General features: G+C 42.4%; 3 protein-coding genes across 4 annotated transcripts in view; 2 read left to right on the top strand and 1 right to left on the bottom strand.

Annotated features, from left to right (window-relative positions):
- The window catches only part of eeig1b (estrogen-induced osteoclastogenesis regulator 1b), a 115,523-nt gene extending 102,137 nt beyond the window's left edge, over positions 1-13,386 (bottom strand). The window contains exons 1-3 of the mRNA XM_060912155.1: positions 13,319-13,386; positions 12,920-13,011; positions 12,506-12,810 (exon numbers count right to left, since the gene is read on the bottom strand). Of these exons, the coding sequence (XP_060768138.1) occupies positions 12,506-12,651 (146 nt within the window). The 5' untranslated portion in view covers positions 12,652-12,810; positions 12,920-13,011; positions 13,319-13,386. The remainder of the gene's footprint in view (positions 1-12,505; positions 12,811-12,919; positions 13,012-13,318) is intronic.
- An 11,970-nt stretch (positions 13,387-25,356) lies between these two features.
- On the top strand, positions 25,357-92,882 carry slc25a25b (solute carrier family 25 member 25b). Of its 2 annotated transcripts, none has more exons than XM_060913100.1 (10): positions 25,357-26,225; positions 78,063-78,189; positions 78,422-78,509; positions 79,232-79,343; positions 80,434-80,592; positions 85,248-85,400; positions 85,555-85,662; positions 86,059-86,226; positions 86,386-86,536; positions 89,891-92,882. In XM_060913100.1, exons 1-10 carry the CDS (start codon positions 25,923-25,925, stop codon positions 90,076-90,078), a joined length of 1,557 nt encoding a protein of 518 aa, XP_060769083.1. In that variant the 5' UTR covers positions 25,357-25,922; the 3' UTR covers positions 90,079-92,882. The 2 variants fall into 2 exon arrangements, with proteins under 2 accessions (XP_060769083.1, XP_060769084.1); XM_060913101.1 differs by lacking the exon at positions 25,357-26,225 and adding an exon at positions 74,312-74,546.
- A 42,347-nt stretch (positions 92,883-135,229) lies between these two features.
- Positions 135,230-144,179, top strand: part of uap1l1 (UDP-N-acetylglucosamine pyrophosphorylase 1, like 1) — a 15,515-nt gene continuing 6,565 nt past the window's right edge. Inside the window, exons 1-7 of the mRNA XM_060912469.1 lie at positions 135,230-135,649; positions 138,025-138,229; positions 139,588-139,763; positions 140,122-140,294; positions 142,521-142,714; positions 143,742-143,882; positions 143,979-144,164. Coding sequence (XP_060768452.1) covers positions 135,361-135,649; positions 138,025-138,229; positions 139,588-139,763; positions 140,122-140,294; positions 142,521-142,714; positions 143,742-143,882; positions 143,979-144,164 — 1,364 coding nt within the window. The 5' untranslated portion in view covers positions 135,230-135,360. The remainder of the gene's footprint in view (positions 135,650-138,024; positions 138,230-139,587; positions 139,764-140,121; positions 140,295-142,520; positions 142,715-143,741; positions 143,883-143,978; positions 144,165-144,179) is intronic.

Here is a 144,179-nt window from a genome sequence, read left to right as displayed (position 1 = left end):
TACAATTCCTAAACTATTAATGAATGACGCATCATTTTTAGCCATTTATAGCTACATTTATTGCTGTGAAAGGGCTGCAAAACAAGTCAGTTCCTGTTATCACTTACATTATAGCAGCTATAAATGGTCTTATTTTCCTCTCTTTTGAAGTGACCAAGGTGCAAAAACGATAACAAAAAGCATTACTCACTCTTCCAAACCACCGTCAGATGAAACAGATATATGAAATACTGTACATCTTGGTTATAAATGGATGGACTGGAAGATTTTGAATCAAGTTTATAAAAATTACGCTCTACAAAAAGACATTTTACATAAACATCCGACAGTTCAACAACTGGTCTGAGTGAGCTTGGAGTAAAAACAAGCTTTCTGCTCTTCTCACAGTACCGAGACAAGATTAGAAACATGTAATTGCAAGTAGGTTTCAAATGCTGGCGTATCCCTTTAATTGAACGATCCACACCCAAATACTCTTCCCTTCAATCGGGTGTGCTGATCAAGCTTTCCTGTGTGCGGATATAATGAGAGATGATGAAAATTGGACATTATAGACACACCTAAATTGCAATCCAGGAAGAAAGCAGCCTCGCTCCTACTCAAACCCTGCCTTGCATCATATCTACCAAGAGGGATGATGTGTGCTTCGTGTAGGTACATTATAATTCCTTCCCGTGTTGTAGTGTTTCTCATTCAAAACATTGCCTTTTTGAGAAAAACGACAAAAGGCTTGTCGCATTGGCAGTCGATTAGAGCAGGAAGTTACACACAAGCCAGAGCAAATGTACAAGTCCATGGGTGGATGCCTGCAAAGAAACGTCTGATAAATTAACCAATGTTTTCCTTCTCCATTCTTTTTAATCAGCAGACAACAGCAGTCACTGTGTGGTACGGTCGGTGTAATGTGTGCTTGTGGTGTTTGTAGGACAGAGATAAGGGAAGCCCAGAGGCTTTTCATAACACTGCAGGGGCCAAATCAGCAAAACGCTCAGGGCAGATAAAGCACGAGTGGATTCATAAACCTTTAAATCTCGGTGCCAAATAAATGCTCAGCCCTGTTCTAGTTTTATGGAGCTGGGTTGCACTTGAACAACCTTCGATTCTCACACCGCCGTTTGCAAAATGTCATCTCGAACAGAAGCTCGCTCATCCAGAAAAATGGAAAAAAAAAAAAAAAAAAAGGAGCACATATCGACTGATCAGAGATAAGGAAAGAGACGTATACAGGAGAACAGCAAGAGAGGGACAGACTTGGCAGTTTTGTCATTGCTGATTAAATGAGTGGCTCCCCTGATTCAATTCTGCGCTAATCTAAAACCTAATCTCTAACGGATGCTTCTGAGCCACTAGATGTACTGGGATTTATCACCGTCATGACACAGTATTGTTACTGATCCAGACATTCCCTGGTCTGGTACTTTTTACCCATTACAGGACCTGTAAAAGCTACATGCGCCAACACACCTGGCTGAAATAAATAAATACATGGAAACATGATCAACTTTAACACTAGGCGCTCTTGCCCTTTTGGAACGGTTATCTTGAGTGATGCATGTTTACTTTGGGAGTGTATAGGTGTGTGTGCGCGTGCACTGAACCGATACTGGACTGGGTGCTTCGCCTTTGACAATGACTGACTGAATAACTGAGCACAAAAATATTCCAGACACATGAACGCATTAGGCTTTTTATATAAGCATTCTGTGTGAGAGACAGACCGAGAGTGAGCGACCGAGCAACAGGAAATGGCCTGGAGCAGCATCTCTAGAATGATTACAATTACAGTCTTGCATCATAACATCCAGACATTGCTGGAGTTTGACAACATACACACGCGTACACTTTTTCAAGGCTTTCCAAGACAACCCCAGCCACTCCGCATATCCCCAGTCTGCACATAAAGCTACAGCTTGGATTTTCAGAAGAAATTTAAAACAGCAAATCACTCCACCTAAAGCCAAACCCATCCTGCCAGACCAGTTGGACTGAAACCCATTTATTTAAAAAAAAAAAAAAAAAAAAAACACCTTTCAATTAATTCAATGCATGCCATGATTACACGATGCTCAATTTGCACCACTACTTTTTATATTTATTTCTTTTCATCCAAAGCCTCTTATTCTATAAAAATCTGTTCAGATGACTAAAACACCCACCACCACAGCTCTGGACATTTTGTTGCCACGTATGAAAGTGAAGAACATCCAGTACAGTTTAAACAAACCCTCCGTCCACCGTACTGCCTAAAGAATGCCTTTGGATTCTGAACAGTGGGGGGAAAAAAAAAAAAAAAAAACACCATGTCAGACATAACTAATAGCCTTTAAATAACAAAAAAAAAAAAAAAAGGACCAAAAGATTTGTTAATATACACCAAGTGTGTATTATCTGTTTTATGCCTTTTTATACCACAGCTCTGTTGAATCAAAGTCTTCAAGACAGAGGACTTTGTGCTTTCTGGTTTCTCAGTTACATGAAAAGCTGCGTGTATTTTTTTTTTAACCTGTAACTTCAAGAGGAGAGAAAAAAAAAAAAAAAAGATTGAGGTAAAAACTGAGCTGTAACAGGAAGTAACAGTCTCACACAGACATAACACCAAATGTAAACGTACCTAAAACGCTTAGAAGGTGCATCATGTAGTTCAGACCTGGGCATTTTACGGCCCGCGGGCCGCATCCGGCCCTTTGGTTCATTCTGACCGGCCCGCGTAAGGTTAATTAGAAATTACAAAATAAACGTATTTTCTAATTTTACCTCACGCATGGACTGAATGTGCATTGGTTTTATTTTGAAGTTGTGTTCAACAAAAACATGAACATGACATGAAATCCCACAAAACCTAATCCTGCGATAACTACTTCCGTACTTTGTCCAGACCAACCACAAACTTGTACGTCATCCTTCAAACGGTCCAGCCGATCACATCGTGTGACGTCACCAGCAGGCGCCGGAGCCCGAGCCGATCTGTAGATCTGATTCCTACACCGAATCAACTTTGTTGCGAGCAGGTCAGGTCACATGAGGTGATTAGACTACAAATGTGGGCATCATTATTATAATATGATGTATCTTGCTTGATATTTGGAGTAGAAAGACAATATTGTGATGCCTTTATTGTGTTTTGGGGTGAATGTGACTGAGGAAAAAAAAAAAAAAAAAAAAAAAGGTACAAACGTTCACATTTTGTAAACCATTGTTTTGGGAAATTTGATTGAATAAATGACATTTTTTGTAAGGCAACCTCGTTTTTTTCCATACTCTTACCAGTCTTAGCAGCTTGTAAAAACAATGTTATTTACTGCTTTATATAAAGAAATATAATTAATATTGTGCAGAATTTAGTTCAGCCTTTTGGTCCGGCCCTCCACAAAATTCTGTTTCTCATGTGGCCCCATGGAAAAAATAATTGCCCACCCCTGATGTAGTTCATTAATAAATTTAAAAAAAAAAAAAAGTGGAACGTGTGTTTCAAGAACATGCCATTACAGGAAGCTAATCAATCAATCTTGCTTCGTGTTGCACAATATCACCCCACCTCGTCATTGATTATTACAGCAAGACCCGACACGTTTTGCCAAAACGGCAAGGAATTGACCGAGAAGTGATTTTTGTTGAGCCTGTGAGCCACAGTTTAATGTATTTTAAGACGTGTTGTACGGACAACATTAATGACGTACCGACAGGTTCTCAAACATGCTCATGATGCTCTTTTGGCAAACACAAAACAAGCAAACAGAGGACCCAGCAATCAAACAATGTGCGGTGACGCAAGCACTGCGTAATAAATCAGACGAGACCGTCAACGACGGCGTAGCTCACTCCGGCCCTGTCTAGTCCAAAAGGAACGATCTAAAGTGGGCCACCTTGCGCAATAAATGTTGCAAGCTAGATATAGAACCTATATACACCCTAGGAATACCGACCTATTTGCTAGAAAGAATCCAAAACGGTGAGGAATTGACCGAGAAGAAGCGATTTTTGTTGAACTGCTCATTAAGGCTCAATTAGTCCATAACTTCATTAATAATTGTAATAAGCAAATCTGGGTAGAAGTTATATGCACCCTAGGTACCTCTACCTTCATGCCAGAAGGCATCAAAAATCGGGGAAGAAGCGATGTGTGTGGAAACTGCTCGTTAGGGCTGAATTACTCCAATTCTTCATTATTAATTACAATTATGCAAATTTGGGTAGAAGCCATATGCACCCCAGGGCAGACCTACCTTCCTGCCAAAAAAATAAGTCAGTGAAGAATTGAGAGAGAAGAAGCGATTTTTGTGAAATGTAGACGACGACGGACAACACATAATGGCATAAACTCATCACCTGTCGGCCGGATGAGCTAATAAAGCAAAAGACAGGAAGAAAGGGACCCCCCCCCCAAAAAAAAAAAAAATTAATAATAATAAATGTTGCTCTAGAGGGGTGCAACAAGTTTATTCACCCACATCACCTAGCTCTCTGGGTAGGAGGGATGGCATACTCTTAGGGCCTCTGCATGCTCTTGCGACAAGGTTTTCGCAGATAGCTTTTCGCAGACAGTTGTAATTTATCGTTGAGCGGGGAGTAATAGGCGTGCGCGATGTTATTCACCGCCACAACGCAAGGGGGTGCGAAGTCGCGAAATCGCTAGGAGTAGTTGGTGGGTGTGGTTAGTGGAGTGTTTATCCTCCGGTTACTTATAATGACTAGAACTGGAGTCGTATAGATGTACGTACTTCCTCACTTCCTCGATCAACCGCTCTTCGTGCTGCTCCATCTTCGCTCGTGTTTTTAAAAATGCCGGTCGTGAAAACAAACCAAGCCGGGAAAGTAGGGAAGCGGAAGTGCGTGTACAGCGGATGTACAGTGGACCAATCAGAGCCCTCTTGTCTGCGACGCTGTCTGCAAGGCTTCTGCGGTGGTCATAATTTTTGGGAGGTGCGCGCAGAGCGTCTACGAAGGTGGGGGGGGGCTACACAGACGCCATCTGCGAGGACTGCGTTGTCAGCATAAATTGGCCTTTACTCCTCTGTCAATCACTAGGAGCACATGTATGAGGAAGAGGGCAGAAAGCACTTTCCATGGTCATACTGCCCTGTGACACAGCATGAGCAGGAGCTCAAAAAGATGCAGAGGTTTGCCTCATATCTCTGAGGAAGCATGTTCGCCTTCACCATCCTCGGTTGCTAGCTGTTGTGTGATAGGGAAGAGTTAATGGCTGAGATTTGGCAACGCCAAATCGGCAAGAAAATGGAGGAGGGAGAAAAAAAAGGGGGGGGGGGAGAAGATGCGGAGTTTAGGAGTTATGTTTCAAACCCAACTCGAAGCATCACTTTTTTTTTTTTTTTTTTTGCACAAAAGGCTTCTTTATGCTTCCAAGTTGTTGTTTTTTATGCTTTCATTAACATACCACTTTCTGCTCATCCACATTAACAACTAAGCCAGGATGTTTGGACCTAGATCACAGCCCGTCTTTACAACTCTTCTGCCATGGCGCTGATTTGATTTAGAGGATATGCAACAGTGTTCGTACATGACTTTCTCAAACGATACACTGCAACCCAATCAGCCACCCTGCCATCCTTCAAGCAGTTTCCCCTCCCTCCCCAGCCTCGGCCATTGTGCAAGAAACCCGAAGCAGATACTTCGTCTTCAGCTGTAGTGCCGAGCTCTTCTTTCACCGCGTCAACTCATGCGCGTCTTCTCTCTCAAAAAAAAAAAAAAGCTCGCTTTTGTTAAATCGGCTGCTTCATGAACACCAGCCACCCGGATAAAGAGGGAAGGAATGAGAAATACGAGAGAGAGAAGAAAAAAAAAAAAACCTCGGGAGGAGGGAGAGAAAAGAGATGGAACAGTGTGGTTTAAGGGACAAAAGGCCCTCTGTCTATAGCATCACTCAAGTCTCTATGTCTTTCTCTTTCAGACTGCTCCTGTGCTTTCTCCTGACAGCCTTTATCTTTGCTTCTTTTTGGTTTCTGGTTCTAAAGCAACATGCATTTTGTCTGTTCTGCATACACCACCCTCCCTCCCTCCCTCCCTCTCCTGCCATCTCTCTATCGCTTTTGAAGGAATGGTAATGTGTTTGGGACATAACCCCCGACATGCCTGGGCTCTGCAGACAGACGATGCATTGTGCAGGATGAATGCAGTGGGGCATTTCAGTGCAACAAGTACACAAACGTGCCTGGTACTGCCAGGGAATCAGCACTACCACGCCATGCCATGTGCCCAAAAATACCATCTGAACACCCACACACTAAGACAAAACCCCATTTCATATCATACAAGCTGCACAGAATGGACAGACACCCAAAATGAATATGCATGTTCACCGAAAGTGACCCACGATGGTAAAAATACCATCTCTGGAATACAAATTTCCAGGGATACATATTCATATACCCTAAATACCCCCGCACCTGGGCATCTGCTCAAGATAAGCCTTAAACTGCTCTTCTCAAATCTGTGCAACTCCAAAATCTATATTAAAAGGGGAACTGAAGGCAAATTTTTTTTTTTATTAACAAATTCTATTTCTCATTTTATTAAATATAGGAATGCATTTCTGACAACTATTTTGTCACTGCTATAGCAAGTTATGAGCTTTTGAAACATGCTATGTAATACATCAGTCCATATGTCAAAGCAATGGCCGTAAACAAGATTCACTGAGACCTGCGCGAGACAGACAGACATCGCAGGACGGAAGTAAAATGTCCAGCGGAAATCAAAGTGACCAACATCTGCCAACGTTGTCAAAAGACGCGCGCCCTCTTTCAAATGCTGACGTAATAAAGCCGGAAGTTTTCCGTGTCCAAAATCGCTCCCTGGGCACTATATAGTGAGGACGTCATTTTGTAGTGCTGTCCGAAACCTTAGTGAGGATTATGTGGGAAACGCGCTCAGTATAATATGTATTTATCACAAAAACACATTCATGTATGTATTTATTTTGAAAACCCACCAGCCGCCTGATCTGGCACGTTTTAATTGTGCGGCAGTCATGACATAAATACCAGCGCGACGGACTAGTCCTTATCCTGTCTTCTTTCCAACTCTTCTCTACTCCACGTTGGTACGAAGTCGTATGGAATAATCTCCATCACTGATGAAGCTGGCCAAACCCGAAATTAATCTAAATTGGAATGATATGGGGGCGGCACGGTGGTGTAGTGGTTAGCGCTGTCGCCTCACAGCAAGAAGGTCCGGGTTCGAGCCCCGGGGCCGGCGAGGGCCTTTCTGTGTGGAGTTTGCATGTTCTCCCCGTGTCCGCGTGGGTTTCCTCCGGGTGCTCCGGTTTCCCCCACAGTCCAAAGACATGCAGGTTAGGTTAACTGGTGACTCTAAATTGACCGTAGGTGTGAATGTGAGTGTGAATGGTTGTCTGTGTCTATGGGTCAGCCCTGTGATGACCTGGCAACTTGTCCAGGGTGTACCCCGCCTTTCGCCCGTAGTCAGCTGGGATAGGCTCCAGCTTGCCTGCGACCCTGTAGAAGGATAAAGCGGCTAGAGATAATGAGATGGAATGATATGGCGATCTGGCCGCTGTGTGAACAGTTTTCAAAATGGCGGCGCTGACACTTCATGTTTGAAGTCTCGCACAAGTCTCGTGAAGATCGTGCGGATAAGCGATGCCTGCCGTGGACCATATGAACTACATTCAACATGGCTAAAAACCGAAAAGGCCGATAAGTACAATATAATATGCCAATACGAGTCACGATAGGTTAAGAAAACCGAAAACGTAAATGAATAACGCGTTAAGGAATAAAGCAAGTTTAAAAATTACTTTAGTTCCCCTTTAAGTGACTATACTAAAGCAAATTAAGGAAAAAAGACATAAGAAAAGCCAAAACAGGACTCCTCTTAATACTTTGGAAGGAAAGTGATGAAACTGAGAAGGAAATTATGTTTTTCATTGTGGTTTGTTAAACAGCTTGTCAAACATAATTATAGACCAGATCATCACAGTCTGGCAATTCACCTGCTCTAACACACCTGATTCAGCCAAGGATCAAAACAACAAAACATATTATAAACAAAACCTGTGAGGCAACACCTTGGTTTAGAGAGCAAACGATTCAGACAGCCCTAGTTGAAGCCAGAAGATCCAGACATCGGTCGCTGATAGAGAAAATAAAAATTTGGATCTCTCTCATGCAAAGACTGAAAGATCCAGACTTCAGTAACAGACAAGATAAAAAAAATAATAATTCAGTATGCCTTAAGCCAGGATCAGACTACATTATATTTGTGTCATGGTCACCATGTCTGATTAGGCAAATCATAGTGCAATAAATTCCTGACTTGGGCTGCGTTCATGTGCTATGGGAAGATGATATTTTCCAGTTGGGAAGTGGTATTTACCAGTGTGTTGTGTTCACATGCTTTTGTTGTTGTTGACAAATTAAAGATGGTGGACCAGATTCAAGTTAGCAATAGTTAGTTAGCTATCGTTAGCAATAGCTTCTGCTCTGGATAGGTAAAAACAAACCATAACAACACATTTTTAAAGGAAACGGATTTCTAACGTATTATATTACACTTGTTAATGACGCAACATTGCATAGACACAAAAAACTACCCACTAGTACTCGTAAAAAAAAAAAAAACTTTAGTAGCGTACAATGCTTAACATTCAAGTGTCTTGTACCGCTCGCCGCCATGTTGAAAAGGTTAAAGTTCATCTCATCTCGGCAACTCGTGTATCAAAATTTTCTACGAGTTGCCCAGTGGAAAATACCACAAGAGGAGGCGTTCATGTGTGCTTTCCATGTCGGCGTTTGGTATTTACCATAATTCCCATAGCACATGAATGAAGCATTGGTCAGGAGATTGGCAACACTAAGTTCAACCCCAACCAATGACTGTTTTCATCCTTCTGTATCGTCCCAGAGGAGGCTCAAGAAACTGTCAATCATGCCCATCAAGGATCAAACGAGGTGAGAAAACACAAAGTTCCAACATGCTAGACTTTTCGTTGAGGTGTCTTGGGATGTCCCAGATTCCACATCGCTGTTCTTTGATTGTCACACACTACAAGACCTGTTCATCGTTAACGACATTCATATTCAGGCCCGGCACTGGAAATTTGTCAATCACAACAAAAGTGGCAAAATCAGGCTGAATTCATATAAGCTATTCCAGGAATAATTGGAATCCAAAGGTCCCATTAGATTTCTCTATTATATGTACAAAGATTTTGACAACCCTTGGTGAAGTCAGAAGATCCAGATAGCTCTAAAAGATGATATCAGATCAAGATCTCTCTCTCTCAAATATCTAGACATTTCATATCAGATGATCTACATGAGGTCTCTCCCCAATAACGAGATAAGAACCCAAGTCCGGGTGATCTCTAACTAAGGGTTATGATCAGGTCCAGTTCTCTTTAGCAGCTTCAGTAAAGAAGAATCCAATTCACAGATATTCCTGACATACAGTTGTGCTTGAAAGTTTGAAACCTTTAGAATTTTCTATATTTCTACATAAATGTGACTTAAAACATCACCAGATTTTCACACAAGTCCTAAAAGTAGATAAAGATACAGTAAAACAAATGAGACAAAAAAAAAACTTGGTCATTTATTTATTGAGGAAAATGATCCAATATTACATATCTGTGAGTGGCAAAAGTATGTGAACCACTAGGATTAGCAGTTAATTTGAAGGTGAAATTAGAGTCAGGTGTTTTCAATCAATGGGATGACAATCCGGTGTGAGTGGGCACCCTGTTTTATTTAAAGAACAGGGATCTATCAAAGTCTGATCTTCACAACACATGTTTGTGGAAGTGTATCATGGCACAAACAAAGGAGATTTCTGAGGACCTCAGAAAAAGCATTGTTGATGCTCATCAGGCCGGAAAAGGTTACAAAACCATCTCTAAAGAGTTTGGACTCCACCAATCCACAGTCAGACAGATTGTGTACAAATGGAGGAAATTCAAGACCATTGTTACCCTCTCCAGGAGTGGTCGACCAACAAAGATCACTCCAAGAGCAAGGTGTGTAATAGTCGGCGAGGTCACAAAGGACCCCAGGGTAACTTCTAAGCAACTGAAGGCCCCTCTCACATTGGCTAATGTTCGTGAGTCCACCATCAGGAGAACACTGAACAACAATGGTGTGCATGGCAGGGTTGCAAGGAGAAAGCCACTGCTCTCCAAAAAGAACATTGCTGCTCGTCTGCAGTTTGCTAAAGATCACATGGACAAGCCAGAAGGCTATTGGAAAAATGTTTTGTGGACAGATGAGGAAAAAAATTTAACTTTTTGGTTTAAATGAGAAGCGTTAAGTTGTCTGCAGAAAGGAAAACACTGCATTCCAGCATAAGAACCTTATCCCATCTGTGAAACATGGTTTAGGCCTGTTTTGCTGCATCTGGGCCAAGATGGCTTGCCATCATTGATGGAACAATGAATTCTGAATTATACCAGTGAATTCTAAAGGAAAATGTCAGGACATCTGTCCATGAAGTGAATCTCAAGAGAAGGTGGGTCATGCAGCAAGACAACGACCCTAAGCACACAAGTCGTTCTACCAAAGAATGGTTAAAGAAGAATAAAGTTAATGTTTTGGAATGGCCAAGTCACAGTCCTGACCTTAATCCAATCGAAATGTTGTGGAAGGACCTGAAGTGAACAGTTCATGTGAGGAAACCCATCAACATCCCAGAGTTGAAGCTGTTCCGTACAGAGGAATGGGCTAAAATTCCTCCAAGCCGGTGTGCAGGACTGATCAACAGTTACCGCAAACGTTTAGTTGCAGTTATTGCTGCACAAGGGGGTCACGCCAGATACTGAAAGCAAAGGTTCACATACTTTTGCCACCCACAGATATGTAAAAGTGGATCATTTTCCTCAATATATAAAATGACCAAGTATAATATTTTTGTCTCATTTGTTTAACTGGGTTCTCTTTATCTACTTTTAGGACTTGTGAAAATCTGATGTTTTAGGTCATATTTATGCAGAAATATAGAAAATTCTACAAGAGTTCACAAACTTTCAAGCACCACTGTAGAGGTCAAGTTCTATATAACCTTCTCCAGTTCTCTTTATCAGCTTTAGCAAAGAACAACCCAATTCACAGATATTCCTAACAGAGATGTCAAGTTCTAGAGAACCTTCTCCAGCTCTCTTTAAAGTGCTGATGACATGTTTTTGACATCTTTGGCGATGTTTTATAACATAAAAAGTAATTCCCGATGATCCATATATTAATTCACGAAGGCGCCTATTTTACAAGTTATGATAAACGCGGCTATTTGGGCAAATTTGACGGGGCTGCAGCACCCAGGAGATGGAGGAGGAGGAGCTATGACGTCAGCGAAAGAACCTTCCTCCTAACTTACCAGTTTGTTGTTGATGCGACAGGTGTTCAGTTTATCATTATTAGTATTTTTATTATACATTATTATACTAATATATAAAAAATTATATACGTTATTATGCCTTTGCGTTGCCGGCTTTTGCTCCAAAACCCACAAGGATGGGGTAAGTTTATTCAAGTTTCCCCAGAGATCCCGAGCTGCATGCGAAGTGGGTGAAGATTCCGGAGGGGGTCTACTAGTAGCTATGCCGGATCCAAAGACAGTCCTCCTGTCAGAACATGTGTTGTGAAATGACATAAGATAAAGGTACGTAGAGCTATAGATTCTACATGATAATCATAAATGTAATCATAAAGTCAGCGTGATATCAGTCATGTATTTGCTTGTGAAAGCTTGCGGCTTTCATGTAACTGCCGCCTAGCAACGAGAGGCAAAGGGTAAAGAGGGTAGACTATCAGAGATTCTATTCGGAAGAGATCAACACAATTCTAGACTCCCAGAAGAGGAAGAGCTAGCACTAGAGAGTTCACCGGCGTTTTCACGCGCCATTTCCATTGAGTAGAACCAGAGTAGAACAGCCAGTGAACCGCAGCGTGTTCTTCCGCTGACGTCACAGCATGGCCGCGAGCCACGGACCCAGTTTTCTTGCGCTGTGCAATTAAAAGTTGGATATTTGCGTAACAACAGCTTCTTTTCACGTAATTATAACAGAAATCTAACATGTTTGCCATGTTGTATAGTTTATTTAAGAAATTGCATAGAGTCATGTTCGCGTCATCAGCACTTTAAATCAACTTTAGCAAAGAAGAATCCAATTCACAGAGATGTCAAGTTCTATAGAACCTTCTTACATTACTGGCACTTAGCAGACGCTCTTATCCAGAACATCATATAACATACCCAGTGCAGCCTGGGGAGCAGTTGGGAGTTAGGTGCCTTGCTCAAGGGCACTTCAGCCATTCCTACTGTTCCAGAGAATCAAACCAGCAACCTTTTGGTCCCAAAGCTACTTCTCTAACCATTAAGCCATGGCTTCCCCCATTCATCTCATTACTGAAGGACCCCAATGTCCAGGTCTAATCAAGGAGATCTATAAAGGCAGATATCTAGTTCTAACAGAGACAGAATGATCCAAGGTACACGAAGGCCATGGAAAGGGGAAAAAAAAAATCTCAAGTGCTTCTCCTACCTAGATGAACATGTGACAAAGTCTCCCCCTTCCAGAAGACGGATTTTGCAGAAGAGCATCCCATTGATAAACGGAACAGCCGTCAGCTCTTCTAGAGTGAAATGGACGTGGAACTTGAACTTCTTCTTCTTCATTAAAAACGCCATGGTGGTTGTAAACTGGAGTTTGAAGCCACTGGGTGAATTTAAATAAAGAGGTAGATGGATAATGGTTGGCTTGCTGAATTAATCTCAATCTGGCGCCTGGAAGCCCTCCTTTTTGACTCCCAGGACTCGGTTCAGCATCTCCAAGAGTAACTCAGAAAGCTATGAACAGGAAACAAACAAACATCAATAAACAGCCACGACTTGAATGTGAACAAGCAAGCAAGCAACGAAGTATTGACGCTCCTCTGGTTTGAGCACACAAACTTACCTGAACGTTAGTGAAAGGACAATCTGGGGTGCTGCTGCTGCTGCTTTCTTTTCTTCTTCTCCTTTAGCACAGTCCAAGGTCTACAAAACTCCCTGCGACAAAACAAAACAGCTTATTATTACTATAATAAACAAAGCCAGAAAGTCGTACACTTAAATCTTCTGAATTTTTTTTTATTTTTATTTAAAAGGAAAGCCGCCCAACAGACTAGTAAACATTTAAAAGAAGAAAAGGACCGTCGTCCCTGACAACACAAAACACCAAAACACAGGCAGCTAGAAGGGAGAAAGAAACGAAACTTTAACTCGTTTTCCTATTAGAAAATATAACCAGTCCATTAATCTTGCTTTTAATGAATATATTCCACCAAACAAACATGTTAAAGGAGAGAGAGATTACCTAACTCCTTCTTGGGCAGCACACTCAGAGTGTAAAGCAACACGACTCAAGTTCAAGCTCCAGCTCTTCTGTACTGCCTACTTCCGTACTATAGAGTACGTTCAGTTATTTATGGCAGCTTCCTATTCACACCTCCTCACTAAAGAGCTAGTATGTACATTTGAAGATAGATACATTCGAATGTCCAAGCCACGCCCCTACCGTGACGCGTCGACTTGCTTAAAATAAAATATTTGCATACTAGAGTTCTAAGCTGCAGTTATATTCAAACACTTCTGCTGTGTTCAATTATACTGAAATCTCGACCTCCCTCTACCACTTTAAAAAAAAAACAACTTTAAGTTGTGTGCAATTCATAAATATGCTATAATATAAATAAATATTTAGCAGCAGATTGTGTTTCTTGAGAGCTTTTTTGAAATAAGATTATAATAAAACGTTTCATTATGGTTCTGAATTTAATGCTGAGGCACTTAAGGATCATTTACATTTGCATACTTTTTTTTTTTGCTTATAATAGAACGTGTAAGAACTTACAATTGAGCATTTACCGCCATCTGCTGGTAATAGGCAGGAATCATCATCATCGTCATAGGCATCATCATCCTCATCATAGGCATCATCATCATCATCATCAGAATCATCATCAGAATCGTTTATTGCCAAGTATGTTCTCACATACAAGGAATTTGCTTTGGTGATTGGTGCTTGAACAGCTAAGATAGAATTAAAAAAAAAGACAAAAGTAGTTATATCAATAGAATAAAAAATAAGAAGAATCTAAAATATACAAATTTGAAAAGGGGCGGCACGGTGGTTGACCTCACGGCAAGAAGGTCCGGGTTCGAGTCCCGTGGCCGGCGAGGGCCCTTCTGTGTGGAGTTTGCATGTTCTCCCCGTGTCCGCGTGGGTTTCCTCCGGGTGCTCCGGTTTCCCCCACAGTCCAAAGACATGCAGGTTAGGTTAACTGGTGACTCTAAATTGACCGTAGGTGTGAATGTGAGTGTGAATGGTTGTCTGTGTCTATGTGTCAGTCCTGTGATGACCTGGCGACTTGTCCAGGGTGTACCCCGCCTTTCGCCCGTAGTCAGCTGGGATAGGCTCCAGCTTGCCTGCGACCCTGTAGAAGGATAAAGCGGCTAGAGGTAATGAGATGAGATGAGACAAATTTGAAAAGTGGACATGTTTAAGAGCCAGCATGGTGGTGTAGTAGTTAGCACTGTCACCTAACAGCAAGAAGATCCTGGGTTCGGGTGGCCAGTGAGGGCCTCTCTGTGTGGAGTTTGTACCGTATGTTCTGCCCATGTCTGCATGGGTTAGGTTAATTGGTGGCTCTAAATTGACCGTAGGTGTGAATGTAAGTGTGAAGGGTTGTTTGTTTCTATGTGTCAGCCCTGTGATGACCTGGTGACTTGTCCAAGGTGTACCCCGCCTCTCGCCCATAGTCAGCTGGGATAGGCTCCAGCTTGCCTGCGACCCTGTAGAATAGGATAAGCGGCTACAGATAATGGATGGATGGATAGACATATTTAAGGGGCAGCACGGTGGTGTAGTGGTTAGCAGTGTCGCCTCCCAGCAAAAAGGTCCTGGGTTCGAGCCCAGGGACCGCTGAGGGCCTTTCTGTGTGGAGTTTGCATGTTCTGCCCATGTCTGTGTGGGTTTCCTCTGGGTGCTCCGGTTTTCCCCAAAGACATGCAGGTTAGGTTAATTGGTGGCTCTAAATTGACCGTAGGTGTGAATGTGAGTGTGAATGGTTGTTTGTCTCTGTGTCAGCCCTGCGATAACCTGGTGACTTGTCCAGGGTGTACCCCGCCTCTCGCCCATAGTCAGCTGGGATAGGCTCCAGCTTGCCTGCGACCCTGTAGAACAGGATAAGCGGCTACAGATAATGGATGGACATGTCTGTGAAGATTCTCAATCATCCAGGTCATAGTAAACTGTGGGTGGTAGAAATGGGCAACTGGACTTGCTTGAAGATTCTTGAAAACGTTTCACCTCTCGTCCAAAAGGCTTCCTCCATTCTGTCTGACTATCTGACACTCCCTATTAGTCAGACAGAACTGAGGAAGCCTTTTGGACAAGAGGTGAAACGTTTTCAAGAATCTTCAAGCAAGTCCAGTTGCCCATTTCTACCACCCACAGTTTATAATGGATGGACATATTTAAGGGCTATGTCCACAGGTTATTTTGAAGTCCAAGCTATACAGTGTGGTAATGGTTAGAGAAGCAGCTTCAGGGCTAAAAGGTCACCGGTTTGATTCCCTGGCCCAGCAGGAATGGCTGAAGTGCCCTTGAGCAAGGCACCTAACTCCCAACTGCTCCCCAGGCTGCTCTGGGTATGTTATACGTCGCTCTAGATAATGTAATGTCATACAGTATGTCTTGGAATGTGCAAAAACAGGTCACATGATGAAGATGAAGAAGAGTCATAATATGAATGTGTAAGAAGAAGAGAATGTGTCTTATCTCATTATCTCTAGCTGCTTTATCCTGTTCTACAGGGTCGCAGGCAAGCTGGAACCTATCCCAGTTGACTACAGGCGAAAGGCGTGGTACACCCTGGACTAGTCGCCAGGTCATCACAGGGCCGACACAGACAACCATTCACACTCACATTCACACCTACGGTCAATTTAGAGTCATCAGTTAACTTAACCTGCATGTCTTTGGACTGTGGGGGAAACCAGAGCACCTGGAGGAAACCCACCCGGACAACATGCAAACTCCGCACAGAAAGGCCCTCGCCGGCCATGGGGCTCGAACCCGGACCTTCTTGCTGTGAGGCAATAGCGCTAACGACTACACCACCATGCTGCCGAAGAGAATATGTGCAATGGGTTAAATAAATAGCCAAGCTGTACAGTGTGAGTCGGAATGTGCAATAAAAGTTCACAGGATGATGATATATGCCATGACCATGAAATGTGCAAAATCGCAGTTCAGAGACAAAGTGGATTAATGTTACAGATTGAAAGTGTGAGGTTCAAGTCAGTGGGGGTCTCTGACCTTATTGATGAGGCCAGCTGTAGTGGGGAAAAAGCTAGCCTTACGGCATGAGGTTTTGGTTCTAATAGACCGCAACCTCCTACCAGACAGGAGCGAATCAAAAAGTTTCCAGGGTGAGAGGGTCGGCCACAATCCTTTCTGCTGTCCTCAGGGTTCTGGACTCGTACAGGTCCTGAAGAAATGGAAGGTTGCAGCCAATCATCCTCTCAGCAGAGCGAATGATGCACTGCAGTCTGCCCTTGTCATCGGCAGTGGCAGCAGTGTACCAGACAGTGATGGAGGAGGGGAGGATGGACTTGATGATGGCAGTGTAAAAGTGCACCATCATTATCTTTGGCAGATCAAACTTCCTCAACTGCTGCAGGAAGTACATCCTCTGCTGTGCTTTCTTGGTGAGAGAGCAGGTATTCATCTTCCACTTAAGGTCCTGAGTGATTATAGTGCCCAGGCGGTGAAAATATTACACAAAGGTTACCGGGGAGTCGAACAGGGTGATGAAGGAGGGTGTGGCAGAGCTCCTCCTGAAGTCTCCACTGTCTTTAAGCTCCAAGTTGTTCTGCCTGCACCGGGACACCGGATAGTCAATCTCCCACCTGTAGGCAGACTCATCCTCATCAGAGATGAGTCCAATGAGGGTGGTGTTGTCTATGAACTTTAGGAGCTTGACAGACTGATGACTGGAGGTGCAGCTGTTAGTGTACAGGGAGAAGAGTGGAGGAGAAAGGACATAGCCTTGGGGGGATCCAGTGCTGATGGTTCGGGAGTCAGAGACGTGTTTCCCCAGCTTCACATGCTGCTTCTTGTCAGACAGCAAGTCAGTGATTCACCTGCAGGTGGAGTCAGACATGCTCAACTGGGTGAGCTTGTCCTGCAGAAAAGCTGGGACGATAGTGTTGAAGGCGGAACTGAAATCCACAAACAAGATCCTAGCATAGGTTCCTGTGGAGTCCAGGTGCTGCAGAATGAAATGAAAAGCCATGTTGTCAGCATCATCTGCAGATCTGTATGCGGGTCTGTATGCGAACTGCATGGGATCCAGGAGTGGGTCAGTGATGGCTTTAAGGTGGTAAAGCACAAGGCGCTCAAAGGATTTCATCACCACAGAAATCAGGGCAATGAGTTTATAGTCATTTAATCCTGTGATCCTTGGCTTTTTGGGGATGGGAATTATGGTGGAGGCCTTGAAGCAGGCTGGCACATGGCATGTCTCTAGTGAGGTGCTGAAGATGTCTGAACACTGGAGACAGCTGATCAGCACAGTGCTTCAGGGTAAACGATGAGACAGAGTCAGGACCTGCTGCTTTGCCGGGGTGTTCAGCTTCTTAAACAGCTTGTTGATGTCCCTTTCCAGAATGGAGAGAGTTGAGGCTGTGGTGGTGGATGGATGGGTTTCAAGGGTGAGAGGTTGTAGAGAGACCCCGGCAGCAGTAGAGGTGGGGGTGGTGGGCAGGAGCTGGAGTGTGGAGTCACGTGCCCCTTTTCCACCAAAGCAGTTCCAGGGCTGGTTCGGGGCCAGTGCTTAGTTTGGAACCGGGTTTTCTGTTTCCACTGACAAAGAACTGGCTCTGGGGCCAGAAAAATCGGTTCCAGGCTAGCACCAACTCTCTGCTGGGCCAGAGGAAAGAATTGCTTACGTCAGCGAGGGGCGGAGTTGTTAAGACCGACAACAATAACAAGACCGCGAAAGATCGCCATTTTTAAGCGACGAGAAGCAGCAGCTGTACAAACGCGAAGTCATCCATTATTATTATTGTTGTTGTTGTTGCTTCTTCCGCGTTGTTTTTGCTTCGATATTCGCGCCAATGTTTATGCAAACGTAGCGACGTAACTGACGTATACAGCGACGTAATGACGTATACAACGACGTAATGATGTGTCTTCTCTTAGCACCGCGAGCGATGGAAAAGCAAACTGGTTCTCAGTTGGCTCGCAAGTTGAACGAGTTGTGAACCAGCACCAGCACTGGCCCCGAACCAGCCCTGGAACTGATTTGGTGGAAAAGGGGTAACGGAGGATGATATCAGGACAGTCCCATTGTCTTTCAAAGAGACGGTAGAACTCAGTAGAATTCAGTTGGTTGGCCAGGCGCAAGATTGGGGGGCTGAAGGTTTGTACTTAGTCAGTACGTTTACATGCACATCCAAATCGAGCTGCTGTCGGTAATCGAGCTGAGGGTCCCAGCAGGGGTGCCAGAGAAATCCAATCCTACATGCACACAAGGAAATCGAGCTATTGTGTGAGGTACATTGTGCACCCGAGCCACAGGTGGCGCTACACGCCCCATCGTGTTGGTACACTTCCGGTTGTCGTCATGAAGAAGAGCTATTCAAGAGCAGTGTTGCCAGATACTGCTGACGTTTTCCAGCCCAAAATATGTTCAAAACCCGCCAAAATGCACTTAAAACCGCCCAATCTGGCAACACTGTGAGTATAAACAAAGTTATCAGTTCCGTGTTCACAAGAAGAGTGTTTGTAGTTTGTATGTACGAACAGAAGTGTTCCTAATAAAATGGCCACTAAGTTGAAGTTGATCTGTAATGGTGAACATATTAACTGTTAGCCTGCTAACATGCTAATAACTTACCAACTAATTGGAAATGGGTGCGTACATGCCCAGACACAAGTGTTCCTAATAAAGTGGCGGCTAAGGTGACATGTCATGCCGACCGAGGCTGTTGTGTTTCCCGCTTGTGGTCTCGTCACTCGTCACTTCCGGAAGGGGCAGTGCTGAAGTAAGCAGCTCGATTACGTATCTCGATAGGGTATACATGCACTAAGTAGCTCGGCAAAAATCGCATAATCTACAGTGGTGCTTGAAAGTTTGTGAACCCTTTAGAATTTTCTATATTTCTGCATAAATATGACCTAAAACATTATCAGATTTTCACACAAGTCCTAAAAGTAGATAAAGAGAACCCAGTTAAACAAATGAGACAAAAATATTATACTTGGTCATTTATTTATTGAGGAAAATGATCCAATATTACATATCTGTGAGTGGCAAAAGTATGTGAACCTTTGCTTTCAGTATCTGGTGTGACCCCCTTGTGCAGCAATAACTGCAACTAAACATTTCCGGTAACTGTTGATCAGTCCTGCACACCGGCTTGGAGGAATTTTAGCCCGTTCCTCCGTACAGAACAGCTTCAACTCTGGGATGTTGGTGGGTTTCCTCACATGAACTGCTCGCTTCAGGTCCTTCCACAACATTTCGACTGGATTAAGGTCAGGACTTTGACTCGGCCATTCCAAAACATTAATTTATTCTTCTTTAACCATTCTTTGGTAGAACGACTTGTGTGCTTAGGGTTGTTGTCTTGCTGCATGATCCACCTTCTCTTGAGATTCAGTTCATGCACAGATGTCCTGACATTTTCCTTTAGAATTTGCTGGTATAATTCAGAATTCATTGTTCCATCAATGATGGCAAACCATCCTGGCCCAGATGCAGCAAAACAGGCCCAAACCATGATACTACCACCATCATGTTTCACAGATGGGATAAGGTTCTTATGCTGGAACACAGTATTTTCCTTTCTCCAAACATAACGCTGCTCATTTAAACCAAAAAGTTCTAGTTTGGTCTCACCCATCCACAAAACATTTTTCCAATAGCCTTCTGGCTTGTCCACGTAATCTTTAGCAAACTGCAGATGAGCAGCAATGTTCTTTTTGGAGAGCAGTAGCTTTCTCCTTGCAACCCTGCCATGCACACCATTGTTGTTCAGTGTTCTCCTGATGGTGGACTCATGAACATTAACATTAGCCAGTGTGAGAGAGGGCTTCAGTTGCTTAGAAGTTACCCTGGGATCCTTTGTGACCTCGCCGACTATTACACGCCTTGCTCTTGGAGTGATCTTTGTTGGTCGACCACTCCTGGGGAGGGTAACAATGGTCTTGAATTTCTTCCATTTGTACACAATCTGTCTGACTGTGGATTGGTGGAGTCCAAACTCTTTACAGATGGTTTTGTAACCTTTTCCAGCCTGATGAGCATCAACAACGCTTTTTCTGAGCTCCTCAGAAATCTAATTTGTTCGTGCCTTGATACACTTCCACAAACGTGTTGTGAAGATCAGACTTTGATAGAGCCCTGTTCTTTAAATAAAACAGGGTGCCCACTCACACCTGATTGTCATCCCACTGATTGAAAACACCTGACTCTAATTTCGCCTTCAAATTAACTGCTAATCCTAGAGGTTCACATACTTTTGCCACTTCCAGATATGTAATACTGGATCATTTTCCTCAATAAATAAATAATCAAGTATAATATTTTTGTCTCATTTGTTTAACTGGGTTCTCTTTATCTACTTTTAGGACTTGTGTGAAAATCTGATGATGTTTTAGGTCATATTTATGCAGAAATATAGAAAATTCTAAAGGGTTCACAAACTTTCAAGCACCACTGTAGGTCGTGTAGCTCGATTGCGAGGAATCAAGTTCGGTTCAATTTCAGCCTAGCTAAGGTGTTTCCATGCCATTTAGAACTTCGATTTCAGTCGAGCAACGGCAGAAATTCGCTTTTCTCTATGTGCATGTAAACGCACTGAGTGATCTGTCTGAGACGTAGAGTCGTTGGCTGAGAACTGGTGTTGGACTTTCTCAGAGTACAGTTATTTAGCTTCTCTCACTACCTTGCTAAACCTGTTCCTGGCCCCACTTCTGAACACTTCTTCCTTTTGCAACTTTAGTTGTCTTAACTTATCTGTGAACCAGGGTTTGTCATTATTGTAACTCACCCTGGTTTGTGATGGAACGCAGCAGTCCTCACAGAAGCTGATGTAGGATGTCACAGCCTCTGTGTACTCATCCAGACTATTGGTAGCAGTCCTGAACATGTCCCAGTTTGTACAGTCCAAGCATGCCTGAAGGTTCTCCGCAGCCTCATTGCTCCACATCTTTGAAGTCCTCACTACAGGTTTCCTCAGTTTTAATTTCTGCCTGTATGCAGGAATCAGGTGGACCATGATGTAGTCAGAATGACCCAGTATAGCACAGGGGATGGCCTGATAGGCATTGTTGACTGAAGTGTAGTAGCGATCCAAAATATTCTCCTCTCTGGTTTGGGCATTTAATAGATTGTTTGTATTTGGGTAGTTCGAGGCTGAAGTTACCTTTGTTAAAGTCACCAATGACAATAACTAGGGAGTCCGGGTTACTCTGTTCCACACCTAGTATCTGATCGGCCAGCATGTGCTGTGCGTCCTGCATGTTGGCCTGCGGTGGAATGGAAACACCGACCAGAATGAATGAAATGAACTCACAGGGGAGTAGAAGGGTAATTAATGAAAAATTATTCCAGGTCAGGAGAAGAGTGTTGCAGGATCACTGACACATCGCTGCACCAGCCGCTGTTTACATAAAAACAGATTCCACCACCCTTCGTCTTACCGGAGAGATCTGTGTTACGGTCCGCTCTGAAAAGGTGGAAGCCGGCCAGCTGCAGCACAGAGTCCAGTATGAGTCTGCATAGCCACATCTTCGTGAAGCATGAAACAGAAGATGTAGGAAAGTCCCTGTTTCTCCCCATCAGCAGCTGGAGCTCGTTCAGTTTGTTGCACAATGAGCGCACATTGGAGAGAAATATCACAAGTAACGGCGTGCGAAGGCCAGGTGGCACGGTGGTGTAGGGGTTAGCACTGTTACCTCACAGCAAGAAGGTTCCAGGTTTGAACCCCATGGCTAACAGAAGGGGCATCCGGTTGTAAAACCGATGCCAAAATCAAATATGTGGAACAGATCTGCTGTGATGACCCCTAACGGGAGCAGCTGAAGGAAGAAGCAGAACGTGAAGTCTGTACCAGTGTGTTTCCCTCTCATCTGGCATCTTGCTGAATGAACAAAGGTGAGAACACCTTTGACCAGAATGTCCAATAATTCCATGGATGACACCACTAAAGTTGGTAGTAAGTCCACTGGAGTTGTTCCCCTGATGTTCAAGAGCTCTTCTTTGGTGAAAGAGATTTGAGTACTGCAGCAGTGAACAGAGTTTACAAACAAAATAAGGCAAAACAAACCTCGCCCGGTAGCACTTACGATGAACATGAAGAAAGATATCATGAAAAAAAAACTATTTTGACCTTTTTGGTGACCTTGACCTTGATTTTGACCTTGTGTGTGAACATACTTGGTCAATAAACATGGTTCTGATTCTGATTCTCTGCTGCTCTAAGCCAGTCAGAACACACCATACTGCTCTCAGACAATCTGAACACACCGTACTGCATGATTGTTACACTTATAGCATGATGACATAGTGGCTACTGCCTCTATATGAAGCAGTAGGCACAAAAACCTTGACCGGATGACCCTCAAAATGTTGGAGGTTCTATTTGAGACCAATACCCATCTATCCTGAAAATTTAATGAAGATTGATCCAGCCGTTTTCCCATCGTATCGTTCACAAAAAAAAACAAAAGAAAGAAAGAAAGAAACAAAGAAACCTGACCGAAAACAATACCTCGCCCCCGGTGGACTCCGTCCTGGGCAAGGTAACAATGTGCACCAACACACAGAGGCAGCCATCTGTGGTGCCATCTTCCATGAGAAGATGAAGAACATCACCGTCATGAATACATTTCTATTAAAGAGAAGAAAGTTTCTGTTCATCCATGTTTTTCTTTTTCCAATTTTGTCGAGCTGTCCTTCTGAGTTTGGCCAAACTGATAAGTATACAGTGGGGCAAAAAAGTATTTAGTCAGCCACCAATTGTGCAAGTTCTCCCACTTAAAAAGATGAGAGAGGCCTGTAATTTTCATCATAGGTACACTTCAACTATGAGAGACAGAATGGGGGGAAAGAATCCAGGAAATCACATTGTAGGATTTGTAATGAATTAATTTGTAAATTCCTCGGTAAAATAAGTATTTGGTCACCTGCAAACAAGCAAGATTTCTGGCTCTCACAGACCTGTAACAACTTCTTTAAGAGGCTCCTCTGTCCTCCACTCGTTACCTGTATTAATGGCACCTGTTTGAACTCGTTAGCAGTATAAAAGACACCTGTCCACAACTTCAAACAGTCACACTCCAAACTCCACTATGGCCAAGACCAAAGAGCTGTCAAAGGACACCAGAAACAAAATTGTAGACCTGCACCAGGCTGGGAAGACTGAATCTGCAATAGGTAAGCAGCTTGGTGTGAAGAAATCAACTGTGGGAGCAATTATTAGAAAATGGAAGACATACAAGACCACTGATAATTTCCCTCGATCTGGGGCTCCACGCAAGATCTCACACCGTGGGGTCAAAATGATCACAAGAACGGTGAGCAAAAATCCCAGAACCACACAGGGGGACCTAGTGAATGACCCGCAGAGAGCTGGGACCAAAGTAACAAAGGCTACCATCAGTAACACACTACGCCGCCAGGGACTCAAATCCTGCAGTGCCAGACATGTCCCCCTGCTTAAGTCAGTACATGTCCAGGCCCGTCTGAAGTTTGCAATAGAGCATTTGGATGATCCAGAAGAGGATTGGGAGAATGTCAGATGAAACCAAAATAGAACTTTTTGGTAAAAACTCAACTTGTCGTGTTTGGAGGAGAAAGAATGCTGAGTTGCATCCAAAGAACACCATACCTACTGTGAAGAATGGGGGTGGAAACATCATGCTTTGGGGCTGTTTTTCTGCAAAGGGACCAGGACGACTGATCCGTGTAAAGGAAAGAATGAATGGGGCCATGTATCGTGAGATTTTGAGTGAAAACCTCCTTCCATCAGCAAGGGCATTGAAGATGAAACATGGCTGGGTCTTTCAGCATGACAATGATCCCAAACACACCGCCCAGGCAACGAAGGAGTGGCTTCATAAGAAGCATTTCAAGGTCCTGGAGTGGCCTAGCCAGTCTCAAGATCTCAACCCCATAGAAAATCTTTGGAGGGAGTTGAAAGTCCGTGTTGCCCAGCGACAGCCCCAAAACATCACTGCTCTAGAGGAGATCTGCATGGAGGAATGGGCCAAAATACCAGCAACAGTGTGTGAAAACCTTGTGAAGACTTACAGAAAACGTTTGACCTCTGTCATTGCCAACAAAGGGTATATAACAAAGTATTGAGATGAACTTTTGTTATTGACCAAATACTTATTTTCCACCATAATTTGCAAATAAATCCTTTAAAAATCAGACAATGTGATTTTCTGGATTTTTTTTTCTCATTTTGTCTCTCATAGTTGAAGTGTACCTATGATGAAAATTACAGGCCTCTCTCATCTTTTTAAGTGGGAGAACTTGCACAATTGGTGACTGACTAAATACTTTTTTGCACCACTGTATTTGTGTAACAACATTGTTTTAGCAAATTGCATTATTATTATCATTATCTGTAGCCGCTTATCCTATACAGGGTCGCAGGCAAGCTGGTGCCTATCCCAGCTGACTACGGGCGAAAGGCGGGGTACACCCTGGACAAGTCGCCAGGTCATCACAGGGCTCACACAGACAACCATTCACACTCACATTCACACCTACGGTCAATTTAGAGTCACCAGTTAACCTAACCTGCATGTCTTTGGACTGTGGGGGAAACCGGAGCACCCGGAGGAAACCCATGCGGACACGGGGAGAACATGCAAACTCCACACAGAAGGGCCCTCGCCGGCCACGGGGCTCAAACCCGGACCTTCTTGCTGTGAGGCGACAGCACTAACCACTACACCACCCCTATTATTATTATTAGTATTTATTGATTTAGAATCTGTGATATCCCCCTGGCTATCTTCTCCATCAGGCCAGGTTTAATGATAGTGACTAGTTGCAACCTGAGTGATGTAATGCTCCTCTCTCACGTGCACATTCTTGTGAAACGGAAGCTGCCAGCATGACTAATGGTGGGCGGGGATAAAGGAGGAGGAGAAGGAGGAGGGGATGATGATGCTGATGATGGTGGGGGGTGGTGGTTTCGTTTCTTGAATGTGATTGGCTTGCATGCCCATCCATCACGCTTGTTATAAACGACCCGCCCCCTTTCCTAACAAGTCATTCATTTCCTCGAACTCCAAGCCCCGCCTACTCCATTTGTGTATCAGCTGTCAGCGGACCGGTAATTCAAACCGGATTATCCGGTGTCGGTTATCCAAAAACGGGTATTTATTTCCGAGTTTATGACTGGATAGATATAGCAAATAGGTGCGATGTTGTTGGGATCGATATTTTGTGTTTATCGTTGTGAAAACGGCGTTTGAACGGCTAGCCTCGGCTAGCGTCCACCTCATCAGTCAGACGAGCGGTTCGTCTGTTTCTCACGGAGCACTAAATATCGCTTTTCAAACCAACTCTTTCGGTTTCTTCTGAAAACTCGGATGTGAGTAATGCGGTTTAGGTACAACCAAGAACACGGTTTGACTTTATCACACAAATTTGTGAATGTTTAATGTTTTTCATCCGAGTAGTGCAGAGTTGAACAGTAAAGCTAGCCGGTTAGCTAGCACGAGCTTCAGGACTGTGGTAAAAGTTTAATTAACTTTTTTTTTTTTTTCTGGGGGTTCTGTGAGACTTTATTCTACAAACTAAACTGTAAAACTCGTACAAAAATATAAACTCGTAAAAAAAAAAAGTTAACTTCTTGTGCTCCGGTCCTCCCGCGCTTTATTTCGCATGATGCACCAGCAGGGCTCGTTCGCCTCGCCCATCCTGGGGGATGTGTTGTGTCAGTGCCGCTCGGACGAGTATCGGCTCTCGGACCCAGGCGGCGGGGTTGATGTCGGGGTTAGTGCTGTGATCCCAGCGGCGAAAGACGAACTGCATGTCTGCGTGGTGTGTGGCGGCCCCGAGCAGGAGCATCGCCTCAAGGTCCTGTTCCAGATCCTGGACGTGAACAGGGACGGAGGGATCTGTGTGAACGACCTGACCATCGGCTTGAAGAAACTCGGGCTCCATCGCACCGAGCATGAGCTTAAGGTCAGTCTGATGAACAGGTTTTCTCCTTCTCCTTTTCCTCCTGTTTTCTAGATAGGACCTTTTTAAATGGGAACTGAAGTCATTTTTAAACTTGCTTTATTTTTTTAATTAACGTGTTTTTCGGTTTTAGTAACATTTATTTATATCGTGACTCGGATTGGAATATTGTATTACACTGATCAGCCTTTTCGGTTTTTAGCCATGCTGAATGTATTTCATTTGGTCCACGGTAGGCGGCGCGTATCCGCGAGATCTTTGCGAGACTTGGGCGAGACTTCAAACGTGAAGTGTCAGCGCCGCCATTTTGAAAACTGTTTACACAGCGGCAACATCATTCCAATTTAGATTAATTTCATTAATTCCGTTTCCGGTTGAGAGTACGTCGTGCGCATTCTGGCTGCTGCTTCTCACTGGGTTTTTTTTTTTTAAGTTTGACGTTTGTCTGAGGTGTTTTAGGGCGTATTCACACCTACGTTGTTTGGTCCGGACCTTTTGGGTTGGTCTGAATACAAACCACCGAACTCTGGTCCGGACCAAACAAGCAGACTGAGACCGAGCTGCAAGGTCGGACTCGGTCCGGACTAAAGGAACTCTGGTGCGGATCTTTTGGAGGTGTGAAAGCAGACCGGACCTAATCCGACAGTTTTGCTGTTTTTGTACCTCGGGAGCTTCCGTCGTTTGTCGAGCATTATGGGAAACAGAGTCTTGACACTCCACCGCAAAGCGCAAACACTGTTTCGGTTGTCAAGGGAACCTTACAACAGTCGTTCAGTCATTCAGACCAGTGGTAGGCTAGACTACAGAGTACAAAAAATGAGTAGGGGGCAAACGTGGGCCGAGGAAGAAACGCGTACCCTTGTGGATATATGGGCAGATGTCCACATATCTGAGCTTTTGGAGAGAACACACAAAAATGCCGACGTGTTTGCTGTATTCAGTGAGAAAATGAAGGAGAAGGGGTTCACGCGCTCCTCAGAACAATGTCGGCTAAAAGTGAAGAAACTCCGTCAGACCTACATTAAAATCGGGGACATTCTTTCAAAAAGTGGCGGTACTAGCGACGCAAAAAAGAAATTCATCTATTACGATGGATAAGGCGAATATCCCGACACATACCTTCTCCATCTTGCGTGAAGAGCCAGAACTGTCACAACATGATGTGCGCTCATCAGCGCTATCCTCCGTAGCCACCTTGCCCTTTGAAGTCGTCGTTGATAAATTACTTGTACAACAGCATAGTAATCGCACAATTGTGAAAACAGTAAAAACTGGAAAAAACATATAGCTTTGATGACATGTTAAAAAGAATAACAGCACGGAAAGCCTCCATGACTACTTTTGAACTTAACGCTTTGTGCGCGTGTCGTCTCTGACCAATAGCCGAACGACCTCAGGGCGCATGGCTTTGTTGACAGATTTTGGTCCGCTTACTAAAATGTACAGTGTGAACGCGAACCGCACCAAAATGAAAAAATAAAAAAAACATTTGGTTCGGACCAAAGCAAGTGAACTATCGAATTATCCTGGTCTGAATACACCCTTAGTCTGCCGGTTGTGGTGTAGCTCCGGACCCAGTTTTGAGCGTCGGTTCCCTCCAGGCCTTGGTTTGCTGTGGGTGATGCCACCGAGCGATGTTGCTCGGTGGCATCACGGCGACTGTGCAGGCAGTTTGTGACATACCAGCACTCTGCGTGGCGGTGCTTCTGTGCTCGCTTTGTGGATCCATGGTGTGGTGTTCGAGCGATGTTGCTGGCAGCGTCACAGCAGCTGTGCTGGAGATGTGGGACTTGTTTTCGTGCGCCTTTTGGTGGGCCTGTGGCTGCTACACCACTGGAATGACATCCTGACCTCTATTGCCCCTTTCCCACCAAAGCAGTTCCAGGGCTGGTTCGGGGCCAGTGCTTAGTTTGGAACCAGGTTTTCTGTTTCCACTGACAAAGAACTGGCTGTGGGGCCAGAAAAACCGGTTCCAGGCTAGCACCAACTCTCTGCTGGGCCAGAGGAAAGAACCGCTTACATCAGTGGGGGGCGGAGTTGTTAAGACCAACAACAATAGCAAGGTCGCCATTTTTAAGCGGCGAGAAGCAGCAGCTGTACAAATGCGAAGTCATTTATTATTTTTGTTGCTGCTGCTTCTTCTCCATGTTGTTGTTATGATGTTCACGCCAAGGTTTATACAAATGCAGCGACGTAATGACGTGGCTCCCCTTAGCACCCTGAGCTATGGAAAAGCAAACTGGTTCTCAGCTGGCTCGCAAGTTGAACGAGTTGTGAACCAGCACCAGCACTGGCCCCGAACCAGCCCTGGAACTGATTTGGTGGAAAAGGGGTATATTTGGTGGATTTTTTTTTTTTTTTTTGTCTATTATTGTAAAGCGACCTTGGGTTTTGAGAGAGGCGCTATATAAATTGAACTTATTATAATAATGTTGTTTGGCTCCTTCGATCTCAAAAGATCATGGTGATCTGCGCCAGGGGTCATCCATCAGTTGTCGAGTTGCAGTGCCTAGTATGACTATAGGCCGATGCGTGAGCTGCACGGTCTGCTGCAGGGGAAGTTGCTTGGTCGGGTGTCTGTTGACGCTGTCTGCACTCTCCGCTGTCGTCGGAGCCTCCTCTCCCCCCACCGGCTCTCTCTCCTTTCCTCGGCTTCACCAACGACAGCCTTGGTGGTGGATCGCCGTCTCTGAGAGGCCGCCGTCTGCGGGGATGAAGCCGCCTGCCCTGAACCATACAATTGCTTGTTTAATGTATAGGGCCAAATTCATACTTCGGAAGACATTCAAGTTCGCAATATTTGTCATTTCACGTTTTCTGAAGCAATCAGGGTGCAAGACTATCTTGCACGTTTGAATCAGTTTCTAAAGCGTCTTTCATCATGACACAGCGATACGACACGAGGATTTGGAAGTGGTTTACAAAATTTTATTGGAACTTTACAAAAGCTGATTGCTAAATGCAAGAAAACTCTGTGATTGATCTAAAAGGAGAATTTGCTAATTTTTGTAACCGTAACCAAGCAACGAACTAGCCAATAGCATTTCAGAAATATGACCCCGTGTTTAGGAAAAAAAAGCCCTCCTTGATTGACCAATCAGAATTGAGTAATTTGGCTCTATGTATTAAGCCTATTTAAGGACTGTGCTGATGCATTTGTATCGCGAAGTATTACAATACGCATGTACGCACAGGGTTTAGTTATATATAAAAAGTTACATGCTTGAAATATTCAGATTTTTCTGTTCCATTCAGAAAATATCTTTTGCAGTTTGTTGTAAATATCTACCACGTATTACAATATCAGGAGACCATTTTATATTTTGGTTCGCGGAATGACATGCGACTGTTGACCTGGATTTTCATGCGGTTATAATGTCAATTGTCTGACGTTTATTGGTAAACTACAAAACTAGAAATTAATACAAACAGCAACGAATGATTAACAAAATGCGATCTACGAAAAGATTTAGGAAGTGGGTAGAGAATGGAACAATTCCAAAGTGGAAGTTTGAATAATTATTCATGCACAATTTATATATTGAAAGTCTTTTCTACTTTTGCAGTGACTGAAAGATGGTTAAGGTGTCGATAATTGTAACTGCCGCTTTACTACACTCATAGAAAGCAAAAGTACGTTATACCTTTAGGGTACAATGGCTTGTCACTGGGGCAGTACCCTTGAAGGTACTTATTTGTACCCTTTTTATATAGTGTTTTGTGAGCAAATATGTATCTTTTCAGCCCTAAAAAGGTACAAGTAGTGTTGAACCTTGAGGTTCAATAATGAGCCCATGGGAGTACATTAGTATAGATTATACCATGGGGGACAGAAATGGACTCCTACTGTACCCCTGTTTCTGGCAGTGTATAATACTAAACATGGGGAAGCCATGGCCTAATGGTTAGAGAGGCAGCTTTGGGATCCAAAGGTCACCAGTTTGATTCCCTGGACCAGCAGGAATGAGCAAGACGCCTAACCCCCAACTGCTCCCCAGGCTGTTCTAGGTATGTTTTATGTCGCTCTAGAGAAGAGCGTCTACTAAATGCCTGTAATGTCGCCTAAAGCTGTACGTATCCGGATTTGCATCAAAATCTAATAAATTGTTGCTTGATCCATGCCCCACCTCTTCTCAAAATTTAATCAAAAATCATCCACTACTTTTTCAGTTACATTGGGAACAAACCGAGACGAAAACAACCTCCTCCAACAAAGTTGGTGAGGTAAAAATACTGTAAAGAGCAGTAAACGCCAATAAATGAGTCAGTATTTAATGCGTTTTTTTTTTTTTTTTTTTTTAAATAGTCGCCGCTGCAATGTGTGCGTTTTTCTAAGGAAATAAGCTGTAATTTTTGCTGAGCATCTTGCAGAACTGATCATGATTCTTCCCGAGACCTTGACTGTCACACTTCCTTTATGTAGAAATAATAAAATAAAAATCACTAACAGTTTATACTAAAAAAAAAAAACCCAAACAAACCACAGGGTGCATGACTTTTGTACAGTACTGTGTATATAAATAAACCATAAAGCCTTTTTCAGCACTAACATACTCGCAAGAATGTTTTAAAGGTTATGTAGTAGATCTTGGGAGAGTTAATAGTTCCCAAAATGGTTCTACGTTGGAGTACAGTTTCATGTTATGACAACCCAGTCTAAAAATATCACAGCTTCATGGCAGCACAGTTCATAAGAAGGATACTTTTTGAAAACTACTGGTCCATAAACTCTCTTACACTGGCAGTATTTATCAGAAATTCAGTGTTTTCCCCAGAAAAAATTAAAGCCCTAAATTCTGGCGTGATAATACAGACAATTGAGCACCAATGGTGTGAAAACGAGCACCAAAGGCACAAAGCGAAACTGGGGGGGGGGGTCCGGGGGCATGCGCCCATGGAAAGTTTTTTTTTTTTTTTTTTTTTTTTTTAAATAGATGCTCTCAGGTGCATTTTCAGGGTCTCTGAGAGGTTTGATACATCATGATTATAGGATAGATTTTACCAGTCAGTGCGTTTCCATGCACATAGAGAAAATCGAATTTCTGCCGTTGCTCGACTGAAATAGAAGTTCTAAATGCCATGGATACACCTTAGCTAGGCTGAAATCGAACCGAACTTGGTTTCTCGTAATCGAGCTACACGACCTAGATTATGCGATTGTAGCTGAGCTACTTGGTGCATGTAAACCCTATCGAGCTACGTAGTCGAGCTACTTACTTCAGCACTGCCCCTTCCGGAAGTGACGAGTAACGAGACCACAAGCGGGAAACACAACAGCCTCGGTCGGCATGACAACGAATCATGACAACGGCATGAATCCTTTTCTTTTTGTGGCATTGTTTGCAGTGTTAAAATTTAGCTCACTTACTGTATCACCAAATACATCTGTACAGCTGTTGCATAGCTGTGAATTGTGTACATAAACAAGTCATTGTATTTGTGTGTCCAACATCTGAAGAATGTCAATAAAAACAAAACAATTGAACTTTGTGTGTTTATTAAGACATAAGTTAAATTGTAAGCAAAAAATGGACTTTAGAAAAATATACAATTGTGCAAAATAAGTTGTCTTACAAAACAGTGGTCTGCGCAGGACAGTTTGTAGCCATACAGTCTGTTAGAGCAAGCCTAACAGCTTGAGCACGGAACCTGTGAACACGGAACTGCCAGTGTTGCCAGATTGGGCGGTTTTAAGTGCATTTTGGCGGATTTGAACATGTTTTGGGCTGGAAAACGTCAGCAGTATCTGGCAACACTGCTGATAACTTTGTTTATACTCTTGAATAGTTCTTCATGACGACAACCGGAAGTGTACCAACACGATGGGGTGTGTAGCGCCACCTGTGGCTTGGGTGCACAATGTACCTCACACAATAGCTCGATTTCCTTGTGTGCATGTAGGATTGGATTTCTCTGGCACCCCTGCTGGGACCCTTAGCTCGATTACCGACAGTAGCTCGATTTGGATGTGCATGTAAACGCACTGAGTGTTTCAGTGATTTCTGACCTAAATAGTATTAATGTATACACATTTGAAATTTCATCTTAAAGTTCAACATGCAAGTTAACCTGTTTTTTGTTATAGATTACTTGGGTGTATGATAGACTGAAAATCTACAGGGATCCCTTAATTATCTATGATCAAGTAGTGTTGTAACAAAAATGTGCATGAAAATATGAATAGTGGTTTGCTCCATCTTGTGCAATCCAATGAAGAGAATCAATCATGATCTCCTGTTGATCACAAAAGGATCTGAACCTAAGACCTGCCAGCTTAAAATAAGTTGTTGTATTACTATAACTGTAATGATTTAGAATGTTTCTGATGCAATTACTGTAATATATGTATACATGCATGAAAATCTCTCACCTTTCGGCGAAATTCGCCGTTTTGAAACAAAAATGGGTGACCTACGTGAATTGTGTAGATCCGATGAGAAAAAAAAATTGGTGGGGGGGGGTTTGATATTGACCCAAAGGGCAAGGAGGTCGCTTCGCAGTTCATGCCGGTTTGCGCCTCCTCCTCCTGCTTTGATATTGACGCCATAGCGACGGGTACATCTCGCTGCGAAGGGCAAGCAGCATCATTTTGCGCCTCTTCTCCTGCTGGCCAGAGCGTGCACACATCAGTCAGAGTGCAGACCAGACCGCTGGAAGCTGGATTGAGTCATCGGACTGAATTTCCTACTTTTTTCAAACTTTCCTGATTTGCCATCAAAACAAACAAAACCTCCGGCTTGATTACGTCAGCATTCGAAAGAGGGCGCGCTCGTCTTTTGACAATCCCTGTGTCCGAAATTGCTCGCTACTCACTATATAGGGCACTGTATAGTGGAGACGCCATTTTGTAGTGCTGTCCGTGCTGAAAGAAATCAAATTAAAAGTCTCAAATTTGATTTAATAAAAGACAGCAGCAACGAAGAAAGTATTCAGCCTTGATTTAAAAAGAACTGAAAGCTGCAGGTACTTCCATATCTCGGCAGGCTGAGTGGTATGCTGGGGCACCTCTTGCCAGCAGACCAGGATATCCAGAGGGAACTTGTGCGGTTCAGTGTTGACCTGACCATCCCCAGCTTCAAGGAGGGAGAGAGCATCGTGGAGTGGTGGGGTCATGTCTTCAACAAACCAGACAAGTACCCCTCCCTGGGTGCACTGGTTAAGTGTTGCCTCTCCATCTTTCATGGACCTCGAGTCGAGTCCTCATTTAGTCTGATGAATGATGTAATTGATCAAAGGAGTGGCAACATGAATGTGGAAACCTTTAATGCAATACAGACGGTCAAGTACACGGTGACGTCCAGGGGGAAGACAGCTATGCAGCTCTTTAGAATGGAGGATGTGAAGTTTGGGGAAGTGGACAGAACATTGTGCAAGAACATTAACTCTGCAGCAGCCACATACAAACACCAGCAGAGGGTGAACAAGGAGGAAAAGCAGCAGCAGAGCAAGTATGGCTCTCAAGCAACTTGCAGTGCTCAGCAGGCCAAGAAACAGACTGCTGAAGGAGAGAAGCGGGCAAGGCTGAAACATGGGGCAACTCGGCGAAAGCGGGCCATGGAGACACTGGTGGTCCAGGCAAATAAAAGGAAAAAATGATCACACTTCCTTGTGTGTTCTCCACTTTCTTCGTTCTATTATTCACATTTTTTTTTCCAGGGCATAATTTCACTATAACTACATGTATTTGTACTGTATGTCCTTGTGCAAATGTCAATACAGTATACTTAGTAAGGATGCTATAATTATTCTGGGGGAGGACCCCCCAAACAAAATAAAACGACACCAGAGGCCACATCACCACTCGCGCACCCTTCTCACCTTTTTCACCCCTGACCCGTTTTCATGCCTGTGTATAACTAGGATACACTGAAAATAAAAGTAAGGCAACTGCATATTATAAAGTTTAAGTTTTGGCACTTTTATTAAATGGACTAGATTAAGATTAAAATGTATATATTTAAAGGAAAAAACTTAATTCATACATTTAAGTTTGCAGAAAGATTATGAACTTGACACATTCATGAAGAGAATTTAAGTGTCAAATGTAGCATAATTTCAAATAATAATGATGAGCGTATTTGGCAGTGTGAGGTCACTGTGAGCCTTTAACAAAAGAATCCCGAGCCACCTTTTGTTAAATGGATCCCAGTGACATCACACTGCCAAAAATGCTTATTATTTGAAATTATGCTGCATTTGACACATTTGGACAACTTCACTTCGTGAGAGTGTTTTTATAAGTACGTCATCTTTCTGCAAACCCAAACTAATGAATTAAGTTTTCTACTCCTTTAAAGCAGATTAATTTTCCTTGGCTTTTGCTTGGCCCAATGTTGGGCAACCCTCTCATAGTCCATCTTGCTGTCATCCATGCTGATATGGATCAAATTGTCCTGTGAGTGCTTTTTGAGCCAGTCGCTGTGATAAAAATTTGATGTTTTCGTTGTCGTGACAGTTGTCTGGTTTTGTGCGCAGTCACTTGTGTGGGTTTGTTGACATTTAGTCAACCAATCTTTGATGGAAGCCATAATTATAATAGACCAGGTCAAACTTTTGTGATTTAAAATCAGTCGGCTTTGCCCGTCTGGTGGGGGACAACATCGGCAGCCAGTGAGATCGCTTGTAATTAATCGGAAAATTCCAGGATGTCTGACGTTTTCTTTCGATATTTTTATTGGACGGTTTGAACACATGATCTTGACAGCCAACAGATTAGTTTGTTTACATCATACCACGTGGACATATTACTTTGACAATCAACACAAACATTGGAAAAAAAAAAGACCGCTTGTTTAACACATCAATCAATATGTAAATGGATCTGTTATTTGCTTTCCTATGCATCCAGTTACTTGTGGGTACGAAATTTTAAAGTATCGGTATAAATCTAAGCGTATCGGGTTTTATCTAAAGCGACTAAGCGTATCATCAGTCAGAGCAAGCGTATCGTATCGGGCCCGATACGCTAAAACGCTTTGGGGAAAGCCATGGAAATTATATCAAGTTGCTGTTATGAGCAGACAGAGAATGACTCCGAGGAAAGGTGGTGCACTTGGGAGGGGGGGGGATCTAACTAGTGTGGTGATATTTTTGCAGCGCTGCAAAAATGTGGCTTTATTTAATTATTGATCTTTTGTAAAGTTACAAACATGCTAGAAGTGTAAAAAAAAAAAAAAAAAAGTGTTATTTACCGGCTGGGTGGTCCGTATCGCGAAATGCCGTGACCGAGGTCTTGAAAGTACTGAGCGAGGCCCTCTGGGCCAAGGTCAGTATTCAAGGCCGAAGTCACAGTATTTTACCATACGGACCGACCTTAAGCTGGTTAGTAAAAAAAAAAAATGTATAATTTTTTTTTTTCCCTTTACCAAATTCTAACAGAAAACAAGAGTGCCTGAAAGGGAAAACTGAGCTGAGGCGAGCCGCCATTTTGAATCCTCATTCATGACTGTCATGCAAATGGCTTCCTCCTTGGTATACAGGTGCACTTCCATGGCAAGGAAAAAAACTACATTTTGCCGCCTATGTAGTCCCCTATTTATACAAAATTGAGTCATTCAGGATTCAGCCATGTTTTTGCTTGGTGTTGGCAGCAGTTAGAGGTTTTTAGCTTTCTCCTGAAATGTTTTTTCTTTTATTTCTTCTTCCTCAGGGTAGTAAAACTCGCTTTCGCTGTGAACACTGTTATTGCTATCCATGCTGTAAAGTTAATGCTATTCTCCTGAGAAATGCGAAAATAAATGTTGACAAAAATTGCTACGATGTTTGTTGTGAACGAGCGAGTCGCCAGAGGTCCGTAACTGGGGTCCGTATCGTAGGATATGCACCTGCTCGCCAGCCAATCGGAGTGCAGGATTTGATGGAAACCAGACCACTAGAAAAATAAAAGGTGTTTACAACAATAAGACTACACAGCCAAGGCAGAACAGGATGCTGTTGTGGTATGATTTTAGGAGTCCAGAGAGGGTTGCGAAATTTTGCTGCCATTGTGATACACAAACGCTGATGCGGTTTTTCTTGGGGTTCTAGCTTCCGAATGGGTTGTTCTTGGAACCGTTTCTGAAGGAGAAATACTTGAGTGTACTAAATGTACCATAATTCACAGAGAATACTATATCGACCCACACTTTGGTCAGGTATTTGTTTTAGACACAAACTACTAGGCTATGATAGTTGGAAGTCCGAAGTGTTGGTGAATCAATCAAATTTTATTTATGTAGCCCTTTACGATAACCGAAAGGTACCCAAAGTGCTTTACATCAAAGCTATAAAACAACACAAAACGTTTTGTATAGAACAATACATAACACAGGTTTTGACTGCAGAAGGTGTAGAGGAACAGTGGAGCCGATGACTGACTGATAGAATTTCATTTTTTTTCAATATCCATTTTTTAATCACTTCTATGGGTTGGGGGAGTTGAGAGCATTGCGTAAATTAAATAAGACATTCGTCCATTTATTTTAGCAAATGGTGAAAAAAAATATATAAAATGCCATTACACATGCATGTACTATGTATGATTACATAAAACACACCTGTAGAAAGGAGATGTTGTTACTGTAGTAAATGTATTTCTGTCACAGCACTGCTTAATTCTTCAATCTTTACTGTTAGTTATGTGAATTAACTGTTAAATATATTCTGAGGGGCATGTGGAGGACGCTGACATAATTTAAGACTAATGGTAGCAGATAAAAAGTTACTTAACAACCAAGTCCCAAGGGTTTTTTTTAAACATATGAGCAAATTTTATCCCAAGTAAATGTATTTATCCCTGATGAGCAAGCCTGAGATGATGGTGGCAAGGAAAATCTCCCTCAGACGACACGAGGAAGAAATTTTGAGAGGAACCAGACTGGAAAGGGAACCCATTCTCATCTGGGTGATAACAGATGTGATTTATAAATAACAAGCAATTAAAATATTTAATCGCGATTAATGTCGCGACTGTCATAGTTAACTCGCGATTAATCACAATTTAATCGCACACTTTTGTCACATGAAAAACCATTGTAATTCTCTTATCAGCATAAAGTGAATGGGCTTGCTCACCCTTCGAACTACAGGGGTACTCGGGGGATCCGAGATCCCCTGAAACAGACATGAGATCCCTTGAAAACTTGATTTGGGAAATGTTGGGGGGTCTCTAAAATATTGGCAAAATGATGTTTATTGACATAGCAATCATGTGTAACAGGAAGCATTTGCATATCCGAAGTGAGCGCGCGATGGAGATCCGTGCTCTGAGACAAGCGCAAGCACCCCCCCCGAAAATATCAGCATAGTTCGAACACTGGTTGTACCAATTTTTTTTTTTTTTTAATTATTGCAGAGCATAACGCGTCTTGTCACAGCCACTGCAAAGTGGGGCTGGAGCCGCCGATGGGAAAACGAAACCTAAGCCGAGCACTGTGGCTCTTCGGGGGAGGGCAGAGGACTCTGGCTGTGTGGGGTGTGGCATTACAGTCTAGCTGCTATCGTTTTTCTAAGCAAAGTCTCTGTTCCAAGTTCCTGGCAGTTTCAAAAGCTTATGAAAAACCTACATGTCACAGAGCGTTAATCTCGCGATAAAAAAATTATTGCCGTTAAAATTGAGTCAAGTTAACGCGTTAATAATGCAACATTTTTGACAGCACTATAAATAACTTGTTCGGATAACGGTGTTCTATATAGTCACACAGTGCAATGGTGTAACCAGGAAATTCATCATAGTTTTAGCATGAAGTCTATTTTGTTGAAGTTATCAACTGTTCATGAATGGAGACTTGAGTGCAAAACTGTTCATGATAACGGCAGTCCTAAAGTTATCACAGCAGTTGTAGTCCTCAGTCGTCATAGCGAAACTAAGTGTCCAGATCCTTATTCCAAGTGCGACTTTTGACTGTCCGTATGGGGCCGTCCTCCACAGGAGCGATGTGATGAGACTAGCCAGACATAGGGCATCAGGATGGATCAGGCAGGTCCAGAGATCAAAAGAGGTCAGCACCGTAGATGTCTCAGGATCAACATGTAACTCAATGGGGACGGGGAAGACACTGAGAGAAACCACAAGTTGTTGGGTATGCCCAGCATCACCTAATGGTTAAGAACAGTATACATTTTGCACTGAGTGCAAGCAGGGACTCCAGCATAACTAAAAGGGGAGAGCCAGAAGATAACATAGACACGAGGGAGCCCTGGGACATAAAGCAGCCAGCCACTTCACTGTCGTAAAGCTCGAGTGAACGAATGTGGGGGGGCACAGCATCCATACATCCCAGTTTACCAAAACACACTATGCTTGAGGACTCTCCAGATCTACTCCTTTACCTTATAAAAAGCCATTAACAAAAGGCTTGACTAAACAGATATGTTTTCAGCCTAGACTTAAACATTGAGACTGTGTCTGATTCCCGAACACTACTTGGAAGGCTGTTCGGTAACTGTGGGGCTTTGTAAGAAAAGGCTCTGCCCCCTGATGTAGCCTTCACTATATGAGGCACCAACAGCTAGCCTGCACCTTTTGATCTAAGTAGGCGTGGCGGGTCATAAAGGACCAGAAGTTCGCTCAGGTACTGTGGTGCAAGATCATTCAATGCTTTAAAGGTCAATAGTAGTATCTTATCAATGCGAAATTTGATTGGGAGCCAGTGCAGTGTGGATAAGACAGGGGTGATGTGGTCATTAGTTCTAGTTAGGACTCTTGCTGCTGCATTTTGAACTAACTGGAGCTTGTTTATTCACTTACTGGAACATCCAGACAGTAAGGCATTACAGTAGTCCAACCTGGAGGTAACAAAAGCATGAACTAGTTTTTCTGCATCATGTTGTGACATATTTCTTATCTTGGCAATATTTCTGAGATGAAAGAAAGCTATACTTGTAATGTTATTGATATAAGTTTCAAATGAAAGACTGGGGTCAATAATCCCACCGAGGTCTTTTACTGTCCTATGTGAAGAAGCAGAAAGCCCATTCAGAGTTACTATGAAATCAGAAAACTTGCTTCTAGCTGCATGTAGTCCTAGTAAAAGGACTTCTGTCTTGTCAGAGTTAAGTAGAAGGAAGTTAATAAGCATCCAGTGTCTAATGTCCTCCACACACTCCTCAGTTCGATTAAGCTGGTGTCTCTTTGAAGAAACCTGCAACTGTGTCATCAGCATAACAGTGGAAGCTAATACCATGCTTATGGATATTACCCAGAGGTAACATTTGTATATCAAAGAAAAAGTAGTGGGCCTAAGACAGAACCTTGTGGAACACCAAACTTTACCGCAGCATGCATAGAAAAATCACAGTTTAAATCAACAAACTGATAGCGATCAGTTAAATAAGACCCGAGCTAGGAGAGGGCCGTTCCCTTGACTCGCACGACATTTTCTAGTCTATCCAGGAGAATGGAATGATCAGTGGTGTCAAAGTCAAGCAATACAAGCAGGGAGACACGGCTCTGATCAGATGCCAACAGTAGGTCGTTTACTACTTTTAACCAGTGCTGTCTCTGTGCCATGATGAGGTCTAAATACTAGCTGATACATTTCATGGATGTTATTCCTATATAGATATGAGCATAACTGCTGTGAAGGAAAAATGGAAAGACTATAGATGTTCTGGTGAGGTTTTTTGTAGATGTTGAAAATGCAAGAACACTTTTATTTAAAAAAAAAAAAAAAGGGCTTCTGTTTGTCATCCTTTTTATTATTAGCTTGAACAGGGAGAAAAGTGAGGCTGTTGATGGATTGACTTTCTATAGCTCTTATAACAAAAGTAATAACAGGAACTAGTCTAAAGAATGTTCCATAATAAATCTAACTCTAATTTAGTAAAGGCATGAGCATAGTCTTTTTTTTTTTTTAATATAAGGATGTCTGCAGAATGTTTTGGGGTAAAATTGGTTTCTATTAGACTGCCTTTGCCACATAGATTAAGCAGTCCTATATTGTGCTCGAGAATAGGCGTGTCCAGCAATGAGAGTAATGGAGAACATTTTGAGGAATGGAAGTTCTGATTTTAGTCTCTGTCCCTACTGTGCCAACTCTCTAGTTCAGTTTAAAGTGCATATTCTGGACCAATTTCTTTTTTTTTTTTTTTTTTCTTTTATATGAAAGTATGTCGCTTTACACACTCATCCAGAAGGGTAATTTTGCACAAGGCCATCTGTCTACAGCAGAAAAAAATAAAATAACAAAACGCGTCTGGAAAAATCCCAAGGGAGTCTGGAGCCAGATTCGTGACGTCACCTGCGGAAGCGCCAGCAGGCTGCAAGAGCTCGCACGGTTTCAGTGCACAGCCTGCGTAGACCAAGCGCTCCCATTTTTCTCTCGTTGTCCGGTCTTTTAGGAAACGATGAGTACTAATCCCATCAAGATTGGTGTTGCTACACCCTCCTACGATACATCTGTTAACCATTTTAATAATTACGTGATAACGTTGAAATTTGCAGGAAACCACCAGGTCGTTTTCTCATAAACAAACCAGCGCTGACGTAGGATTCAGAGGGAGGCGTCCCGCACGCGACGTCACGAAAATCAGTGTTTCCCGGGAAATCCAAATGCCAAGTTTTTTCAGAGGCGGACCAATTCGCCTCAAATGGCTCGATTTCAACTGAATTTTTCTGGTATTGCGCAAGGTAAAAAAAAAAAATTGCGCAAAATGTGACAGATATTTGACCAAAGTTTAATATAAAATAGGAGAATTACCTTGATCTTGCTCCTGAATTTACCCGTGATGTGCACTTTAAAAAGCTGCACCATCATTTTCTCCACTGCATGAGTTCCACCTACAGTGAGAGGATCAGTGTTGTATTCACCGTTGATTGTGTTTTTAGCTGCTGATGTTGACAAATGACTTTGTAGTGTTTCGAACAAAACCTGTGATGCTTCCATGTTAAAAGAAAATGTCAGGCTGGAACTGGAGCCTCTGCTATTATTTGAGGTTAGTAATCGGGGGGGGGGGGAACTGAGCAATGCATTCTCATTTAGTTTTCATTTACATAATTTTTTGCATATTTTTATTATTGTTTCTGGTGTTCATTTGAGGTTTTTTTTGAATTTGCGACTATGGCCATACTAACTAGCAAAGAAACGTGCCCAAGTTGCACAAATCATTTTTGATGCCCAAATATGGTGGGACATTTTCTTAGGAATGTAACTAATTATTGAAGTGTGTCTCATCGAGTTATCACATCCATCAACAGAAACATGTGCCTTTAACCCTTTCACCAGTGCAAACCACTATTCCAATCTCATAGAAGTTGAGAAACTCCTTCAGGAACAAGTTACGCAGTGGTGAAAGGGTTAAAGTCCAAATGGAATCACAACGCCGTGATCGGATAAAAGGTTAATGATTTTTGCATCAGGATTCAGATCTAAGTGAAATATAATGAGGACACTCAGTAGGGCAGAACAGATGCCGACTGGGAATGCATCCAGACACAATGTTCCATGTACACTTGTTCAGCTCTCTCTAGACTAATCTGCTGAAAGCGAGAATGATTAGGGGTGCAGTATTCTCTTTATTCCAAGTATTCCAAGGCAGTGGAATTGATCAACTCTGCTCTGAGATGATATTCAAGTCTCAGGATTAGTTTTTGGTCCTGCTGCTTGTATGACCAGAGCATGTCAGTCACAGGGATCGTGTACAACTGGGAATATAATGTAATCCAATCTATGTAATGAAAGTGCTTGAATCGGTCAGCTATTCTAAAGTTATCCCCACTTTACTACTTGGTTTAATTTGGTATCTTGCTCTGGCAGGAAAAGGTCATCGGCATTTATACTGTACATCTCAAGGGAAGAAAAACAGCTTGTACTACTCTAATCTAGTCTCCTAAACCAGCACTTGTAGAGAGGTTGGCATGTTCTATCAATAAACTAAATAAAGAATTGCTTACTTTGACAAAAACAAGACTTTTTGACTGACCGGGCAGATGACCAACCACAAACATTTTCTCGAAGGTCATCAGCAAACCCACAGGTTGTCACACATTACTCGTTAGTAATTTTTAAACAGGGTATTGTGTAAATTTTGTGACTATTACGTGCTCTTAACATCAACAACGTGCATGTGGAGAGGGTCCACACCTTCCGGTTTCTCGGTGTCCTCATCTCCGCCGACATCTCCTGGTCAGCAAACATTACAGCAGTCATTAAGAAGGCTCAGCAGCAGCTACACTTCCTGAGAGTCTTCAGGAAGTACAACCTAAACTCCAACCTGCTGCTGACCTTCTACCGCTCATCCATCGAGAGCCTGCTGACGTACTGTATTACAGTATGGTACGGCAGCTGCACTGCTGTAGACAGGGAGAGGCTCCAGAGGGTAGTTAAGGCAGCACAGAAGATCATTGGCTGCCCTCTCCCCTCCCTGATGGACATTTACACCTCCTGCTGCCTTAGCAGAGCTAAGAATATTATCAAGGACAGCTCCAACCCTGGCTTTGATCTGTTCGACCTGTTGCCCTCAGGGAGGCGCTACAGGTGCATCAGGACAAAGACAAATTGATTAAAAAACAGCTTCTTTCCAAAAGCCATAACCGCCCTGAACTCGGATATGCTCTGACTTTATAGTCTATTTATTTTACTATTTACTAATTTATAATGTGCAGTACTTTATAAGATGACTCTCTATGCCAGAGGTGGGCAAACTACGGCCCGCGGGCCACATCCGGCCCGTTGGCGTTTGTCTTCCGCGGGCCGGATTAAAATCATATAAACGCGATTGAGCAGATCTATAAACTATAAGCGTCAGTGTTATCACGTAGACAGGTGTTCTAGAGATCCGTCTTTCCAGTCAGTCGTATTCACGCGAGATTACATTTGCAGAGTGGTGCAGCGCGTGCCATGGAAGTCATTCTGGCGCCCATGCCACTGATTATCTCGAGAACACAGGATAAAATTTTAGTGAGTGGTCCTAAAAAAAGAAAAGTGGACAGCAAGTGCAGGGTGTTCAATAAAGAATGGACAACTAAAAAATATTTTTTTGCTGAAGTCCGATCAAAGGCTGTATGCCTTATTTGCAAAGAAACCATTGCAGTTTTTTAAAGGAATATAACATCAAACAGCACTTTTCCTCCAAGCATGCTAATTATGCTAACAACCAGTCAGCGCAAGCACGGACGAATACAGCTCGGCGCTTGCTGAGTGAATGTGAGGAGTAACTCATTTATGTCCCTGTCTGCTATTATAGGTGTATTATGAGCAGCTGACCTTGCTTCTGCTTATATCTGTTCCTGGACTTTTGCCTGTGGAGGTTATTCTGATCTATGAGTGGCCGTTTGGAACCTGTGTTTTGATTTTTTGAGGACTGGAAATATTTCAGTGAGGTGACTTTGAACCTGAAAACCAGTTTGGAGTTTTTTGCTTTCTTGAGCCGTTTTGTTTGATTTTGTGGGCTGGATGGATCCAGTGCCAAACCACTGAACTGCAAACATGTTGGCATGGTGTGCTACCCAAACTGTTGAACTGCAAACATTTTGGAATGGTGTGGTACCTCTCCTGCTAATGGTGGTTGGTTGTACTGGCAGGCTGGAAGTGGATGGTTAAAAAAAAAAAAAACACTCAGGTGTAAATCTACGAGTTCAGTGAAATGTACAAAAATGATATGTACTGATGTGTAATTTAGTTCAATTTAATGATATGCAATTTAGTTGTATGTATAAAATGATACAAATATACAAATACACTGGCATCCTACTCATCCTGGCAGCTCAAAGATGTAATTTAAGAATTAAGTGTGCTACTTTTCTTACTGTCGTGTGTGTGTGTGTGTGTATATTACTTTTCTGGATGGATCCAGTGCCAATCTATTGAACTGCAAGCATTTTTCTGCTCTGTCTTTGTTGACTGAGAACTAAAATAAATGTCAATCTGATCTGCATTTGGGTCTCTGTCAGTGAAGGCCTTACAATAACACTAAAGCTTTTCCGGTTTATGTTCGATATGTATGAATTTGGTGTTGGCCCGGCCCGCCTGGCAAATTTCAAAAGTCAATGTGGCCCCTGAGCCAAAAAGTTTGCCCACCCCTGCTCTATGCAATACTTTTATAATGTGCAATACCTCACTCCATAATGTGAAACGCAACACATTCACCTCAGAATTGTGCACCTTACACACAGCACATACACCAAGTCTGTGCACCTTACCTTACCTTGCAATACTTCATAATGTGTAATATTTTATCTTATAATGTGACTCTCTCGTGCAATAATTTATGTGACTGTCTCTGTGCAATACTTTATATGTGCAATACCTCACTCCATAATGTGCAACACAACACACACACCTCAGACTGTGCACCTTACACACCCTTTTTTTCTCCCCCTTCCCCTCTCTCTTTCTCTCTCTCTCTCTCTCTCTCTCTCTCTCTCTCCACGCTGTTTGCACTGTTATTGGAGATGCTTTAATCTCATTGTACATGTGTATAGTGACAGGCATTCTATTCTATTATTGTGTCACACAAACGTTTGTTTGGCACTTTGGTTTTCAGAGGGAAATCAGATTGCAGCCTTCAGCATTCTGAAGCTTATGGTCAGAAAAGTGTACAAAATGCATCAGTTACTCTGCATGTCGTGCCTGTGATCTAACTCGTGTATATAATTCAAAATGAGCGCATATTTAAATGTTTCAATATTTTATATATCTCAAATATTGAAACTGAGGTGCGTGTGTGTGGGGGGGGTTTGAGAAAAATGACTTTGAATCTGATGCCAGCAACACACTTCAAAAAAGTTGGGACAGGGGCATGTTTACCACTGTGTTACATTGCTTCTACTTTTAACAACACACTAAATGTTTGGGAACTGAGGAGACAGATTGCTGTAGTTTTGAAAGAGAAATGTTGTCCCATTCTTGCCCAATATACAATTTCAGCTGCTAGACAGTTCAGTCTCCCTTGTCCTATTTTGTGCTTCATAAAGCACCCGATGTTTTCAATGGGAGACAGGTCTGGACTGCAGCAGGCCAGTTTAGCACCTGGACTCTCTTACTATGGAGCCATGTAGCTTAACACATGCAGAAAGCGGTTTGGAATTGTCTTGCTGAAAGAAGGAAGGCTTTCCCTGGGAAAAAAGATTTTTGTCTGGATGGCAGCATATTGCTCTGAACACACGTGTGTGTGTGTGTGTGTGTGTGTCATTCAGCATTAATGATGCCTTCCCAGGTGTATAAGCTACCCATGCACCCTCATACCATCACAGATGCTGGCTTTTGAACTGTGCACTGATAACAAGCCAGATGGTCCCTCTTCTCTTTAGCTTGGAAGACGTAGTGTCCATGATTTCTAAAAAGAATTTATACTTTTGATTCGTCAGACCTCGGGAGCATTTTCCACTTCACTTCAGTCCATCGTAAAAGAGCTCAGGCCCAGAGATGGCGGTGTTTCTGGATATTGTCTATATCTGGTTTTAACTTGCATTTGTGGATGCAGTAATGAACTGTTTTCACAGATGATGGTTTTCTGAAGTGTTCCTGAGCCCATACAGTGATTTCCACTACAGACACGTGTCTGCTTTTAATGCAGTGTCTCCTGAAGGCCTGAAGATCACAGGCACCCAATGTCAGTTTTCAGCCTTGTATCTTGCATACAGAGATTTCTCCAGATTCTCTGAATCTTTTAATGATATGTACCATAGATGTGATCCCCGAATTATTTGCAATTTTATGTTCAGGAACGTTATTCTTAAATTGTACTGTTTGCCCATGTAGTCTTTCACAGAGTGGTGAACCCCACCCCATCTTTACTTCTGAGAGACTCGGCCTCTCTGGGATGTTCACTTTTTTTTTTTTTTTTTTTTTTTTTTAATACCCAATCATGTTACTGACCTGTTGCCAATTAACCTAATTTAATGTGGGTTTATTTATGTTTTTAATTTTTTCAAACCATGACACAACTTATCCAGTCTTTTGTTGTCTTGTCCCAACTTTTTTTGGAGCCGTGTTCCTGGCACTAAACTCAAAATGAGTATATATTTTTGAAAAACAATACAATTTCTCAGTTTCAATATTCTCTTTGTCCTGTTTTCAACAAAATAGGCTTTCCATGATTTGCAAATCATACCTTTTTACATTTTTGCACAGCTTCCCAACGTTTTTGGAAACGGTTTTGTAATTTTAATTCTGATTTGTTGCATTTTTCTGTTGACTTCTGTTTGCAGTCTTTGGTGAGCTTGGACTGTGAACTTGCTCCAGAAATCTTCACCTTATCAGCGATTCACAAGACCACTAAACAATATAGGAAGTTCTAGCACGCTAAGCATAAACAGATTACCCAACAGATGTGCCTCAAGTGATTAGTGACGCAGCGTGTTCTCCACATGCAAATGCTGTTTGAGAATAAGGAGCGAGTGCTGTCACATGCTTCCCCAAATGTTTTGCAAGTGAAAAATTTTTTTTGAATTGCCTTCTCTGAACGGAGTTTGCAAATTTCATTGCAGCCACAGCTGCCTGTTGAAGCTGCTCTGGTTCACTTTGGAAAGGCTTGAGGGATGTGATGGTGTGATTGTTCACATTCAGTGCGTTTACATGCACATCCAAATCGAGCTAAGGGTCCCAGTAGGGGTGCCAGAGAAATCCAATCCTACATGCACACAAGGAAATCGAGCTATTGTGTGAGGTACATTGTGCACCCGAGCCACAGATGGCGCTACACGCCCCATCGTGTTGGTACACTTCCGGTTGTCGTCATGAAGAAGAGCTATTCAAGAGTATACACAAAGTTATCAGTTCCGTGTTTATGCATTTTAATATATTCAACTCCTTAAAGGAACAGTCCACCGTACTTCCATAATGAAATATGCTCTTATCTGAATTGAGACGAGCTGCTCCGTACCTCTCCGAGCTTTGCGCGACCTCCCAGGCAGTCAGACGCGCTGTCACTCCTGTTAGCAATGTAGCTAGGCTCAGTATGGCCAATGGTATTTTTTGGGGCTGTAGTTAGATGCGACCAAACTCTTCCGCGTTTTTCCTGTTTACATAGGTTTATATGACCAGTGATATGAAACAAGTTCAGTTACACAAATTGAAACGTGGCGATTTTCTATGCTATGGAAAGTCCGCACTATAATGACAGGCGTACTAACACCTTCTGCGCTCTTCGGCAGCGCATTGATACGGAGCTCAGATATCAATGCGCTGTCGAAGCGCGCAGAAGGTGTTAGTACGCCTGTCATTATAATGCGGACTTTCCATAGCATAGAAAATCGCCACGTTTCAATTTGTGTAACTGAACTTGTTTCATATCACTGCTCATATAAACCTATGTAAACAGGAAAAACACGGAAGAGTTTGGTCGCATCTAACTACAGCTCCAAAAAATACCATTGGCCATACTGAGCCTAGCTACATTGCTAACAGGAGTGACAGCGCGTCTGACTGTGTCTGACTGACTGGGAGGTCGCGCAAAGCTCGGAGAGGTACGGAGCAGCTCGTCTCAATTCAGATAAGAGCATATTTCATTATGGAAGTACGGTGGACTGTTCCTTTAAGCTGAATGAGCATGAACTCTGTCTCATCATTGCTCCAGAAGTGCACGTTTCTGCTCGCCATTTTCTCCTCTTTGTTCGTTCGTTCTCCTTGTTCCTCCTGACCTCTTCTGCTGCTCGCTACTACTACTGTTGTCATGCTGACCGAGGCTGTTGTGTTTCCTGCTTGTGGTCTCATCACTTCCAGAAGGGGCAGTGCTGAAGTAAGTAGCTCGGCTATGTAGCTCGATAGGGTTTACATGCACTAAGTAGCTCGGCTACAATCGCATAATCTAGGTCGCGTAGCTCGATTACGAGAAATCCAGTTCGGTTCGATTTCAGCCGAGCCTAAGGTGTTTTCCATGGGATTTAGAACTTCGATTTCAGTCGAGCTACGGCAGAAATTCGATTTTCTCTGTGCGTGTAAACGCACTGACTGTCAGTGGAAGATTTCATGCTTGATTGTGCAATCCTCCAAGGTCAGAAGTATAATTATTGATGTTCTCTTGGAGGAAAGGAGACACAAATAAGCAAACGTTGACGTAATTAGGAAGTTTTGTTAATAAGTCAGCAGATTATGTGAAAAAATAAAATCAAGGGTTTTTTTTTTCCAGGTGAACATTTTTCAGAAAGGGTACGTAGGTTAACCAGTGTTAACACTGAGCCTTGCTGAAAGAGAGACAAGCTATTGGAAAAAAAAACACACCTTTGTCCTTCCTCCTCTTCAATAGTATGCGGTCATATCTTTGTCCCAGGATCTTTGCACTTAGATATTTGTACCTGTCATTAAACTGATTTATTTCCTTCTTGTTATTGTATTGCAAGATTTAAGGCAGTGAGCTTCACTGTTACATTTCCTGTACAAGAATTTATAGTTCTTATATTTGACCGCTATACATGGAGTTACGTAAGGTGCTCCTTAATGATAAAATGACCACGGAGCACTCTTTTACTCTATCCATGCTCTTTTCATTATTCTCTTTTGAGAACATGTGAGGCGTTTCAGAAAAGTGATTCTGCTAACCAAACTTCACTGGGATTGGCCAGTGGTATACAAAAGTTTGGGCACCCCTGGTCAAAATTGCTGTTACTGTGACCAGTTAAGCAAGTTGAAGATGAAACGATCGCCAAAAGGCATAAATTTTAAAGATGACTCATTTCCCTTTATATTTAAAGCAAAAACAATTTTATACATTTTCAAAATGACAAAGGAAAAGGGCCTGAAGCAAAAATTTGGGCACCCTGCATGGTTCATACCTAGTAACACCCCCTTTGGCAAGTATCACAGCTTGTAAACACTTTTTGTAGCCAGCTAATAATCTTTCAGTTCTTGCCTGGGGGATTTTCACACATTCGTCCTTGCAAAAGGCTTCCAGTTCTACAAGTTTCCTGGGCTGTCTTGCATGCACTGCTCTTTTGAGATCTATCCACAGATTTTCAATGATGTTTCGGTCAGGCGACTGTGAAGGCCAGGGCAAAACCTTCAGCTTGTGCCTCTTGAGGTATTCCATTGTAGATTTTGAGGTGCGTTTTGGATCATCGTCTTTATTGTAGGACCCATCCTCTTTTTAACTTCAACTTTTTTACAGATGTGAGGTTTGCTTCCAGAGTTTGCTGGTATTTATTCGAATCCATGCTTCCCTCGACCAATGAAACGTGCCCTGTGCCACTGGCTGCAACACAACCCCAAAGCATGATCGATCCACACCCATGCTTCAGAGTTGGAGAGGTGTTCTTTTCCTGGAATCTGGCACCCTTTTTTCTCCAAACATACCTTTGCACATTGTGGCCAAAAAGTTCTATTTTGATTTCATCAGTCCACAGGACTTGTTTCCAAAATGCATCAGGCTTATTTAGATGTTCATTTGCAAACTTGAGACGCTGAATTTTGTGGCTAGGACGCAGGAACGGTTTTCTTCTGATGACTTTCACGAAGGTCATATTTGTTCAGGTGTCGCTGCATAGTAGAACAGTGCACCACCACTCCAGGGTCTGCTAAATCTTTCTGAAGGTCTTTTGCAGTCAAACGGGTTTTTATTTGCCTTTCTAATAATCCAGCGAGCAGTTCTTTCAGAAAGTTTTCTTCATCTTCCAGACCTCACCTTGATCTCCACTGTTTCTGTTAACTGCCATTTCTTAACATTACGATCTGAGGAAACGGCTACCTGAAAACACTTTGCTGTGTTCTTGTAGCCTTTTCCTGCTTTGTGAGCATCAATTATTTTATTATTCAGAATGCGAGGGAGTTGCTTAGAGGAGCCCATGGCTGTTGATTTTAGGGACAAGTTTGAGAAGTCGGAGAATTTATGCAGCTTTGCATCATCTGACCTTTCCTAACGAAGAATTTGAACAAGCCACAGCTCAATAAGCTAATTAAGGTCTGGAACCTTGGTAAAAGTTATCTGAGAACTCAAATGTGTTGGGATGCCCAAACTTTCACGTGGTGTTCCTTTTTCTTTTTTTTTCACTCTCCAGTTGTACAAAGCAAAAAATAATACACAAATCTTGCAGAAAATGCTGAAAAGAAATGTCGTCTTCACCTTTTATGCCTTTTGGTGATCAGTTCATCTTCTGCTCACTTAACTATTCACAGTAACAGACATTTTCAGTAAGGGTGCCCAAACTTTTGCATGCCACTGTAGATGTGATTCATCCTACATTGTTTTTGTATTTTAGTCCACTTAAAACATTTCTGTGGAGTTTTATCTAAGAAGAAAGTGTCATAATTAGTTTGGATCACTTTCCAACCTCTCCCTCAGAATTAAACAGGCTGTTTGTTACTGTGTCTTTTTAAGACCTTCCGTCCAATCATACCAACCATCCTCAATCATGCTGCCCCGATCATACCTTCACAAAAATTACCACCCTCAATCACACCACCCCACGCCAAACACTATATGGCCAGTGTTTTATGGTCCAATGTGCCATCACCAATCAGAACGCCATCATACCACCCTAATCATAGCCATGTGCTTATAGGGCCCCCTGCTGGCTCTTGTTCTTACAGCTGATATGATTTATAGCTAGATATGGCCCTGCAAAAGGTTTTTTTTTTTTTTTTTGTATTTTATAATTTATCTACAGAATAAAATAAACATGGTGATAAAGATGATGTGCAGTGATACAGCAATCTAAATCATCAGACAGAGGGTTTATTCCTGTAATGTTCTCTGCTATGTGGAAAGAAAATATTATAACCTCGAGGCAAAGGGTGGGAATAGGAGTTATATAGTACTTGTCCATTCTTGTTACTTTGAGTAATGAAGGAATATTTTGGATATCTGTGAAACCAAAAACAAAAAGTCTTGTCTTGTTTCAACAATGATGTGTTTGTCGTCTTTTGCGATGCAAATGCAGACTGGTGAACACTTATCTCTAAATTGTAATTGATCATGGTACAACCCCGATTCCAAAAAAGTTGGGACAAAGTACAGATTGTAAATAAAAACGGAATGCAATAATTTACAAACTTCAAAAACTGATATTGTATTCACAATAGAACATAGACAACATATCAAATGTCGAAAGTGAGACATTTTGAAATTTCATGCCAAATATTGGCTCATTTGAAATTTCATGACAGCAACACATCTCAAAGTTGGGACAGGGGCAATAAGAGGCTGGAAAAGTTAAAGGTACAAAAAAGGAACAGCTGGAGGATCAAATTGCAACTCATTAGGTCAATTGGCAATAAGTCATTAACATGACTGGGTATAAAAAGAGCATCTTGGAGTGGCAGCGGCTCTCAGAAGTAAAGATGGGAAGAGGATCACCAATCCCCCTAATTCTGCGCCGACAAATAGTGGAGCAATATCAGAAAGGAGTTCGACAGTGTAAAATTGCAAAGAGTTTGAACAGATCATCATCTACAGTGCGTAATATCAAAAGATTCAGAGAATCTGGAAGAATCTCTGTGCGTAAGGGTCAAGGCCGGAAAACCATACCGGGTGCCTGTGATCTTCGGGCCCTTAGACGGCACTGCATCACATACAGGCATGCTTCTGTATTGGAAATCACAAAATGGGCTCAGGAATATTTCCAGAGAACATTATCTGTGAACACAATTCACCGTGCCATCCGCCGTTGCCAGCTAAAACTCTATAGTTCAAAGAAGCCGCCGTATCTAAACATGATCCAGAAGCGCAGACGTCTTCTCTGGGCCAAGGCTCATTTAAAATGGACTGTGGCAAAGTGGAAAACTGTTCTGTGGTCAGACGAATCAAAATTTGAACAACTTTATGGAAATCAGGGACGCTGTGTCATTCGGACTAAAGAGGAGAAGGACGACCCAAGTTGTTATCAGCGCTCAGTTTAGAAGCCTGCATCTCTGATGGTATGGGGTTGCATTAGTGCGTGTGGCATGGGCAGCTTACACATCTGGAAAGACACCATCAATGCTGAAAGGTATATCCAGGTTCTAGAGCAACATATGCTCCCATCCAGACGACGTCTCTTTCAGGGAAGACCTTGCATTTTCCAACATGACAATGCCAAACCACATACTGCATCAATTACAGCATCATGGCTGCGTAGAAGAAGGGTCCGGGTACTGAACTGGCCAGCCTGCAGTCCAGATCTTTCACCCATAGAAAACATTTGGCGCATCATAAAACGGAAGATACGACAAACACCTAAGACAGTTGAGCAACTAGAATCCTACATTAGACAAGAATGGGTTAACATTCCTATCCCTAAACTTGAGCAACTTGTCTCCTCAGTCCCCAGACGTTTACAGACTGTTGTAAAGAGAAAAGGGGATGTCTCACAGTGGTAAACATGGCCTTGTCCCAACTTGTTTGAGATGTGGTGTTGTCATGAAATTTAAAATCACCTAATTTTTCTCTTTAAATGATACATTTTCTCAGTTTAAACATTTGATATGTCATCTATGTTCTATTCTGAATAAAAGATGGAATTTTGAAACTTCCACATCATTGCATTCCGTTTTTATTTACAATTTGTACTTTGTCCCAACTTTTTTGGAATCGGGGTTGTATTTTAAAACATACACATGTTTTTATAAAATCCTTTTGTGAGGAATGTGTCAATTCAGATGTAGGGGGATAGTCTAGAAGCAAAAAACATGTCTGGGGAAATTATCAAACTAATAGAGGAGTAATTACTGTAGTTGATGTTCGTTTAAACTTTTTAAATACAAGTACTAATCTGATGATAAATGGCACCGTTTACAAAATACAGACGAGTCACGGAATACAGAGTCACCGGAAAATTAAACTATAATGCAAAGCACAGATCTTTTAATCACGGATATATTGTGTTAATTATCAATAGTAAATTAATAAAGTAAACATATAAATGCAGGTAAGATATTTTTAAGTGTGAACTTTGGCAGTCCAGACATTTATTTGTTTTAGACTTTAAGAGCAGTGGGCAGCCATGCTAACAGCGCCCGGGGAGCAGTTGGGAGTTAGGTGCCTAGCCCAAGGCCGTCCCATATTAACCTGCATGTCTTTGGGCTGTGGGGGAAACCGGAGCACCCGGAGGAAACCCACGCAGACACGGGGAGAACATGCAAACTCAGCACAGAAAGGCCCTCGCTGGCTGCTGGGCTCGAACCTGGACCTTCTTGCTGTGAGGCGACAGCGCTAACCACTACACCACCGTGCTGCCCACACATCCTTTTTTTTTTTTTTTTTTTTTTTTTTATTTCCGTAGTCTGTGATCTAGCCGTTTTTTGTCAACCACCTAGAAATTATATTTTTATCAATTTCTGCTTTGCACACACACACACAAAAAAATTAACAAGCACATTACTACCCTCTTACATTTTTATTTTTTGAGACTGGTGTGTGTGTGTGTGTGTGTGTGTGTGTGTTTTTTTTTTTTTATATATTCTTTTTAAATTAAACACACACACACACACACACACACACACACACACACACACACACATGCGCGTGCACACAGCTGTAAATGTGTTTTGTTGAATCTCCATCTGCATACTTATTGCCTGTGGTTTCCATGGAGATCCTGACAATGATGGGGTGACTAAGGAGAAAGAAGAGAGGAGTGTTGTGGGGGGAATGGAGTCAGCAGATTTCCACGCTGCTGAATGGTTTGAGCCATAGATTGATCTATTTGTCATCAGTCTGCAGGCTTCTTACTGGCTGTATAAACACACTCGAGGCAGCACTTGGCAGTGTGCTGGATTCTGATAGGTTGCAGTAAGGCTGCAGTGAGCTTGCGGCTTTTTTTGCAGCTTTTTTATTTATTTATTTATTTATTTATTTATTTTTATTCCAACCTGCATCACTTTTTGCCGGCTGTGGAGGTGGATAGTGTGGGACTGACCAAGAACAGCAGCTATACACACGAGAGAGAGAGAGAGAGAAGGAAGCGTGTCTTGTATATTATTATTCGTCTCTCGTTTACAGATAGTGTGAGGATTCCCTTTTGCTGTTTCATTGACCATATAATTACTTGTTCATCTGATGCCAGATTCCACTTTTTTTGCACCAGTGGACTTTCTTTTTAAATTCAGTAAGATATGGTAGATGCTTTTATGACCATGGCTTGATTTGTAAGTCATTTTTTTTTTTTTAAGCTTGTTCTGGAGAAGTATGTGTGAGCACTGAGGAAGCTGCAGTCTCCTGGTGTCCTCAGCTGCCCTCATCCTCCTGACCCGTTCTCACTCAGCCCAGGAATCTGCGAATTTGCAAACGCGTAGAAGATAAGGATCGACTGATAAATTTGGATTAACAGGTCTGCAATTAACTTAAACAAAAGTTACACACTTCACGTGTCTCTCACACTGACGCGTCCACAGGAGGAAATCCGGTTATCTTTAGCATCTTATTAAAGATGCTGCCAGAAATGTGGTTGTCCATGCGTCGGTGGTTTTTAGGATCATCGACAGCGGAGACAAATGAACAAAATGTTTCAAATCCCAGGCAAAAGGAGGACAGCATGCTGGCAGATTCAGGTGGGAAAATGCAGGAGAGTGGCCCGACGCCAGCAAAGAAAACCACCGTGCTCATACTAGTGGCGCCTCCTAAGGACCTTCAGCAGGTATTGCTATCTCAGTTATAAGGAAAAGGGGGGGGGGGGGGGGGGTTGGAAGGGAGGTGCAATCACATCACACAGTATATAATCTGGATTTAGGACGTGATTACAGAAAGGCCGATATGCACGAGAGTTCTTGGTAGGATCAAAATATTGGGCCTGAATTTACAAGTTGTGTATATATAGATGGATTTATTCATAAATAGTTTGTAGGAGCAAAAATGTACTCAGGATTCATGAAAAACTTGTAAAAAATTTTTTTTTGGGGGGGGGGGGGGGGTTCGCATCCTACTCGGGCTCCTGCATATGTACACTTGCGCATAGGAAGACTATAAACCTTAATTGTTTATCTTCCAGCTTGCAGAAGTACTTTTGCAGTCTATCAAATTCGTATCCTCATGCTAATTCACTCAGTCTAGGATTAAGAATACGATTGAGCTAAAACCCTACATTTCAATTACATGTACAAATTTAATGAGAATTTTTTGGGGAAACTCAGTAATTTCCTACTAATGGCATTACTTGTACAAATATTATGTATGAAAATAAATTTAAAGCAAGCCAATACAAATCCATAAATTAGCCCAGCCACTGGGGTTGCACAAGCCAGTGCATACTTGGCGCCAGTCCCAAGCCTGGATAGATCAAGAGGGATATCCAGTCTAAAAACTTATGCCAAATCAAATGTCCCAGGATCATAAATCAGGACAGATAAGCCGCTGTGGTGACCCCTAACAGGACCGTGACCATAAACCAGAACAGAACGGATTAGCTGATGGAAGATTTTGGCACACAAAAAATGCTTGCTCAAAAATCAATGGCTTTCAGGACTTATTATTATTATCTGATGTACAGTGTTGCCACAATCTGATCCACAGGCTGCTTTTTATTTCAGTGAATGTGGCACACTCCTTTACAAAATGCAGAATGTCATGATTCAACTCTCGGCTTGTCACAGTTTCCAGAGCCAACCAGACTTAACACAACATGAGGGGGAATAAATAGTGCTGCCAGTTTAAAGGTGATTCCATGACGAGAGTGGTGTTTATTTTGTGTGATGACGGGTTTTTTTTTTTAAATGCTGCATTTTGCTGTTGAATGAATAACAGGGTTGAGGACCTTTTTAGAATTTTTAAATCACAAGTGTGTGTTTAAGCCATTGTGTGTGTGTGTGTGTGTGTGTAACCCCAATTCCAAAAACGTTGGGACGCTGTGTAAACTGTAAATAAAAACAGAATGTGAAGATTTGCAATATCATGGAAACCCTATATTTCGTTGAAAATAGTACAAAGACAAATATCAAATGTTGAAACTGAGAAACTTTATTGTTTTTTGAAAAATATATGCTCATTTTGAGTTTGATATCAACACGTTTCAAAAAAGTTGGGACAGGGGCATGTTTACCACTGTGTTGCATCACCTCTACTTTTAACAACACTCTGTAAACTTTTGGGAACTAAGGAGACCAATTGCTGTAGTTTTGAAATTGAAATGTTGTCCCATTCTTGCCTGATATACAATTTCAGTTGCTCAACAGTTCAGGGTCTGTCATATTTTGCGCTTCATAAAGTGCCAAATGTTTTAAATGGGAAGCAAGTCTGGACTGCAGACAGGCCAGTTTAGCACCTGGACTCTTTTAGTACAGAGCCATGCAGTTTTAATGTGTAGAAAGCGGTTTGGCATTGTCTTGCTGAAAGAAGGAAGGCCTTCCCTGAAAACTATTTTGTCTGGATGGCAGCATATTGCTCTGAAACGTGTATATATCATTCAGCATTAATGATGCCTTCCCAGATGTACAAGCTACCCATGTCATGTGCACTAATGCACCCTCATACCATCACAGATACTGGCTTTTAAACTGTGCACTGATGACAAGCCGGATGATCCCTCTCCTCTTTAGCCTGGAGGACATGGTGTCCATGATTTTCTAAAAAGAACTTCTACTTTTGATTCGTCAGACCTTGGGACAATTTTCCACTTCGCCTCAGTCCATCGTAAAAGAGCTCGGGCCCAGAAAAGGTGGCGGTGTTTCTGAATATTGTTTATATATGGTTTTAACTTGCATTTGTGGATGCAGTAATGAACTGTTTTCACAGATGGTTTTCTGAAGTGTTCCTGAGCCCATACAGTGATTTCCACTACAGACACGTATCTGCTTTTAATGCAGTGTTGCCTGGGGGCCTGAAGATCAGACATCCAATGTCAGTTTTCAGCCTTGTCTCTTGCATAGAGATTTCTCCAGATGCTCTGAATATTTTAATGATATTGTGTACCATAGATGATGTGATCCCCAGATTATTTGCAATTTTACATTGAGGAACGTTATTCTTAAATTATTGCACTGTTTGCCCACGCAGTCTTTTACAGATCGGTGAACCCCTCCCCATCTTTACTTCTGAGAGACTCCATTTCTCTGGAATGCTCTTTTTATACCCAATCATATTAATGACCTGTTGCCAATTTAACCAATATACATTTTTTCTTTTTAAAAAGGATTACACAACTTTTTCAGTCTTTTGTTGCCCCTGCCCCAACTTTTTGGAAATGTGTTGCTGACATCAAATTGAAATTGAGCATATATTTTTCAAAAAAACAATAAAATGTATCAGTGTCAACATTTGATATGTTGTCTTTGTACTATTGTCAATGAAATGTAGGGTTTCCATGATTTGCAAATCTTCACATTCTGTTTTTATTTATGTTGCACACAGTGTCCCAACTTTTTGGAAGTGTGTGTGTGTATACGCGCGCGCACTACCGTTCAAAAGTTTGGGGTCACTTTGAAATGTCCTTATTTTTGAAAGAAAAGCACTGTTCTTTTCAATGAAGATCACTTTAAACTAATCAGAAATAGACTCTATACATTGCTAGTGTGGTAAATGACTATTCTAGCTGCAAATGTCTGGTTTTTGGTGCAATATCTACATAGGTGTATAGAGATCTTGCAGTCACGTGACCAGAAAGTACACAGCCGCTATCTTGTCGGTAAAAAACACAGCTGAATACTGCTGCACTTGTGTACAGAATGGATCAATTTCAACCGACGGACTACACGGCTCATTTTTCTAATGAACAGATAACTAGATATATGTCTAAAATAAACGATCTACAGATTAGTGACCCTTATGGCTTACCGGACATAGTTTTCACGACCGTGTCAGTGGATATTGAACTGCCAGCGGAATACCCAGACGTGTATAATTACCTCATTAACTTTCCCTCGCTGTTCAGTGGTGAAGCACTGCGTGCTTATAAATCTCTGGACAGTTATCTTTACAGAAATTCAGGATTTGTCAGCGACTCAGATGTGGCATCTTGTAAACAAGAAAATAATCCTCATTGGACGGGGTAAGTCACTTAAGTATTGAGTATAGCACTGACCAGCCGATTATAGAATAAGGTAATTCCAGCTGTAATTCCAAATCGTCCGTCTTGTTTACCATGGATCTGGCGTTGGAGAGGTAGAGGCTTAGCAGTGGAGATTTGAGTGGCTGTTTTCTGAGCTTAGTCAACAGGCCGGCTCTGCCTGCAGCCTCGCTTTTGCTTCCGCTCCCGACGCCACCTCCTTCGCCTGCCAGACCCGATAACAATCCACGGAGACCCCGCTGGTCTCGCTATCTCGTCCGGAACGTTATGTATGCGATGGAAATCGCTACAAACCGTCATTTTCTGCTGGAAACCAATGTCCAGTAAGTCCATACGGTTGTAGTGGATATTGAAGTCCGGTACAGACGAACAACACGCAAAAATACACATAAAAACCGTGCACAGGTAGGGAGAGCTTGTAGCCGCAGCCGTTGTAGTAGAATTGTATATAGTAGGGTTTTCCAGAAGAAAAGGTAGAAGCAGAAGTAGAACCAGAAGTAGAAGTAGAAGGCGGAAAATGGCGTTTGACCGACAAGATGGTGTCTGTCACAATCTGGATCGGCTGTGACGTCACATGCAAGTGCTCCATAGAGGCCCATTTCCAGCAACTATCACTCCAGTGTTCTAATGGTACAATGTGTTTGCTCATTGCCTCAGAAGGCTAATAGATGATTAGAAAACCCTTGTACAATCATGTTAGCACAGCTGAAAACAGTTTAGCTCTTTAGAGAAGCTATAAAACTGACCTTCCTTTGAGCAGATTGAGCCCATGTTTACATTAGACCGTATCGGCGGATCATCAGATTAACGTTTTTAAAACGATTAGTGTGCACACAGCAACACCAATACACGATTTGCGTGCACACAGCAACACCAATACACGGATACGCTCGGCTCCGCAGGCATCCTGCGCTCCAAATCACTCCGCCCTGAACAGCGAGTGCCCTCTGGAGGGTGCGCACTCCGGCCTTGCGCAGCTCACAGAGCACGCGAATGAAGTGCACAAGCTGTGATTCGGGACTGAGCCGCTGTGTGTGTGATCCCAGCACATATCACTTGCAAGTGGAAGGATGGCAAACCTAAAGACAATCATAACCACACAATGGGCAGTATTTGCAGTATTTTCATACTTTTATACTCTTTTTAATGAAAGGTGATACAAGGCGGAAGTCCGCGCCGTTTTTCATCAGTCACGTCACATGACCAACGCCAGCGAATCAGGAAGGTGGATGTCACAGTGACGTTGTCCAATGACGACGCCAGCTAGAGCTCAGCACAGCGTATCTGCGTATTCTCAATGTTTACACAGCACCGGAGCTGACACGATCTGGATTGAATACGTGGACCCTGGCGGATTCCCGTTTCCAGGCGGTTTAATGTAAACGGACAGTGCATCCGCGAAGAAAACGAGACAGATGCGGTCTAATGTAAACTTGGCCCGAGTTTCTGGAGCATCACATTTGTGGGGTCGATTAAATGCTCAAAATGGCCAGAAAAACGTTTTGACTATATTTTCTACTCATTTTACAACTTATGGTGGTAAATAAAAGTGTGACTTTTCATGGAAAACACAATTATCTGGGTGACCCCAACCTTTTGAACGGTAATGTAATTATATATATATATATATATATATATATATATATATATATATATATATATATATATATATATATATATATATATATATATATAATATTGAGGTCCATGAAATAAAGTCTTGCTTTAGGTCATTCCTTTAACGAAAGGACTTTCCTGTCAACATCCATTTGTTGCTATAAATATTACTCATTCATTGTTTTTTCATTTAGTCTCTGAATGAGCCGAGACTGAAATGGTGCGGTATCCGTGTAGACCTCAGTGTCTCGTTGTTATATCACGAAGTTTCAAATAGCTTTTGTTTGTCTTCAGCTAACAGAAGATTGAGATACGTGAGAATGTTAATCATGTTGGGCTGTGATGAATGTTATTGTATTCCGTCCTGTCTGCATCTATATTTCATGTAGCGATTACATTAAGCTTCTCATCTCTATCTATATCAGAGATGCACCGATTGACCGGCTGCCGATCGGAATCGGCCGATTTTCACGTGATCGGCCATGACCGGCGACCGGCCGGTCAAAATTAAAATATGCCGATTTTCTGCCGATCAAAACTTGTGTATCACATAGAGATGAAAGTGGAAATACTCGTAATTCGCAACTAAAAAGGCTGCAGCTACACTGGCAGCTTGAACATGCTTTCTAGTGCGATTGTGTTGCGCTTGCGCAGAACAGTGTCAGTCCTGAGCGCCTAACGAGCACCGGCGCGCGCGCCGTTAACAAAAAAAAAAAATTCACGATAGTTAATTTTTTTTTTTGTGCCAGATATTGGATGTGAAAAGAAGAAAACATTTGTGGTTGTGTGAATTTCCCATTACAGGAATTAATACGTTAGCCTATTACCAAACATCTAGTTAGATTTGTACAAAGAGAGAAAGAAAAAAATGTCTTTTTGTTTGTTTTACGACCTTGGTTGCACTTGATTCCATTGGAAATTACTCTACAAATACACATTTGACAAAGATGATAGAATGGCTGTGGTATAAGTATGACTGGAAATTATTTTTGTATTTTGATACTGAATGAAGAAATGGGTTCTATAAGGCATAAGTTTTCAGATGTAAATAGGCTTATGAAAGTGTGTTCCGTAGCAGTTGGCAAATAATATATGAGGGGGAAGTTGTTTTTGTGCCAGATATTGGATGGGAAAAGAAAAAATGTTTGTGTGAATTTCCTATTACAGGAATTAATATGTTAATACCAAACATGAAGAAAGATTTTACAAAGAACAATGTCTTTTTGTTTGTTTTCAACCTTTGAGGTGTTGAAAATTTATTACTGAAAATCTGGCAGAATGTTCTATTAAAGAAAAGATAAAAAGAAAATAGTCTTTGTGTGTGCTGTGAAGTGGTTTGAAAAAATGAAATCGGAATCGGCCAAAATCGGTATCGGCAGGTCACACTCCATGGAAAATCGGAAATCGGAATCGGCCCAAAAAATTGCAATCGGTGCATCTCTAATCTATATTATTATTATTAACTATTTACAGGCCTCCGAGACATTCAGCCAAAGTTTTTCTGGAAGAGTTTGGTGAACTGTTGTCAGTCATTTGCTTAGAGTTTGACTGTCTTATTATATCTGGGGATTTTAACTTGCATGTAGATAATCCTGAAAACACTTATGCCAAAGAACTACTTGCACTTATTGACAACTTCAACCTAGTGTACAGGGGCCGACCCACTCTCGTGGTCATACCCTTGACCTCGTTATCGCAAAGGGTCTCACAGTTTCTACTACTGTTGTTGACCTGGCCTTATCTGATCATTTCTGTGTTTTCTCTGATGTTTCTATGTCTCCTCACATTCAGAACAGCTCAACGACTATGGGTAGGAGAGTCATAAACGACAACGTGTTCTCTTTGAGCAAGCTCTCTCACGGATCTCAACTAAAATGTCAGACTCTGTAGATTTACTGGAAATTTTTAATTTAAATATGACCCAAATTATGGATGATATTGCTCCATTCAAAATTAAGAGTCAATGATGAGCAGAAAGCACCATGGAAGCAATACCCAGCTGTTAAACTGCTAAAGAGAGAATGTAGAAAGACTGAAAGAAAATGGCGCAAATCTAAACTTCACATCCATTATCAAATCCATAAAGAGATGCTTCGTAAATATAATTATGAAATTCGTAAAGCAAGACCGTCTTCTCCAACATCAACAGGAATATGAACAATGCCCGTGTGCTATTTTCAACAGTAGAGAAGCTAACTAATCCCCCACCACAATTAGCACCTGAACTTCTCTCAGTTAATAAATGCAATGAGTTTGCATCCTTCTTCAAAGGTAAAATTGATAAAATACGGCAGAATATTGCTCATAATATATCTCGGTTGCAAATTGAAAAACTGCAATCACCAGTGACACAGACAGAACTTCAACACAATGTCAGAATTTTGTTTGATTACGAGACTCTTGAAAAAACTGTACAAAATCTCAGTTCATCAACATCTGAATTGGACATTATGCCCACCACCAACTTTTTAAAGTCTGTTCTTCATCTTATAATTACAGATGTGCTTCAAATCATAAATACATCCCTAGAGACTGGCATTGTTCCTGTGTCCCTGAAAAAAGCCGTTGTAAAGCCCCTACTTAAGAATAATCTGGATGCATCAGTATTAAATAACTACAGGCCAATATCAAATCTACCATTCATCAGGAAAATCCTTGAAAAAATTGTCTTCAATCAATTAACTGCCTTCTTGATATCAAACAGCTGTTTTGATAACTTTCAGTCAGGATTTCGTGCCAATCACAGCACTGAAACAGCGCTGATTAAAGTTATAAATGACATGCGTCTTAATACTGATGCAGGCAAAACATCGGTCCTGGTGTTACTGGACCTCAGTGCAGCTTTTGATACTGATGATCACAACATACTCCTATATCAACTTGAACACTGGGTTGGGTTGACTGGTAAAGTTATCAATTGGTTAAAATCATACTTAAAAGATAGACGCTTCTTTGTTACCATGGGAAATTGTTCCTCAACATCAATGTCCTTGACCTGTGGTGTCCCCCAGGGGTTGATCCTTGGACTATTACTATTCAACCTTTATATGCTCCCACTTGGACAAATTATCAAGAACAACTCAATTTTGTATCACTGCTATGCAGATGACACCCAAATTTATTTTGCTCTATCACCTAATGATTATGCCCCCCTTGAATGTCTCTACCAGTGTATCGACCAAATCAACAACTGGATGTCTCAATTTTCTTCAGCTGAACACAGATAGGGCGGCACGGTGGTGTAGTGGTTAGCGCTGTCGCCTCACAGCAAGAAGGTCCTGGGTTCGAGCCCCGTGGCCGGCGAGGGCCTTTCTGTGTGGAGTTTGCATGTTCTCCCCGTGTCCGCGTGGGTTTCCTCCGGGTGCTCCGGTTTCCCCCACAGTCCAAAGACATGCAGGTTAGGTTAACTGGTGACTCTAAATTGACCGTAGGTGTGAATGTGAGTGTGAATGGTTGTCTGTGTCTATGTGTCAGCCCTGTGATGACCTGGCGACTTGTCCAGGGTGTACCCCGCCTTTCGCCCGTAGTCAGCTGGGATAGGCTCCAGCTTGCCTGCGACCCTGTAGAAGGATAAAGCGGCTAGAGATAATGAGATGAGATGAACACAGATAAAACAGAAGTAATTCTATTTGGAAAAAAAGATGAAAGACTCAGGATTACCACTATTCTTGACACAAAGGGGATTAAAACAAAAGAAATGGTTAAAAATCTTGGTGTTTTCATTGACAGCGAGCTAAACTTTGACAGTCACATGAAAGCAATCACTAAATCGGCATTATATCACCTAAAAAACATTTCCAAACTAAGAGGACTTGTGTCAAAAAATGATCTGGAAAAACTTGTACATGCCTTCATCTCTAGTCGGGTTGATTACTGCAATGGCCTTTTCACAGGCCTGCCAAAAAAGACCATCAAACGACTTCAGCTGGTTCAAAATGCAGCAGCTAGGGTTCTCACACGAACAAAAAGAACAGAGCACATTACTCCAATTCTAAGGTCCCTTCACTGGCTTCCAGTAAGCTACAGAATTGACTTTAAAGCATTGCCGCTGGTGTACAAATCTCTAAATGGTACAGGGCCCAATTACCTCTCTATGTTGCAGCGGCCTAACCCAATCAGATCTACCAGATCGCAGCAGCAAAATTTACTGGTAAAACCTGTTGTTAAAACAAAGTGTGGTGAAGCAGCTTTTAGCTACTATGCAGTACAGCTATGGAACCAACTGCCAGAGGACATTAAAAATGCTCCTGCTGTTGGCAGCTTCAAATCTAGACTAAAGACCAAGCTGTTCTCAGATGCTTTCTGCTAAATTAATATTGTCACCTCTACATGTTTTAAACTTTCCTTTTACAGTCTCCATGTTTTAAATTTTACTTAACTTTTATTATATTTTATTCTGCTGTTTTTTTTAATTGAACTTTTATTTCATTTTATTATTTTATTTCTACTATTTAATTCTTTATTTTTCTTCCCCATTTATTTTATGTAATTTTATTTTCTATTGCTTACTGTTTTGCTTTTACTTCTGTAAAGCACATTGAACTGCCACTGTGTATGAAATGTGCTATATAAATAAACTTGCCTTGCCTCTATCTCTAGCCGCTTTATCCTGTTCTACAGGGTCGCAGGCAAGCTGGAGCCTATCCCAGCTGACTACGGGCGAAAGGCGGGGTACACCCTGGACAAGTCGCCAGATCATCACAGGGCTGACACATAGACACAGACAACCATTCACACTCACATTCACACCTACGGTCAATTTAGGCTACATCCACACGGCAACGAGATGTTATTAAAAAAAATATCGTGTCCACATGGGCAACGGATCAGTAAAATATCAGGTCCATATGGCAACGCTTGCTGAAAACGATGCAATACACATGCCACACCTCTAGGGGCGCTGTAAAACGGTCCCTTCGGAGACACCAGAACAATAGAAGAAGTAAGGACGCATGCGCATAAACTATTATGCGCGAGACTTCATATTAGCCACAAAGTCAGAAAAATCTGTTCGTAAAATTACGTTATAATGACCAAATACAATGAAAAGTATTTTTCCAGTCTCACCTGTGAAAGGTAATCCCATGTGATCTCGTTTGGACGGCAAACCTTTTGGTACAGTTGAACGCAGCACATGAATGAGGCATCTTTATTCTCCGCTTTGACCCATCCAATATGGCGGCGAGGATGACGTATGATTCTACGCGGAAGGCAGCGTCTTTAATGGTCCGGAATAAATTGAATGCTACACATTGATGGATTAATTTGTTCTTTTTTTTTTTTTTTAAAGATATTTTTTGGGCTTTTTTCACCTTTATTGGATAGGACAGTGTAGAGACAGGAAATGAGTGGGAGAGAGAGAGACGGGGAGGGATCGGGAAATGACCTCGGGTCGGAATCGAACCCGGGTCCCCGGATTTATGGTATGGCGCCTTATCCACCTGAACCACGACGCCCCCTTAATAATTTGTTCTACGCCCTTTTTGAGGAATGTATTGTAGGACTTAAACCAACATCTGAAGAGGTGAGATCGCTCTTTTTTTTTTTTTCCCTATTTTTGCTGGCGGGATTGACTCTGCCCTAAGGACTATTTTCTCTCTCTCTCTCTCTCTCTCTCTCTCTCTCTCTCTCTCTCACACTTTGCACCATTACACAATAAATATTCACAGTGGAAATATTTTGTAAGCCCGTTTCATGAACCAAGTTATAGGATTTGTTGACAACTCGCATGGAGTTCGTTACACTTCTACCCGGCATGAAGCACATGTGGTTGTGACGTCATCGTAAACAAATCCGTTCTACTCATCCAGACGACTTCGCAACGGCGCCGTTGCCAGATCTTTCCGCTCTGGAACCCGTTCTCAAAAGATTTTGTTTTGGGGCACCCAAAACGCCGGTGCCGTGTGGACGCCGGTGCCGTGTGGACGCCAGGCCGAAACGATAAACAATTTTATCGGATTCACCTGAATCCGTTGCCGTGTGGACAGGGCCTTAGAGTCACCAGTTAACCGAACCTGCATGTCTTTGGACTGTGGGGGAAACCGGAGCACCCGGAGGAAACCCACGCGGACACGGGGAGAACATGCAAACCCCGCACAGAAAGGCCCTCGCCGGCCACGGGGCTCGAGCCCGGACCTTCTTGCTGTGAGGCGACAACGCTAACCACTACACCACCGTGCCGCCCTACATTAAGCTTTATAAATATATAATGTTTATGGTGGCGTGTCCTGTGAGGCGATGCAAGGAGAAAGGTCAGCTTGCTGCTTCAATTATACCAACACCTGTGTGTGTGTGAGAATTTCAGGTAAGGAGGTGGTGTTGAGGGTGTGGATCTTTCTTTGAATATAAAGGGCACCTTTCTGAACTCAGGAACTGGGCTGATCAGTTTGGCGTCACGTGCTGGAATGATCCTGTTTGGACAGTGTATAGAATATTGCTGCTTTATTGCCTGTGTTTGATTTGTGTTTTTATCATGTGGGCTACACAGACAGGGACTAACATTGCATGTGCTTAACTATTCTGGTAGGATTTTAAAATGTTTGTTCAAACTTTTAACAAAAGTACATTATACAACAGTTAGCTCTAGTCCACTTATTTGATATAATATAGTGGGCTGCATATCATTGTGGCCTCATGGCTCCACAGTCCTGGGTTTAGTCTCCTTGAGTATGGAGTTTTGCATGTTCTCTCCCTGTCCTTCTGTGTTTCCTCCAGGTTGTCCAGTGTCCTATCTTCCAAAAAACATGTCGGTTGGTGGCTTGGCTGCATTGTGGCACGATGGTGTAATGGTTAGCACTGTTGCCTCACAGCAAGAAAGTTCTGGGTTTGAGCCCAGTGGCCGGCGGGGGCCTCTGTGTGGAGTTTGCACGTTCTTCCCGTGTCTGTGTGGGTTTCCTTCGAGTGCTCTGGTTTCCCCCACAGTCCAAAGACCTGCATTGAGGTTAACTGGCTACTCTAAGGCCAAGTTTACATTAGACCGTATCTGTCTCGTTTTCTTCGCGGATGCACTGTCCGTTTACATTAAAACGCCGGGGAAACGGGAATCCGCCAGGGTCCACGTATTCAATCCAGATCGTGTCTGAACCGGTGCTGTGTAAACATTGAGAATACGCGGATACGCTGTGCTGAGCTCTAGCTGGCGTCGTCATTGGACAATGTCACTGTGACATCCACCTTCCTGATTCGCTGGCGTTGGTCATGTGACGCGACTGCTGAAAAACGGCGCGGACTTCCGCCTTGTATCACCTTTCATTAAAGAGTATAAAAGTACGAAAATACTGCAAATACTGATGCAAATACTGCCCATTGTGTAGTTATGATGGTCTTTAGGCTTGCCATCCTTCCACTTGCAAGTGGTAAGTGACGCGCACACAGCGGCTCAGTCCCGAATCACTGCTCGTGCACTACACTCGCGCGCTCTGTGAGCTGCGCAGGGCCGGAGTGCGCACCCTCCAGAGGGCACTCGCTGTTCAGGGCGGAGTGATTTGGAGCGCAGCCGCTGAGGAGGAAGCGATGAGCCGCACTGACACATTTCAACTTGCGTGCCGAATGTGATTAGCGTATCCGTGTATTGGCGTTGCTGTGTGCACGCTAATCGTTTTTAAAAACGTTAATCTGATGATCCGCTGATACGGTCTAATGTAAACCCCACCTAAATTATCCATAGGTGTGAATGGTTGGTTGTTTCCCAAGCCTGGAAATGGAAGAGTTGCAGCAGGAAGGGCATCCAGCATAAAACTATGCTCCAATTAATAACGTGGATCAATAGGGTCCACATGGCACCAACCCAACATACATAAGTGGGACAAGCTGGAAGAAGTGAGGTGGACTGGCTACATTAAATTGCATTAAATTAAAAATGCATATTTTTTCATAGTACCGTACCATATCCTTGACTGGGGTCCCTTCTCAGGTGTGTTCTGTTTGTCATATGTATGTTAACACAGGGTCAACTTTACAGTGAAATGCATTGGACGAGATGACCAGAAACGAGTCTCTCAGCATTGGAGCCTGACAGGAGTTTAACAGTATAGCAATATAAAAATTCAAAGTCCTAAATATAAAATGGAAATAAAATATTAAAGTGGAAATATAAATAATTGAATCATATGGGAAAATATGTGCATGTATTATCTCAGGAGGTAGTGTGGGGAGTGGTTGTAGCGCAAGTGCCAGTATTGCACATTTGGCAAAAGTGACACATGTGAGTACCAATAATTGCAAATTGTTGAAAGACAAATTATTGACCGTGTAAACAGAGTTTTGTGATATGTTGGTAAACAGGTGATCCCATCTCATTTATCTCTTGCCGCTTTATCCTGTTCTACAGGGTCGCAGGCAAGCTGGAGCCTATCCCAGCTGACTACGGGCAAAAGGCGGGGTACACCCTGGACAAGTCGCCAGGTCATCACAGGGCCGACATGTACAGTGCGTTTACATGCACATAGAGAAAATCGAATTTCTGCCGTTGCTCGTCTGAAATCGAAGTTCTAAATGGCATGTAAACACCTTAGCTCGGCTGAAATTGAACCAAACTTGATTTCTCGCAATCGGGCTACATGACCTAGATTATGCGATTTCTGCCGAGCTACTTGGTGCATGTAAACCCTATCGAGCTACGTATTCGATCTACTTACTTCAGCACTGCCCCTTCCGGGAGTGACGAGACCACAAGCGGGAAACACAACAGCCTCGGTCGGCATGACACTTCACCTTAGCCGCCCACTTTATTAGGAACACTTCTGTTCGTACATACAAACTACAAACACTCTCTTCTTGAGTTTAGAGTTTATTTTATTTTTAAAAGGGACAGTGTACAAATTAAACATTATCCTTGTGGTAAGGACAGATGTCTGTACCAGGTTATAGCAGTACATGCTAATTTCCGCCTGTAGTCCCTTTGTGTATACTCTTGAATAGCTCTTCATGACGACAACCGGAAGTGTACCAACACGATGGGGCGTGTAGCGCCACCTGTGGCTCAGGTGCGCAATGCACCTCACTCAATAGCTCGATTTCACAGTATGCATGTCGGATTGGATTTCTCTGGCACCCCTGCTGGGACCCTTTGCTCGATTACTGACAGTAGCTCGATTTGGATGCGCATGTAAACGTACTGATAGACAACCATTCACACCTACGGTCAATTTAGAGTCACCAGTTAACCTAACCTGCATGTCTTTGGACTGTGGGGGAAACCGGAGCACCCGGAGGAAACTGACACGGGGAGAACATGCAAACTCCGCACAGAAAGGCCCTCGCCGGCCACAGGACTCGAACCCAGACCTTCTTGCTGTGAGGCAACAGCACTAACCACTACACCACCGTGCCTCCCGGTGATCTCTTGGTAAACAATAAAAAGCGCAGGTGGTACAGTGCAGTGTGGAATGTTTGTTAGAACTAAGAACTCTGATGGCCTGATGATAACTGTTATCGAGTCTGGTCGTCCGTGCAGCCATGTTTCTGTATCATCTCTCAGACGGTAACAAGAACAACAGCTGTTGTGCTGGATGACTGGTCCTTAATGATGTGTGCTTTCTGCAAGCACCATTGGAGGTAGAGGTCCTGAATGGCAGGGAGACTCTTGCCAGTGATGTGCTGTGCCACCTCCACTACTCTGTAACGATTTCTGGCTGTAAGCAGAGGAGCTCCCATGCCGTACTGTAATGCAGCCTATCAGCAAGCTCTTGATTGCACCCTGTAATGGAAATTTCTAATAAACACTTCAGAACGCTTAGCAGTCGTCTTTTCAGTTATTTATTATAGATCATATAACAGATACATAAAATAGGAAAGGAAAGAGAAGAATAGAAGACACCACTTCTGATGTTGAGAGTACGCGCACTCTGAGTTGTGTTTTAGTGGCTGTTATCTATTATACTCTAAAGGCATTCGCTTACTGCTTGCATCTTCACGTGATTGCCTCAAGATTTTCTATGAAGCTTTGTTAAAGTGTGCACCTGGCGTGCTCGGATATGTGCAGGCAGATGCAAGTTAGGGAGAGCTCAAGCTCCCTGCTTATCACCACTGAGGTCAGGAAAGGTGGTTACATCATGAGAAGATGCGTAGTTAGGACAAACTCAAGCACCCTGCTCATTACCACCAAGGCCACAGAAAAGTGATTACAACATTGGAAAAAACATCTTTCTCAGTATATTAGGCCACTTGAGCTCAACACATAGAAACGCAGAGAATAGGAATGTTCATCCACTAAATTTCCCCCACACACCCATAGAAGTTCGAGATGGTGTTGGTGTTCATGCCGAACTTCTTCAGCTACTGATGAGCTTTCCTAACCAGTGTCCATGTATTTTGTCCAAGAGCGGTCCTCCGTGATGCTCACACCACCAAGGAACTTGAAGCTGCTGATCTTTTCGACCTCAGCTTTGTTGATGTAGATGGGCCAGTGTGTCCTCTCTTGCTGTCTCCTGTAGTCTGCTGTCATCGCCTTAGTTTTACTGATGTTGAGCGAGAGGTTGTTGTCCTGGCACCAGGCGATTAATGCCTTCACTTCCTCTCTGTATGTCTTATTATTATCCATAATGAGGCCCAAGATGGTTGTCAGCAAATTTAATGATGCTCTTGGAGCTGTGTTTAGCAGTACGTTCGTGAGTGAACAAGGAATACAATAAGGGACTGAGCACACAGTCCTGTGGTGCGCCTGTGTTCAGGATCAGCGAGGAGGAAGCGTGTGGCTACTGATTCTCACCACCTGGGGTCTGCCTGTCAAAGTCAAAGATCCATCTGCAGAAGGATGTCCCCAGTCTGAGATCATCGAGCTTGGAGACGAGTTTAAAGGGATAATGGTGTTGAATGCCGAACTGTAATCAACAAAGAGTAAGTATTCACTTTTTCCAGGTAGGTACGGGTAGTGTCTGTCGCAAAGGCGATAGCGTTCTCTGTGGCCCTATTTGATCTGTAGGCAAATTGAAGAGGATTGAAGGCCTCAGGGAGGGAGGAGCAGATGAGTTTTTACCAGCTGCTCAAAGCACTTCATGACTGAGGACTGTCCGTGCAACAGAGCGGTAGTCATTCAGACAGGTGAACTCTGATTTCTTAGGGATAGGAATGATTGTGGATGCTTTGAGGGAGGTGGGGACCACAGACTGTCTCAGGGAAAGGTTGAAGTTCTTGGCGAACACCTCTGCCAGCTGGTTGGTGCAAGCCCTGAGAGTACAGCCTGGAATAGTATTTGGCCCCAGAGCTTTGAGAGGGTTGACCGTTTTGAAGGACCATCTCACGTCAGCCGTTTCTAGGATCAGTGTAGCTGCCTCCCTGCCCACGTGAGGACGTATGGCAGGTTCTTTGTTTGCCATGTTGAAACGAGCGAAGGTGTTGAGCTCTTCTGGGAGAGATACTGTAGGCTGGACACTAACTCTGTTCTACTTTTTGTAGTCCATGATGCAGCGTAATCCACTCCACATGCGTTTGGGGTCGGAGCTGTGGTAGTTGGATTCCGCTTTCTTTCCTGTAGTTCCTCATGGACTTCCAGAGGTCACATCTGGCCACTTTGTAGGCGTCAGGGTCATCTGGATTAAAGGCAGAGGTCTGTGCTTTGAGCTTAATGCGAATCTCACCGTTAACCCAGGGTTTCTGGTTTGGATATGTGCAGACGGTGGCTTTTGGAACATCAATGCACTTCCTTATACAACCTGTGAAAGAGTCTTTAAATCCACTGATGGTGCCATCAGCTGCATCCTCAAACATCTGCCAGTCAGCTATCTCAAAGCAGTTCTGTAGGACCCCTCAGCTTCACTATCCTGTTTGTAAACGTGCTTGAAAACTGGTTTTTTCCTGTTTTAAGGCTCTGCCTATGCGGGTAGCAGTAATGTAGAACAATGGGTCTGCCTTTCTGAAAGCCGGGTGAGGGAGAGGTTTGTAACAGTCCTTGAATGGGCTGTAACGATGCTCCAGTGTCTGATCACCTCTGTTAGGAAAAGTAATATGCTGGTGGTATTTTTGGGAGGACCACCTTCATATTGACTTCGTTGAAGTCTCCCACACAATAAATACTGCTTCTTGGTACATGTTCTCAAGTCCATTAATGATGCCATACAGTTCGTCCAGCGCTAAAGAATTTTCAGCGTGTGTGCAGGGGTGGGATATAAACAGCTGAGAGGAGCACTGAGTTGAACTCCCCAGGGAGGTAAAAGGGTCTAACTTTAATGGTCAGCAGCTGCAGAGCAGTGTTTTGCTAAGACGCAGGCCTATGAAAAGGTTGACCATAAAGCACACGCCTTCTCCCCTTAACTTCCTCGAGTCCTTCGTTCTGTCTTGCTGGTAAACAGTGAAACCCTCCAGTGCGATGGCACAGTTAGGGGCATGCAGGGCTCCAACCATGTTTCTGTAAACGTCAAAACATGGCGGTTTGTGATGTTTCTGATGTATTCCCAGCTTGCACAGTGTTTTTGAGAGAGGCTCCAGATCCACCACCACTGTGACCAGGATAAAGAGTTTACCAAAGATGAACAGTTGATGAATGAGTATTAATAGTAATAATTACTATTATTAATATTAATTAGTTTTGCATTGATTATTGATCTTGTGATATGTGGTGAAAGCAGAAAGGAGGTTGAGCTGGGCTTGGAGAGATGGAGGTATGCATTGGAACAAAGAGGAATGAAGGTGAGCAGTAGCAAAACAGACTACATGTGCATCACTGAGAATGGGGATGAGTGTAGTGAAGATGCAAGGAGTAGACGTAAAGAAAGTTGATTTCAAGTATCTGGGGTCAACTGTGCAGGAAAATGGGGGGCTGCGATCATTCAGCCTCAAGAGGTCGGGATACCCACAACCACCTTGTACCACGCTTCTCGGTTGTTCATTGCGCTCCCCAAGTCCGATTTTTGTATCCCCGAGTCCCTCGCGATGACATCGGGGAAGGTCATTCTCCTTGAACGGCCGCTTGGTTTCCAGAGCAGAATTGACTGGGTCACTTCACCCGTTGCCCAATGACTGTGACCGGCAAATTGAAGGTGTCGCTTTGTGAGTGTCTGGGAAATGGGTGGAATGTTTCCGTAGATGCGCTCCTGTGTGGCATGCTCTGACCAGTGAATGTTTTGGACACGTCGAAGCAAGTTGGTATATGCTCCGTCTAGCCGTTGTTGGGCTGCAATAATGAGGTGAGGGAGTGCGCAGGCAGGGTGGAGCAGTTGGAGAAGGATTTCGGGAGCCATTTGTGCTAAAGTCCCAGCAAAAGTGAAAGGTAAGATGTATGACAGTAGTGAGGCCAGCTGTGATGTATGGATTGGAGACCGTACCCTTAACGAAGAGACAGGAGGCAAAGTTGGAGGTGGCGGAGTTGAGGATGTTCAGGTTTGCGATAGGAGTGACAAGGTTGGACAGGATGAGGGACAGCACATGCTGAGAGCTTGGGAATTAAGCTAAGAGAGATGAGTGAGATGGTATGGGCACATCCTGAGAAGAGATGTTGGAAGGAGAATGTTGAGGATGAAGCTGCCAGGCACAAGAAAACGAGGAAGGCCAAAGAGGAGATACATGGATGTGGTGAGAGAGGACATGAAAGTGGCAGGTGTGGTAGAGAAGGATGCGGAAGACGGAGCAATAGAGACGAAAGATCTGTTGTGGCGACCCTTAGGGCCTCTGCATGCTCTTGCGACAAGGCTTTCGCAGATAGCTTTTCGCAGACAGTTGTAATTTATCATTGAGCGGGGAGTAGTAGGCGTGCGTGATGTTATTCACCGCCACAACGCAAGGGGGCGCGAAATCGCTAGGAGTAGTTGGTGGGTGTGGTTAGTGGAGTGTTTATCCTCCGGTTACTTATAATGACTAGAACTGGAGTCGTATAGATGTACGTACTTCCTCACTTCCTCGATCAACCGCTCTTCGTGCTGCTCCATCTTCGCTCGTGTTTTTAAAAATGGCGGTAGTGAAAACAAAACAAACCGGGAAAGTAGGGAAGCGGAAGTGCGTGTACAGCGGATGTAGAGTGGACCAATCGGAGCCCTCTTGTCTGCGAGGCTGTCGGCGGCGGTCACAATTTTTGGGAGGTGTGCGCAGAGCGTCTGCGAAGGGGAGGGGGCTACGCAGACGCCATCTGTGACGCTATCTGCGAGGACTGCGTTGTCAGCATAAATTGGCCTTTAATCGGGAGCAGCCAGAAGAAGTTGTTTTGCAGTGATGATTAGAGCACGGGCACGTACAGACACAGCATTTATTATTATAAAAATCTTATTCTTTTTATATGTAAATACTTTAAATTAATCTAGAAGTTTTTTTTTCTCTATTTTCTGTTCTCTGTTTATCCTGTAATGATGTTGCTGGAATCTTAATTTCCCTGAGGGAACCCTCCCAAGGGGATCAATAAAGATCTGATCTAATCTGTGATTTGGAGAAAGCGGACTAAACTGTGGCAGTATGAACTTGACGCAGTTCTTTTCGTCAAACTTCTCTTCAGTGTGAAACACGACACGTGATATCCGCCCTGAAATTAGAGCAGCCAATCAGCGGTCGCGATGTCGTCAGAGCCCACGAGCATGACATCCGCCAACGCGTGCGTCATCAGAGGCGGGTTTGTTCCCGCCAATCGCATGACCGAGTCCCTCCCTCTTCCTTGCGTCACAATGGGCGGGATTACAGCACTGCTTTAAATATGTTAGAGCGCGCGCCGGCTCTCATGCGCAGTGCTGCTCAGCGCTTTTCTAATTCTATTTATTATTATAGTATCTATTTAAACGGTTATTTATTAGTATTATATTTTACCGGAAATGCTGTGCCTTTGTCTGTACGTGCCCGTCTCTAATTCTCTCCCGACTGAATGTGAATATTTCGAATCGAAGAGTTTACCGGCTGAACTGAATTCTCTCTTCAAGCTGAGTTTAGTACTTCCGTCTCAGGAGTTGAACACATACCGGAAGTGGAGACAGGTACACTCTCTTTTAAAGCTCATGTTTATAAATTATGGTTTCCTTGTGTCTTCTTTTCACATTCCCGGTTTGTATTTGTTAACTTCCTGGTCGTTTTGCTGGGGTTTATATGGGCTTTGATATGACGCGAACTTTTTTTTTCTAAACCTCCTCTGTAATGCTGCTTAAACTCTTCATTCATTCTCTCCCATTGGTGGTGATGGCGGCATTGAAGCTAATCCAAATGACCTGTGTTCACTCGTACGTAGTTCAGATCTATTCCTGCATCAGATCCGATTAGGGTGACCTTAGAATCATTTGGCTCAACAGCATTAACATGATCAGTACAATTAAAACAGATTTACTTTATAAATGTGTCTTGATCATTTGGTATTGTTAGCTTATCACCACTGTCAAGTTCATTTATCATTTGCTCAATGTCGAGACGTGTGTTGCTTTTGAAATGTTTATGGTGAGACATGGGTGAATTATATGTAACAGAATATACAAATCACACACAGTATCCAGTGGTTTAGCCCCATGTGAAAAGTTGATCAAACACTTGTCTATTATTGATCATTCTAGAGTCAAACAGAACAGAGCCTTTTGAAAGGAAACTTGAAGTTTTTTGATTTGCATTTAGTTGAAACTGACTAGGTAGCGGAATCAAATCAAGGGTTTGCATGTTTAAGTCTGTGCTCGCTCAACAAAGCAGTTTCAGAGGGCATTTTGTAAATTTAAGTTCTATGCTTTTTCTAAAGGCATGATCGTCATTCTGAGAGTCGTCTGAATTCAATGTGATGTTGAATTGTCATCTCTGGTACTGTTTGACATGAATAACTGATGGTACTGGAGCTCTTTCCCACTTGCCTTTTCACATAAATCCTTACATTCCTGCTTATTATAACACTTTGTTTAAGAGCTGTACATATGAGTGTGATTACACACTCATTCTAAGCAGCTTCATGGATCAATAGTTTGCTCAGGAAGCATTTAACTTTTATAGCTGTCTGTACCTTAACCTTGATACATTGACCCACTTATCTGGCAAGGCTGTGTGTTAAGGCGCTGTCGAACTTGTACTAGATGTGTCTCTTCTTAAAGTGGCCGTGTATCTAATGAGACAGATACTCAATTCTGGTCTTGTATATTCAGAATGTAACAACGTTAATGTTAAATGAGCTTAATTTGGTAATACTAGTCTAGGGATCATGGCGATAACTATAGAACAGGTAATGGTTTGGTTTTTTTTTAAAAGCTCATCAGGTGAGCTATGATCGCCTGTGGCAACTACTTGGTCGTGTAATGGCACACACGTTCAGGTCTGTAGTGTTGAATATACTAACTGGTGGATTATAATCTTGATGCGGTTAACTCAGACTTGGTCAGCTTATTGTTAAATATGTGTTGTGTGATGCCCTGTAATGCAGTCAATTAATGGTTTGGTGCTATAATTACCCTGGCTCATTTCCCAGACCTGCAAGCCTTCACACATTTTGGATCAGAGCTCCACGTTTTGACACATCAAATCTAATGAATAACTTGTACAAATTTTAATAGTAATGATGATTTTAGAAAGTGATTAAAAACGCCATTTCATATGCTGGTTTGAGCAGCAATGAAAATTCAGTCATGTGGAAGCACCTCAGTCTCTGTGATGGACATTATAAAATTATTTTAGAACACCTATACTGCTCATTATTCCTTTTCAAGGTTAGCAGGTCTGTATTTGCATGAAAAGGTTAATACCTCCAAGAAGAGTGCCCTTGGGTTTTAAAGTTCAGCAGCTCGTTTTGCACAAGGTTTCATCAGCCAGTCGGGGCACAATGTGAACACGGCTGATAGCAGGTCTGTGAAAGTGCTAATGAAGGACTTTACTGTATAAGCCCCAGATGAACACCTATTGAATATATGAAATGAGATCTGCAAGTTCTTGGAATAGAGGGCTCCGAGATGATGATAAAAATTAGTAACACTGCGGTCTGCGCGGCCATCTTGGAAGTCACTCGCTCCAGAGCACTCGGAGTACACATTCACCGATTCGTTTCCGCGTTAGAGGGCTTAGAAGCTTGGATTTTTTAAGAATTTAGACATCTGACGTGATGGAGCACTACTGTGAAAGTTTGGATAAGCAGGCACGGGAGCGTTATGCTGAGAAGGTACGTTTCATTGGGAATGTAGATCCATACACTGTTAGTGAGAAGGAATGGAAAGCTGACCCCAGCTTGTTGCCGCATGTGACTTACATCGATCTTGTGAACTATCTAGTGTTTCACCCAAGTCCATTTTGTGAACTAAAGGATTTCCAGAACTACAAGAGTATGGAAGCGTACGATAGATTTGTGTCCGGTTGGGTCTGCGATGTGTCGGTGTTATAACTATTATAATTATAAATTATTTTAGTCAGTGAATCAAATGTAGGCCTAGTATGTAACTTGTACTAACAGCATGTGTACATAAACATTACTAGGCCTAGATCTTAAATGCCATTTGATGCAACAATGCACTGCAGTAGACATAAGCTACCTAATGTGACAAATATATCCATTAATCATTGCTGAAAGTACATAGAAAAGATAATAGTTTGTATCACATTTATTTTAGTAACTATGAAATTCAAGACAATTTAACCTACTTGTCACAAAGTGATCAGAACAAATCCGGATACAGTCAAGTTGTCCTAAATTTGATCGGTTGATGGCAGCCAGCCACTGTCGTCTCCTCCGTTCGCTTTTCTCCTGTGCTGCAATTCCCGGGTTAGTCACGACTTTAGGGAGTCTGTGGAAGCTTTTGCCACCCTTTTCTCCCCGGCTACTACAGCCAACAATGACGCACGTATTTGGCATTGTCACCCCTTTTTTGCTTCGCTGAACAACAATGCGCTGACCCAGGCGACCTTTGACTTCCAATATGGCCGCCGCTGGGTTCGCGCTGACCTCGAAGCACTGATATGAGCAGTACTGAAGTACTGCCAGTTTACTTTGAGCCTCATGCCTCAAGTAATGGATCAGGCAAATTTTGTAGAGGCTTTATATGGCCATATTAAATAGTTGAGCATTTCATCTTATTTAATCAAGTTGCTTTATTTAAAAAAAAAAAAAAGTACCCTTGGTTAAAATGTATGATGTGCCTGGATTCGTGCCATATTCCAGATAGGATCTGAATAAATAAGTGGAGTGATGTCATTCACTGGTCAAGCATGAAGTTAAAAATTAATCCTCCATCTCCATTCCTGTTCATTCCTCAAAGCTCTTTAAACTCAATGATTCAAACCAGTAACCCCTCTGAAGCACTCAGCTCCTGAAAGTTTACGTCTCTTCCACTAAATGAACTTTGGATTGCCCTGGGTACAAACAGCACTAATGGCTATAATGGTGCGCCGACCTTTCAAAGCAGCCTTGGCCAAACAAAGCCCATCTGCCAGCGGCTCTCCAAAATCCGTCATCTCTGTGACTTCCAGATTCTCTTTTGTATTGCCTGGGATGTTTTCCTCACCTTTGTTCCAACTGCCTTATTTTGCACATCATGTCATTTCAGAAAATTGTGAAAGCTGGAGATAAAGACCTGGATGGTCAACTGGACTTTGAGGAGTTTGTGCATTACCTGAGGGACCACGAGAAGAAGCTTCGGCTGGTCTTTAAAAGTCTCGACAAGAAGAATGATGGTAAGGGTTGTTTGCTGTATTTTGTGCAGTTGCAGATTTTGCTGCATTTGCATCGTGTCGAACATGTATAATCCACCTGAGGGCAGAGGACTGGGGCTTGTTTTTGTTTTTTTATTTTTTATAATGTTTTGATCTAAAAGAGAAATGCTGCAGCCATCCTCAGACCATTATTCTGTTTTGTGATTGGAAATGCCGGCCCCATGTTTGGATTCATTCTCTGTGTGTGTTTTAGGTCACATCGATTCGCAGGAGATCATGCAGTCGCTCAGAGATCTGGGTGTCCACATCTCAGAGCAGCAAGCTGAGAAAATCCTCAAAAGGTTCGTTCACAATCTCTCTATTGATGTAGCTGAAGAGTGCTTGCTTCTCAGGGTTTCAGGCTTTGTATGAAGTGGCTAAACCATTAATAATAAAGTGCACCTGTATGGTGGGTTCTTTGGATAAAATGGGCAATATATGATCAGGTAGATCTGTAAAGACGGGCAACTCTGTGTGGGTCTGTTTGTCTTTTGTGCATCTGTCTTTCTCTCTTTCGTCCTGCTGCATCCCTGTTTCTGTCTCACTCCTCACACACTGTCTTTTTGCCCCTCCTCTATTTGGTGTTTTCTCAGAATTAGGCGGGGCCATGTGTTTGCTCCCATAATGTAGTAAGTAAACGGTCCTCTATCTCTCTCGCGCTGCCTGGCTTACCTCATCTTTCACTTCATCTCAGCTTTTTTTTTTTTTTTTTTTTTTTAAATAGTCAAGCTTACTTTTTTGCCACTTGATTTTGATGCTGATATGAGAATAAAGTAAGATATTAATCATTATGGCGATGATTTGGACCCAAGCTCAGAAAAGGGTTTTGAATTTCAAATTTCAGTGCATGTTCAGTAACTTGTTTTCCATCCACATGGCTGTGAACAAGATACTGAGAATTGTTATTAGGATTCAGGAAGATGGTGCAGATTCTGAGAAGTGTCTGTAATTGACTTGTTAGCAGCAGCAACAGGAAGTGAATGTTTAGTTTAGATCTTTGTTTATTTCCCCCCCAAAAAAACAGCATGGACAAGAATGGGACAATGACCATCGACTGGAATGAATGGAGGGACTACCACCTGCTTCATCCTGCAGACAACATCCCTGAAATCATCCTGTACTGGAAGCATTCAACAGTAAGCTAAATTTGAACACCCCACCCCCCCGGTAAAGCTTGTGGATTCTATGGGTTTGAAGCCTGTAGCTTTGTCCTCAGGATTATTCCTGGTCATGATATTCTACATTTTGTACATTCCGCACCAATTTTTGACCCCTGACTTTGATACGAGAATACCTCTGATGGAAGTTAAACATAGACTCGAACATCCTGTCTCAAGTCAGTCGCAGCTGTTGAGCTTCAGTTAAGTTGCAATACACCTGTCAAACAGGATCTCCATGTTCCAACAATGTTTTATTACTTGTATAGTAGTATTCGTTAATGATTTAATACCAGGGCTTTGATGTGATAAAGGTAACTTATTAAATGTTCTTTAGTGGTGATCAAGTTGAACGCTGATGGTGTGTGTGCGCATCAGTACCCATGCGCACACTTTGCCTCCGATAAAGCCAGCATGTCTTTATCATGTAGAAACAGACTCCAGGTCCTGGTTCTCATCTGGGTGTGTCAAGTCTTTTAAGTAGCTGTTGAAAACCAGTGGGATGGTGTAGGATTGAAACAGCACAGCAATTTGGCAAATAATTTATTATTAATTAAAGGAGGATATGTAGCATGTCCAAGAAACAAGTTCATTATTGTTCATGTTAAAGCAGCGATAAACAGTTCAGTCTCCACCAGATGCTTTTTTTTTTTCCCCCTCATTTTTTTTTCTTATTAACTAAATGTGGCTGAGAAACCATAGTGTCCTGAAGGCTTTCTAATGGCAGAAAGCTTGCTGACCTTTACAAAGCGCTGTCACCGGAGACTGTCCATAAATATTAAATAAATGTCTCCTAACAGAATATTTCAGCGTATCGGCGATTGTATGACGCAAATATGTACAGTATATTAATATATAATCCTTTTGATTTGCAGTCAGCACTACTGTCAGAGCTGCTGTTATGGAAACTTAAGAATTCAACAGTGCTGTGCTATAATCTGATGTGATGTCCACTCCGTTTTAAATGTCCGTCTTTCCATTAGAGCAACCTGGAGTAATGGAGTAGCCGCCGCCTTGTATATTCAGGTTTTTGCTGTGTCCTGACATTTCTGCTTGCCTCTCCTTGCAGATATTTGATGTAGGGGAGAGTTTGATGGTGCCTGATGAGTTCACGGCAGAGGAGAAGAAGACAGGGATGTGGTGGCGCCATCTGGTGGCGGGAGGTGGAGCTGGCGCGGTGTCTCGCACCTGTACAGCTCCGCTGGATCGACTCAAAGTTCTCATGCAGGTAAAGCCCTAATAGTGTAAAAGAAGTCACTGAGGGGAAAAATTAATTTTTGATGGGCAAACAGGAATCTCCTCTAGTCCTACATGCGCACGCCACTTTTGGAGCATAATTTGGATTTCCTAGTGAAAAATTTTAGCTATTTAAAAAAAAAAAAAAAAGATACTTTTCACACTGTGTGAGAGATGTTTAAAAAAAAAAAAAAAATTGAGATACTATTTCTAAAAGTGGGCTTCAGGACACCCAGTGACCAGAAGGGTATACTGCTTTTTACATGCATGAAAATCCCTCACCTTTCGGCAAAATTCGCCGTTTTGAAACCAAAATGGGTGACCTACGTGAATCGTGTAGATCCGATGAGAAAAAAAAATTGGAGGGGTTTGATATTGACCCAAAGGGCAAGGATGTCGCTTCGCAGTTCGTGCCGGTTTGCGCCTCCTCCTGCTTTGATATTGACGCCATAGCGACGAGTACATCTCGCTGCGAAGGGCAAGCAGCATCATTTCGTGCCTCTTCTCCTGCTGGCCAGAGCGTGCACACATCAGTCAGAGTGCAGACCAGACCGCTGGAAGCTGGATTTCCTACTTTTTTCAAACTTTCCTGATTTGCCAACAAAACCTCCGGCTTGATTACGTCAGCATTTGAAAGAGGGCGCGCACGTCTTTTGACAACCCCTGTGTCTGAAATTGCTCGCTACTCACTATATAGGGCGCTGTATAGTGGAGACGCCTTTTTGTAGTGCTGTCCGTGCTGAAAGAAATCAAATTAAAAGTCTCAAATTTGATTTAATAAAAGACAGCAGCAAAGAAGAAAGTATTCAGCCTTGATTTAAAAAGAACTGAAAGCTGCAGGTACTTCCATATCTCGGCAGGCTGAGTGGTATGCTGGGGCACCTCTTGCCAGCAGACCAGGATATCCAGAGGGAACTTGTGCGGTTCAGTGTTGACCTGACCATCCCCAGCTTTAAGGAGGGAGAGAGCATCGTGGAGTGGTGGGGTCATGTCTTCGACAAACCAGACAAGTTACCCCTCCCTGGGTGCACTGGTTAAGCATTGCCTCTCCATCTTTCATGGACCTCGAGTCGAGTCCTCATTTAGTCTGATGAATGATGTAATTGATCAAAGGAGTGGCAACATGAATGTGGAAACATTTAATGCAATACAGACGGTCAAGTACACGCTGACGTCCAGGGGGAAGACAGCTATGCAGCTCTTTAGAAGGGAGGACGTGAAGTTTGGGGAAGTGGACAGAACATTGTGCAAGAACATTAACTCTGCAGCAGCCACATACAAACACCAGCAGAGGGTGAACAAGGAGGAAAAGCAGCAGCAGAGCAAGTATGGCTCTCAAGCAACTTGCAGTGCTCAGCAGGCCAAGAAACAGACTGCTGAAGGAGAGAAGCGGGCAAGGCTGAAACATGGGGCAACTCGGCGAAAGCGGGCCATGGAGACACTGGTGGTCCAGGCAAATAAAAGGAAAAAAAGATCACTATTCCTTGTGTGTTCTCCACTTTCTTCGTTCTATTATTCGCATTTTTTCCAGGACATAATTTCACTATAACTACATGTATTTGTACTGTATGTCCTTGTGCGAATGTCAATACAGTATACTTAGTAAGGATGCTATAATATTTATTCTGGGGGAGGACCCTCCAAACAAAATAAAACAACACCAGAGGCCACGTCACCACTCGCGCACCCTTCTCACCTTTTTCACCCTGACCCGTTTTCATGCCTGTTTTTATTATAAATTTTATTTTTTCTTAAGTCTACCATGATCAGTTGTTATATTTAGTTGATTTTTATGTCGCTTACATTTTGTATGGGTTTGTACGGTCATCCCAGTCATCATAATCCATGTGTGCTAAAGAAACACAACTCAAACAAGTAGCCTAAAAAAAAAAAAGATTTTTGCACATGTAAATGTGCCAAATGTTTCAGAAGTTGGATTATATAATCCATATATAAATGTATATCCAAATATATAAAATAAAGCTGTACTAATGGGGTCCTTTTGATTTTACGTGTATGTATAGGAGAGGGTTAAAAAGGAGCCCCTGGTTGGAAAATAATGAAATAAGGTTTAGGGTCACTTCTAAGAAAGCTTGAATGCAAAACTAGGTTTAATTTCACTCAACCTTATTTCGTGATGCCGCTGGGAGATGTACGTTGAGACCGTATGATATAATTATGGGATGTCAAACGGATTGTATAACGGTTATGTGGCTAAGTACAGTCGGAGGAAAATGTTTGTACATCCTTTGGAATTTTTTACATTTCTGCCTAAATTGGTCATAAAACATCATCTGAACTCTCCAGCAATCTTAAGAATGAACAAACAGTGTCTGCTTGAACTAAAACCACCCAAACATTTGCGTTTTATCATATTTTTATTGACCATAAGATGGAATTATTCACAGGATAGGGAGGCATAAGTAAGTACACCCTTTGATTTAGTAGCTGGTTGACCCTCCTCTGGCTGCAATAACTTCAACCAGACGTTTCCTGTAGTTGCAGACTAGACGGGCACAACGATCAGGAGAAATCTTGCACCATTCCTCTTTGCAAAACTGTTGCAATTCAGCAAGATTCCTGGGATGCCTGGAATGGATGGCTTTCTTGAGGTCATGCCACAACATCTCGATTGGATTGAGGTCGGGGCTTTGACTGGGCCATTCCAGAATGTGAATTTTGTTCTTCTGAAACCATTCTAATGTCGACCTGCTTCTGTGTTTAGGGTCATTGTCCTGTTGCAGAACCCATCCTCTCTTGAGTTTCAACTTTTTGACAGATTGCCTCAGGTTTTTCTGCAAAATATCTTGATATACTTGAGAATTCATTTTCCCATTGATTATAGCCAGTTGTCCAGGCCCAGAGGCAGCAAAGCACCCCCACACCATGATGCTACCGCCGCCATACTTGACGGTGGGGATGAGGTTTTGCTGATGGTGTGCTGTACCGACTTTCCTCCACACATGATGTGGTGTGTTCCCCCCAAACAATTCAACTTTGGTTTCATCAGACCACAATATGTTTTTCCAGTGGCGCTGAGGAGCATCCAAATGCTTTTTCGCGAACTCCAAACGAGCAGAAATGTTCTTTCTGGACAGCAATGGCTTCCTCCGTGGCCTTCTCCCATGAATCCCATTCTTGTTCAGTGTCTTTCTTATAGTAGATGTGTCCACAGAGATGTCTGCATGTTTCAGTGATTTCCTCAAGTCTTCAGCGGACACTCTTGGATTCTTTTTTACCTCATTGATGATGACTCGCAGTGCCTTTGGAGTGATCTTCGCAGGGCGGCCACTCCTTGGCAGAGTAACAACCGTTCCAAATTGTCTCCATTTATACACAATTTTTCTAATTGTAGACACATGAACACCAAGGGTCTTAGAGATGGTTTTGTAACCCTTTTTAGTTTTATACAAATCAATTATTTTGTGTCTTAAGTCTTCAGACAGCTCCTTTGAGCGAGGCATGATGCACAGAACATGCCTCTCATCAAAACACACCTTTTAACTGGTTTTCCAGTGGGGTGGGTAGCTTACGACACACCTCAGTGATTGGACATCAGGTTGGCTCACACCTGAGTCAAATTGTTTAATCATCTAATTAGTCTAATTAGCTCTTGGATGAGCCTTAGCTAAGGGTGTACTTACTTATGCCTCCCTATCCTGTCAATATTTCCATCTTATGGCCAATAAAAATATGATAACATGTAATTGTTTGAGTGGTTTTAGTTCAAGCAGACACTGTTTGTTCATTCTTAAGATTGCTGGAGAGTTCAGGCGATGTTTTATGACCAATTTAGGCAGAAATGTAAAAAATTCCAAAGGGTGTACAAACATTTTCCTCCGACTGTAGGTGAAGGGTAAGCGGCAGTTCATCTGTAGTTATAGGACAGGAAAGCAAGCATATGGTCAAAGGTTATAATGGCGGTCTCTGGTTAGTCAAACAAAACTGAGTCATTCAGAAATGAGTGACTATATACTGTAAAATGCATTTTGGAGTTATGCTTAACAGTGGAAGTTGGACTTTGAATGACAGTTTAAAACTTTTTTTTTTTTCTCCTTTTTTTTTTCTTTAAATATGGTGGACTGAGCTTGAAAGTAAAACATGGGTCTATTTCTGGGAGCCAAGTGAGCAAAGTTTTATTTAAAAAAAAAAGTAAAACTCCTATCATTCCCATACATGAGAATTGTCTGATTTTAATTTCTATATCTCGTTGCCGGATTACTAATTTGTGTGTAGACTTGCTAAATAGGGCAGCACGGTGGTGTAGTGGTTAGCGCTGTCGCCTCACAGCAAGAAGGTCCGGGTTCGAGCCCCGTGGCCGGCGAGGGCCTTTCTGTGCGGAGTTTGCATGTTCTCCCCGTGTCCGCGTGGGTTTCCTCCGGGTGCTCCGGTTTCCCCCACAGTCCAAAGACATGCAGGTTAGGTTAACTGGTGACTCTAAATTGACCGTAGGTGTGAATGTGAGTGTGACTGGTTGTCTGTGTCAGCCCTGTGATGACCTGGCGGCTTGTCCAGGGTGTACCCCGCCTTTCGCCCGTAGTCAGCTGGGATAGGCTCCAGCTTGCCTGTGACCCTGTAGAACAGGATAAAGCGGCTAGAGATAATGAGATGAGACTTGCTAAATTTGCACCCTTTGACATTTTTTAGGTGCACTCCTCTCGTATGAACACCATGTGTATCGCCGGTGGTTTCTCTCAGATGATCCGTGAAGGTGGTGTACGGTCACTGTGGCGAGGAAACGCCATCAACGTCTTAAAGATTGCACCTGAATCCGCCATCAAGTTCATGGCCTATGAGCAGGTAAGGGTGTAATTAGCTTACTGCTTACATATAATCAGATTACAGTTGGACAGGAAACTCTAACAATAGTAATCTGTTACAGATCATTTGGTGATTAATGTCTTTTTTTTTTTTTTTTCCTTTCCCTTGCTGTATTTGTGCATCTCCCCATCAGATAAAGCGGCTGATTGTCAGCGATCAGGAGAAGCTGGGAATTCTGGAGCGGCTGGTTGCAGGATCTCTGGCTGGTGCCATTGCACAGAGCAGTATCTACCCAATGGAGGTGAGAGAATAGTGCAGAGTGTCCTAGAATACCGTTACTTGTCCACCTGTTTGGAGAACTGACAGATATTTGCACAGGTGTGTATGGAGAAAACCATGTTCACCTGGTTTGAAATGCCAGCTCCATTACCAAAGCCACCCTAAAGTAGGCGTAATTCTTCACCTTTGTCTAAATCCGTGCCGTTTTGTGCTTGTTCTTTATGTACAGAAGACTGCCATTTTTACAGATTAAGATGTATTTAGTAGACCACACAATACTCTGCTTTAAAAAAAAAAAAGACTCCAAATGTTTAATGTTAATAAGCTGGTATTTGTGCTGTTATATGGAAGGGGGAAGGAAAAAAAAAACACATCTAAATCAAGACTTTTTTTTTCCTTTTTTTTTTTTTTCTTAAAGGTTCTGAAGACTCGACTAGCCCTAGGAAAGACGGGTCAGTACTCTGGCATCGTGGACTGCGCCAAACACATATTTCAGAAAGAGGGCTTGGCAGCGTTTTACAAGGGCTACATCCCAAACATGCTCGGCATTATTCCCTACGCTGGAATAGACCTGGCTGTCTATGAAGTGAGGTTTCTTTCTGCTTAATTCATTCATTTATTTCATAACTTTTTAAGAGATATTAGAAAAATGTATTTGAACTGAAAGCTGTAAATATTAATCTCATTGTATCCAAGGTTATGCTTCGTGTTTAGAAAACGAGGTTTGTATTTTTCTTTCTTGCAGACTCTGAAGAACTCATGGCTACAGAAGTATGCTACGGACAGTGCAGATCCTGGTGTGTTTGTCCTCCTAGCCTGTGGCACCATGTCCAGTACTTGTGGCCAGTTAGCCAGTTACCCCTTAGCCCTGGTTAGGACGCGTATGCAGGCTCAAGGTGAGGCTCTTAAATTTGACTGAAGGGATAACGATAAACAAAAAATGTTTTGCGTGAATCAGTAGTTGAGAGTGGAGTGTTTTTGTTTTTTTTTCCTCTCCTTGTTCCAGTAAACAGGATTCAAGCTTGTTTTTTGCTCCCAGTGACGTAGAAGTGAGCAAATGCTTTTGCCCACCTGAATTCACACATGCTCACGCAGCCTTTGCTTTCACTATGGGGACTGTGTGTTTCACCTTGACCGGCTTGCGTCATGTCTAGTGTAAACATGCTGTCGATCAATAGATTGCATCAATCACTACGGGTTATGTAAATATGTTACGGTAAAGGGTGTTCTGTACGGAGTAGTTGAGTTATGTTTGAGACGTTTTAAATCCATGCGACGTGCCTCTCCGACTAGCTTGACAATCTGTGCGGACCCGACTAGATACATGTGCCAGTCCACTGCCGCTATCTAACTGCAGATAAGATGCTAGCAGGACAGCTGTGTGTGCAGATCGCTGAGTGAATCAAGCGTACGCTGCGTCCTACACAATCGAGTGCTGCCTGTGAGTCACTGTTCAGTATGCTTACAATGACCACGCATGTGTTGTGTGCATGCAGTGTTTTTGTTCACGCTATTTTCGCTCGACGCCACATGTCGGTGTGACTTTTCAAACCTGTTCTATCGATAACACTCAGATCCCAAGTGTTCCTCCCACGGTATACAACTGAATGGCTGTGTATAACATCCAGTAAGAAGGCTAATGAATACGCGCACTCCAAACTGTGTAGAACAGACATGTCATGCATAGCTTGTCAGAAATGTTCAGACATTCTATGTAGAACGTACCAAATAGGTTTTTGTGCAGAATCAGTCATCACATGCAGATAATCTAGAAGCTGGCCAAAATGAGTTGAACACATTTTGATTTAACGGACTTTTATTCACTTGGAGGAATGCCCAGCACTAGATTCAGTGTCTTGTGTGTGTACATGTGTAGTGGTATGATCACAAATCAGTGCCTTTTATTTTATGATTTTAACGTAGTTTGGTGTTTGGCAAAAGATTTAATTATCATGCTACTGTGTTTTGTGGTAATTTGGCAATTTTCTTTTGAGTATTTTGTTACTAGAATCAGTTAAAGGTAACGGGGGGGGGATTCAATAAGTCCCATAAGATGATAAAGAGATAACGTGATATCATTTAATGACAAACTTATTCAGTAACTTGAACAAACTAGAACTTATTTTCATTACCTTCGGTAGTAAATTGTAATTAAAGTGCCACATTACAGTTTTCTTCTACTGCCATCTATATATCAGGGATAAGTTTTCCGCTTTTCAGCGGATTTCCGCTTTTTCTGAGTGAAGATCGATATTATGCCAAATCCGTCGAGTTTTTTTTTTTTTTCCAATTGAGGGGGGTTGGGGTATGTTCCTTCGTGATACTCAAGCGTACGACGATGTTACACGTTTTCGCCATCTTTAGTCTCGTGGTAGAATACGTGTTATCTACAATGTAACTGGCCAAAACATCGCTGGCGAGAGCATGATAGCCAATCATAACAGTTCTTACAAGAGTGTGTGAGAGATAACAAAAGCCAATCATAACAGTTCTTACAAAAGTACCCGCATCGTTCTATTTTATGGAAACTTGCACATGTTCATCGTCGCTGCGCTTCAAAAATGCGTTTCTCTTTCGTATCGGCTTTTTTACTCAAAATGCCGAATACAGTTGGCAAGCAAGACGAAGCGAAGGTATGTGAAATCGATGCTGGTATAAAAAACAGAGGACTGACGAGCTCTTGTCTTTGGCCAAAAGGCTGAAGAAGTCGTCGAAATGATTAAATGAAAATGAGAAGTGACTGTGAACTATAAATAATTGTATAAAGTGTACATAGACATTATCCCATAAACTTAGCATTCGTTTGATTTAATACATTGAACATGTATATGATGGTCAGTAAATCTGAATTAATGCTGACAGTTTTGAAAACTTAAATATTTCAAAAGACTTTTTGAAACCATATGCAGCTAATGAGGACATGGGGCGACTGACCTTTTCTCCCTAAGAGATTTTATTTAATATATGAAAGTTTTTGATAATTAATGAAACTTGCGTTTAATGTGAATTTAGTTTGTCATTTTTGTTGATCATAAATTATAACCATACCCTTGAATGTAGAATGTGATTTTATTTTGAATTCAAACAATACTCCTTTTGATTTGAAACATATTTTCATGTAAATGTATAAAAAAGACAGATTTTTTTTTTTTTATCTACTACAGCTCAGATTGCAGGAAAAGTGGTTTGTAAGGCCTTATTTTTCAAAATTTTCCTGGGGGGGTATCCCTCCCAGACCTCCGGCTTTGGGCGCCATCTTGTTTTCTGCTTTTTTTGGTGACCACCCACTCTCACCCCTGATATATGTACATGCACACTACCGTTCAAAAGTTTGGGGTCACCCAGACAATTGTGTTTTCCATGAAAAGTCACACTCTTTTATTTCCCACCATAAGTTGTAAAATGAATAGAAAATATAGTCAAGACATTTTTCTGGCCATTTTGAGCATTTAATCGACCCCACAAATAAATGTGATGCTCCAGAAACTCAATCTGCTCAAAGGAAGGTCAGTTTTATAGCTTCTCTAAAGAGCTCAACTGTTTTCAGCTGTGCTAACATGATTGTACAAGGGTTTTCTAATCATCCATTAGCCTTCTGAGGCAATGAGCAAACACATTGTACCATTAGAACACTGGAGTGAGAGTTGCTGGAAATGGGCCTCTATACACCTATGGAGATATTGCACCAAAAACCAGACATTTGCAGCTAGAATAGCCATTTAGCACATTAGCAATGTATAGAGTGGATTTCTGATTAGTTTAAAGTGATCTTCATTGAAAAGAACAGTGCTTTTCTTTCAAAAATAAGGACATTTCAAAGTGACCCCAAACTTTTGAACGGTAGTGTAATAGTAGAAATATGAGAGATATTCAGCTTTAGTTTGAGCAGTCATTATATGGGGGGATTCCCCCCCCCACACACACACACACACACTTAATTTCTCCTGTGTTGAGAGATTCATCTCCATAATTTTTCTTGATAAGGTGTTATGTTGGTTTATGCATCTTTTACATAATGGTAATGTGCATGAATTAGTGTTACTGATTCAAAATTTTGGGTAAGCATCTCTGACATGGACTTTTTTTGGGGGGGGGGACTTGAGTAGAAATTGGTTTACTATTCATTTGAAAATCAATGCTCAACACGCAGGACTTCAAACTGGAGAAATTGGCAGACGTATAAAAATTTAATTTTAGAGGGGCTTTCCCCCCAATATCTTTCACTGATGTGTCTCTTCCTCTCTGTTCAGCAGCGACATTGGACGGAGCACCTCAGGTGACCATGAGCAGCCTGTTCAGACATATTGTGCGGACAGAAGGTGCGATGGGGCTCTACCGAGGTCTGGCACCCAATTTCATGAAGGTCATCCCTGCAGTCAGCATCAGCTACGTGGTATACGAGAATCTAAAAGTCACACTGGGTGTCCAGTCCCGGTGAAAAACTGGCAGAGCTTTTCCTTTTAAGCTTTTTTTTGTTGTTGTTTGGATGCAAAATGGACCTGGTGGTGAGGAGAGAAGGGGACAAGCAATCTTGGGTGGCGAGACCTGAGGTTTAAGTCAACGTTCTCATTCTGTGAATGCCAGAGGGGCCAAGGAGGGTAGGATCAAAGAACACTAAGAGTGAACACTAAGAACCCAAACCAGAAGGTGGACATGTGGTGGTGTGCTGAGGAATCCTACATTTTTATTGTTCTTAGAATTCCCAAATTATAGTAGCATGCTTCACTAGGGACCAAGAAGATGCACCACTGTTTGTGGCATCTTAAGGAGGAGACTAAAATGGTCTTTCACTGCTCATGTGTGTGCTTTTAATCCAGTAGGTGGCAGTGTTGAATGTCAAGGGCTTAAGACCAGTGCACCAAATCCTACCCTCCGTTTTATGTATCTAAGCACTACATTTCAGTCATTGTCTGTCTTAATTTATTAAGATAGTTTAGGTGTTCTGTGCAGGACCGCAAGGTTCCTTCAAAAAACAAGCAGCAATCCATGTAGCTGATGTATAAAGATGTAAAGACCTTAATTTGAAGAATGATGTCTTCATGTGTTTGTTTTACATGCTGTAAACATCTATCTATTTATTTAATTATACGAAAAGTTGGAAAGAACATGTAAGCAGCGGATTTAATACTTAACTGTGGTTGGTACCGAGTGTTTGCGTTCATTATCGCACTCGGTAATTGACTTATCAATTACTGTCGATCACATTCACCAATCTGGATGAAGAGCTGACTTCAGTGATTTATTGTAAAAGTTGTAGTTCTTGTATAGAGGTGGAATATTAGTGTTTTTAAAAAAAAAAAAATCCATTCACCCCATGATGGGAATCAACTCACTTCAGTTTCATGTGAATGAATTCAATCAAGTTGCTGTTTTGCACCTTATGTGAAGCCTTTGCATTTCATTTTCAGTGTTGGTGCACAAGCGTGTCTTGTTCTTATTGTGTTTTGTGAACAGAAATGACCTCGATTATTTGGGGGGGGCACCTCAGGAACTTTAGGGTTATCTACGGAATGCACACTTGAATCTTGACTGAATTATGTTTGAATGAGAACTGTGGGTGTTTTAAATATAATATAAATCCTTTGTTCAGGTTGTAGGAGGGCTGAAAGGGAAGTGCTTTTTTTTTTTAATAAAAAAAAGACTAATGCTCTGCTGCACGGCTTGCAAATTGTGCTCCCTTACCAGGCTTCAGGGACCTGGTCTCAATTTAATATTTCTGATTCAAGACAAGGATGTGGCATTCCAGGATGTGTGTTAGACAGCACTGTATGACGTAGTGACTCCAGAACAGGGGGTGGGTTTTTTTTTTCTCTTTCTTCCCCCCTCTCCACTTGTTATAGCAGCTAAGAAAGATCCTTTAAAAAAAAAAGTTCCTATATATATATGTTAACATGCGTATATGTGCACTTCTCTAATCCTGTGCATGGATGAGTTTGGTGTCGATCTGCATCCAGACAGAGATCAAATTGGAAGCTAGCTCTGCTGTCCCAGTATTTCCTGTAAGACAGCACTGCGTTCACGAAACTAATTTTAATGAAGGATAAGTCACCATGGGTGAAGGTTACTATCAACAATTTATAGGTTATGTACACGTTCAGATAGTTTTCCCATGTTTGCTTTGTGCTGCTAATAGAGAGTTAAAGTTCCCCTTAGAATCACTATATTAACTTTTTAACCACCCCTCTTAGTTTGAATTGATAAACTTGTGCATTTTCAGTACAACGTCAGCTAAATTTAAAGTGGCTTCTAATTGGTATGCAGGTTTATGGGAGAATGTAAGGTGTAGACGGCAGTAGCTTGGGTCGAATGCTATACTAGGTTCATTCTAAGCTATAATTTCCAACATTGGATCAATTGTCTGCGTTAATGTCTTAAAATTGCACTGCACAGCACAACTGTTGCAGATTCAAAAAAAAAAAAAAAGATTCTGTGCCTCTTTTGTAAGTGGACTAAAGTGGGGCAGTATTCTCTTCTTCCCTCCCACTTAACTTCCTATTGGTTTTCTGCATGCATGTAATCTATGTGCTGTGTAGAAATGTGTTCAGTTGTTAAAGCTGAATACTGAACAGGGCTATACCGATAGCTTTGCCTCAAAGTGGATGCCTCTGCTTCTGTTGCATTTTGCCCTTTTTTGAGGCAACCTGTATGCTAGAAGTGACTGACAGATCGCAAGTATTTCTACGCCATCAGATTGATGGTGTACTTGTAATATTACCCGAGATGCAAATGTACAAAAAGAGCTGCACCATCAACACACTGCCTGATGTGTATGCTATGTAGTGTCTTACCTTCAGTAGGCACCGTCTGGTAGCCTTTATTATATGTACAGCTTTTGTAAAACTGGAAAATGTACTAGAATGCTGCTTTAAATCCAGGGGGTGTCTGAGGACACATTTAGGTGACTGGATAAGACCATTTGTTTTACTGCTGTGAGATGTGGTGAATTGCTGGTATATGACTGGTACTGACTTACAAATGAAATGATGCGACTAGATGAGTTTGCTGTTTACATGTCAAGAAGAACTTCAATGTGTATCTGATATGAACTGGGGCAAGTCTGACTTTTTATTTTTAAGCTTGTAATCAGAGATGTATGTGAATATCTGAACCCCAAGGCTGATATAATCATGAGCTGAAATGCAAATGTGTACCGGAGTCCGTCCCTGACAAAATCCTGATGTGAATGTTGAAGTATATTTGTTTATATAAGAACAAATTTCAATAAAGTTATTATTTCAATACCATGATTGTTGCTTGCTGGTTTGTCAGAAGAATGCACATCTACACTGTATAATGGTAGTAACGATAAGCATCCTCATTCTCATCTCATTATCTCTAGCCGCTTTATCCTTCTACAGGGTCGCAGGCAAGCTGGAGCCTATCCCAGCTGACTACGGGCAAAAGGCGGGGTACACCCTGGACAAGTCGCCAGGTCATCACAGGGCTGACACATAGACACAGACAACCATTCACACTCACATTCACACCTACGGTCAATTTAGAGTCACCAGTTAACCTAACCTGCATGTCTTTGGACTGTGGGGGAAACTGGAGCACCTGGAGGAAACCCACGCGGACACGGGGAGAACATGCAAACTCCACACAGAAAGGCCCTCGCCGGCCACGGGGCTCGAACCCGGACCTTCTTGCTGTGAGGCGACAGCGCTAACCACTACACCACCGTGCTGCCCTGATAAGCATCCTGTTACTGTTATTTGCCAATGTAAGGACTATAAATATTTTTAGTGACAACCTGAAATCTGACCTCTTTTGCTTCCTTATATTGCACTATTTATATAGGGTTCAGGATAATTGCTAAAGTGGCAGGTGTTTAATTTAGCAGTGATTTTTTTTTTTTTATTAATGTTTAAAAAAAAAAAAAATTTGAACTCCAAAGGCAAAATGTTTTCTGTGACAGTAAAGTACATAAGTGAGGCTTGTCATTTTAATAACATGCACTGATTTTAGCTTAAAGTTGTAAAAGGTGCCAATAGTTCTGAAAACGATAATGCAATACATCGGGGAAAATGATATTAAAGGGGGAATGAAACAACACTATTACCCAAACTGAATTGACTATTCAGCCAGTGAAATGATTTCAAAGGTTTGTTGCAACAATACTGCAGTGAAATCCTTCTCGATGTGAGGTGGTAGAGTGTTTTAGGGGAAACATTACTTGCAAAAAACTTAAGAAGTGAAATGTAAATGATGACTGGCAAGGCAGCTGAACTTTTATACGTGGAAAAATTTATAACTACAGAATAAACACTACCCACTATGACATTGAACACATTTTAAGATATGGAAACAAGATGAGTGTGAATTGGTACTGGAATTCAGTGACCAACATTAATATTACAGCATAAATAAGTGCCAAAATTAAGTAAAATAAGATGACCGTCCTCTGAAAACAACTGGTAATGTAAGTGATGGATTTGTTATTTGGAGGAATCGAATTGTGTCGAGAGAATGTAGAAAGTTGCACTAGGTTATTAAAGCATGGAAGCAGGAACGTTTCATCACATCCCCCCCAAAGTCAATACTTTATAGAGCCACCTTTTGCTACAATTACAGCTGCAAGTCTCTTGGGGTATGTCTCTATTAGCTTAGCACATCTAGCCACTGGGATTTTTGCCCGTTCCTCAAGGCAAAACTGTTCCAAGTTTGATGGGTTGCGTTGGTGTACAGCAATCTTCAAGTTATGCCACAGATTCTCAATTGGATTGAGGTCTAGGCCATTCCAAGACATTTAAATGTTTCCCTTTAAACCACTCCAGTGTAGCTTTAGCAGTATGTTTAGGGTCATTGTCCTGCTAGACCGTGAACCTTCATCCCAGTCTCAAACCTCTGGCTGACTCACAGGTTTTCCTCCAGAATTGCCCTGTATTAAGTGCCATCCATCTTTCCTTCAGTCCCGACCGGCTTTCCTGTCCCTGCAGATGAAAAACATCCCCACAGCGTGACGCTGCCGCCACCATGCTTCATTGTAGGAATGGTGTTCTCAGAGTGTTGTTTGCGCCACACATGGCATTTCCCATGATGGCCAAAAAGTTCAATTTTTGTTTCATTTGACCAGAGAATCTTCTTCCATGTGTCTGCCACATGCTGTTGGGCAAACTCCAAACGTGTTTCCTTAAGCAGTGACTTTTTTTTCTGGCCACGCTTCCATAAAACCCCACTCTGTGGAGTGTATGACTTAAAGTGGTCCTATGAACAGATCCTCCCATCTCCACCGCGGATCTTTGCAGCTCCTTCAGCATTATCGTTAGTGTCTTTGTTGCATCTCTGATTAATGCCCTCCTTGCCTGGTCTGTGAGTTTTGGTGGGCGGCCTTCTCTTGTCAGGTTTGTAGTCGTGCCATATTCTTTCCATTTTGCTATAATGGATTTAATGGTGCTCCCTGGGATATTCAAAGTTTGGGATATTTTTATGACCCAACCCTGATCTATACTTCTCCACAACTTTGTCTCTGACCCGTATGGAGTGCTCCTTGGTTTTCATGTTGCTTGCTTAGTAGTGTTGCAGAGTCAGGGTCCTTCCAGAACAGGTTGAGTTATACAGACATCATGTGACACTTTGATTGCACACAGGTGGATCTTAATCAACTAATTATGTGACTTATGAAGTGAATTGGTTGGACCAGCTCTTATTTAGGGGTTTCATCCGAAAGGGGGTGAATACTTATGCACAATCCAGATTTCTGTTTTTTCATCTTAATTATTATTTGTGTCACAATAAAAAAGCAATGTGCACTTTTAAAGTGGTAGGTATGTTGTGTAAATCAAATGGTGCAAACCCTCCAAAAATCCATTTTAATTTCAGCTTGTAATGTGACAAAACAGGACAAACACCAAGGGGGATGAATACTTTTGCAAGGCACTGTAGCAATGAATCTGCTGATAATTAAATCTGCCAAAGTTAGAATCGATCAGCTGTAGTGGGTCAAAAGTAAGTGGACTGGCAGAGTGGAGCCTTGACAGGTCAACAAGAGCTCCCTGGAATAAAGGAATTCAAAGTTGTGTTCGGATGATGGTCTTTTAAAGGGATTTTCTTTGCCTAGGAATTGAACCAAATACCACCGGGAGTGAAGTTCAATGATTTGGACACACCTACTCATAGGTTTTTCTGTATTTTTACTATTTCCTACATTGTAAAACAATACTAAAGACATCACAATTGTGAAATAACATACGGCAGGGGTTTTCAAAGTGTGGGAGAGTGAGCCCCCCCTCGGAGAGCAAATAAACAACAGCGCCCCCCCCCTTACAATTTTTGTTGTTGCTATACTTAATGTTCCATTCGTATTTTTAAAAAATGGTTGTTGTACACATTTTTATTTTTTTATTTTTCACATTTTAAACATCTGTGCTTTTTAAAACATCTTGTTTTACACATTTTAAACATCTCATAGCATCGTTAGCTAGCACCTCTTGGCAGACAACACACTGTGGCAGTGGAGCATCTTCAGATCCAGTCCATGAAAATCCAAACTTTAAATAATCGTGGTCATACTTCCTTCTTTTTTCAGTCCCCCCAGGATTCCACGGGCCTTTTTTGTGATTGTTGCGGGCTAAAATGTCTGATGTTGCGGGGGGGTTTCCAAAAAATTGCGATGAAAGTTGCGGTGTGTTTTAGGTTTTTGTTGCGATTACATTGCGGGAGGAAGTGAAAGTTGCGAGAAATTGTTGCGATTTTCTCTTTTTGTGATTAAAATTGAGTGATATGTTAAATATTATTACTGAAAAACTATTGATTAAAAAAAACAAAGACACTGAGAAATGGTCCTATAAACAACTTTACCAATATAAAAGATTACCAGGACTACAAAAATGCAGAAAAATAGGCTTTACTTATCCAAATGCACCTGTTGGTTCAAAAGTTAAAGTGCAGAGAACCTCACAGCACAACATGAAGTTACCTTAAAATATAATATAAATGCCTCAGCTTTCATGTAAGAAAAAAAACTATTAATACTAGTACTGTGTGCAGGCAGTCTCTCCTGAAGACTAAATTAAACAATAATTATAAACTAATAAAATAAATGGCTCAGGCTTCATAGAAGAAAAAAACAATTTGAACAGAATCTCACAGTATGATGCTGAAGCTGCCTAAACAATGGAAAATAAAATACCATTTTGGCAAAAATGTTGGCATTCATTAATTTCTTGTATTAAGTAAAAAAAAATAATGTAAAGTGCACACAGTCCTTCACTGTAAACATAACACACTTTCAGTAACAGAATTTAAGCCTACATAAACACTGACTCACACATCATGCAGTGTTGCCAGATACTGCTGACGTTTTCCAGTCCAAAATATTTTCAAAATCCGCCAAAATGCACTTAAAACCGCCCAATCTGGCAACACTGCGCACATGCTGCTTCTCTTGAATGTATACACAGAAGTAAGGTGGAAGGTAGTTTGTCGACGTCACCTCAAGACGACGCCAACGATTGGTCAAATTTGCGGGAAAGTTGCGGTGATTGGATATAATTGCAACACCGCCCTGAATTTGGGGGGATTGGTTGAATTTGCGTTGAAGTTGCAAATCGCAACATCCTGGAGGGTCTGGTTTTTTGCTTGGCCCAGACTCTGTCTCCTCACTCACTGTAGCTTTAGGTACTAAAAATCGATCCATTTTGTCTCTGGTAAAGGCTAGCTGAAGTTCGCTAAATGTCCGCAATAGTAACTTATTCTGGTTTATTTTTCCTCACGTTGCGCCCCCCAGGGGAGGCGCACCCCACACTTTGAAAAGCCCTGACATATGGAATTATGTGGTTGGTATAAAAAAGTGTTAAATTTCATTTTAGATTCTTCAAAGTAGCCACTGTTTACTTTGACGCTTTGCACACTACTGGCATTATCTTAACCAGCTTCATGAGGTAGTCACCTGGAATGCTTTTCAATTAACAGATATGCCTCGTTAAAAGCTAATTAGTGCAATTTCTTGCCTTCTTAATGCAAATAGTAAATAATAAAAAAATACAGCAAACAGCCCTATTCCACAACTGTAGTAATCCATATTATGTCAAGAATCACTGAACTAAGTAAAGAGAACCGACATCCATCATTACTTTAAGACGTGAAGTGTCTTTTAATTAATAAAAGTAAAGAAAATTTTGAATTAGGAGGTGTGTCCAAACTTTTGCCTGGTACTGTACATGACAAATGGCTTTCCTGAGTTACAAACTTTTGACTTGCTTTAGAGCAATTTGGCAGAACTATGGAGCAGCATGTTGGATTAGATCATTTACAGATTTGAATTCCTCAGAACCAGAAGATAAAAATGAGACGAAACACCACTAGGCTAGTTTTAACCATTTCCAAGTTCCTAATCGGTTACATAGACATAGCTACTAGATGAACACCAGAAGCGATATAATAATTGATTGACACAAAGATAGTTTGATGAGTCAATCAAGGAAAGACCGAGTCTTTCTCTGAGTTTTCTGTAGTGTCTTCATTCTTTAGAAAGATTACTTGTGTGTGTGTGTGTGTGTGTGTGTGTGTGTGTGTGTGTGTGTGTGTGTGTGTTATCATGGAAACACTCTCAAGCAAGAATACTTCAAGGTCAAAAAGTTTGCAGAAAAGTTAGACTTTTATTAAATCAATAACAAAAGCCGAGTCAGTTTGCAGAGTGATCTCAGGGTGGCATGGTGGTGTAGCGGTTAGCAGGGTTGCCTCACAGCAAGTAGGTTCTGGGTTCGAGCCCAGTGGCCGGCGGGGGCCTTTCTGTGTGGAGTTTGCATGTTCTCCCTGTGTCTGTGTGGGTTTCCTCCAGGTCCTCCGGTTTCCCCCACAGTTCAAAGACATGCATTGAGGTTAACTGGCTACTCTAAATTATCCATAGGTGTGAATGGTTGGTTGTTTCCCAAGCCTGGAAATGGAAGAGTTGCAGCAGGAAGGGCATCCAGCATAAAACTATGCTCCAATTAATAACGTGGATCAATAGGGTCCACATGGCACCAACCCAACATACATAAGTGGGACAAGCTGGAAGAAGTGAGGTGGACTGGCTACATTAAATTGCATTAAATTAAAAATGCATATTTTTTCATAGTACCGTACCATATCCTTGACTGGGGTCCCTTCTCAGGTGTGTTCTGTTTGTCATATGTATGTTAACACAGGGTCAACTTTACAGTGAAATGCATTGGACGAGATGACCAGAAACGAGTCTCTCAGCATTGGAGCCTGACAGGAGTTTAACAGTATAGCAATATAAAAATTCAAAGTCCTAAATATAAAATGGAAATAAAATATTAAAGTGGAAATATAAATAATTGAGGGCGGCACTGTAGTGTAGTGGTTAGCACTGTCGCCTCACAGCAAGAAGGTCCGGGTTCGAGCCCCGGGGCCGGCGAGGGCCTTTCTGTGCGGAGTTTGCATGTTCTCCCCGTGTCCGCGTGGGTTTCCTCCGGGTGCTCCGGTTTCCCCCACAGTCCAAAGACATGCAGGTTAGGTTAACTGGTGACTCTAAATTGAGCGTAGGTGTGAATGTGAGTGTGAATGGTTGTCTGTGTCTATGTGTCAGCCCTGTGATGACCTGGCGACTTGTCCAGGGTGTACCCCGCCTTTCGCCCGTAGTCAGCTGGGATAGGCTCCAGCTTGCCTGCGACCCTGTAGAACAAGATAAAGCGGCTAGAGATAATGAGATGAGATGAGATAAATAATTGAATCATATGGGAAAATATGTGCATGTATTATCTCAGGAGGTAGTGTGGGGAGTGGTTGTAGCGCAAGTGCCAGTATTGCACATTTGGCAAAAGTGACACGTGTGAGTACCAATAATTGCAAATTGTTGAAAGACAAATTATTGACCGTGTAAACAGAGTTTTGTGATATGTTGGTAAACAGGTGATATCTTGGTAAACAATAAAAAGCGCAGGTGGTACAGTGCAGTGTGGAATGTTTATTAGAATTAAGAACTCTGATGGCCTGATGATGATGATAACTGTTATCGAATCTGGTCATCTGTGCAGCCATGTTTCTGTATCTCCTCTCAGATGGTAACAAGAGCAACAGCTGTTGTGCTGGATGACTGGTCCTTAATGATGTGTGCTTTCTGCAAGCACCATTGGAGGCAGAGGTCCTGAATGGCAGGGAGACTCTTGCCAGTGATGTGCTATGCCACCTCCACTACTCTGTAACGATTTCTGGCTGTAAGCAGAGGAGCTCCCATGCCGTACTGTAATGCAGCCTGTCAGCAAGCGCTTGATTGCACCCGTAGAAGTTTGAGATGGTGTTGGTGTTCATGCCGAACTTCTTCAGCTACTGATGAGCTTTCCTAACCACAGTGTCCATGTATTTTGTCCAAGAGCGGTCCTCCGTGATGCTCACACCACCAAGGAACTTGAAGCTGCTGATCTTTCGACCTCAGCTTCGTTGATGTAGATGGGCCAGTGTGTCCTCTCTTGCTGTCTCCTGTCGTCTGCTGTCATCGCCTTAGTTTTACTGACAGTGAGCGAGAGGTTGTTGTCCTGGCACCAGCTGATTAATGCCTTCACTTCCTTTCTGTATGTCGTCTTATTATTATCCATAATGAGGCCCGAGATGGTTGTGTTGTCAGCAAATTTAATGATGCTCTTGGATCTGTGTTTAGCAGTACGTTCGTGAGTGAACAAGGAATACAATAAGGGACTGAGCACAGTCCAAAGACATGCAGGTTAGGTTAATATGGGACGGCCTTGGGCTGAGGTGCCCTTGAGTGAGGCACCTAACTCCCAACTGCTCCCCGGGTGCTGTTAGCATGGCTGCCCACTGCTCTGGGTATGTGTGTGTGCTCATTGTGCATGTGTGTGTTCACTGCTTCAGATGGGTTAAATGCAGAGAGGAAATTTCACAAGTGTGTAATGAATAAAGTTGTGCTTTCTTTTTCTTTCTTTCTCAAAATCCTCTGGTTTCTGGTTTTTATCCAGGTTCAAAAAAACACAGTCTATGCAAATAATCTCACTGGTTAACAGGTCACATCATACCTCATCAACGTTTTCTATTAGGAAGAACATCTCATGCTTCTCATATATTTATATGAACCGGGCCAAACATTCCAGTACATGAATGCACGATTCAGGAAGACGTTCAAAACACATGATAAGAAGCAATACAGATTGAACAATACACTATTAATAGTGTACAATACATGATTCAAAATGGCTTGCAGGACCAGCAGAACACACGATCAAGATGATACATGGTGCAGGTGCAGAGCCTTGATAAAAAGTAGTGCGTAATGCAGAACGATTCAGAGTGCACAATACATGATTCGGGCGGCACGGTGGTGTAGTGGTCAGCACTGTCGCCTCACAGCAAGAAGGTTCTGGGTTCAAGCTCATCGGCCGACGGGGGGCTGTTCTGTGTGGAGTTTGCATGTTCTCCCTGTGTCTGTGTGGGTTTTCCTCATAGTCACTCAGTCAGAGTGACGCATGAACAATTGCTTGATTCAGAGTGGACATTACTTGATACAAAGTGGTCTTGGCTAGCCCATTATAGCATCTTATAAAAATGCAGAAGTTGGAACAACATACGTTTTAAATGGGTCAGTGTTTTAGCAGAAAACAACCTTTCAGTATAAACAATCTCAATTTCTTTATTGTATGCACTTGTTTACTGTAATTATAATCATTCATTATTTTAATTTGATAATGTATTACTACTTTTAATAGAATCAACTTCATTTATTCGACTGAAAATCAACATAACTGGCTTTGAATACGATAAACCATTGTACAGTGCCTTGCAAAAGTATTCATCCCCTTTGTGTTTGTCCTGTTTTGTTGCATTACAAGCTGGAATTAAAATGGATTTTTTGGGGGTTAGCACCATTTGATTTACACAACATGCCTACAACTTTAAAGGTACAAATTGTTGTTTTATTGTGACGCAAACAATAATTAAGATTTTAAAAAACAACAGCAGAAAATCTGTCTCATCACCTTATCTGTTTTTGTTGAAAATCTGACTTTGATATCTGGGATGAATACTGTAACGGTGTCAGATTTTCGATGGAAATGTCCCAGACTAGATCAAAACCAAAGTCTAGACATGTTCGATATTGAGTGTGAGAGCTGAAGCTCAACGGCTCACATTCAAAAAGAAAACTGAACTGAGTAAATTAGCCTCAGTAGCCTAAATGAAAGAAGGACCAGAGCCTGAGGCAGAAATGGCAGTGAGGGATGCAAAATAAAACGAGATATGTTATTGTTCTAGTTTGGTCAGTAGTTATTTTCATTTACCTAAGGCTAAGCACAACTGACAATGTCGATCATCTGTACATGTCACACCCACTCGCACAAATTGACAAAATGGACATGATTGTCTGTTTTAACTACATGATTTTAGTTTAAATTGAGTGCAAGTTTATTGAGAAGTACTCTGAAATCAGGGTGGGTCATATTTCCCGGTCAACAGCTTATTTCCCGGACGGCATCCGATACATGATTTCCTGTACAAAGAGAAACTGAAATAATCTCCATAAAAATATTTATAGTAGTAAAAGAGCTGTTCAAAAAAATGATCAGAAACTGAACTGGAAAAGGGAAAAACAAACCAATAACAATGAACGGGAGCGCTATAAAGATATGTAAGGAATGCGGGTAAAGTTGAGAAAATAAGAGGAGGGAATGAAAGGAAAAAAAAGTCAGGAGATACTTTTCTTGAGGCAAATTTGATCAGATACTCAGCCAAATACACGCGATGTGAGTGGTAATATGGCGGCCAGATGGCTTCACTTGTCTCAACAGCGGGGAAAAGGCTATGGGCTCTCCAGATTTTTACATAGAGCTCAGTGGGTTACCTGTGTCAGATCATGTGATCTTGAGCCCGAGGAGGTCTGCACTGTGTATCAGCTGGACAAGAGGCACGTGCTGATTACGTGACTGTAGTGAGACGCAGAAGTGAGCCGAGTTTGTGTATAGCAGAGATGTGAGGAAATCTTGTCATAGTGTCTTGGTTTTCTGTCCTCCTCACAAACACAGATTAGTCAGCTGCTAAATTTAAGTGAGCTCTGGTTGTGGGTTTCTTAAATGTTTAGTCAGCTGTTCACTTCGCCTCACACAGTGTTTGTTTAACTTTTTTTTGTTCTTTTTTTATCCGCCTCGGTCACGAGTTTTAGCTGTAAGGCAGAAGTTAGTTTCCAAGGCAACTCTACTGTTCCACCTTGCAGAGGGAGGGAGGGATAGAGGAATGGGATGGGATGGGATGGGATAGAGGGTGGGGTGGGGAGAGGAGGGCACATTTCATTCACTCATTTTAATTGCATTATACTTGGACTGGAGCTTCCTGTGAAAGAGCTCACTCTTCTTCTCCACATGGGCCTCAGAGCTGCAACAACCCTAAAGGTGAGTTAATTTTCCACCTGAGCTGCTCGGTTCACAGCCAGTGCAGATTCTGCAGTCATGAATCTCTGTATTTTGCTTCCAGTGTCCTGATTCTTTACACCTTTCACAATGAAGTCAGAGTCCAGACGGCGCTCTTTACGAAAATCTCTGTACTGTTTGATAAGATTGTCTTATTTAGGACTTTTATTTTGAAGTTCCCAGCAACAGAAATGGGAATACTGCATGCAAGTTTTTTAGGCTAACGTTAACAAGAGGAGTGTGTGTTGTATTCAGAGGCATGCAATAAAGTGGCAAAGGCCTGTAGCTCTTGTACAGTGGTGTGGACCTATATTTACCAAATAGACAATCACAACATGGTGTCAGAAGAATTAGACTTTGGACCTGCATTGAAAACAAAAACAAAGGAGAGAGTTAAAAAAAATGATGACGATGGAGGCTTTCGGCGATCCGACCTCGCAGATGGACTGGGACTCGTCCAATCTGCCTGATGTTTGGCATCATTTCAAACAACATGCCGAGCTCATGTTTACAGGCCCACTCAAACAGAGGACAGAGGAGCAGAAATGCAGTTTTCTCCTGCTATGGACGGGGGACAAAGGACGAGACATAAGCAAACATATGGAATCTAGCAGAAGATGAGGCTAACACACTAAAAACGTACTACGACCGATTTGCAGCACACCTAGCGCCAAAAGCCAACCACATATTTGCCAGATATAAGTTCCATGAGAAGATGCAAGGAACTGGGGAGTCATTTGAGCATTTTGTCACAGAGCTCAAACTACTTGTTAAAGACTGTAACTATGGTAATAGTTATGAAATGGTCAGGGACCGTATTGTATTTGCAACCAATTCACCAAAAGTAAAAGAAAAGCTGCTTAGCCAAGGACCAGAGCTAACGCTAGAAAAAGCAATTGACATAACCCGTTCCCATGAGCTGGCACAGGTGCAGCTAAAGGCCATGGCAAGTGACAGCCAAGAAGTGCATGCAATACGCCACAGGACTGGAAAGGTAGGTCCAGCAAAACACGCTAGTAGACCAGATGAAGGCCCAGAAGCATCCAACAAGGCCTGCAGTGCATATGGGGGACAACACAACAAGCAAACAGATACCCCTTTTCCACCAAATCAGTTCCAGGGCTGGTTCGGGGCCAGTGCTGGTGCTGGTTCACAACTTGTTCAACTTGCAAGCCAGCTGAGAACCAGTTTGCTTTTCCATAGCTCGCGGTGCTAAGGGAAGCCACATCATTACGTCGCTGTATACGTCAGTTACGTCGCTGTATATGTCAGTTACGTCGCTACGTTTGCATAAACCTTGGTGCGAATATCAAAGCAAAAACAACACGGAAGAAGAAGCAGCAGCAGCAACAACAACAACAATAATAATAATAATGGATGACTTCGCGTTTGTACAGCTGCTGCTTCTGGTCGCTTAAAAATGGCGATCTTTCGCGGTCTTGTTATTGTTGTTGGTCTTAACAACTCCGCCCCCCCCCCCCCGCTAACATAAGCGGTTCTTTCCTCTGGCCCAGCAGAGAGTTGGTGCTAGCCTGGAACCGGTTTTTCTGGCCCAGAGCCAGTTCTTTGTTCAGTGGAAACAGAAAACCCGGTTCCAAACTAAGCACTGGCCCCGAACCAGCCCTGGAACTGCTTTGGTGGAAAAGGGGCAAGAGTGACCAGAAAAAGGAAAACAGTGATTAAAGTGCAGGAAATTAAACCACTTTGCAAGAGCATATAAATCAAAATCTTATGCCTCACATAAAACAGGACACAAAGAAGTGCACACTGTTGAAGAAATCCATGAGGATTCAGCCTCAGAGCTGTTTGTAGACACTGTCACAGCAGCAGAACAGGAGGATGAGGACAGTGCATACACAGACATAGAACTGGGACCAAGTAATGAAAAACTAACATTCAAGCTGGATACAGAAGCACAGACCAGCGTCATACCCACAAAATATTTCAACAAGCTCATGCCCAGCACACCACTGTTGAAGGACAAACACAAGCTATATGGCTACGGGGGGAACCCAATTAAGGTGAAAGGGTACCGCAACCTGGAAAGCAAATACAAAGACAGATCAACCACACAGAAGTTCTATATCATGGACTGTAATGGCCCACCTTTCCTAGGCTACAAAGCATGCAAAGCCCTTGGGCTCATCAAGGTGGTGTAGGATAGACCCCAGGGCAACACCAGTGGTTTGCCCAACAAGAAGGGTTCCATTCGACCTCAGAGACCGGCTAAAGAGAGAACTAGACAACATGGAAAAAGATGGCATAATACGAAAGGTGACTGAGCCCATACAGTACAGTGGGTCAGTGCTCTGGTAATATGTGAAAAGCCAAAAACACACAAGCTCCACATATGTCTGGACCTATGGCCCTTGAACAAAACCATAATGAGGCTGCACTATCCCCTCCCCACACTCAACAATGTCACGAGCAAATTGGCTGGAGCACAATACTTCAGCATACTGGATGCAAGGTCTACTGGGCCATCAAGCTCAGTGAGACGTCATCGCTGCTCACTACTTTTAACACCATATTCACCAGATATCGCTTCCTCAGGCTCCCCTTCGGCATCGTGTCTGCACAGGATGAATTCCAGAGGAGGATAGATGAGACATACAAGGGCATGGAGGAAGTGGCTGGCATTGTAGACGACATTGTTGTCTTTGGGAAAACAAAAGAGGAACATGACCGCAACCTCAGAGCCATGCTCACCCGGACCAGAGAAAGAGGCTTAAAGTTAAACCCAGACAAATGCTACATCTGTGTCACTGAAGTGAGTTTCTTTGGACATAAACTCACAACCAACGGCCTGAAACCAGACCCCTTCAAGCTGAGAGCCATCCGAGACATGCAGCCACCTGAAAATGAGACAGAGCTGGAGACGTTTCTTGGCATGGTGAATTACCTTGCTAGGTTTGCCCCCAACCTGGCTGAGATGAGTGCACCGCTCAGACACTCACTGCGACTGGACACAGAGTTCAAATGGGCTGAAACACAAAACAAGGCATTTCAGCAGATAAAAGAGACCATCACAGCTAAACCAGGCCCCGTGCTGGCCTATTTTGACCCCAAGAAGGAAGTGACACTCCAAGTGGATGCATTGAAGAACGGCTTGGGCGTAACAATCATGCAGGAAGGCAGACCAGTTGCATATGCCTCAAAACTGCTCAACAGCACAGAGCAGAACTATGCCCAAATCGAAAAGTTGTATGCTGTCCTTTATGGGTGCAAGAGATTCCACGTATACATATATAGGTGACACATAACTGTGGAATCAGACCACAAGCCATTAGAGAACATACTCTGCAAGCTGCTAGCCCTTTCACCACCACGTCTACAGTGCATGTTGCTCTTGCTGCAGAAATACAGCATAACTCTCATCCACAAACCAGGCAAAGAGATTCTAGTGGCCGACACCTTGTCAAGAAAATCCATGGATGATGAGGACAGTTAATTAGCTGAGGCTATGGAGACACAAGTACACACCATCATCTGCACAGCGCTGGTGAGTGCAGACAAGCTAGAGGACATCAAGACAGCCACAGCTCGAGATGAACAGCTGTCTGTCCTCAGGCACGTCAGTCAGACAGGCTGGCCAGAGACCAGGAGGAAGTGCTCCATACTCAGCAGAGATTTCTGAAACCACCGTGACGAGATCACAAAGGTGGATGGAGTCCTCCTGAAAGGTGAGAAAATCATAGTTCCATACAAGCTCAGAAAGGACATGCTGAGGCACATACACACAGGACATTTTGGAGTGGAGAAAAGCAAACATAGAGCCAGAGAAATAATGTTCTGGCCAGGCATGGGTAAACAGATAGAAGAAACGGTAATGAAGTGCGACATATGCCAAACACACCGTAGATCCAACCAAAAGGAGCCCATGCTCACACAGGCAGTTCCAGAGAACCCATGGCAGACTGTATCAACAGATTTATTCTCCTGGAACTCAGAGAACTATATCGTAATATGTGACTACCTCAGCAGGTACTTTGAAATGGAGCGCCTGCACAACATCACCACAACTGCTGTCATTCACAAAATGTAAGCTGCATTCGCAAGACATGGCATCCCAAAAAATGTCATAAGTGACAATGGGCCATGCTACAGCTCACGTGAGTTCTAACACTTTGCAGAGTCATGGGGTTTCCAGCACATCACCTCAAGCCCACGTTATCCCCAGAGCAACGGCTTGGCCAAAAAGACTGTCCAAACTACTAAGCGGATCCTCACAAAAACTAGAGAGGACAAAAAAGACCCCTACCTTGCCCTTCTAGAGTACAGGAATACCCATGTCGACAGACTGAAATCACCAGCCCAAATCCTTATGAGCCACAAACTGCGTTCCATCCTACCCATAACAACAAAACAGCTGCAACCTCAGGTGACCCCTCAGGGCACGGTGCAAGCACGGAAAGAGGAATGCCAGCGCTGGCAGCAACAACACTACAATAAAACTACTAGACCTCTGCCACCACTGCGTGCTGGAGCACCCATCTGTTTCCAGTAGGAAGATGGTCAGTGGAAGTCAGCTACAATCATCCGGCCTGCAGAAACTCCGCGAAGCTACCACGTCAAAACCAGTGATGGACAGATCTTAAGGCGCAACCGATGAAACCTCCTCGACACATGAGACAGCCCACCAACACCCACCATCCTTGACTTGCAAGTGACATCAAAGCAAAATAGAAACCCGGATGTTGGCCATGTTGGTGGAGATACAAATGCAGGGTCAAGCGACATTCCATACAAAACATAGTCATGCGTGCGCAACTCTCTTTGTTTTTCCCCTGCTTCAAGCATTCTTTTAGCTATGCCATATCTTTGTCCTGTGTATATGGTTGTGGTCACAACAGTACTCGTGACTGTGGCACGTTCTGATTTTTTAGAATTCCGTCCGTGATTCGGAAAGAGGAAACTCTGAGACTTAGTACGGAGAGGAGACGAGGGGATCAGAACACTTCGTCCAATGACATTCTGTCCAAAGCCTTTTTCATACGCACTATCAATTATTTTATATTTCAGGTATTCCTGTGTTCGCAAACGAAAGCCCCACGAGAATGCTGCTCTGCGCCTAAAGATTTAACACGATCCAGCTGGCTTTAAAAATTAATAACTTGGCCAACAGAGCTTGCAGCGAAGCCAAATTTGACAAGCACCTCCTGCTAAGCCTCCCCGTTGGAAAGAGCATGGTCTCAGGTTGGTAGGACCGCGCCTCAGCCCAGGATTCGCGAACAAAGCCCCCGCATGAGCGCTGCTCGGTGCCTAAAGATTTAACATGATCCAGCCAGCTTTGAAAATTAATAACTTGGCCAACGGAGCTTGCAGCAAAGCCAAATTTGACAGGCACCTCCCTCTAAGCCTCCCCCTTGGAAAGAGCATGGTCTCGAGTCGGTAGGACCGTGCCTCAGCCCGGGATTTGCAAATGAAGCCCCTGCAAGAGCGCTGCTCAGCGCCTAAATATTTAACATGATCCATACTACGGCACTCATTTGCTTTACAAAAATGTGTTTTGCTTCGGTCAGATTCCATTGAGAATTCGTCTTTTTTTCGAACAAACAAATATCTGAAATATAAAATAACTGATAGTGCGGATGAAAAAGGCTTTGGACGAAATGGTCATAGGACGAAATGATGGTCAGTAGAAGAGTCTCATCTTCAGAAAAGTCTGACTTTTTTAAATAATATGGGTCAAAACCACACATATCTATCTTTGCTGGATAGTTCAAATCATAATATTGAGAAAATTCAGCATTGTTTACAGACACGCTTTCAGCAGCTGCCATCCTAGTTGCTTTGTATATCCACCATCATGGCAGACGCTCATGACGTAGTACATTTTGATCACATGGTTGCAAGTGATCTATTCTGAGGCATACAATAAAGTGGCAAAAGCCTGTAGCTCCTGTACAGTGGTGTAGACCTATAGTTACCAAATAGGCAGACAATCACAACAATCTCCACAGACTCCTGCTGCCACTGGCTCAAAGGTAAACTTTAGTCATGTGTCTGATTTCTCTTTTATTTTTAAACTCTGAGAACTTATTTATAACTAGAAGGGAGTGCATACCTCCGCCAAGCCACATATCAACATCACAATCAAATCACTTGAACCTAGAATAATATTAAAGCTGTTCACCAAATTTCACCAAAATCGGTTCACTACTTTTTGAGTTATGCTGGGAACAGACAAAATCAATCAATCAATCAATCAATCAATCAATCAATCAATCAATCAATCAATCAATCAATCAATCAATTTAAAAAATCCTGGATCCACCCACATACATATCCGGATTTGCATTAAAAGCTAATCCATTGTTTTTGTATTTCTTTCTTGCTTGTTTGTGCACCATCGGTTCTGCAAACATCCAGTACACACGCCAGACACTTTTAGCCATCGGTGACCTTGTGATCTTGTACATGTGTATAGTGACAATAAAGGCATTCTATTCTATTCTATTCTATTCTATTCTATTCTATTCTATGGTTCCTTAGCCCATGGCTCATGTTTCCTCAAAATATAATCAAAATCCGTTCACTACTTTTTAAGTTACTTTGGGAACAGACAAACAAACAAACAAACAATTGGAGGTAAAAACATAACCTCCTCCAACAAAGCTGGTGGAGGTAATTAAGTAATCATTACAACACTATTACATACAACAAGTAAACACCTTCAGGTGAAAGGGTGGGAAGAGTCTCATTTTCTCATCTCATCTCATTATCTCTAGCCGCTTTATCCTGTTCTACAGGGTCGCAGGCAAGCTGGAGCCTATCCCAGCTGACTACGGGCGAAAGGCGGGGTACACCCTGGACAAGTCGCCAGGTCATCACAGGGCTGACACACAGACACAGACAACCATTCACACTCACATTCACACCTACGGTCAATTTAGAGTCACCAGTTAACCTAACCTGCATGTCTTTGGACTGTGGGGGAAACCGGAGCACCCGGAGGAAACCCACGCGGACACGGGGAGAACATGCAAACTCCGCACAGAAAGGCCCTCGCCGGCCACGGGGCTCGAACCCGGACCTTCTTGCTGTGAGGCAACAGCGCTAAATACTACACCACCGTGCCACCCGATTCTCATTTTTTCTTTCTTTATTCCATCTTGCTTCCAATGGAAACTGTTCCATAACTGTTGAATTACTATCTTGATAATAATTATACTCTGATTAAAAAAAAGAAAACTTCAGATCAGGGTTCACACTTTATGTGGCCTTCAGATTATTAATAAAGGAATTGGTTTCATTGCATTATTTCTGTTGTAAGTTATGAAACAGTGAGCACACTAGCAAACCAAAAGACAAGCTTGCTGTCTGTTAGCTAGCTAACTAAAGTTCGTTAGATGGAAATGTGTAACACTTGCTCCACTCGTGAGATGGATGTGAGAGAAAATGGGGTGTTATTAGGGTCTTGTACAGAATACTTTGTTTTTAACACATGGTCAAAATAACTGATTATAGTTTCATTGCAGTTCACAAATATATATGGGTCATTCTAGAATTCGGGGTACATTTCGCGAGATAAACCTTTTGTTATTTTCCACAAAAGAACACTTTATTGAATCAGTTTTGAACAATAATGCAAATGATGACAAACTTTCACCAATAGCAATGCTTGATGTACATTTTAGACCCAGTTTATCCATAAAACATGAACTAAATGACTCCCGCCCCTCCCCCACACGATCGGCTGTCTTCGACTCCTAATTCATCCATTTAACTCGAATAAACATGAAGTGATTCAGTCTAACAATCTGTTTTTTGAGGGCTTATTCTATTAACTGTGATAAAATCAATTGCATCGAAAGTCTATTTTCTGTAGTATGTGAAATTTCAGTAATTTTTTTTTATCTGTCCCAATGTTTTTGGCAACTCTGTTAACTCTTTTATAAAACCGCATATACAGGGTATACAGGTTAATCAGGGTTAGTATATATGAGAGTTTTTTTTCTTTGTTGTTTGTTTTTTGTAAAGGCTTTACCCCGTTTAAAACAAAACAAAAAACAACAAAGAAAAAAACTCTCATATATACTAACCCTGATTAACCTGTATACCCTGTATGCCCCCACATTTTGTATGCTGCTGAATCTGTCCTTTTTTCAGTAGCTTTGTATAAACAATAACCGCTAAATGTAATGCAATGTTATGTAAGGTGATCGCCGAGGCATTCTCATTGTGAAAAGTAAGTCACATGTACATGGACTGGCATTTAATGTTGTATTTGTTCCTTTCTATTTGTTTTTTGTCTGTTCATATTCTTTTTGGGGGAGTAAAGTCAGTTTAAAAATGCCGTTAAATGCATAGGCCTATAGGCCAAGTTTAATGACCTTGAGGTTATCAGAGGTCATATGTCGTTTTACAAATGAAAAATGAATTCAGCACCCAAACATTTAACAAACAAGGCCATTTGCTAACTTCATTAATCATTTTAGTACATTTCATTCCTTAGAAAGCTGAGAAACTGGGTTTAGCTGAGACGTTTACAGGCCCAAAGTTCAATGACCTCTAGAGGTCAACAGAGGTCAGATAGAGCTCGGCATATTGCAGATTTGAATTCGGCACACCCAAATTGACAAAATAAGACTCTTTGTCGACTTTGTCTCAAAAATGCTTTTAACTCCTTAAATAAGCACTTTTTTGAATTTTGGTACCAGTCTATTAGCACTGTCGCCTCACAGCAAGAAGGTTCTGGGTTCGAGCCTAGTGACCGATGAGGGTGTTTCTGTGTGGAGTTTGAGCCCTAAAATTGTGTGTAGCTACATTTAAAGTAAGCCTAATTATAACACTTTATTTAACATTTATGGAAGGAATGTGAATGCTTGATAAAAAGTAAGCTTCCAGACACTGGAGTGAGTTTCTATTATCAATTACATTATAGTAGCTATTAATAACAGTCGCTCTCTCACCATCTTCTGTGTGTTTTCCCTCTCTCTTGAATTTAATGAGACAAAATAATGCTGTTTGTCATGTTAATAAGAAACTGGAAAGCACAAATTCCTCTGCCTTGTAGATATACGTATTAAGGATGCTTTGTTACATTAAATTAAACGTAACTATGAACAAAAATTAAAAAGTACAGTGCATTAAAAAACTACTCAAAATACCCTCGTTGTTGTTGTTGTTGTTGTAGTATCTACAGCCATTAAAAGTGGGTGGTGGTCAAGCCATATTACAGTATTGTAGGAGACATTTCCAGTAACAATTCCATAATAACATGGGGACAAAATCTAAAAATGTATTAAGCATCTCAAATCATTTTATGTTTTCCAGATGTACCACTGATCAGATTGTGGGACGAGTTTTAATTTTCAGAGTAGTCTCCAACAGCACCAGCGCATCCACACAGGAGAGAAGCCATATCAGTGTGGAGAGTGTGGGAAGAGTTTGACTCGTCATTATTCTTTCCAACAGCATGAGTGCATCTACACAAGAGAAAAGCCATACTGCTGCGAACAGTGTGGGAAGAGTTTTGTGCAACAAAGTCTTCTCCAAACGCACAAGTGCATCCACACAAGAGAAAAGCCATACTGCTGCGAACAGTGTGGGAAGAGTTTTACTTTGCGAGGTGATCTCCAAAAGCACAAGCGCATTCACACAGGAGCGAAGCCGTATTACTGTGAACAGTGTGGGAAGAGTTTTGTGCAACAAAGTCTTCTCCAAAAGCACAAGCGCATCCACACAAGAGAAAAGCCGTACTGCTGCGAACAGTGTGGGAAGAGTTTTACTTTGCGAGGTGATCTCCAAAAGCACAAGCGCATTCACACAGGAGCGAAGCCGTATTACTGTGAACAGTGTGGGAAGAGTTTTGTGCAACAAAGTCTTCTCCAAAAGCATAAGCGCATCCACACAAGAGAAAAGCCGTACTGCTGCGAACAGTGTGGGAAGAGTTTGACTCGTCATTATTCTTTCCAACAGCACGAGTGCATCCACACAAGAGAAAAGCCATACTGCTGCGAACAGTGTGGGAAGAGTTTTGTGCAACAAAGTCTTCTCCAAAAGCACAAGTGCATCCACACAAGAGAAAAGCCATACTGCTGCGAACAGTGTGGGAAGAGTTTTGTGCAACAAAGTCTTCTCCAAAAGCACAAGTGCATCCACATGAGAAAAGCCGTACTGCTGCGAACAGTGTGGGAAGAGTTTTACTTTGCGAGGTGATCTCCAAAAGCACAAGCGCATTCACACAGGAGCGAAGCCGTATTACTGTGAACAGTGTGGGAAGAGTTTTGTGCAACAAAGTCTTCTCCAAAAGCACAAGCGCATCCACACAAGAGAAAAGCCGTACTGCTGCGAACAGTGTGGGAAGAGTTTTGTGCAACAAAGTCTTCTCCAAAAGCACAAGCGCATCCACACAAGAGAAAAGCCGTACTGCTGCGAACAGTGTGGGAAGAGTTTTACTTTGCGAGGTGATCTCCAAAAGCACAAGCGCATTCACACAGGAGCGAAGCCATATTACTGTGAACAGTGTGGGAAGAGTTTTGTGCGGCAAAGTCTTCTCCAATGACACCAGCGCATCCACACAGGAGAGAAGCCGTATCAGTGTGGAGAGTGTGGGAAGAGTTTGACTCGTCATTATTCTTTCCAACAGCACGAGTGCATCCACACAAGAGAAAAGCCGTACTGCTGCGAACAGTGTGGGAAGAGTTTTGTGCAACAAAGTCTTCTCCAAAAGCACAAGTGCATCCACACAAGGGAAAAGCCGTACTGCTGCGAACAGTGTGGGAAGAGTTTTACTTTGCGAGGTGATCTCCAAAAGCACAAGCGCATTCACACAGGAGCGAAGCCGTATCACTGTGAACAGTGTGGGAAGAGTTTTACTTTGCGAGGTGATCTCCAAAAGCACAAGCGCATCCACACAGGAGCGAAGCCGTATCACTGTGAACAGTGTGGGAAGAGTTTTGTGCAACAAAGTCTTCTCCAAAAGCACAAGCGCATCCACACAAGAGAAAAGCCGTACTGCTGCGAACAGTGTGGGGAGAGTTTTCGTTATCAAGGTCATCTCCAGCGACACCGGCGCATCCACACACACTGTAAAAAAAAAAATCCGTTTTTTTTTACGGAAAAATACTGGCAACTGTGGTTGCCAGAATAATCCTGTTAAAAATACAGTGAAATGTAAAGTCAAGTCAAGTCAAGTTTATTTGTATAGCGCTTTTAACAATAAACATTGTCGCAAAGCAGCTTTACAGAATTTGAACGACTTAAAACATGAGCTAATTTTATCCCTAATCTACAACCTAATCTACCTAATCTAATGTCTGTAAACAACATTACAGAATAACTTGTACATTTCACTTAGTCTGGCAAGCCAGACTAATGCCGCTTTTCCACTACAAACGCGGCTGAGCCGTGCCGTGCCGAGTCGAGCCGAGTCGAGCTGAGCGGGGCTGTTGGAGTTGCATTTCGACTACAACCGCGCTGAACCGTGCTGGCTGGAAGTGGGTGGACACATTGGGTGGAGTTAGCGAAAGTGGGTGGACGTCACGTGATGTCGTTAAGCAGCGCAAACAGTGACATCAGTGACAGTGGCGGAACAAGTCAGAGCCGGGCCGGGGGCGGGGCAAATGACCGGGCCCTTTATTAAAGCTTATCATAACATCATTTTAGGCTACAAAATGTCCGCAACTGCGGTGTTTACCAATTTCAACACTACCGGGTGCAACTATGTTATTTAGTACATCAAGTCCTTCAAACGAACATGTAACTCAGAAACAAAAAACATTAGGATACTGTACATGGCTCATAATAAAACATCAATAGCCTATACTGCGCACATTATTTGAAGGGCATACGAATGAGCGCTCAGAGGCTGCAACGGTGACAGGAAGAGTCAGAAATAAAAGGAGGGCGGTGCAAACCTCACTGAATGCACTGTGTTTACCAATTTCAACACTACGGGGTGCAACTATGTTATTTTGTACATTAAGTCCTTCAAACGAACATGTAACTCAGAAACAAAAAAACATTAGGTGACATACTGTACATGGCTCATAATAAAACATCAATAGCCTACTGCGCGCATTATTTGAAGGGCATACGACGAGCCTTGCGCTCCGCGAACCCGTCCACGATGCTCTGTATGTCACTGATTCAGTGATCTTTTAAGCGGTAGTCTCACGACCCGAATAGTAAACAATAAACATGGAGGACATGGAGTCGTTAGTGTTGCTGGTCTTGGTGCTGTGGCTTGTTGTCACCGACAACGCCAACAGATACTGGCAAGAGCGTATAGATGAGGCGAGGCGCATAAGGCTTCATAAATTCTCGTAATTCGTAATTATTCTTCTTCCGGGTTTGCGGTGTTTACAGATCCCAGCGCGCTCGCGGGGCGTGTGTGGGCATGTGAGGACACTCCTCCTCACCAATCAGTGCACAGGGGAGTGTCTGCTCACGCCCCCAACCTCACTCGGCTCGCTTTGGCTCACTTCAGCCCCACTCCAAAACGGTGCGAGTTTTAGGGGCTAAGCAGGGCTGAAACGAGCTGAGTCGTGCTGGTTTTTGGTAGTCGAAACGCGAGCCGTGTCGGGCTGAAGTGAGCTGAAGCGAGCTGAAGTGAGCTGAAAAAGGGTAGTGGAAAAGGGCCATAAATGTGAATATTTAGTCTGGCCTCGCTCGTAGACATTTCCGAAGGGTGGGGGTGGAACAACCCGCTGTCTTTCAAACTGTCTCTGTGCGTATAGACCAACGCTCTGACCAATCAGTGCAACTGTGACTGTGACGTAGTCAGAGCGACAGAAAGCAGTGGGGGAGGCCTTGAAATAAATAATTTTTCAAAAAGCGTATTAATTAATAAACAGGTTCTAGATATTAAGAAGTTTGGAGATAATGACCACAAGTTTGGAGTCTGTACCACATACTTAACATACACTTATTTTTTTCAAGTGTTTTTCAAGGGTTTGCTTAAACTGTTTTTGAGAGTTTTTATTTAGTGGTGTTTGGTGAAATAATTTCCCTTAAATTTAAAATAACGGGAAAATAAGAAACAAATCAAAAAGTAATGTTTCAAAGCTGTTTATTAATTCTTCGTACTGCACAAACTAGCCCCATCCTTTTGGCTACGAGCGGAGCCAGCTGGTAGATCAGACTTTTGCCATAGCCGGTCGGCAAAACAGCGAAAACGTCCTTCTTGAAAAGGAATGAGCGGAGAGCCTCTTCCTGCTCATGTTTCAACGAAAACTCCAAGTCTAATTCTTCTAAAACTGATTCCAAAGCGGAGTCAAACGTGCGCTGTTCAATAGCCGTAGCCATCTTTCCTGTTGTGCTTTCTCCAGCGTCGCACAGCTTTGTCGTCACTCCTGAAAAAAGCCCGCCCAAAGAATCCAAACAAAAACCTTGCGTTGTGATTGGCGGGCACGATTTGATGCCTGGGGTGTTTTGTTGATATGGTGCGAGGCTAGACCCACTCGCAGGCAAAAAATATTTTTGGCCGCTAGGCGGGTGGGTCTAGTTTACTAGGCTACATTTCACTGGGATTCCATGTACAATTAATGATAACTAAATGTAAATTTTACAGGTATTTAATGTACAATAATCAATACATAACTGTTAATTTTACGGATATTCATTGTACAATAAACAATGATTGCATGAACATTTCACCGGGATTCAATGTATGATGGTTACAAGCAATGATCTACCAGACAGATATTTTATTTGATTTAGAGTTTTACGAAATGTGCCGGAGAGCCTCTACTGACGTTTTTTTATTTTTTTAACAGGGCAATGATGTAATTTTAACTATCACATTCTGTTTTAGTATTCCAGTTTGTCTGTGTTTAAACTACAACAATTTGTAAATTCTACAAAAAAATATGATCAATTCAACATATTCTTACTGTTAAATTAACAGTGGTATTTGGTTAGGAGTTTTACAGTATATTGATGTAAATTACACACTGCTTCATTGTTTTTGTATTTACAGTTTTTTTATGTCATGATTTTACATAAATTCACTGTTAATTCTACAGTCATTTTTTACAGTGCAGGAGAAAAGCCGTATCAGTGTGGAGAGTATGGGAAGAGTGTTGCTTGTTGGAGTTCTCTCCAACAGCACAAGCACATCCACACAGGAGAAAAGCCGTACTGCTGCGAACAGTGTGGGAAGAGTTTTCGTTTTCAAGGTGATCTCCAACGATACCAACGCATCCACACAGGAGTGAAGCCGTATTACTGTGGAGAGTGTGGGAAGAGTTTTGTGCGACAAAGTCTTCTCGGACAACACCAGTGCGTCCACACAGGAGTGACGCCGCATCACTGTGAAAAGTGTGGGAAGAGTTTTAGTCAAAAGAATAGTCTTCCGATACACCAACGCATTCATACAGGAGAGAGGCCGCATCAGTGCTCGCAGTGTGGGAAACGTTTTAATGACCTGAGAGCCTTCTACAGGCACCAGCAACATCATACAGGATAGAAGCTGTGGACGGAGCTATACTTATTCACAATCACTGACAAAGCCATCAGCTCCTAACATGTAAATTTATCGAATTAAGATGCATACTAGCGAAGATATTGTGCATACTATCGAACTGGACACTGTTCCATGCCAACAGGAGATGGCTGGGTTTACAGTTAATTTACAGAGAGAATTCTGGTCCAAGTTGCTCTGTTTTGGCAGCACCCTATATGGCTAATCGTTTTGGGATCAAACCCAGACTCAAATCCATAAGGAACACTGGATTAGTAGTAATTTTTCTTTGTTAAAATGGACTCAAGCCTCCTCAGCTTGAAGGCCTTTTTCGTGTCAGCAAACACCTACAGTGGTGCTTGAAGGTTTGTGAACCCTTTAGAATTTTCTATATTTCTGCATAAATATGACCTAAAACATCATCAGATTTTCACACAAGTCCTAAAAGTAGATAAAGAGAACCCAGTTAAAAAAATGAGACAAATATTGTACTTGGTCATTTATTTATTGAGGAAAATGATCCAATATTACATTTCTGTGAGTGGCAAAAATATGTGAACCACTAGGATTAGCAGTTAATTTGAAGGTGAAATTAGAGTCAGGCGTTTTTAATCAATGGGATGACAATCAGGTGTGAGTGGGCACCCTGTTTAATTTAAAGAACAGGGATCTGTCAAAGTCTGATCTTCACAACACATTTGTGGAAGTGTATCATGGCACAAACAAAGGAGATTTCTGAGGAGCTCAGAAAAAGCGTTGTTGATGCTCATCAGGCTGGAAAAGGTCACAAAATCATCTCTAAAGAGTTTCGACTCCACCAATCCACAGTCAGACACATTGTGTACAAATGGAGGAAATTCAAGACCATTGTTACCCTCCCCAGGAGTCGTCGACCAACAAAGATCACTCCAAGAGCAAGGTGTGTAATAGTCGGCGAGGTCACAAAGGACCCCAGGGTAACTTCTAAGCAACTGAAGGCCTCTCTCACATTGGCTAATGTTAATGTTCATGAGTCCACCATCAGGAGAACACTGAACAACAATGGTGTGCATGGCAGGGCAGCAAGGGGAAAGCTACTGCTCTCCAAAAGGTTATTGTAAACATGTGTATGTGTAAACATAGCTTTGTTATTAGCAGAGATAAAGATAGCGAGGTAGCGATAGAGAGGATGCCGAGACCTAACACCCCAACCAGGACAAAAGATAAACAGGGAAACATCTGATATGCAAGTCTTGTTTATTGTGACTGTATAAAAGAGAGTGTGTGATAATAGAAAGTGCTTCTCGGGGTGAAACGCTGTGATTTCATTGCTGGGAGGCTGGCTCTTGCAAGAGTGTAATAATTTCTGCTTGCTTTTTCCTAGCAGTCTCGAGGTGCTTTATTAATTTTTCCACCACAGTAATTAACATGCAAAGCCAAAATTCCTTGAACAAGACCATCATTCGAAAACTGCTTTCAGCTTCCTTGTGACCGGCCAAGAGACCCAACTTTGCCCGCCTACTCACTTCTGAAGCACTACAGCCGTCTGAATATTTCTGACCACTACAGCTGACTGACTCGAGCTGCCACAGCAGCTCTCTTCAGTAGATTCTTCAAGGCAAAGCTACAAAACCAAGTAGGCCTAGAATTTCCAAACATTGATAATGTGGTGCAGCTTTTCTTGTAAATTCCAAATCCACCACTTAAATTTACCGGCTCATTTCAGGTGACAGTCTTTTCATCTGTTCAACCACCAAACACTGATTACACTGTAATATTGTTATTTTAGTTCTCATCTCATCTCATCTCATCTCATCTCATCTCATTATCTCTAGCCGCTTTATCCTGTTCTACAGGGTCGCAGGCAAGCTGGAGCCTATCCCAGCTGACTACGGGCGAAAGGCGGGGTACACCCTGGACAAGTCGCCAGGTCATCACAGGGCTGACACATAGACACAGACAACCATTCACACTCACATTCACACCTACGCTCAATTTAGAGTCACCAGTTAACCTAACCTGCATGTCTTTGGACTGTGGGGGAAACCGGAGCACCCGGAGGAAACCCACGCGGACACGGGGAGAACATGCAAACTCCACACAAAAAGGCCCTCGCCAGCCACGGGGGCTCGAACCCGGACCTTCTTGCTGTGAGGCGACAGCGCTAACCACTACACCACCGTGCCACCTGTTATGTTAGTTATTGCATTTAAATATTCTCATTCACCCTTTTTTGTTTTTGTGTTGTATATCTTGCATGTGTCATAGTTAGTTGTGTTTTATTCTGCTTAGTCTGGGGAATGGTTTAAATGACAAATAAAAAAGACCTTGACCTTGAGAAATAAATGTTTTTCTAAATAAAGTTCAGCTGCTTTGCCTATCATTGCTTATATTTCAGTCCATAAATTATATGGACTTCTACCTAGATTTAAAAATTAAACTTTTCCCTAACACAGAACCAAAACTTTCCTTAACCGTGCATTAAGAAGAATTTCACTGCAGTATTGTTACAAGAAAACTATTAAACCATTTCACTGGACAAATAGGTACAGTGGTGCTTGAAAGTTTGTGAACCCTTTAGAATTTTCTATATTTCTGCATAAATATGACCTAAAACATCATCAGATTTTCACACAAGTCCTAAAAGTAGATAAAGAGAACCCAGTTAAACAAATGAGACAAAAAATATTATACTTGGTCATTTATTTATTGAGGAAAATGATCCAATATTACATTTCTGTGAGTGGCAAAAGTATGTGAACCTCTAGGATTAGCAGTTAATTTGAAGGTGAAATTAGAGTCAGGTGTTTTCAATCAATGGGATGATAATCAGGTGTGAGTGGGCACCCTGTTTTATTTAAAGAACAGGGATCTATCAAAGTCTGATCTTCACAACACACGTTTATGGAAGTGTATCATGGCACGAACAAAGGAGATTTCTGAGGACCTCAGTAAAAGCGTTGTTGATGCTCATCAGGCTGGAAAAGGTTACAAAACCATCTCTAAAGAGTTTGGACTCCACCAATCCACAGTCAGACAGATTGTGTACAAATGGAGGAAATTCAAGACCATTGTTACCCTTCCCAGGAGTGGTCGACCAACAAAGATCACTCTAAGAGCAAGGCGTGGAATAGTCAGCGAGGTCACAAAGGACCCCAGGGTAACTTCTAAGCAACTGAAGGCCTCTCTCACATTGGCTAATGTTAATATTCATGAGTCCACCATCAGGAGAACACTGAACAACAATGGTGTGCATGGCAGGGTTGCAAGGAGAAAGCCACTGCTCTCCAAAAAGAACATTCCTGCTCGTCTGCAGTTTGCTAAAGATCATGTGGACAAGCTAGAAGACTATTGGAAAAATGTTTTGTGGCCGGATGAGACCAAAATAGAACTTTTTGTTTTAAATTAGAAGCGTTATGTTTGGAGAAAGGAAAACACTGCATTCCAGCATAAGAATCTTATCCCATCTGTGAAACATGGTGGTGGTAGTATCATGGTTTGGGCCTGTTTTGCTGCATCTGGGCCAAGACGGCTTGCCATCATTGAATGAACTCATTAATTCTGAATTATACCAGCGAATTCTAAAGGAAAATGTCAGGACATCTGTCCATGAACTGAATCTCAAGAGAAGGTGGGTCATGCAGCAAGACAATGACCCTAAGCACACAAGTTGTTCTACCAAAGAATGGTTAAAGAAGAATAAATTAATGTTTTGGAATGGCCAAGTCAAAGTCCTGACCTTAATCCAATCGAAATGTTGTGGAAGGACCTGAAGTGAACAGTTCATGTGAGGAAACCCACCAACATCCCAGAGTTGAAGCTGTTCTGTATGGAGGAATGGGCTAAAATTCCTCCAAGCCGGTGTGCAGCACTGATCAACAGTTACCGGAAATGTTTAGTTGCAGTTATTGCTACACAAGGGGGTCACACCAGATACTGAAAGCAAAGGTTCACATCCTTTTGCCACTCACAGATATGTAATATTGGATCATTTTCCTCAATAAATAAATGACCAAGTATAATATTTTTGTCTCATTTGTTTAACTGGGTTCTCTTTATCTACTTTTAGGACTCGTGTGAAAATCTAATGATGTTTTAGGTCATATTTATGCAGAAATATAGACAATTCTAAAGGGTTTGCAAACCTTCAAGCACCACTGTACATACAGGTTACATAATAATTCTGTACTGTCATTTAAAATTAAACTTGAGCTTATTTTCCCTACACTGAAATAAATAAGTACAAGAGGCCTACAACTGGGCCAAGACAGGTTTTCATCTCTGACTTTGGGATGTTCAGGTAAAAAGACCCACTGTACCAAAAATCACAAGGAATAAAATATACAACATACTCACTCATAGTCATATTCAGAGAGCTCTAGATATAAACCTGCCCTAAAAAATATAAAATATAATATGTGCAAATGTTCTGGTGTCCTGTAACTGTACTGTGATCAAGCTGACAGATGGTGTGTGATGTATATAAGGCACATTTAACAAAGAGACGTTGATAAACTTTGGTTGAGCTTTTGCAACCTTTTTACTCCTCAAGAAATCTCACAGCACCCGTCAATCTTTATCATGTGTCTAATAATCCTCACTAAATATACGTACATAGAAGCATGTGTGGTGGGAAAATGCACCTAGAATGGGTCCTGTCCTTAAGTCCATGTTGCTCCCACTTCTTTTAAATTATTTTAATTATTGTTTGTAAAACTTAAAATTGAAACCTAATTAAATGTACTACAGCAAGGATTCAAAACGTCTGGAGTTCTTCTTAGTCCCAAAAACAAACCAAAAAAAACCCCACACACACAGAACCATGAGTCCATCCCAGGAAGGAAGTGATCCCAGAGTTCATTTCTGGAATGGAGTCAGGAAGTGAGCCAGTTTGTCCGAGTGTGAATCTCATTCCAGGCATGACTGATTTTTTTCAGTCTTGACCACCATTTTTACATTTTCATACATTATCGTTGAATTCCCTTTACATCATCCATGGTTTATTAATTACTTTTTTCACTTATTTTCTGGCGGCACGGTGGTGTAGTGGTTAGCGCTGTCACCTCACAGCAAGAAGGTCCTGGGTTCGAGCCCCGGGGCCGGCGAGGGCCTTTCTGTGCGGAGTTTGCATGTTCTCCCCATGTCCGTGTGGGTTTCCTCCGGGTGCTCCGGTTTCCCCCACAGTCCAAAGACATGCAGGTTAGGTTAACTGGTGACTCTAAATTGACTGTGAGTGTGAATGGTTGTCTGTGTCTATGTGTCAGCCCTGTGATGACCTGGCAACTTGTCCAGGGTGTACCCTGCCTTTCGCCCATAGTCAGCTGGGATAGGCTCCAGCTTGCCTGCGACCCTGTAGAAGGATAAAGCGGCTAGAGATAATGAGATGAGACTTATTTTCTTCTAATCTCATCTCTGCCATTGTCTCCTGTCCCTTTGAACTTCGGGCTACCTCAGTTTAAACTTAGGGTTACCTCATGTCCACCTTTCATCTATCGGTCTACGACTTATTCTTAGTTTTGACCATCTGGGACCTGTTTCTTAGCATTCTAAGCTCCAATTCACTCGGTTGTTTTCCTACTATTATTTTCTCTCACATTAAAAAAAATTCTATTTCCAGCCTGTGAGTTAGTTGTTATGCATCTCTCTCGGGTTGTGTCTCAGGTTCTGTCTGAATCATCATGACCTGGGTTTAACCCGTGTTGACTTTCTTGGTTTGAATTGACAAAAGAAGGGTTGAACATTGGTCAAATAACCCAGGTCCAACCCTGCTCTTTGGTATGAAAGACATGTTGGTTAGTTGGTCCATCCATTATCTGTAGCCACTTATCCTGTACAGGGTCGCAGGCAAGCTGGAGCCTATCTTAGCTGACTATGGGCGAGAGGCAGGATACACCCTGGACAAGTCACCAGGTCATCACAGGGCTAACACAGAGACACAGACAACCATTCACAATCACTTTAGAGCCACCAATTAGCCTAACCTGCATGCCTTTGGACTGTGAGGGAAAACGGAGCACCCAGAGAGAACATGCAAACTCCACACAGAAAGGCCCTTGTCGGCCGCTGGGCTCGAACCCAGAACCTTCTTGCTGTGAGGCAACAGTGCTAACCACTACACCACCATGCTGCCCTGGTTAGTTGGTCAAATACCTAACTCACTAACATTATATTTATTGGGTGGTTTAATTTAAAATACAAATCCATCCATCCATCCATCATCTGTAGCCGCTTATCCTGTCCTACAGGGTCGCAGGCAAGCTGGAGCTTATCCCAGCTATGGCCAAGAGGCGGGGTACACCCTGGCCAAGTGGCCAGGTTATCACAGGGCTAACACAGAGACACATTCACACTCACTTTAGAGCCACCAATTAGCCTAACCTGCATGCCTTTGGACTGTGGAGCAAACCGGAGCATCTGGAGGAAACCCATGCGGACATGGAGAGAGCATGCAAACTCCACACAGAAAGGCCCTCATCAGCTGCTGGGCTCGAACTCAGAACCTTCTTGCTGTGAGGCGACAGTGCTAACCACTACACTACCGTGCCGCCCTGGTTAATTGGTTAGTTAGTCAAATACCTAGCTCACTAACATTATATTTATTGGGTGGTTTAATTTAAAATACAAATCCATCCATTATCTGTAGCCACTTATCCTGTCCTACAGGGTCGCAGGCAAGCTGGAGCCTATCCCAGCTGACTATGGGCGAGAGGCGGGGTACACCCTGGACAAGTCGCCAGGTCATCACAGGGCTGATACAGAGACAAACAACCATTCACACTCACGTCTTTGGACGCATGTCTTTGGACTGTAGGGGAAACCGGAGCACCCAGAGGAAACCCATGCAGACACGGGGAGAACATGCAAACTCCACACAGGAAGGCCCCCATTGACCACTGGGCTCGAACCCAGAACCTTCTTGCTGTGAGGCAACAGTGCTAACCCCTACACCACTGTGCCGCCATGGTTAGTTGGTCAAATACCTAGCTCATCTCATCTCATCATCTCTAGCCGCTTTATCCTGTTCTACAGGGTCGCAGGCAAGCTGGAGCCTATCCCAGCTGACTACGGGCAAAAGGCGGGGTACACCCTGGACAAGTCGCCAGGTCATCACAGGGCTGACACATAGACACAGACAACCATTCACACCTACGGTCAATTTAGAGTCACCAGTTAACCTAACCTGCATGTCTTTGGACTGTAGGGGAAACTAGAGCACCCGGAGGAAACCCACACAGACACGGGGAGAACATGCAAACTCTGCACAGAAAGGCCCTCGCCGGCCACAGGGCTTGAACCCAGAACCTTCTTGCTATGAGGTGACAGTGCTAACCACTACACCACTGTGCCACCCTGGTTAGTTGGTTAGTTAGTCAAATACCTAGCTCACTAACATTATATTTATTGGGTGGTTTAATTTAAAATACAAATCTTTAGCATAATTAATGTTGCTCACTAGAATCTATAAATTAAAACTTTGAAGTATGAAGGAAAGACTAGAACTAAGGGACTTTTCTGACAGGATTCAGTATTAAAGTGCCATTCCACCATTGGATGTATTCTTTGGCATAAAATACAATATATTTTATGACAACATGACTAGACAGAGAAATCTTTTAGCTTCAAAATGATATATCAAACATAATTTTTTGACCACGACAAGTATATTAATTTCGCGACCAAAGTCACCTACCCTTTTAATTTCCGCGCGGTAGTGAAACGTGATATCATCGGCAGGTTCCCCTTCTTGTGTACCACGTAACGTGTGACGTGGCACAGATTATCAGCAATGGCGGATAGAACGCGATTGTCAGCTTCGGAAAAGAAGCAAAGGAAAATAGCAAGTGATGCCCAAAGGAGACGGTCGATGGTGAATATCGGCACAGCAATCGACAAGTGGAAATCGCGTTCTATCCGCCATTGCTGATAATCTGTGCCACGTCACACGTGACGTGGTACACAAGAAGGGGAACCTGCCGATGACATCATTGATGCATAGGTATTGCTTTATTTATTACAACTGTACTAATTTTTTAACTCATTTGAAGTTGTTTTTAACGCAAAAACAGTTTCCTCTGTCTTAACTCTTTTTTTTTTAAATTTATATTCATTTAGCTCTGTGTGTGTGTGTGTGTGTGTGTGTGTGTTTAGTAACATCATTGTTAGTTGTCTATTGTTGTAGATGATTTTCCTTTCAGTCCTAGGACTGATGGGCCAAACCTGGAATTAATTTATAATATGGGTGGATTTTTTTTAAGGAAAATTTTTAGGGGGGAAAATTTTTTTTTTTAAAGCAAATTGATGCTCAATCCTATTTCCCAGTAACTCCAGTTGGATTTAAAGTGCCATTCCACCACTGGATGTATTCTTTGGCATAAAATACAATATATTTTATGACAACATGACTAGACAGAGAAATCTTTTAGCTTCAAAATGATATATCAAGCATAATTTTTTGACAACGACAAGTATATTAATTTCGCGACCAAAGTCACCTACCCTTTTAATTTCCGCGCGGTAGTGAAATGTGATGTCATCGGCAGGTTCCCCTTCTTGTGTACGGCACAGATTATCAGCAATGGTGGATAAAACGCGATTGTCAGCTTCGGAAAAGAAGCAAAGGAAAATAGCAAGTGATGCCCAAAGGAGACGGTCGATGGTGAATATCGGCACAGCAATCGACAAGTGGAAATTGCGTTCTATCCGCCATTGCTGATAATCTGTGCCACGTCACACGTGACGTGGTACACAAGAAGGGAAACCTGCCGATGACATCATTGATGCATAGGTATTGCTTTATTTATTACAACAACTGTACTAATTTTTTAACTCATTTGAAGTTGTTTTTAACGCAAAAACAGTTTCCTCTGTCTTAACTCTTTTTTTTTTTATTTATATTCATTTAGCTCTGTGTGTGTGTGTGTGTGTGTGTGTGTGTGTGTTTAGTAACATCATTGTTAGTTGTCTATTGTTGTAGATGATTTTCCTTTCAGTCCTAGGACTGATGAGCCAAACCTGGAATTAATTTATAATATGGGTGTTTTTTTTTTTTTTTAAGGAAAATTTTTAGGGGGGAAACAACTTTTTAAAGCAAATTGATGCTCAATCCTATTTCCCAGTAACTCCAGTTGGATTTAAAGTGCCATTCCACCACTGGATGTATTCTTTGGCATAAAATACAATATATTTTATGACAACATGACTAGACAGAGAAATCTTTTAGCTTCAAAATGATATATCAAACATAATTTTTTGACAACGACAAGTATATTAATTTCGCGACCAAAGTCACCTACCCTTTTAATTTCCGCGCGGTAGTGAAATGTGATGTCATCGGCAGGTTCCCCTTCTTGTGTACGACGTGGCACAGATTATCAGCAATGGTGGATAAAACGCGATTTCCACTTGTCGATTGCTGTGCCGATATTCACCATCGACCGTCTCCTTTGGGCATCACTTGCTATTTTCCTTCGCTTCTTTTCCGAAGCTGACAATCGCGTTCTATCCGCCATTGCTGATAATCTGTGCCACGTCACACGTGACGTGGTACACAAGAAGGGGAACCTGCCGATGACATCACGTTTCACTACCGCGCGGAAATTAAAAGGGTAGGTGACCACCACACTCAGTAGTTTACTGGAATCAACTTGTGAAGGATATAAAGTGGAGGAAGGTCTGGCTTCTGCCAAACCGTTTTCTTATCTCCAATAAAGTAAAAGAAGTCACTTTTAAGTTATTACATAGAATATATCCAGCTAAATCCTACATTAAATCCAAATTCAAACTTGACATTGAAGAGAATTGTACGTTTTTTCAGTCATACCCTGAGTCTGTTATTCACTTGTTTTGGTATTGCCCTTTTGTGTATGATTTTTGGTACGATCTTTGTGGTTTTATGTAACAGGGGAGAAATTTGTACTATACTGGAAGGATGTTCTTTTTGGTCTCCCAGATTGTGAAACACGCAGTAGCACACACACACACACACACACACACATCATTAACCTTATCATTTTAATGGCTAAATATCACATACACAGAGGTAAATTCCTGGGCAGCAAGCCATCATTCTGTGCCTTTCAGAATGAAATGAGCCAATATGTGTATTCTATACTGTGTTCCCCCAATTTGAAAGCTAACAGGACTATCAGTGCTTGTGCTGAACTCTGTATATATTTTTAACTTGCCTGTAAATCTGTAACCCCCTGATAGCAATAGCAATTACAATTTTATTAATGTGCTTATTTGTAATTACTAGTAATGACATTGTTCTTTTTTGTTACTGTGTAATGTACTGCCAATAGATTTTTCTTTAATTAAAAAAAATGTCAAAAAAAAAAGGGTAGGTGACTTTGGTCGCAAAATTAATATACTTGTCGTTGTCAAAAAATTATGCTTAAGCTAAAAGATTTCTCTGTCTAGTCATGTTGTCATAAAATATATTGTATTTTATGCCAAAAAAATACATCCAATGGTGGAACGGCACTTTAATACTTTTCTTTATGTTGTCAAAACAGTAGTAAAAGCCAATATGTATAAGTGCGCTTTTTAATAGCAGCACTGTGCATCACAAACACTGCTGCAAATTTCTTCCGCATCAGCTGGACATGAGGCACGCGCTGATCACGTGACTGCAGGGAGATGCGGAAGTGAGTTGAGCGTGCTCTTTGCGTGCAGCAGAGATGTGAGCAGATCTCGTCATATATAGCGGTTTTCTGTCCTCCTCACAAACACAAATTAGTCAGCTGCTAATTTTGAGTGAGCTCCGGTTGTGGGTTTCTTAAATGTTTAGTCAGCTGCTCACTTCGCCTCCGACAGTGTTTGTTTAACTTTTTTTTTATCCGCCTTGGTCACGAGTTTTAGTTGTGAGGCAGAAGTTAGTTTCCAAGGCAACTCCACAGTTCCACCTTAAATGATACACTATTGCGCCTGTAGGGGGGGCACTTGTTATTTCACCTTCCCACCCACTCGAACTGCATTATCCTGGTCAGGGTCCAGGTGGATCCAGAACCTATCCCAGGAATAGACCCTGGACAGGATACCAGTGCATTGCAGGGAATCATAACACGCACATATCAATCAATCAATCAATCATCTCATCTCATCTCATCTCATTATCTCTAGCCGCTTTATCCTGTTCTACAGGGTCGCGGGCAAGCTGGAGCCTATCCCAGCTGACTACGGGCGAAAGGCGGGGTACACCCTGGACAAGTCGCCAGGTCATCACAGGGCTGACACAGACACAGACAACCATTCACACTCACATTCACACCTACGGTCAATTTAGAGTCACCAGTTAACCTAACCTGCATGTCTTTGGACTGTGGGGGAAACCGGAGCACCCGGAGGAAACCCACGCGGACACGGGGAGAACATGCAAACTCCACACAGAAAGGCCCTCGCCGGCCACGGGGCTTGAACCCAGGACCTTCTTGCTGTGAGGCGACAGCGCTAACCACTACACCACCGTGCCGCCCAATCAATCAATCAATCAATCAATCAATCAATCAATCAATCAATCAATCAATCAAATTTTATTTATATAGCCCTTAACAATAACCAAAAGGTACCCAAAGTGCTTTACTCAGAGCCATAAAACAGAACACCAAAACACATAAAAACACAGGTTTTGACTGCGGAAGGTGCCACCGTGCTGCAGATTACCAAAAGCCTTTCAGAAGTACATGAAATAAAACAGACGAACCGAAGCACCTCTCAAAAACAAGACTCCCCTAGTCAGGACTGTATGCCAATCTAAAAAAGTAGGTCTTCAACTTTGATTTAAAAAGGCCGGGCTCAATAGTGGTGCGAATGTCGGGGGGCAGCGACAGCAAAAGAACGATCACCCCACTGTTTATATCTTGACCTTGGAACTTCTAACAGAAGCTGACCCAAAGAACGCAGGGCCCTACCATGATCACGAATAGTTAAAGGGGTACCAAATATAATATATACAGTTGCTGATGTGACAAAGTAACGTATTCTTTTTTTTTAACAATATTTTTTATTGAAATTTCAAATATATATCAAACTTTATGTCAAATGTACACACATTTTCTTTTATATCCCCTCGAACAGACATTCATTCACGCAGACAAAGAAAAGGAGTAAAATAAAATGGACAGTGACAACAGACATCAAACTGATGGAAAATAAATACCAAATTAAATAAATAAGACTAAAATGAAACAAAATAAAATAAATTGAGGTAAAATAAAAATAAAAAATAAAATAAAAGGCAGAATCATTTCATAACCTGTTTTTCAGTCAGTGTTATCCGTTTCATTGGTCAGGAATGACATAAATGATTCCCAAATGCAGGCAAACTTCTCCTGTTTACTAGTAACGTATTCTTAAGTATTCTGTCAAATTTATATACTAGAAAACAACGAAATATCTTGGTAATTGTAAATATAATACTTTATACGCTAAACCGCACAAGAGTCGCCATTTTTAAAAGACCATGACGTCAGCGCTACCCACTGCACTAGCGGAACTCTCCGAAATAGAGGAGATAAGCGTGTAATCATGGCGTCGGGCGCATCAAGTGAAAGCGACAGCTCTGTCGAATCATACGAAGAGATCCCGCAAGACATACTGCAAGCAGGCTATGGCTTAGAAGGGTACCAGTTTGAACCTAGGAGAGGTACTCTCGACTCCGGTGATGAAATAAGAGAAGAAAGCTCGGATGATGGCGAGGATGAGACTGATGCTGAGCATGGGCATGGCGAGCGTGGGGCAGAGCGTCTGCGTGCAGGTGACACGGCGTGGTGCTCGTGCGGAAAATGTAACGTGGAGTTGCTCACGAGTCCAGCAGAATTTATTTGCTGCAATGAGATAGGCGCCACCCGTGGACTTGCGAAATCGTCGCAAGAGGCAGAAACAGGTATTTCACACGTGCTATTCCCAACCTCAATGAGCCAACACAACTGGGCACATACATACGTCATGAGTGTTACGCAGAGAAAATGAACGTGCATTCTGATTGGATAAAATTAATATCATGGCGGGCTGTTCAAACTGCGGAAATAGTTTGCTCGAGCTACTTTCAAAACACTATAACTTTCCAACCTTAGAACAAAAAACTTTTGTAAGTCTTGAATAAGGTTCGTTAATGTGTGTTTAATTGTTATATTTACTCTATATATTGCCCTCTGTTCCCCTTTAAAATCTCAGACAGGTAAGAGGGAGCCAGGCCATTGATGGCATTAAAAACAAACAACAGAAGTTTAAAATCAATTCTAAAATGGACTGGAAGCCAATGGAGTGACAACAATATAGGAGTAATGTGTTCACGTCTAGACGTGCTTGTTAAAAATCGGGCCGCAGCGTTCTGTACAAGTTGAAGACGTAAAATTGAAGACTGGCTGAGGCCAACATACAGGGCATTACAATAGTCCAGTCTCGAACTGATAAATGCATGAATTGCCTTCTCGAGATCCTGCCGACTGAGAAACGGCTTCGCTTTGGCCAAGAGACGAAGTTGAAAAAGCTCGTTCTAACAACAGAACTAAACTGTTTATCAAATTTAAGCCCACTGTCAAACGTTACCCCAAGATTTTGTACAAATGGTTTAAAAAAGGGGGCCAGAGTACCAACATTTGTTGTAAAAACATTTGACGTGGGTGACGTGCCAAATAAAATACATTCTGTTTTGCTGTCATTCAAATGCAAAAAGTTCCGTGCCAGCCACTGCTTTACATCAGTAATACAATCCAGTAACTTAGTAAGCGCCGTATTTTCACTGGGTCTCATGGGCAAATATATCTGCAAATCATCAGCATAAAAATGAAAAGACAGATTGTGTTTTTTTATAATTGATCCATATTCATGTTCACTCATCACATTCACACCTAGGTACGAGTTATCTTTGCCAGTCCGCCGACTAACGTTTTTGGAAGGTCGGAGGAAACCAGAGAACCCAGAGGAAACCCGCAAGGGACACGAGGAGAACAATGCATAATAAACCCCACACATACAGTAACCTGAGCTCAGCATCGAACCCAGGGTCCTGTAACTGTGAGACTGCATCGATGGGTCTCCAGTGGTGCTTGAAAGTTTGTGAATCCATGAGAATCTTCTAAAACATCATCAGATTTTCACACAAGTCCTAAAAGTAGATAAAGAGAACCCAGTTAAACAAATGAGACAAAAATGTTATACTTGGTCATTTATTTATTGAAGAAAATGATCCAATATTATGTATCTGTGAGTGGCAAAAGTATGTGAACCTCTAGGATTAGCAGTTAATTTGAAGGTGAAATTAGTTTTAACCTTTAGTCTTATGTACAAATTAAGCATTTTACATGCAACATAGGAAAAAATACTAGAAGTTAAAATGAAAAACTATTTTTGCATCGTTTATTGCAAATAGGTCTCACAAAACTATAACATTTTTCTACATCATTGTCACTGCTGAACCCAATCTGGGCTTGAGGCAAACCATGTTTGGTTGACTTGGCCAGAATTGCAGCAGTAGGGTAGGTGGTTCCTTTCTGCGCACTCTCTCACACACACACACACACACACACACACACACACACACACACACACACACACACACACACAAGTGATTTAGAGTAGCCAGTTAACCTTACTGCATGTCTTTGGAGGAAACCCACACAGACACAGGAAGAACATGCAAACTCCACATGGAAAGGTCCCCATCAGCCACTGGGCTCAAACCCAGAACCTTCTTGCTGTGAGGCAACAGCGCTAACCACCGCACCACCATGCCACCTAGTTTTCTACATAATCTCCATTTTGTTCAAGTGTTCCACTGCTTAATTAATGAGTGTCTGAATTGCTCTAAAAATAATAAATTAAATTCTAATTTATGTTGCATTTTGGGGTGGTGTAGTGGTTAGCACTGTCCCCTCACAGCAAGAAGGTTCTGGGTTTGAGCCCAGGGGCCGACGAGGGCCTTTCTGTGTGGAGTTTGCATGTTCTCCCCGTGTCCACATGGGTTTCCTCCAGGTGCTCCGATTTCCCCCACAATCCAAAGACATGCAGGTTAGGCTAATTGGTGACTCTAAATTGACCGTAGGTGTGAATGGTTGTTTGTCTCTATGTGTCAGCCCTATGATGACCTGGTGACTTGTCCAGGGTGTACCCCGTCTCTCGCCCATAGTCAGCTTGCCCACAACCCTGTACAGGATAAGCGGTTACAGATAATGGATGGATGTTGCATTTTTTAGGGTTTCATTTGACTAATCCTCGTATTATGATACTTTTAAGGGTGGAAAAGAGTTTTAGTCCAGACTGGAACTATGTTACTCTGTTTCATGAATATTTCTGTTGTGAAACTGTGCTGAAATTTTAGCGGCCCATGACGATTTCAAGTAACACATGATTTGAACAGTTACTTATATGGGAAAATTAGGCACATTAGGTTTTTATTTTGCAAGACATTTCAACCCGGGGCGGCACGGTGGTGTAGTGGTTAGTGCTGTCGCCTCACAGCAAGAAGGTCCTGGGTTCGAGCCCCGGGGCCGGCGAGGGCCTTTCTGTGTGGAGTTTGCATGTTCTCCCCGTGTCCGCGTGGGTTTCCTCCGGGTGCTCCGGTTTCCCCCACAGTCCAAAGACATGCAGGTTAGGTTAACCGGTGACTCTAAATTGACCGTAGGTGTGAATGTGAGTGTGAATGGTTGTCTGTGTCTATGTGTCAGCCCTGTGATGACCTGGCGACTTGTCCAGGGTGTACCCCGCCTTTCGCCCGTAGTCAGCTGGGATAGGCTCCAGCTTGCCTGCGACCCTGTAGAAGGATAAAGCGGCTAGAGATAATGAGATGAGATGAGACATTTCAACCCATTAAGGCTGGACTTTGGTTCATATTGGAAAATTAGGTATTTTATGCAACATATTATGCCCAATTTTCAGGAAGAAGAAGTCAAGTCAAGTTTATTTCTATAGCGCTTTTAACAATAGACATTGTCGCAAAGCAGCTTTACAGAATTTGAATGACTTTAAACATGAGCTAATTTTATCCCTAATCTATCCCCAGTGAGCACGCCTGTGGTGACGGTGGCAAGGAAAAACTCCCTCAGACGACATGAGGAAAAAACCTCGAGAGGAACCAGACTCAAAAGGAAACCCATCCTCATTTGGGAAACAACAGACAACATGACTATAACATTAACAGTTTTAACATGAAGTCAGTTTCGTTGATGTTATAAACTCTTCATTGATGGAAACTTGAGTGCAAAACTGTTCATGATAACTGCAGTCCTAAAGTTAGCAAGTCAACTGTAGTCCTCAGCCATAAAGGCATTACTGTAAGTGTCCAGAGCGTCCTCCAGGTGTGACTTTCAACTGTCCATATGGGGCCGTCCTCTACAGGAGCGATGCAATGAGACTCCAACCAGACACAGGGCACCAGGATGGCTCAGGCAGGTCCGAGGAGCAGAAGAGGTCAGCGTCTCAATCTCAGGATGACATGTAACTCAGAGGGACAGATTTTTTTTGGGGGGGAGAGAGGAGAGCACAGGTCGTTCGGTATGCCCAATGTCACCTGAATAAGTAGGAACAGTATACATATTGCACTGAGTACAAGCAGCGATTTCGGCAAAACTAACTATGACAGCATAACTAAAAGGGGAGAGCCAGAAGGTAACACAGGCATGAGGGAGTCCCTGGACATAAAGCAGCAGCCACTACACCGTCAACAAACTCGAGTGAGCAAGCGAGTGGGGGACTGACAGCATCCATACATCCCAGTTTACCAAAACACTCTATGTCTGAGGACCTTCCAGATCTACTCCTTTACCTCATAAACACCATTAGAAGAAGAAGAAACCTTTATTTGTCACATGCACACTTTCAAGCACAGTGAAATTCATCCTCTGAATTTAACCCATCTGAAGCAGTGAACACACACACTCAGAGAAGTGGGCAGCCACACCAGAGCACCCGGGGAGTAGTCGGGGTCAGGTACCTTGCTCAAGGGCACCTCAGCCCAAGGTCGCCCCATGTCAACCTAACTGCATGTCTTTGGATTAACACAAGGCTTGACTAAACAGATATGGTTTCAGCCTAGACTTAAATGCTGAGACTGTGTCTGATTCCTGACCGGCACAGTGGTGTAAGTGGTTAGCACGGTCGCCTCACAGCAAGAAGGTTCTGGGTTTGAACCCAGCGGCTGGCAAGGGCCTTTCTGTGTAGAGCTCTGTGTAGAGTCTGCTCCGGTTTCCTCTACAGTCCAAAGCCATATCTCATCTCATTATCTCTAGCTGCTTTATCCTGTTTTGCAGGCAAACTGGAGCCTATCCCAGCTGACTATGGGCGAAAGGCGGGGTACACCCTGGACAAGTCGCCAGGTCATCACAGGGCTGACACATAGACACAGACAACCATTCACACCTACGGTCAATTTAGAGTCACCAGTTAACCTAACCTGCATGTCTTTGGACTGTGGGGGAAACCGGAGCACCCGGAGGAAACCCACGCGGACACGGGGAGAACATGCAAACTCCGCACAGAAAGGCCCTCGCCAGCCCCGGGGCTCGAACCTGGACCTTCTTATTGTGAGGTGACAGCACTAACCACTACACCACCGTGCCGCCCTCCAAAGCCATATGGTTAGGTTAATATGGGATGACCTTGAGCGAGGCACCTAGCTCCTGGGTGCTGTTAGCATGGCTGCCCACTGCTCTGGGTATGTGTGTGTTCACATTGTGCATGCATGTGTTCACTGCTTCAGATGGGTTAAATGCAGAGAGGAAATTTCACAAGTGTGTGATGAATAAAGTTTTTCTGTGGGGTTTTGTCAGAAAAGGCTCTCATTAGTGCCCCCTACTGGGGAAATAAACTCGTCATTTAAGGTGGAACGGCGACTTTAAACAAACTATGGATAAGTTGAGCCTCGTGATGGGAGGAGAGTCATTCAGTCAGGTGAGAGAAGAGGAGAAGAGAAGAGGTTAAGGAGACCTGTATCCTCTCTGCAGAATTCCGATCAGGGTTTGATGACACTGTGTCTGGAACCATGTTGTCGTTTGAAGAAGCTAAAATGAAATTGGAGTCTGTGGGTCAGAGCCACGTCCTGCGGTTCTGGTCCGAGCTTTCGGCTGAGGAGAGGGGCGGGTTTCTGGCCGATCTGTCTCAGCTGGAGCCCGCAGAGCTGCAGAGACACTGCCGGAGCGCCGCCGAGGCCGCACGCCGAACCTCGGGTGAGGAGGAGCGGCTGTGCGGGCGCATGGAGCCGGTCGAACCCGAGTTCATCGGCGGGGTGCGAAGAAGTGATCCGGGCTCACTGCAGGAGTGGGAGGAGGAAGGTCTGACTCTACTAATCTCTTATTTACCCACTAGTCACAAATAAACTTTTTGTTTTGATACATTTTCCCTCGTTTGTTTATTTGTTTGTTTTTTGTTTGTTTATTTGTTTGTTTTGTGTTTTTAGATATTTCTGAGGCTGTTTATAAAAACCTCTGGTTTGATCTGATAATTTGTGGTATTTCTTACTTTTTAATGTTTTAGGATTTCTTCTTCTTCTTCTTCTTCTTCTGATAGTATAGGTTTGTTGTTTTTTCCATTATGAATGGGGATGAGAGTGTAGTGAAGATGCAAGTTGGTGAGTTCAAGTCCCTGGGGGCCAACTGTGCAGGAAAACGAGGTGAGAAAGAGAGTGCAGGCAGGGTGGAGCAGGATTTCGGAAGTCATTTGTGATAGGAAAGTGAAAGCTGTGATGTATGGATTGGAGACCGTACCCTTGACGAAGACACAGGAGGCAAAGTTGGAGGTGACAAGGTTGGACAGGATGAGGGACAGCACATGTGGAGAGCTTGGGAAGAGAGATGAGGCTGAGATGGTACGGGCACATCCTGAGAAGAGATCTCGGAAGGAGAATGTTGAGGACGGAGCTGCCAGGCAAATGAAAATGACGAAGGCCAAAGAGGAAATACATGCATGTGGTGAGAGAGGACATGAAAGTGGCAGGTGTGGTAGAGAAGGATGCGGAAGACAGGGAGCAATGGAGACGAAAGATCCGCTGTGGCGACCCCTAATCGGGAGCAGCTAGAAGGAGGTTATTTTTTCCCCCGATTTCCTCTTCCAGTTCTTTTTGTTTGGAAAGAACTATTTATTTCTATGGAAATGACAGTATCAGGTCTGAATAATAAGGTAGTTTTTATTTAAAAAAAAATATAATAGCAGAAGTGGCGGCACGGTGGTGTAGTGGTTAGCACTGTCGCCTCACAGCAAGAAGGTCCTGGGTTCGAGCCCAGTGGCTGACAAGGGCCTTTCTGTGCGGAGTTTGCATGTTCTCCCCGTGTCTGCGTGGGTTTCCTCCGGGTGCTCTGGTTTCCCCCACAGTCCAAAGACATGCAGGTTAGGCTAATTGGTGGCTCTAAATTGACCGTAGGTGCGAATGTGAGTGTGAATGGTTGTTTCTCTCTATGTGTTAGCCCTGCGATGACCTGGCAACTTGTCCAGGGTGTACCCCACCTCTCGTCCATAGCTGGGATAGGATCCAGCTTGCCTGCGAACAGGATAAGCGGTTACAGATAATGGATGGATGGATGGATAATAGCATAAGTCAAAGTTAATATTAAGAATAGTTAAGTGTTCCAAAGCACTTGGAGAAATATAGAAAAATGTAAATATTTGTGAATAATTACGTGTGCAGAGTTCAAAATATAAACGGTGAACAAAACAAGATTGCAATGTCTTGCAATCTTATCTCTTATTGCTGTGTGTAGGAATAACATGGGTGGTGTAGTGGTTAGCATTGTCACCTCACAGCCAGAAGGTTCTGGGTTCAACCCCAGTGACCGATAGGGGCGTTTCTGTGTGGAGTTTGCTCCAGTTTCCCCCACAGTCCAAAGACATGCAGTTAGGCTAACTGGCTACTCTAAATCGTCCATTGATCAAGCGTGGAGAGGCTCTGCGAAGTTTAAAATGCCCTAGACACACCAATGATGGACAGTTAAAATGTCTTCACTGGTGCCCCTGGGAGCAAGAAGGAATAACATGATGCACATGTCAAACCAGCATCTTTGTTCCTCGGTGTTTCTCACAAAAAAAAGACTGTATTGACTACAATGTTTAAAAAAATAGCTAAAAATCATGAAAGCACAGATCTAGGAGACTGTAACAGGCTTCCACTTTTATTCCAAGTTATCCCAGGATCAGGCTCCATGATGTTTTTGTATTTCACGATGGTCACCATGTCAGATTATAGTGCCATAAATTCTTGCCATATCTTGGTTGGGAGACTGGCAACACTACAAGTTTGAACCTGACCAATCATCATTCACGTTCTTGCATGTCATCAGTGGAGGAGGCTCAAGAAATTGTCCATCATGGCTATCAAGGAACATGATGTAGGAGTTGTCAAACTTGGTGAGAAAATACAAAAATTCTGACATGCTAGACTTTTCGTATGGGTATCATGGGGCGTCCCACACACCACATCGCTGTTCTTCGGTCATGTCACACTATAAGGCCTGTTAGTCATTCCTCACATTTATATTCTGCCCCAATGTTTGAAGTTTGTCAGCTGTGTCAAAATTGAACTGAATTTGTGTAGTCTGATCCGGGCATTGTACATAAAGCACTCTGACTTTGGAACTACAGTAATGTGAACTCAACTGAAAAGTGCTATGACTAATCAAATTTATGCTCAGTCAAAAAAAAAATGGTGTTTTTGTAGGTTTTTCACAGATAGCCCAAAACAAAGTGGCCGTGCTGCTGTTAGCTGGAGGGCAAGGAACCAGACTCGGAGTTCCCTACCCTAAAGGAATGTATGACGTCGGGTTACCGAGTGGCAAAACTTTGTATCAGATCCAAGCAGAGCGAATTCAGAAGGTGCAAGAGCTGGCGAGCAAGAAATGTGGTTCCAAGTGTACAGTGCCTTGGTGAATTTCACTTTCATCTTCCTCAATCACATATACACTGCCTGGCCAAAAACAAGTCACCATTTGGATTTGAATAAGCAAATACTTACGTGCCTTTGATTGGATAATTACTTCAGTGATTAATGTGTTTCAGCTGGCAACAATTCTTTTAACCCTAACTGATGCAGTGAGTAGCTTCTCATTTCTTAAACAAACATGTCGGAAGACGTATCCCATGGTCGTACAAAAGATGTTACTGTCTTTCAGAAGGGTCAAATTATTGGGCGGTATCAAGCGAAGAATACTACTGAGGAGATTTCTGAACCCAATTCCAGTCATTTCAGCACTGTCCAATGCATTATTAAAACCTGGAAGGATGGTGACCTGTCAACTTTGCAGAAGAAGTGTGGTAGGGAAAAACATCTTGACTGACCATGATCAGAGATCACTTGAAAACTTTGTGAGGTGGAATTAAAAAAAAAAATCCAACAGTAGAACTCACAGCTATGTTTAATAGTGCAAGTAAGAGCATTTCCACACATAATGTGATGAGAACTCACAAACAGCTGTGTGGCTATAAGAAAAGCACTTGTTAGTGAAACTAATCAGGCTTCAATTTGCTTAGGAGCATTAAGATTGGATTCTGGAACAATGGAAAAATGTTCTGATGAATTCTGATTTACCCCATTCCAGAGCAATGGGTGTGTCAGGGTAAGAAGGAAAGGCCATGAAGTACTGCACCAATCATAGTGGTCACTGTACAAGCCTCTGGAGGCAGGGTTATGATCTGAGGTTGCTTCAGTTGGTCAGGTCAAGACTCCGTTATGTGGCAATAAAATGAACTCCGCTGACAACCTGAATGTACTGAATGACCAGGTTATCATCACATCAATGGATTTTTTTTTTTCTTCCCGATGGCACGTGAATAAAATTAGGGCTCGATTTGTAAAAGAGTGGTTCAGGCAGCATGAGGAATAATTTTCCAACATGAATTATCCACCACAGAGTCCCGACCTTAACCCCAATGGAAGTCTTTGTGATGTGCTGGAGAAGTTGTTTTTAACAGGGTGATTTGACTCTCCATCAAGACAAGATCTTGGCAAAAAAAATTAATGCAAATAAATTTGCATGTAAATAAATGTTGTGATGTTGCACAAGGTTGCTGAAATAATGCCACAGTGAAAGAAAGTGTGCCATAATCAAAGCTAAACACAGTCCAAAGAAATATGAGTGTGTGAGACTTTTTGGCCAGTCAGTGCAAATGGCGTAAATATTTTAATACAATTGTCAAAGTTTTGTACCTTGTAGAACCAAAGCATTTGACTATACAGGCATCAGCTCTAATAACGCTTTCTCTGGTTAATGTTGGGTGGATCCAGGTATATAATGACCAGTGAATTCACCCTGGGGCCCACAGAGAAGTTCTTCAAAGAGAACCGCTACTTTGACCTGGACCCTTCCAATGTGGTGATGTTTGAGCAGAGGATGATCCCAGCTGTCAGCTTTGATGGGAAGATTATTCTGGAAAAGAAGAATAAGATAGCCATGGCTCCAGGTTTGAGATTTTAATTTTTTTAAATTGAGGTCTGGAAAAATAATACTACATCATCATCATAGATGCAACTAAAAATATGCAACACAAACAAATACACTGTCAAAGATCAACATGATTTGTTCTTATTTAGTCCATTTTGCACTTGGGCCTTATGTTAAATGTGTTTGAAATGTAATTATGACCGCAGTGTCTCATTAATTACTGTCATTATTTGAACAGTTAGAACTATGGAGAAGAGCAATTACTCAAACACTGCCACCATTTTGATGAACCAACACCCTTTTATCCAAATATTATGTTCTATATTATCATTTGCTGGTCATATTTAACGCTTAAATTAACACGTGTTTGTTTTCAGATGGGAACGGAGGCCTTTACCGTGCCCTTGTAGACAACAAGGTCTTGGAGGATATGGAGATAAGGGGGGTGCAATATCTTCATGTTTACTGTGTTGATAATATCCTGGTTAAACTGGCTGATCCACTGTTCGTTGGTTTCTGTGTGAAGAAAGGTGCTGACTGTGGTGCTAAGGTATAAATGAACATACTTGTATATTTAAATAAGATTGGCTGGCATTGAGTGGTATATCAGATATATTCCATTCAGCTAGCATGATATTGAACGAGTTGAAGACTTGTTCAATATCATGCTAGCTGAATGGAATATATCTGATAGACCACTCAAAAGCCATTATTATTATTATTATTATTTATTATTATTATTATTATTATTATTATTATTATACATACACATTCCTTTCGGGTGTTCAACGCATCTTTCTCTTTCAAAATTCTCTCAAAATCTTCCATATTTAACAAATCAAACCTGGGAGCCGTGTTTTTTGGCAAATTGTCCCAGTCGCTCGCTAATACGCAAGTTTTACGTCTCCGACGTGTGACGTCATGTTGTCTTGACAACCATGCAATATCGTAAACCATATTCAACGCTCATTCTCCACTGGGCAGAGTGACCTTAATACACGTAGGATAAGCGATATGCTAACAATATTGCATGCTGTCAAACCAAATGAATGAAACCCGCTAGAAGGGAATAGAACATGTTTTTAATCCATTGAAAAAGTGTCCTGTGTATGTGTGTGTTAATTCGGTACAAGAAAATTCATATGCAGAAGCAGTTGTGTAGTCAAGTTGTTGCATATTCTCAAATTTAAGAAGAAAAATGTTAAAATACATTGCAAGAGTATAAAGGTATGCTATACATTCGAGATATAGTGTAGTACGTCCTGTCGGTGCATTTTGTAGGGAAGACATATGTGGGAATGGTAGAGGGTGACAGAATCTGACACGCTGAAAGTATAGGCTCTTACAGAGTCTACATATTCTGGCTCTAATACCCTGGTACCATTTACCAGACTTCATATGCATGAAAACTGAATGAATAGGAAACATTGACTAATCACAAACCACTTCTGCAGAAAGTTTGACCAATCCTGCCCTCTCCCACAGTTATAGTCAGTTCTCAGTATCTCCCCAGTTTTGGTCATTTGCACAAAATATTCCTTCCACTAGCTAGTGCTCCCTGATCTCATGACAGCTGCCAACTAGGGAAAGTGAGGGAAAGCATGAAATCAACTCCTGAGTCTTTTATACTCAGAGGATGGTGCTATCTGTCCTCTTCTGCATACATGGGCTGATGGATGTTGAAGATTGGTTAGTGTTGCTATGATTGACAGGGAGAGAAAGTGAGTATTGCCATCCCTCCCACTCAGAGAGTATGGCCACGTATGTCTTGATTCAAACTCTTGAAGGCGAACTGTTCTGTTGTGCCACTCAGGAGGCTCCTAGGACTTTTTTTGTTGGGTCCTACATGAATCCAGTTTGATGTCCAGCTCGAGGTGAAGATCCTAAGAGTCATGCCAAATTTCTTCAGTTTCCTCAGATATTAAAGCTGTTGTTGACCTTTCTTGACCAAATATGCCATGTGTTGTGGTCCAAGATAAATCCTCACCAATGTAGATTCCCAGATGTATGTAGCTGCATACTCTCTCTACATCATACACCCAATCAGCAATGGAGGGTCGTATTGAATCTAATCATGTGCACAAGCATCTTCTTTGTCTTACTGACATTGCAGATAAGACTGTCATTACCTTGCCATCCTTGAGAAGCTTGAGAACGGCACCCCAAGCTTGAGAACGGCACCCCCCTCACCCCCGATTGGGTCATGGATCAGTGGCGCAAGGACTGGGAGGGTGCTAATTCCACCTTGCACAATTACACCCCTGAGCCCTCCCCTAAACCTGCTGGGCACTCTCTCCTACGCCCCACCTGGGTTAGGCTGAATTATCTTCGCACCGATTGGGGGAAAACTCAGGCCTTCCTCCAAACCATTGGTGCGGCAGCTTCTGAGAACTGCTCCTGTGGCACCCCCCCAAACTGTGAGCCACCTGATCGAACCCTGTCCTGTCTTCAGTGCCCCCAACGGAATCCTGGGGCTAAAGACTCTTGATGGCCCCACTGTTAACTGGCTCTCTTGCCCCGACCTCCCACTGTGACTCCTGGTCGGTTCATATGAATGAACAATAACGAGTGGTGTAATGTCTCTTTCTAGTTTTTAATCACAGTAGATGAGGTAGTAGTTTCATTCCAGTATGGTATCAAGTCCTGGACTCTATATAATACTTCCTCTCCATGGTGCAATCACAATCATTTAAAATCTAGATTACATTGTACTTAGTTTTTTTGAAGGTTCTTCTGCCATGCATAATTCTTTGTTTCCCCTCCGTGTGTTGGTGAGGTGGTAGAGAAGGCGTATGCATCCGAGCCAGTGGGTGTGGTATGTCGTGTAGATGGTGTGTACCAGGTGGTGGAATACAGTGAGCTAGAGCCCGAGATAGCAGAGCAGCGCGACCCTGGGGGCGAGCTCGTGTACAACGCTGGAAACATCTGCAATCACTTCTTCACCAGAGACTTCCTATGGGAGGTGGCCCTGTGAGTGACCCTGTGTATATTAGTTTAATTTTATTTAATGGTTTTGATATCTATATGCATTTGTTTTGTACTTGGGGGGGAGAAAGCCATAGACGACTAAAATTATTCCACGAAATCGAGTCGTACATGAGGTGTTGGCTGATGAGGCACGTAGCACCGAGTTGACTATAAGCCATGCATGACGAGATTGAGTGGAATGACTGTTTTATTCTCTCCACATTCACTGGATTTTGAGAAACGGAGCATTTTTATTTTTTGCAAAGTCGATAAATAAAAACTTTATGCAAAACGTCTGACAAAATAATTTCTGCTTAGACGGACTTCTTAAAAACTTATCAGTGGCTGCAGGAATTGACGACTTTCTACAAAAAAAAAAGTGCTGTCTTGCCGAGGTATAGAATAGCTTTAGACATTTATTTAATTCTTCCTTGGACATTTCAGTTATGTAATTTTCAAACTTCTTTAAGCTTTTGAACCAGTCAAAAAAAATTCAACAAGTTTTAATGCTGAAAGATGAAGAATGTCAACGAACCGATGAAATGACAGGAGCAATTTGTGAAAAATGCTATAAAAATAATAATAATAATAATAATAATGATGATAATTCTTAAATAAGATTTGATTGCTTTTTTTTTTGGTATTTTTTTGGGGTTTTGTTTTCGAGTAGAGTTTTTATTTCGTCCTCGATTGGTTCAGCAACACGCTCTGCCACTTTGTTTTTCTCTACTCATGGTATATGAGCTGATAGCCTAGTAGTAGATTAGCCAGTTAGAGCACGCGATTGCTCATATCCAGTGAATGTGGATAGAATAAAGACAAGCATAGTGTTTGTCCACTATGATTGGCTCTGGGAGTCCATTAACTATTAGTAAAAATATTAACGATGCACCAACATGAATATACATGATCGAATCTGTGAAAAACAGAACATGTATCTGGGGGAGGGAAGCAAAAACATTTAGTAGGCACTGTCATGAAGCTCAATATTAGCTTACAGAATCCATTGTTTTCATTTCTGTTTCCTCAGGAATTTTCAGGAGCAATTAAAGCAACACGTAGCCATCAAGAAAGTGCCCTTTGTGGATGACGACGGTAATCCTGTTAAACCTACAAAACCAAATGGAATAAAAATGGAGAAGTTTGTCTTTGACGTCTTCCAGTTTTCAAAGTGAATCTTCAATATCCATGTTATTAATAAAAATATAAAAGGTATGGGTTTTTTTTCATTTGGTTATATGATAGAACATCGCCTTTCTATTTGCAGGAAATTTGTTGCCTTTGAGGTTTTGAGGGAGGATGAGTTCTCTCCATTGAAAAATGCAGATGGTGCGCCCGTTGACACTCCAACCACAGTGAGGCGCTCTTTGTTGGCTCAGCACTATCGCTGGGCGTTGCAAGCCGAGGCCGTCTTCCTGGATGAGCATAACAAGCCCATCACTTCAGAATACAGGTGCCAGTATCCATC

This window comes from Neoarius graeffei, chromosome 28, assembly GCF_027579695.1.
Source record: "Neoarius graeffei isolate fNeoGra1 chromosome 28, fNeoGra1.pri, whole genome shotgun sequence".
NCBI classification, from domain to species: Eukaryota; Metazoa; Chordata; class Actinopteri; order Siluriformes; family Ariidae; genus Neoarius; species Neoarius graeffei.
The sequence above is the reverse complement of the archived record's forward strand: the minus strand, read 5'-3'. Positions and strand labels throughout refer to the sequence as shown.

Coding starts and splice junctions, on each gene's coding strand:
- slc25a25b (XM_060913100.1), top strand. CDS start 25,923: ATGATGCACCAGCAGGGCTCGTTCGCCTCGCCCATCCTGGGGGATGTG. Junction 86,227..86,385: donor TAGACCTGGCTGTCTATGAA/GTGAGGTTTCTT, acceptor TCTTTCTTGCAG/ACTCTGAAGAACTCATGGCT. Junction 86,537..89,890: donor GACGCGTATGCAGGCTCAAG/GTGAGGCTCTTA, acceptor CTCTCTGTTCAG/CAGCGACATTGGACGGAGCA.